This window comes from Musa acuminata, chromosome BXJ3-9 (assembly GCF_036884655.1).
Source record: "Musa acuminata AAA Group cultivar baxijiao chromosome BXJ3-9, Cavendish_Baxijiao_AAA, whole genome shotgun sequence".
NCBI lineage: Eukaryota > Viridiplantae > Streptophyta > Magnoliopsida > Zingiberales > Musaceae > Musa > Musa acuminata.
Window position 1 is genome coordinate 44,634,879 of NC_088357.1, and position 105,609 is coordinate 44,740,487.

Sequence of the window (105,609 nt, forward strand, 5' to 3'; positions counted from 1 at the left end):
AGATATGTGTTGATTGCATTGGGTACTTTGGATTGCTTCTTCGATTGGATACTGAATCTTCATCCAATTATCCAAACCTTTTAGATTAATCGATCTCTATCCAATAATCTTTTAGTGGCTCTTATTGGATCTCATTGATCTAATAATTTCGGTACTTATTGAATATCCAATAAAATAGGAGCTTCAACGATTGTATCATATCTGAACCCCTACTCATCGCAACAACTACCATATGTGTGTGACCCTTTAGGCATAATATCGAGCTAATTATAAGTCATACATATCAAAACTCCTTCTAACTCAGTGAATTATTATCTCCATAATAATTTACTTGACTTATCCACTTTGGACGTACTAGACCATTACGCCACAATCCGCAAACAATACAGGAAAATCTAATCTATTGGACCTGTTTGTCCTCAGTTATCATGTATTTATAGTCTCTCATCCATCTAATATCCTAGAGACTGTGCCAAGCATGGTACTGCTAGGTCCATATGGAATTTGCTCGAGTCTTGCTCTAATTGTATTCTCCCGGAGAACTCTTTCTCTCTCAATCCGAATGACCCTAGCTAGGGATTTCTCTCATGACACCAAGCGTGGATAATCCTCTATTGATACTCAATAGCTCTCGTAAAGTTAGCTGCCACTCCCGATGACCAGCTATGCTAGATCTGAAATTTTTAGACATATAATTCTAGTATCAAAAAGTGAAGTACTTATACAAGACATCCTTGGTGTCTCAAGTCTAAAGATTATATACATAATTGGGACTACGGAATCATTGTTTGACAATAAGGTATCGACTATTCAGCATTCCGTGAGTGGATCGATCAGTGAACTCATTCTCCAATGAGCATATGCACTGTATCTCTAGTATTCCCACATGAGCAACTATGAGACCAATCGCCTTCATCATATGGATAGTTATATAATACACCAGTCTGTCTAGTTATCTAGATATCTCTCTCGAGTAACCTATAACCAGGATTATTTAAGATCTGTGTTTAAAGATGAATCGATCTCATTATCATAATCTCATCATCATATTATACAAATATATAGACATCACAATATATACAACATGCAACATAAAGTGAGAATAAATGATAAATAAATAATAAGCAAAAAGAGTGTGTATCGTGTTACACGTGCCATCACTTACATGATTAATTTATAGAACACTTATGAGGACTTAAAAATAGAAGTTTCTTTATTTGATGATAGGTTGTTTGAGTAAAATCATAAGCAAATTGATAATCCAAATTTTGGTTTACTAAGTTGAAAGCTAATTTGAAGCCAATTGGGATTCCTTTCATATCCGTAGTTTGATTTTAGTTTTGTCCAACGTAGAAGATGTTGAATCTACAAAACTAAGTCGAAGACATTCTCGACCATTGCCCATTTGATACTTAGGTTAGCTCAGGATTTGGACGATTTACATTAGTTCTTCAAGAGAATTTTAGTATGTAGGGAACATACCTAGGAAGCCCCTTTTATAGTTGGCTCTGAGGACCAGTACTTTTGAAATCACTAATGGTTATGTGTTCCACTCAAAATTAATTTAGATTATGGCACACTGAATATGGGATGTGATTGTGGTTGAGTTGACTTGGCTACAGTTGGGTAATTGTGGGATGTATGATGTCAAGATGTTGGCTACGTGTTAAGTGTGTAAAAGCCATGTGTTGGCTGCATGTCGACTATACATCATCTTCATGACTCTAAGGTGTTAGACATGTATCGGTCACTCGTCGAACATGTGATAGCTATGTTGTCACGGACTTAATTGGTTTTGCCTAAGTTGTGCGGCACCCTTGCGTGTCCGTCCGCAAAGGTCAGCCTCCCCGAAGTCTCCCATGGTCCCTTAGGTCCCACAAAAGAGAGAACATGACAGAGAAAAGGCCTCACTCGGGATTCACAAGCAAACATCTCCGAAAAACACTTTATAGACAATGCAAATTACAAACAGACTTTACAAGCTCTGAACAATTGCACAACAAAGGATAAAATGGTCCATTACAGATCAAAAATCTCTCACACGTGTCCACATGACACAACATTTATTTACAAGCCTAAAGCGGCCACCGACCCTGCTAGTCATAAGTGCCCAGCAAGCCAATCACGTGAGTGATGGCACGTGTGACTTGATACAGAATCTTTTTGCTTATTATATTTTTGGCGTATATCACTTTATAACTATTGCATAAATGCATATGTATTGTGATGTCCTTGGATTTGTGCAATGAGAATCGGATCGTGATGAGATCACGATAATGAGATCGATTCACCTTTAAACACATATCCTAAATAATCCCGGTCATAGGTTACTCGAGAGGGACATCGTGATAACCGGATAGACTGGTGTGCTGTATACCCGTCCATATGATGGATGCAGCTGGTCTCATAGCTGCTCGTGTAGGGACACTAGGGATACAGTACAGGTGCTCATTGGAGAATGAGTTCACTGATTGATCCGCTTACGGAATGCTGGATGGTTGATGATGCCTTATTATCAGACAACGATTCCGTAGTCCTAGTGGTGTATCTGGTTCTTAGACTTGAGACACCAAGGATGTCCTGTATGAGTGCTCCACTCTTTGATACCAGACTTATAGGTTTGGCTGTTCCCAGATCTAGTACAGCTGGTCATTGGGAGTGGTAGTCGACCTTACGAGGGCTATTGAGTGTCGATAAAGGATCATCCACTCTCGGTATCATGAGAGGAATATCCCATGTGTTCTTGCTCAGACAAATCCCTGGCCAGGGTCATTCGGGTTGAGAGAGAAAGAGTTCTCCGGGAGAATCCGATTAGAGCGAGACTCAAGTAGAAACCGTATGGGTCTGACAGCACCATGCTCGATATACGGTCTCTGGGATATTAGATGGATGAGGGACTATAGGTACATGGTAACTGAGGACAGACAGGTCCAATGGATTGGATTCCCCTGTATCGTCTGGGGACTACGGCGTAGTGGCCTAGTACTTCCGTAGTCGATGAGTCGAGTGAATTATTACAGAGATAATAATTCACTTAGTTAGAAGGAGTTCTGACAGGTATGACTCACGGCCAGCTCGATATTGGGCCTAGAGGGTCACACACATATGGTAGGCATTGCGATGAGTAGAGGTTCGGATATGAGATATCCGACGGAGCCCTTGTCTTATTGGATGCAGATCCAATACCCACTAGGGAAAGGACCCATTAGGGTTTTGACACGGGATCTCTATAAATAGGAGGGATTCACAGCCTCATAGGCTAGAGTCTTTGCTTGCCCTTCCTATTCTCCTCTCCCTCTCCACCTCAGAGTAGGCCTGGAGTTTTGAGGAGCGTCGTCGCAACCCTGCTGTGTGGATCACCGCTAGAGAGGAGGACGCTTGACCTCCTTCACCCTCTCCTGAGGATCTACAAGGAAACAGGGATATACGATCTCCCTAGGTAACACAATCTCTATACGCAGTTTTGTGTTTTGCGGATTTTGCGCACCAATCTTCGCACGACGACGAACATCTTTTTGGGAATCGGGGATTTTTGTTTTCTTGTTCTTCCGCTGCGCATATGATGTCGCCCCCCATGATTTCCTAACAGTGGTATCAGAGCCAGGTTGTTCGTGCGAATGATTGGTTTTGAACTGCGTGTGTTGTGTTTAGGAAGAATTTTGACGTCAAAATCGTTGACGCAACAAGGGCAGCAACAGTTGCTGCCCTCGATCTGCATGCCTGCAGCTAGCCGCAGCCGCAGCCAGGCAGCACAGCGCCGGCGCATGCGCAAGCGCTGTGCCTGCAGTAGCCGGCCGGCGGTCTGCTTGCAGCAGGCTTGCGGCCGGCGGGGCTGGCAGCCCGCGGGTAGAGGCGCCTGCGGCCGCTGAGCCCGCGGGCAGAGGCGCCGCGGGGCAGCAGCGCGGGCTGAGGCACCGCAGGGCAGCGGCGCCTGTGGCCGCTGCTCCCACGGGCAAAAACCCCGCAGGGGCGGCCGCCAGCGAGGCAGCACCGCCTGCGGGCGCTGCCTCGCCGGCAGAACTGTCCGCGGAGGCGGCGACGCCCGCGGGGGCGCCCACCTGCAGCGGCAGCGCCGCCAGCGGGCGTGCCGCCCGCAGGCGAGGGCAGCGCCCCGCCCCTCGCCGCACAGGCCGCCGCCAGCAGGGTGGCGGCGGCGGCGGCAGCAGCAAAGGGCAGTAGGAAATTAGGGTTTTCTGCGCAAAAGACAGTTTTGCCCCTTGGAATTTGAGAAATTCCAGTTTCTGTCTTTTGTCCAAATTACGAAAATACCCTTAGGAATTGAGAAATTCCCAATATATCCCTGATTTCAGAAAATATTAATTAATTAAAAGGTTTAGTTGATTATTATTTTTATTATCTAGTAGTCCTACATAATGACGATTATTTATACATGTGATGTATGATGAGTGGACGGATGATCATGGACGGATGATCATGTGATGTATGATGAGTGGACGGATTATTTATACTTTGTCTGCTGCTTCATTTTCCACGTAGTTTTTTTTCTTTTTTCATCAATTAGTTTCTGATATGTGCGCAAATACGAAACTTTTATTATAGCATGTCTTCGTTGCTATTATTTGTAATTATCATGTCAACATCTCTTCGTGTAGTGCTGTTGCTGTTGCTGTTGTTGCTGCAACTTCAAAACATTTTTTATAGTTGTGAACTCTGCTTGGTAGAGCTTATTATGGCTGACTGCTGCATTCTTGTGAGGAGAACAAAGAAGGCTTCCTCAAGGAGGGATTGCTTGCACGTGATCAAGTGATTGATTGCTGCATTCCATCACGACAATACAGCGAGCTCACTCCCTTTCGAGCATTTGAACAAACAGTTTGCGCGCTTGGGTAATGCTGATCTCAACCTCATTCTGTTTCAAAAGGAGAGGGCCACCAGGATGGCCTGGCGGCACCGGGCGCGGGCCTGCTCGATCCGCTCCGCGAGCGTCTCCTCCTTGACGGCGGCCCGCACCATGGCCAGGTCCATCTCCATGAGGCGCAGCACGCGGTGCAGCTCCGTGACCATCCGCTCCTCCACCTCGCCGCCGGCCTGCAGCACCTCCGCCTCCTCCCGCGCCCGCTCCGCCACGATCTCCCCGGTCTTCGCCAGCAGCTCCGCGGTCCCGAACCGCCCACGCGCCATCAGCCCCTCCAGCTTCTCCAGGAAGTCCGCGATCACCCACCCCTTGGGCTTCTCGATCTTGATCTCCTTGGTCCGCTTCCACCCGATCTCGAAGTTGGGCGGCTCCCGTCTCTGCAGACCGGACCGCCACCCGGGTTCGCGGAGGATCGCCGACTTCCACCGCTTCTCGATCTCGAAGGAGGTAGTGATGGCCGCCGGCGGGAGGTCCGGCAATTCCTCCGATTGGTTAGCTTCAAGGGTAGGATTCGAGTCCGAGGCAGGGTCAGGGTTTCCAATGGAAGGGGACGAGGAGGTGCAGCGGGGGCCGCGGAATGGGGTAGCGGGAAGCTTTTGGCGGGAAGGGTGGGGATGAGGAAGGCGGGAGTTTGGTGGCGGGAAGAGGTGGAAGGCGGAGGAGGCCATTTGGCGGAAAAAAGGGTGAGAGAAACGCCTTGCAATAGGAAATGGAGATGAGGAGAGGGTTATTTGTGAGTGAAGATGGAAGGCGGAGGAGGCGCCATTTGGTAGAAGCGCTTTGCGATACAGGTGGAGATAAGGAAAGGGTTATTGTAGCATAGACATACCTTCTTTGTGTGGACCAATTCGATGCCATTGGAATGGCCCTTCCATCCTCAACAAACCAAGCATGAAAAACTAGGAAGATGAAATCCTTCCTTTTTACCAACTCTTTTGATGTTGCAATAAGTTGGACTGTTATTTATTTTGAAATTGAAATTGTTCCTTTTAAGTATATCAGATGATTGCAGGATCCATTACTTGTTTTCTGTGTGGTTAATGGGCTGCAAGGAGCAGCCATTGCGCATTTTTGAGCTGGGTATGTCAATATTCTAATGGTATTTCATTTTAATTGGCAGGTGAAGGAGCTGGTTTTGGATGATTAACTTTGGCACGAAGTATTCGGGTGAACGATACACGAAGTATTTGGGTGTCGTACATTGAATGTGGTAAGTTTATCTTAAGCATTCTCATGAAGTCTATACCATCTGCCCAAATGCTTAAACTTATGTTAAGCACATCTAATTCTTATAAATTCAGTTCTTTTTTACTTTTCAATAAGGAACTAAATCAATACATTATATGTTTTCTATAATACCAAAATATGCCCATGGTAAAATTCTCTCATTTTTTTTCTTATTTTACTCTTTCACACATTACATAACAAACTTAGAGTAGGATACAAACTTTGGATCTTTTGAGTGCGCAAAATGTCTTTGTGAAATTACTGTATTTGTGATTTCCTCCTGATGTTTAAACTTCTTGCAGTTCTTGCAAGAGAATCCGCATTCAGATTTTGCCACAATTTCTACTGTGTAATTCTCGGGCCAAGATATCCATATTCCTTGAACCAATCACCAACAACTGAAAGTTGCTGTCTTAGAAGAAGGTGCTTTAAAAAGAAACTGTTGTCTGAAATTTCTGAAACCAGATATTGCATTTTTCTTGTGCACCTATGGTCCTTAGTTAACTCTTACTGTAGTGGTTACAAAGAAATTATCGAACATGATAATGCAGCTGAGGACTGAGGACTGAAGGTGCATAAGAATAATGTAATTTAGAGACTTCAAGTTACAAAGAAACTATCAAACATGATCAGTGCAGCCTGTAGCGGTAAGGTGATAGAGTAGGAGCAATGAAAATTCAGAGTTAAAAGCATACATATTAGGTGTCAAACACCACTTATTAGTTCATCCCAATAGCAGCTTGCAAAGAAAATTATACCACCAGGCAAGGTATAGTTTGATATCTTTCAAATAAGAAAGTATAATAGATAAAACAATAGGATAAACTCTATTTTTCTTTAAAGGTTAAATGAGAATTCAAACATGAAATCTATATGAACTGATTCACAATATGCTTAAATATTAGAAAGGTCTACCTTAGCCTATGCCATTATTGATGTCCTCAAGGAGTGTCTCCAGTTTCAGGTTCTCTGTATTGTTTGGTGAGGTCAGAATCATCCTCCGTGTTAGGTTCTCTTCTACATGATCTCCTCCACTTGGTCATCTATTTGCGACAAGGATTTGAGATAACGATTTGCCATCATAAAAGATGATGGACCGGCTATAATCTGATGAACGCGACCACTTAGGAGAGACCACATCTAAAATCCATCATGACATTGGTTTCCATTCAGGAAAAGTGACTCAGATTTGACACTATAATATCTACTGCTAACATTTCTTTCAAATGCTTTTAAGGTATGTTTGTTATTTCGATGTTGCAGGTTGATAAATGCAGATGTTTTTCTGCCAATGCAGGTGAAAGGCATTGGGCTTTATGCTGGTTTTAGAATGGAACAAAGAATAATATGAAGATGGGAAGAGACCAAAATCCAAACACACTGTCGGAAAGCTTAGACGTGGGGTAAGGATGTTTGGGCTGAGGCCTCAGTTGAAACTAGCTTTTACACTAGCCAATTCACAATTATGGGAAACAACACAAACAAACGGATTGACTTAAAATGGATCAAACCCCATTTGACTTTATTAAATTAAATACTGATGGCTCCTCTTTCATGCAGGTTGGCAGGTTGGGATTTGTTATAGAGATAGTGATGAAACTTGTAGATTTGCGGGCTACAAAGGGCTCTTGGAGCTTTCTGCTCTCCAATGTAAAGCATTGGCAATCAAAAAAGGCCCCTTCCATGCTTGATAAAGGGCTTCGCATCAATCATATGGTAGATCGACTCCTTGATATTGAAAGAATACATCATGACAAGACTCCCCATGGAAGATCCAATATTTGACATGACAGACATCTTAAGTTTCTTTTTTTGATTGCATTCATTGCTTTAGAGAATGCAACAGAACATTGGGTTTCTTTGGAAGGAAGACTTTCCTTCAGATTTCATTCTCCATTTTGGTTGATGACCTTCATAGGTCATTTTTATAGACTTTATCCTCTGTAATTAAACCTTTCTACTTTTTTGGGGGAAAAAAAAAACCTCTTAGACGTGAACATTGAGTGTATAGCTTTTGTGCATCCTCTCTCCTTTAAATTGAAAATACTTGGGTGTGAGATGAAGATTGAGATAGGATTAAGAATAGGCTTGTATTATTAAGAATTAAAAGAGTTGATGAGTAAATATTAGGTTTCTTTAATTAAAATTTTCAACAATATGAGCATAATACATATAATCCTCTTAGAAGGCAAATTTATAATACAATAAATGTTTCCATGCTTTTTTCTCTATTATACGTGAAATTTCAGCATGCAGATTATTCCAAATCCGCTTCATTTCTCTTTATCGTATCCATTTAAATCTATCGTTTCTCCTCATCCAGCATTTGCATTCTTTTTATTCTATTCACAACATAACGTTCTATCACAACGAAAGGGAGGTTTGTTTTCCAAGCATAACCAGTGAAGCAGCAAAGGCAAGACTAATCGTAAGCAACAATTCAGTATCTAATGGATCCTTTTGTTCCCAAAGAACCCTTACACTATATTATACGGCACTAATCCAAGCAACCAATGACTCATTACAAGCATCTTAGACTTTACATGCGATAGGACGACGCAAGCTTACGTGACGATGATGATGATGATGATGGTGGTGTAGAGCAAGGAGTAAGAATGGGAGGAGCCATCGGTTGGAGTTACAACCATCACGCTCGATCGGTCCTCCACTTGGGAGTGAACCATCCAAGCAAATCACCTGCCACTTCCAACCCTGCAACTTGGAATGTACGCCCAGTCTGCATGCAATACCTCCTCAGGTTATCTTTAACACGCCTTCGATAGTAAACACAGTCTGACTTTATTAACTCTGACTCTAACGATGATTCCATGTTGGACACCGACACCCCCTCCGAGAAGCCACCGATGAAGAAGGTGCGACCGCCCAAGCTATTCACCTCCACCACCTGACGCCATAGTCTGCCCTCCCAAACCTTGAAAACCTTTAACCGTTGCGGCTCTGATCTCGGGTCGGTGTTGTAGTACACGATGAAGATGTCACCATCGGACCCCACCAACCTACCTTGGAATGGGCCGGGATGATGATCTCCCTTTCTAAACAGGGAGGGAACGGAGATGACCGACGCCTTACGACAGGGTTCGAACATGTAGACAATGAGTTCTGCCGAGTCGGTTAGAACATATAATCTTCCACGATGAAACATGATGTCCATGGGGTCATCTATTTCCAATCTCTCAAACGTATGATTCCCTGGTTTATGCACAGTCACACTTCTGTATGAGTCGAAGAATTCGCTACCCAACGTTATGAACAGACAACCTGCTGCAAGCGGAGATGTCGATATGATGCACTTAACGAGACGGTGGACGCATGGAGAAATATCGACTGTATCTCCCGTGATTGGGTTTAGGAGACGCGCCTTAGAACCAAAGAGAACCTCTGGAGGATTGTATGAGAACGTCAGCCAGCCTTTGGATGACCCGCAACACCACTGGCTTCGAAACTCCTCGGGGATCTCCAGGCACAAGCTTCGTCGTCCATTGGAGATGGTGCAAAGGCTCCATCTCCGGGGAGCCGGATGGCCGGGGGAGACCACCAACCATGGAGCACGAGAATCAAAGAGGAAGTTGATGGTTGAAGTGGTTGACAACCAAGATTTGCAGACAGTGCCGATACGAATATGATCGACTATAGTTAGGTGCTTGAGGATCAACTTCATCACATCCGTATGAAGCTGAGACCATCTTTCTTCTTCACCTTTGTGTGGAGGAGCCATTCGTACTTAGCATCTAAGAAAATTCAATTTGTTTCAACAAATGAGACGTGTAAATAAAAATATTTAAGCGTCATAATTAGGAAAGAAACCAATCATCTACATTTGGATTTATTCTAAAAATCATCAAATTTACATTAGAACAAAATTATCAAATATAAAAAAAAGAGACTTATTCTAAACAATAAATTGATGGTCGATTTTAATTCCTATTTGGATTTGGTTTTGAGACATGGTTAAATTTGGTCATTCATTTAACAATAAATTGCTTACGAATATTATTTCGTGTAGAAGAGGAAAGGTCATTAAGAATTTGGAACTTAAATGAGGGAGAAATCTTACCAAGAGCGAAAAATACCTATATCACTTCCGTTTGAGAGCAAATGTCAGTATATCTTTGGGTTTGGGAATATTTTAGTATTAATACTAATTTTGATTCTTTTTTGCATGCCTGACTTGGGCTGATCAGGTATGAGGAAGTAGGGTGTTGCTAGACTTAGTGAGGCTCAGGATGAAATAAAATTGAGGTAGTGGTAGATGATAAGCCTATGATATATTTGTGTTTGATGCTTTAATATATATATATGGAGGTATAGTATGGTTGCAAAAAGATTCATTCATAAAAGGAGAGGTCTTGGGTTTAGGAAAGTTGTCCTAAACTCAATATAATTAACACCCCATCCAGATGACTTAGATTCATGAGATGGCATAAGCTAAAGTTTAAGAAAGTTATCCATTCTTATGTCACTTGTTAGTATTATCATTCTTTTTAACTAATAGAGGAGCTTTGGTTGAGCTTCTTGGCTATCATCGACCAGAGGAATCATAACAAGCTTAGGCCACTGATGAATGCATGGATCAACACAAAAGAATAAAAATTAACTAACTATTTGTCTAGGTTTATTATCAAACTTCATGACGTAGTTGAGATATTCATGTGCTTAATAAATAATTAGGTTTTGTGTTACTGTTAGATGCATTAATTGTGAGAGAAAAGGGATGATGATTTGCGTCATCCCAATTAGGACTTAGACTTGTTGTACGAGACCAAACAATACTTCAACATGAAGAATGACTTGGACCCTCGATTGGAAAGGAAACCCATGGTCACTCAAGACATCATTGGTAGTATGGTCTAGGATCAATCCATCCAGATGCCCTTGTTGAGTGAAGATAGAGACTTTGGGTCCAAGATCAACTATTGTAATGGAAATCAGAGAGGATTTGTAGTTTTTCTATAGCATTATCTCAATAGTTCCTAAGTTTGGTTATCAATTTGATTTATTAAAATTCATATAATATGATCTCTTATTTTATTACTCTTGTGTTTAAAAGAGGAAAGGCTATTGAGCACTCAAAACATAAATGAGAAAATTTTTCTTTCAAACATAAAAGAAATATATCTATCATATCCCTTGTATTACTTTAATTTGAGAGCAAAAATACTCCTATCTTATATCGTGCTTCCTATAAGAAAGCGTAAAGAGTGAGTATGGGCTTAATTAGTTACCTTAAGTATTTCGATCTTTGTACTTTCAAAAGTTATACTAGAAATATTTAATTCTATTATTCCTTGAGCAGTTGACTTTGCTAACAAAAATATCGCATGTGCCTCATTTTAGTTTACCACTAAGTATGTATAATATTTTGATGGTTGATGGCGTGAGAAGAAATAAGGTTAAATATTTTACTTTCATAAAAATAGGGATCCCAATATAACTTTTGAAAGTATAGGGATTGGAATGTTAAAAAGATAACTATATGAGGTAATTTGTAATTAGCCCAAAAAGTTTTAATGAAAAATTATTCATATATATTCATTCGTTTTGGATATTAAATATTTATTCAATAAGTTTTAAATAAAAATATTTGAGAAGTCCATTATATATAATATTATTCTTGTAACCACCGATTTAATTAAGTAATATTATCCATTATATATAATATTGTCTTAATGCACTCATTGCTTCAGAGCATGCAAAAGAACAATCCATTGGGCTGCCTCAAAGGGCGACAAGAAGATACTTTGAGTTTTCTGGAAGGAAGACTTTCCTTCAGATTTCACTCTCCATTTTTTTTTTATGACCTTCATAGATCATTTTTATAGACCTTTGTAATTAATCCTTTCTATTTTTTTGAAAAAAAAAATAAAACTTAGACATGCGAACATTGAGTGTACAGCTTTTTTTGTGCTCCAAACATGCATCCCCTCTCCTTTAAATTGAAAATACTTGGGTGTTTGATGAAGATTGAGATTGGATTAAGAATAGGCTTATATTATTAAGAGTTAAAAGAGTTGATTAGTATATCTTAGGTTTCCTTAATAAAAATTTTCAACAATATGAGCATAATACAATAATTCAGTATCTAATGGATCCTTTTGTTCCCAAAGAACCCTTATACTATATTATACTGCACTAATCCTAGCAACTAATGACTCATTACAAGCATCTTAGACTTTACATGCGATAGGAGGACGCAAGCTAACATGACGATGATGATGCAAGGAGTAAGAATGGGAGGAGGCATTGGTTGGAGTTACAACCACAAGCTCAATCGGTCCTCGACATGGGAGCAAACCATCCAAGCAAATCATCTGCCACTTCCAACCCCGCGACTTGGAATGTACGCCCAGTCTGCATGCAATACCTCCTCAAGTTATCTTTAACACTCCTTCGATAATATATACAGTCTGACTTTATTAACTCTGACTCTAACGATGATTTCATGTTGGATACCGACACCCCCTCCGAGAAGTCGCCGATGAAGAAGGTACGACCGCCCAAGCTATTCACCTTCACTGCGCGAAGCCATAGTCCCCACTTCCTGACCTTGAAAACCTTTAACTGTTGCAGCTCTGATCTCGGGTCGGTGTTGTAGTACACGACGAAGACGTCACCATCGGACCCCACCAGCCTACCCTGGAATGAGCTAGAACGGCGATCTCCCTCTCCTCTATTCAGGAAGGGAATGGGGATGACCAACGCCTTGTGTCGGGGTTTGAACATGTAGACCTTGACTTTTGCCGAGTCAGTCAGAACATACAATCTTCCATGATGAAACATTATGTCCACGGGCTCGTCATCTATTTCCAATGTCTTGAACGTATGATGTCGGAGTTTATGTACAGTCACACTTTTGTATGGTTCTAAGAATCTATTACCCAACGTTATGAAGAGACAATCTGTCGCAAGCGGAGATGTCGATACGATGCTCTTATCGATATGGTGGCTGCATGGAGAAATATCGAGTGTATCTCCCGTGATTGGATTTAGGAGACGAGCCTTAGAACCAAGGAAAACTTCTGGAGGATTGTGTGAGAACGTCAACCAGCTTTTGGACGACCCGCAACACCACTGGCTTTGAAACTCCTCTGGCATCTCCATGCCTAAGCTTCGTCGTCCATTGGAGACGGGGCAAAGGCTCCATCTTCGAAGAGCCGGACTGCTGGGGGAGACCACCAACCATGGAGCACGAGAATCAGGGAGGAAGTCGATGGTTGAAGTAGTTGACCACCAAGATTTACAGACAACGCCAACACGGATATGATCCGCTATAGTTAGGTGCTTTAGGATCATCTCCATCACATTCATCTGAAGTTGAGACCATCTTTCTTCTTCATCTTTGTGTGGAGGAGCCATTCGTCCTCGAGTACCTAAGAAAATTCAATTTGTTTCAGGGAATTAGTAGGCGTGCAAAATAAATAAAAAGATTAAGTGTCATTATTAGGAAGGAAACCAATCATCTCATAATACTCAAATTTACATTAGAAAAAAATTACCAAATATTAAAAAGAGACTTATTCTTAAAAAAATTTAAATCGATGGTCTATTTTAATTCATATTTGGATTTGCTTTTGTGATAGATTTAAAATTGGTTATCTATTTAACTTAGTTACTTAAGAGTGTCGAACTTGAATGAGACCACGTAAGATATCAACAAGAAGAACAGCTTCAGTTGGACTCTTGACTATAGAAAATCCATGATCACTATAGTATGAATCTAGGACCAATATGAATAACTATTATAATAAAAGTCGAAGAATATTACTTCATCAAGATATTCTTCTATGATATCGTCATGAGAGCTCACCTTGTAGCAATAATATGATATAATTAAATTTTATTTTTTTAAATATGAAAATGCATGTATCATTTTTGTTGGATGGTAGAAAACACCCTTATTTCATATTTCATTTCGTATAAGACAGTGCATTAGAGGTTTGCACGACGAAATCTTGTAAATATAAAAAAATATAAATATTTATTCAATAAGTTCTAAGTAAATAAAAATATTTGAGAAGACCACTATATATAACATTGTTATTGTAAATATCTATTTAATTAACTAATATAATCTTTAGATATTTGTAATATATCTGTTAAAAACAAACTGGATTTTGTGTTATATTTTAATTAATTAAAAATAATAATAATATCTCCGTCCATACGACTCATTGTGCATCCACGAACTTAGGGTTGCCTTTGAGTTCAGATCGGACTCCGACTTCATCGATCATCATATGCCCTCATATTTTGCTCAAACTCACTCGTCTCCAAGTGCGCCGCAAGCCGTTCGGCGGTGTCTACTTCAAGATAGAAGATAGCCCACCACCGTCCGTCGTCTTCCTCTCGGCAATCGACTTTGGTTTAAACCTGAGCGGAGACTGCTTGTCGATGACAGCGTAGCCCAAAACAATGTTACCAACTCGGAGTAGAATCCTTCTCTCCAGCTTTAGGGCTTCTCTTCCCCGGCTTTCTTCTCCGCTCCAAACCCTCGCCGCCTGCCCGCGGGACGTTCCTCCGCCCGACCCCCTCGCCGACCTCGTACGCTACCACCTCTCATCCGGCGACACCGACGCCGCCGTCGCCGCCATCCGCAACTCCGCCGACCTCGGGCCCCCTCCTTCCTCCCCTGCTGCCCTCAACCCGGTCTTCTCCGCCCTCTCACGGACCGGCCAGTTCGCCTCCGCCATCTCCCTCTTCGACTCCCTCTCCTGGGCGCGCGACGCCGCCGACCTTGTCACCTTCAACATCCTCATCCATTGTGGCTGCCAGTCCCGCCAGTTTAATGTCGCCCACCAGTTGCTCGGTGAATTGCGCTCCCGTGGGTACACCCCCGACGTCGTGTCCTTCAACACTTTGATCAAGGGATTGTGCGACGAGCACAGGGTTTCAGATGCTTTTGCAGTCCTCGATGAGATGAAGCAGGAAGGCATCCTGCCGAACAGCTACACGTACTCGATGCTGATAGGGCTCGTTACACGGGGTCGCTCGGATTCAGAGAAAGGCTTGAACTTGATTCGAGAAATGCTGCAACTTGGATTGGAACCTAGCATAGTGAATCTTAATTGCGTTCTTTTGGCATCCTGTAAGGAGGTCAAGATTGATGTGGCAAAAGCTCTTTATGGTAGGATGAGTAAATCTGGAATTTTGGGAGATGTCGTCTCCTACACCTGTTTTGTCAATGCATTGTGTAAAAAGAAGATGCTGGCTGAAGCAAAAACTCTTTTTTCTGAGATGCAGCAGAAGGGAGTATTTCCAAATGTTTTCACATATAATGCTATAATTCATGGGCTTTGTGCTAATTGGTTTTTGAAAGATGCAGTGGCAATGATCGACCAGATGTTGGTTAATTGTTTGAGGCCAACTATATCCACGTATACAACCCTCATGGATGGGCTCATTAGAGCTGGGCAAGTCGAAGAGGCTTTAAAATATTTGGATGTGATGAAAGGACATGGTTCAGGCCCGGACAAGTACATCTATGGTACTTTGCTCAATGGCTTATGTCATAAAGGGAGAGTGGAGGAGGCAATGAAACTCTTCCGTCTAATGGAATCTGATGGACTGGCTGATGTTGCTGCTTACAACATGTTGATTGGTGGATTTTGCCGTGTTGGAATGGTGGAAGAAGCCGTGAAACTTTTCCGAGAGGTTACTGAAAATGGGTTGGAGTGTGATGTTATCATGTGCACCACCTTGATCCATGGCTTCTGCAAGAATGGAAAAGTTGAAGCTGCACAAGAGATGGTTAGCCATATGGAGAGGAATGATCTCAAGCCTGATGCCATCACATATATGGCATTGATTGAGGGGCTATGCAAAACAGAAAATTATGATGCTGTGGAGCAGCTATTAGACTCTGTGGAAAAGAGTGGCATTGAGCCAAATTCAGTTGCCTATAAAGGTTTAGTACGTCGGTTGTGTATATCAGGGCACTCTGATCGGGCTGTCTATTTGCTAGAAATGATGAAACAAAGAGGACAGCAACTTAGTCCTGAAACTTGTAAGGCACTTTTAGATGAAATCAATGGGGCGAAGAAACTTCAAAATACTGAGAATCTGCAATGCCAAATGGAAGAAATTGGTTAGAACCTGCTGGTGTGACCTTTCATGTATACACAGTAATTATTTTGAAGACATGCAATCCTAGGAAGCCAAGGATGATTTAAGGACCCTACATGATATCTTAGATCAAGGAGCTATTTTTTTTGCACTGTTTAATCTTTACAAATAACTTATCTGCTCTACAAGTTGCTCTCCATACATGTTATCCAAGTAGGGCGAAAAATCAAGATTCTAGGTTACAAATGCATTTGTTGTACTGTTTCCGAGAGAGGAATTGACACTGACACTACAATACAAGGGTGAAGTGAGAGGAATTGACCCTTTCTTGTGGGGGTAAGCAAACGCGCAGGATCAAGCAAGTAGGAAGATTTGGCAAGCACAGAGGAGACTTGACTGATCTGGTCACCGTGAATTGATTTGCAGCTGAAGCGCGAACTCTTAATCCTGCTTATCAGAAACATGATATTTTGCTTTTTGTACGGAGAGCGCATCCCATATTTTTGATAATAGGCGAATCAATGTACTCCAGGGACCGTGATTTACTATATTGGATCATGGGATGTCAAAAGGAGGAGAGTGGGAAAAAGGATTTTGATCACTTTGATAAATCCTGAATAGGATGTCAGTAGCATCTAGATGTGTCCTCAATAGGATGTCACTCAAATTAAGTTGACTACAAAGGTTTACTACATTGGTTGTGTATGTCAGGGCTCTCGGATTGGGCTGTCTATTTGCTGAAGATGATGAGACAGAGGTCAGCAACTCAGTCCTGAAACTTGTAAAACACTTTTAGATTAAATCAATGGGGTGAAGAAACTTCAAGATACTGAGAATCTGCAATGCCAAATCGGAGAACTTGGGTAGAACCTTTGGTGTTACCTTTTATGCAGTCTCAGTAATTATATTGTAGACATGCAATCTTAGGAAGCCAAGGATGATTTAAGAAGGATGCTACATGATATCTTAAAGCAGTGATCAAGGATTTTTGTGTTCTGTTTAACCTTTGCAAGACTTGCTTGAGATCTGCTCTACAAGTTTCTCTCAATTCATGTTATCTAAGTAGATTTGATTATTTTGAGAAGTCCTGAACAGAATGTCACCTGCATCTAGAGGAAAGGATTGAAACTATGATTCACTCTCTACATCAGGACTCTCATGGCTGAAAAGAAGGTAGTAAATAATTGCAAGGGTCTACTGTGTTTAGGCAGGAGCATCCTATGTTGTAAGTTCATTTCCTCCTGTATTAATATTAGTTCCTACCAAATCTTAAGAATAAATATGCGTATTTTACTTCATTTACTGGAGTATCTATCATTGTTGTTAAGAAAATTTAGAACTTTACATAGCCTATCTACTGCATGAGCTAAGCTTCTGTGACCTATACCTGTTGAGCAGGGATGAATTTTACTGCAGACATCGTTTACATGTATTGTTTGCATGGCCAAAATGTTTTCACATCTTGGGAAGTGCTTCATAAAATTTTCCTTGGCAGTCATGGAATGAGATAACATGACATTAGTCATAGCAAGTTGATGCATATCCTTGGCAGAGTCTGTCCTTCACAAAGCAGAAGAAACTAGTATGCCAAACAAATGGCATCTTGTTGAATTACTCACAAAGTTATACTGGCTAAAACTTTGATCATTCGAATATGATATCAAAACTGTGTTCTATATGCCTAACAGAAAGAAGTGCTACAAAATTCTCTGGGGATTGGTTCATTGAGTTTGAGTAAACTTTTAGCTCATCACCTGAGTAGCAAGTAATGTGCTCATTGAAGCATTGTCATGACAAGAATCTGCAGTTAGGTTGTGGAGGGATTTATGCAAGAAAAAACAAGGGCATATAAGCAATGTTAGTATTAGTGCTTAAGTATGAACATCAATGTTGTTGGCATTATATGACATGGTGAAGTCCTAACAGATGTTAGAAAGCTTAGAGATTTTTTTTTTTTTTACAGTTTGTGTTGCGGTATTACAGTGTAAAGACAATTATATCTCGCAACTTATGTTCTTAACATGATTACAAATTATCTCATGTCATTAACATTCATTTTAGAAATTTATCTACCCAAACACACCTATGTGCTCAAGTTAATAATATCATATAAACATCTTCTGTTATTTACTAATTGCTATATATAACTTGTGTTATCAGTTAATCGTAAAAATCATTTTCCATTAATATTTAATTATAAAAAAATCTTCTACAATAAATTAACTGCAAAACAACTTTCTTCTGTTATTAATAATTGCAGAAAAAACACCTTCTTGCATTCATTTATAGTTGAACATAATTGGAAATATGCTCCTTATCATGGAGGTAGTGCCTGTACTTCTCATTTAGATGAGGATAAAGAGGGTGGGCAGAGGATTTTTACTGATATATACTCTATTTTTCATATGGTCAAATGGTGGCTCTCAAAGCCTTTGGGCTATGATTGCATCATCAGCTCAATAGAAGAAGCCTATCTCAGCATGCCCACGACACAAATGAGCTTAATGTTGTGACCTTACATGCAAGACATGAATATTCTCATGGCGGGAAGCAAAGTATAACTTCGAGAGAGTACCTTGCATAAAGTAGATGTTCAACAACATAAAAAAGCAGGCTTGTATTGAACATAAAGTCCCATATGCTTTGCCCCTGAGGCCAGACTTCTAAAGGCACAAGGGCCTTGTTGAGACCTACAAATACCACACAGCATACCTCTTCCACAACACCCGCAAAATAATTTTAGCCTCCATACTTCCTATTTCTGCAACTTTCTACAAAGTTTCACCATGTCAAACTACGTGTGCTTAATTCTGCTGTCCTTCTTCATGCTGATATCAATAGCTGCTGGAACAAAGTTTAAGGTAGGAGGCTCAAATGGTTGGAGTGTTCCTGACAGCAATGCCATGTCGTACAACCAATGGGCTGAGAAGAATCGATTTAAAATCGGTGACTCCCTATGTAAGCTCTTCAATCAATATATTCTTGCTTGCTTCCATGAATTCACAATTCACTATGCTAATGCGATCCATTTGAAAATTTTGTGGTTCAGTGTTTGTCTATCTTCCTGATGAAGACTCGGTGCTGTTGGTCGATGCCGATGCTTACAATAGCTGCAATACGTCATCTTTCGTCGATTTCTTCAATGATGGCAACACTGTGTTCACCTTCACTCGCTCCGGCCACTTCTACTTCATCAGTGGAAAGAAAGATAACTGTGACAAGAACGAGAAGCTAGTGGTGGTCGTCATGGCTGATAGGAGCAACAGTTCAAGTTTAGCACCTGCTCCCCTTCCTGCTTCTGCTTCACCTCCACCTTACGGATGGGTGGTGGAGGAACCAACTGCTCAGCCCCCGCCGCCAAATGGGGCATCTTCGAGGGTGGTTGGCATGGTCAGCACAATTGGTGCTGTGCTTGGAGCTTTGTCTTATGCTTTCTGAGGTTGTCTTTGTGTGCGAAGTGAGGATCTATCGTGTGATACCAATCTATGAGCTTGAGTTGCATGTATTGGAAGTTTGTGGAACTAAATCACATAAAGTGAGAGTTTGCTTGTTGCTGCATGCCAGTTTGATGCGCCATTCCTATGTATATTGTTTGAGTTGCTTGTGTCAAAAGTTATGGAACTAAATCTTATGAAAAATCAATTGATGCTGCAGATTCTTCCTTGATGAATCATGCCTTTTTATCTTTTAATCCTTTTGCAAGCTTTCGCCTTATATCCTTTCTTTTGAAAAGACTGAATGAAATCGAATTGGCTGGCGGAGTATTTGTTCCAAAAATGGTGGAATGATGGAATCCAAATTTTCTTCAAATGCTTTCTACATAAAGATATTACATATATAGTATGCACATGAAAAGGTAGGACTATAAACACATGATTCCGAAGCAGGATGTGAATGAAGCCATTCCTTGTCTCTCTCAATCTTCCATCTTATCTGTTTCCTTCTTCAGATTTGTCATACTTCTCCTTTACTCTCTTTTTCCCATCTTCTTATCTCCTTCGTCACCCTATCTTCTTTGCATTAGATTATCTTGAGCAGAATCTTGAATGTTGTGCTTGCGGCCAACTTCTGTAGATTTTGCATGTCAAAAAACAATCCTCAAGACATGACACTGTTCGTACATGCACGATCGAGAGAGTTGAGTGCGTGCTATCTAAGTCAAGATGAGATTAGTGCGGTCGACAGCATTCAACGTGGGCAATCCATGAGAGCTCAGAAGCTGTGGTGGCGTCGAAAATGTACCAGGATCCGTGTGCACCACGCGAGGTTTCGTGAACGAAACAGCAGCAGATGGGTGGAAGAGAAACCACACCAAAAGTTACCAGAGGTTTTAGCTTCAAACGAGACACATTCTGCAGTGTACTCACAGAAGTCTATGTCTTCAACAAACTGTTTGATGAAATGCCATGCTACTATATTCTCTTACATGTTGCAGTGAGCCGTCATCTACTATTGCCACAGTGGTGCCTGTGGTTGATGTGTGTATGCCAATACCTAACAATGGATAACTTTCCGTCAATTAGGGTAGAGGCTTTGTGAACAAGGTGGATGCATGTCTCCATTTAATTAGCCTTCATGTTTTCCTTGCAGATCAACTTCCATTATCTCTCTCTCTCTCTCTCTCTCTCTCTCTCTCTCTCTCTCTCTCTCTCTTATGGTTATAATTCACTGCCTTACTTCTGTCTTTCATTTTACTGTACAGTAGCAGATACTTATTCTTCAAACTCCAGTCAAAAAAGATAGTGGGAAGACAAACTTTAGGAGGTCTTTGTCTGCATCTTCATCACAGTAAAAGAGTGTAGACTTTTGAGTAGTTGACCATAAGACTAGCACATGGAATGCTTTTCTTCTTCCTTCTGCCCATATTGTGATGTTCCTTCTATTGTTGCAGGGGCAGCAAGTTGCCAACATTTATTTATGGTGCATATATCTTTTAAATATTGGTCCATGTCTATCATATTCTGACAGGATGGCTTGTGTCTTATTCCAGATTGCTTGTTGATGGATGTTTGTCTAGATTCGATTCTAGACATAATTGAATCATACTGTATACACCTTTACTTTATGGAAAATATGTACTCCTTTAATGTATGGGTAATCAATTTAAGGACTTGCAGAAACAATTATGAACAGAGCAGGAAAGTACATAAATCTAAGAAATTGCAGGCAGTCATTGACTGACTATTTATTAACATAAGTCTTGAGGAATGTCAGGTACAGTGCAGGGCATGAACTATAAACTGTTTGTTCTTGTAATCTTGATTTAATGATAACTGGGACTTGGCAACTTTCCCCACTTTTGTATAGTTAAAATCAACTCATTTTTTTCTCAGATTGTGTTTTGATATGGGAAAATATAGATGATTCATTTCTTAGCTTTAAGAAGGATCAGGCTAGCAAAAAATACTTGAGATCATTTTTTATGACTGAATAAAATGCAATAGCACTTGAAGCTGTTTCCTGGTGTTGAACTATGGTCTACTTGATTGCTTGCAGAGTGTACAAATACATTTTGAACATGCTGATGATTCATTATTCATATTCTTCCCTTAAGCATTTGGTTCAACTGCTACATTTTGAGAGCTTCAGTTGATCATTTGTTGCATGCCTATTCTGACTTCTACTTTGGTACCCAAATGAATAATCAAGTTGAAGATGTGTGATTTCTTTTTCCTTTGCTTTTGACTGAAACAGGAAGTCAAAGCACACAAACCTTACTCCAATTGGATTGAGATGAAGAGTACAAGGTAATGAGGGCATAGTCATGGGCTTGTACATGGTGATTAGTAAGTAATACCAATCAACAAAAACCTGCACAAGATTTTTTGATCTATTCATTTGCACATATGTAGAACAGATTCATTAAACCAAAAGTCTCTTCTAGAAGATAGTCTACTGACATGGATAAAGGAACTAAACAAGGCTCTCTTTTCTTCAGCTCTGTACATCATTTTGTTCTCTCTATGAACTCAGATCCTTTCACAGTTTCTTCCAGTTCATGACAATTCCCATCTCTCACAACATTCTCCTGCAAATTCCAGAGGCAGAAGACCCTGGTTGAGCTGCATCAAACACATTTAAATCAAATCAAATAGAAGAAAGATACAGATTGGTTACATTACCTAAGCTGTGTCCCTGTGGTCATCCTTCTTGCCTGTGTTCTTAGTCAAGTAATTGAAATCAGTAACCTGTTGCAAGGAATCCACAAAAAAGAAATAACTCAATACAACATACAAAAGAGAAGATGGAAAACATATATATATTCTAACCTTGGGACTACTAACAGGTGAACTGGCTGTATCTTCCAAGGAATCATCATCCACCAGCCTCTTCCCCTTCGTCTTCTTCAGGCTCAGCTCTCTGTAATCCTCCGTCACTTCAAAGCTGGCCGACAGCTTCCACGCAACAGATGAAGCAGCGTCGGAGACCACAGAAGGCTCACTGACAGCACCGGAGGAGAAGACACCACCTGCCTTTTCTGCTGCTGTAGCCATGAAGTCCTCAAAGTACATGGTCCAACCACTCTCCTCAGAGGAAGCTGAGCCAACCTTGGACAAGAAGGCGCTATCCATTGAGGAATTGATTGATTCCTCCATCTTCGGCAGTGGGAGATATGGTGGGTAGTGCATCAGGAGAGAAGAGCTCTGTGAGGTCTATATAGAAAACAAAGAGAGGAGAAAGCAAATGAAGACTGAGAGAGAGAGAGAGAGAGAGAGAGAGAGAGAGAGAGAGAGGGCTGCTTTGACATTAGAACTCTGCTACCTAACACTCACCAATTCTCTTTCTTTACCATTTGTGTATCTGCTACCATTGACCATGGAAATTTGCTTTGGAGTAGGTCAGCCCTGTGAGCGTTACGAACCGTTTTTACAGTTGGGATTCAAGGGGGATTAAATGATTCCATGACACCCTAAAGTTACAGAGACACCTCTTTAGGAAGCTTATAAGATGAGGATACTGATATCAAAAGAATAATTCAGAAAATTAATAATACAATATAAATTCCATAAAATAGGCAAACGTAAGATTTAGATAGTTCGATACTATTTATCAATGTTTATGGAAAAAAACTTAAATAATTTCCTATATGAATAAAATCCAAAAACAAAACTCAATTTTTAGTTAACCTAAACTTAGTTTAAAGGCCCTTATTCATTCTCTTGTATCTTTAAATTTCCTAGAAAAAATAATATACAAACTTTTTTTTTTCCGTGCATTCTCTATTAAATTTTATTAAAAATTTATAAAATATCTAGCAATAAAACTTAAAATAAATAATACTATTAAATTTTAAGTATATATCAATTATCAAGATAATGAGGTGGTGAGAAGGTTGGGAAATGAAAATTATGAAATGAGGTTGAACCAGTAAATCTCAATTAGGGTTTTGAACTTTTGATGGAATATATATTTTTTTACTTTTATTATTATTTTATTTATAATTTTTTTAAATATATTAAAAATTTAAATACAAGATTGATTCAGTGGTTAATGTTGGAATATTAGAGTTATAAGTATTGGGTCTATTTTTAAAAAATATATATTTTTTTAATTTATATTATTAAAAAAGATTATATATAATATAATAATATAAATACAGAGGGGATGAGATGAGGAGTGATCTATCTGTCTTCGACCCATAATCGCATAAATAATTAAAAATACCTTCTCTCCTTAGGTGACGAGTCTCATCATATATATAAATAACTGATCTATCAATTTCATTAAGTCTAAATCACCCTCGTGATTATGTGCTTGTATAAGTTGATTGGACTTGAATAAATGATTGTGTATAAGTAACTAAAGTATATAATGTAAAATCAGAAACTTTTTCACTTCATTGTGGAAATAACTATGTAACCATGGATAAAAGACTGATGTTTTCAGTTCAAAGTTGTCTCAAGGCTTTTCTGGATTCATGAACAGACTTCCAATTCGAGCCTTTCCAGTAACTTGGACGAAGATTGAAGCTTGGCTGCCTGATCACCATGTCGATGTTAAATGGCCAACACTTACATGACTGATATGAACTGATTCTGAAAGATGAGCTTTCCCCTGTTCTGTTGTTCTGTTGTAAGCTTCTGCTAGCCATGAATGATCATTAGCTCTTCGTCGTATGGAGAGAGAGAAGATGATGCCTCTGCTCACATGGGGGCTGCTATCAGCTCCCTCTCATGTTCAACAAATCCTTGTGAACCTCTGATGACACAGTTCAGTGCACTGCATGCCTCTGCAACCACGGGTGCTGTTGATGCAGCTGCTGCCTCTCCATTGCCCTTCTCCACCCAATTTATTATGAAAAGGACCTCTCCTGTTGCTTCTCTCAATCTCTCACCTAAACAAACTATCATTTTGTGAGATTTGTGGCGTCATCAAGATAAGTTTTGGTATACGAATTAGCCATATTCTATCTAGTGTTGTGATGTAATGTGATCGATCGGGATTATTTATTTAGATTGAGATCCATATCCACGCAAGATCTGCGTATGTTAATCCATATAGAAACTAACGATGGTTACGCGAGTCGATTGATTTCTGTTTTAGATTTTGTGTTCGTATATGTTTCTGGAGATCGGACTCTTCCTACGTGAATCCAATAAAATCTAACTAAATTGTTGAGGAGGAGTTCTCAAACAATTTCTAGCTTATCCAATCTCATTCGGTATCACAAAGCTTCTCTTACATCTATATAATCCAAGCTAACAGTTCCTTTCTCATCTCTCCATCTCAATCATGGCTGCCTCTTCTTCTTCTTCCCTCTTCCTCCTCTTACTCCTCTTTGTCTTCGTTGTTTCTGCCACCTCAAGACACCTCGGTCACTCTGCTCTGCACTCCTACTTTAGAACTCACCGCACCGGCTTTCCCCCTCGTTCGACGTATGGGCCAATCAAGACCAATGGCCGCAACTACTCGTACGTCTGCGACTCGCGCAGGTTCGCCGACTTAGGTCTCAGAGTGACCGACTTCGCTTACTGCAACAAGAACCTCTCGTACGAGCAGAGGGTGAAGTCGCTGGTGGGCAGCTTGTCGCTGGAGGAGAAGGTAGGGCAGATCAGCGACCAGGCTCGGGGAGTGCAGCGGATCGGACTGCCGCCTTACAGCTGGTGGTCCGAGGCGCTCCATGGCGTCTCCTACGTGGGTCATGCCACGTACTTTGGCGACATCGTCCCCGCCGCCACTAGCTTTCCCACCGTCATCGTCTCCGCCGCCTCCTTCAACGAGTCCCTGTGGAAGTCCATTGGCCAGGCCAGTGATCTAAGTACTCTTTCTCTAAGAACTCGGATGCTGATGACGTGACATCAACAATCTCACAAATCTCTCCTCATGATCTTTGACAGGTGGTTTCTACGGAAGCGAGAGCAATGCATAATCTAGGGCATGCTGGCTTGACCTTCTGGAGTCCCAACATCAATGTTGTTAGGGATCCTCGATGGGGAAGAATTCTCGAGACACCCGGAGAAGATCCTTTTCTTGTCGGTAAATATGCCGCCAACTTCGTCAGAGGCTTGCAAGATGTCGAGGGCCATGAAGTCGCTGCAAATCCAGATTCCAGGCCATTGAAGGTGTCTTCTTGCTGCAAACACTATGCAGCGTATGATGTAGACAACTGGTTTGGCATCGATCGCTACCATTTTGATGCCAGGGTAATCTTCAATCAAACACTTGTTGTCACTTTAATCGAGTGATCTCTGTAACGAGTTCTTCTTTCAAGTTCATATGTAGGTTGCAGCGCAAGATATGGTGGAGACGTTCCTTCTTCCTTTTGAGATGTGTGTGAAGGAAGGTGATGTTAGCAGTGTCATGTGCTCTTACAATCGTGTCAATGGCATCCCTGCTTGTGCAGATCCAAAGCTTTTATCCCAAACCCTAAGGGACGATTGGAAGCTTCATGGGTAAGAATCTACAAACCAATTATATTTCTTCATTACCTGTAAGTATGAGTCTCACTTTCTGATCTTCAAATTCTTCAGATATATAGTCTCTGACTGTGACTCGCTCGAGGTCATGCATCACGGCCACAAATGGCTCGGTGATACCCCTGAGGCCGCCGTCTCTCAAACACTTCGTGCTGGTGATTCACATTTCATGCTCGGATTAAGCTTTTACTAATTGATTTAGTGATTTATTTGTTGATCCTTCTATCTATCTATGTTTGCTTAGGTTTGGATTTAGATTGTGGTGACTACTACTCCAATTTCACGGAGTCTGCTGTGGCACAAGGCATCGTGAGGGAGTCATATATCGATACCGCGTTGAAGAATCTCTACACTGTCCTCATGAGGCTCGGATTCTTCGACGGAATGCCGAAATATGAGTCGCTTGCAGAAGACGATATCTGCACAAAAGACAACATTGAATTGGCTGCAGATGCAGCGAGACAGGGAATTGTTCTGCTTAAGAACGACCACAACATCTTGCCACTGTGCAAAGACAAGTACAAGAAGCTTGCTTTGGTCGGTCCTCATACTAATGCAACCGAAGCCATGATCGGAAACTACGAAGGTTTCATGTCTCTGTCATCTCAAAGCCTTCTTAATTTGGTTTACCGTAGGTTGCAGACTACACTGCTCTGCTCTTCTCCACAGGTACGCCTTGCCGTTATGTTTCCCCTCTCGATGCCTTCTCTGCTGAAGGAAAGGTAGAATACGATCTGGGATGCACAGTCTGGTGTTGGGAGAAGGAAGCCCACCAACGTGCGAAGGAGATCGCTGCGCGCGCTGATGCCACCATCATCTTTGCCGGCATAAGCCTTGAAGTGGAGGCCGAGAGCCTCGACAGGGACGATCTCTTCATCCCCTACAGCCAATCTAACTTCATCACCGAAGTCACCGAAGCTTCCAAGGGCCCTGTAATCTTGGTTATCTTCTCTGCAGGGGGGTTGGACATCTCATCCATCGCCAGAGATAACACCAAGGTCAGTGCCATTCTCTGGGCAGGTTATCCCGGTGCCGAAGGAGGCCGTGCCATCGCCGATGTAGTTTACGGACGATACAATCCAGGTAATTGGATCTTTGATGGTGGGACGATGTATCATAACAGGATTGACATCCTTTTTTCGGTGTAGGTGGAAGACTGCCCATTACATGGTTCGAGTCAGAGTACACAAAACTGCTCCCAATGACATCGATGCCATTACGCCCGATCGATGAGCTCGGTTACCCTGGAAGGACCTACAAGTTCTTCGACGGCCAGACGGTGTATCCTTTCGGTTATGGCCTCAGCTACACGCAGTTCAACTACACCCTCAAATCTGTGCCGAGCAGCGTGGTCGTCAAGCTTGATCCCCTGCAACTGTGTCTGCCGCTGACATACAAGCCGAATGCCTCACTGGAAGAAGAACACGCGGGAGCTGCATGTCAATCTGTCAACGTAGCTGACACTGCGTGCAACCATGAAATCAACTTCGAGGTTGAGGTGGCGAACACGGGCAAGTTCGACGGGAACCACGTGGTGATTGTCTACTCGAAACCTCCGGCCGGTGTTGCAGGAGCCCCCATCAAGCAGGTTGCCGCGTTCCGGCGGGTGTTCGTGCCGGCCGGCGCCTCGAGCTCGGTGAAGTTTTCGATCGACGCTTGCAAGAGCTTGAGCGTTGTGGAGAAGACGGCCTACAAAGTCTTGCCTCGTGGTCAACACACCATCGTGGTCGGGGACGATGAACCCACTGTTTCCTTCCCTGTTAAGGTGGATTTCAATTAGAACAAGTGAGAATGCTCAGTGACATTCAACATTTAGTTGAAGGCTGCAAAAATGAAGCGTTTGCGTTCGTATTTGTATTTTTTGTTTCCCAAATAATGCCAAAAATTGGTTGAATCAAATCCAATTCTGATATATCTCATAATTTAAACTTGAATATTTTTGTATTTGTATTATCATAAAATTGGTTGAAGCATTTCCGTTCGTATTTGTATTATCATAATTTAAATTTAAATCCTTGAGAATTCATCATCTTGCCGGTCTTCAGAAATAATAATGTATGTATTTGTAATTATGTATATATTTATAATTTATAAAGATATATAATTTATATGATTATTCATCGATTATAAAAATAATATATATGTTTTCGACCACTAAAACTATATGATTGACATTTATTAAATGAAATGCTTACTAGTTTATTAGAGTGATTGAAATGACAGCCAAAGAATTTATTTTGACTGATTTCTAATGTACAAGATGCGTTTTATAAAAAAAGATGTGAAGTGATAGAATTTTATTTCTTCAAAAGAAACAAAAATAAATGTGTAAATATAACATCTTATTCAAGAAACTATTTATAATTTCTAAAGCCCTCATAGTCCAAGAACTCTTTTTGTTATTCACACACACAAATATATATAGTTTTGAGATTAAGAATATTAAAAGCAAACTTCCACCACACTCAAATGTCACCCTAAGATAATAAATAAATAAATTAATAAAAAGCAGAAAGCATATGACTTGGATAGATTGTTATGAAATTCAGATATATGTTGATATTATCTTATCAACAATTATAATGAAGTCATTGTAAATTGATGAATAAGATCATTGATGAAATAAAAATTATTAGTGCATATCGATATATTATCTTATCTACCTTAGCTCCCTCCAACTGACATTAACTATATTTTCACCACCACTCCTTTGGATAGCTCGAAATGCATTAGGTTACCTCGACAAAATTACCTTCATGAATTACATTAAAATTATGACTCTCTCGCATTAATATCATCATATTGACACCACCACTTATGCGTAATTGATATCACAATAAAATTAAGATATAACTTTACAATTTGAAAATAGCACACCACTTTAATCTAACCTCCAGTACTAAAATATGCTAATCGATCTTGTCTTACCATAAGATCATCTTATCACTATAGGAGATCCTTTCTATCACGATGCTTACACCCGTGATAGTCACCCCTATAGCACCTTTTGTCAATGTAAGATCACGAGAGAAAAAAAAGGATCTCTTCTAAAATGTCATCTAGAGGAGAAAGTGGCCTCGACTAGATTATCATATGGAAAAGAAACTTCCTTGTTGAGAAGGGATAACTCCAAATAGAATATATAAAAGAAAGACCTTTATCTTTACATAAATATATATATTTTTTATTATAAACTTAATAAACTAAAATAAATATAAAATATTCTTTGATAATTATAAATCAACCTCCATATCCTTTGTCTTACGAGGGATTTCACGAGATTAAACAAGGAAACTCGTTCAATATTTCTCAAAGTTAACTTAGTTACGATTGGACTGGTGAACAGTTATTAGAACAACGATAATTTTTAAGAATCCTGTATTTATTTTTTATTAATTTCTAATATGACTATTCAGTTAAGCAATCTATATATTTTCGAAAATAAAGAATAGATGTACAAATATAACTCGTTATTCAAGAAACAATTTAGATTTCCTCGAAGAACTCTCCGAGTAAGTTTCACACACACAAACCGAACTTCCACCCAAACTCAATTGTCAACCGAAGAAAAGGAAAGAAAAAAAAGGCAATCAAAGGAAACATGGAATTCCCAGCGCGCACACAACGAAAGATATTATGCGTAAGTCCGCACATACGAGCACGCACAGCAACTGATCAATCGGTCTCCGGTGGCGGCCAGTTAATGGCTTTCGGCTCATCCTCAGCACTCTTTTTGGCATCCTCCTTGCACCAAAACCCTTCTTTATTGCAAGGCCAAGAACTTAATTCCTTGTGCGATGAACTTTTTTTCCCACAGTTTAATTTCTCGACGAATCGGAGCCCTGGGAACGAAGTTGTCAGGTTCTCCCAGCTGGGATGATCCAGATAATTGAGGAGCCTCAGGCGCAGCACCTCCACCTTCCACCCCCGGCCGTCTCCTAGACTTCGGAGCCTCCCTCCCCTCAGGTACAGTTTCTTCACGTTTTCTAATTTGCTGGGATCAATCCACTGCGGGAACTCCTCCTCGGTAAAGCACCGGAGTTCCAGCTTCTCTATCATACTAGGAAGGGTAACCTTAGCGGGATCAAGGAAACGATCCGCTGCAATCTTCTTGGTTTCTCTCTTCCTCAGTAACTTCACTCCCGAAGCTTGTCCGTCGGTGGTCGGGCGAGCCTCATGGTCGGATATTGGTTGAACTTTCTTCGTAGTGGCATCAGTACCAAAAGTAACGTCTTTGCTCCTTGGATCGGCGTTCTTGTACGGGACATCGGATGTTGATGGTTTCTGCTCCGGTGGATGTGGCAGCTGACGCTTTTCGATGACATCATCTTCACCATCATCATGAGCATCGGCATCAGCGGCAGCAGTAGCAGCATCGGATGATTGTTTGGACTTCGATGGGAGATCTTCGATTGAGTCCTTACCAGTCCCTTGTTGTTTCTTCTCCTGTGAGGACGCCTCATCACCTCTGGTGGAATGAGAGTCTTCCTTCTTCTCTGTAACCACTGCCCATGATATGATGAGGGTGGTGATCTTCTTCAACTCGCCCACATTCTCCAGCTCTTTTTCTGCGATCCGACTGGCTATGTTGATGCTGAGCTTCCTCAACTTGGTCAGCTTGGCCAACTGATGGAGATGACAAACATGTTTGTCATCAGGCCCACTGATCAGTAAAAACCCCTTGAGCACTTCCAGATCGGAGAGGTTGGCGATGCTCTTGGGCATCTTGTTGAGCCGGAAGCACTCCGACACGTCCAGGTACTGCAGCTTCTTGGCGGACCCGATCGCCTCAGGCAACTTCTCCAGATTGTGGCACGCCCGGAGGTCCAACACCACCAGCTTGGTGAGCTTGCCGATGGAGTCGGGAAGCGTTTCCACCCTCGATACGCCTCTGAGGCTCATGTACCGCAAGCTCTTGCAGTTATGGAGCCCCTTCAAGAACTCCTCGTTCTTGACCACGATATCGTTCTTCTGGTCCGAGTCCTGCCACCGCCCCAGCTGCATTGTGGTCATCTCGCCCTTGTTGACCAGCCATGTGGGTTCGAAGTCGACGTAGCGCTTGTCGACGTTGTAGATGGTGAGCAGTCGACGTCCCGCATCGTCGCCGATGGGGTTTTGTTCGAGGCGCAAGCACGCACGGCGACTCCAGGAGTAGTCGTTGCTGGGGCGGCCGTCCCGGTCGAAATCGAGGAAGCCGTTGCTCTTGGCGACGGTGATCAACAGCCTGCGAATCCACGACTGTATCCTGAAGTAGTGCACCTTGTCACAGTGCTTCTTCTTGATGGTTATGATCAGGCCCTTGGAGACGAGTTGGTCGAAGCATTTCTTCCCTTCCCTATAACTCGTCACTATTGTCTCGCCCATCCACCAGTGGATCAGCAGCCTCTTCTTGAGGATAGCTTTCGCCGGGAAGACGGTGAGGCAGAAGAGGCAATGCTTCAGCTGAGTCTCGAAGCTGTCGACCACAAGCAAAAGGTGCTCCCAAGCGGAGCTCTCTTGGATCTGCCACTCCAGTGGGAGCACTTTTTCTTCCTCGCCCTCCTTCCCCTCAGCCTTGGATTCCTGTTCACCCGACGAATCCTTTGACTTCTCCTCTGAACTCTCGAGTATTGCAATGATTTTGTCGAGCTTTTCGAGTGGGCTCTCTGTTTTCGAGGAATTCGACGTCTTGAAGGTGATTTCCGGTCCCAACAATTCGTCGACTTGCCTGGCGACGAGTGCAAATTTATTTATGGCGGCGTCTTCTTTGCCCTTGGATTCCCGCAACTCTTTTCTCAGCTCCTCCATTTTTTTCTTGATATCGTCGATCTTCGTAACAACAACCTGGGAAGAAGCACCCTTCGGATCGCGGACGAGGAGGCCTTTGGTTTCTTCCAAACGCTTCAGCAACCGAGACACTACTTCGACGCTGGATCCGCCGCAGGGGAACATGGTCGGAAGCAAGAAATGAGGCACAGGAGAAGGTTGGGGTTATGGTGGCTTCGTGTTACGTCTGCAACTCATATAGCTGCATCGGCATAATCTACGTAAGGCACACGGAAGAGAAAAGGAATATAAAAAAAATAGAGAGAATAAAGAGAAAAGAGAAAGAGAAAAGAGAAAGAGGGGAGAATAAAAAAAGAGAAAGAGATTTTAATAATAACAATAGCTTAGATTTAACATATATATATATATATATATATATATATATATATATATATATATATATGAATATTAAAAATTGAAAAGGAAAAGAAATAAAAGGAACAAACACACAAAAAGCAAAAGAGAAATAAAAAAAACATGGACAAAGAAAAAAAAAGAAAAAGAAAAAGAAAAAGAAAAAAAGAGAAAGTTTAGGTTGCACATTACTCCACCTACCGGAGGCAGCGCATCTTCTTCAATACTCTCATTGCAAAGCAACACACCATATCTCAATCAAAATTCTGATGTACGGTTCATTTCATTGAGTAAAAAAGAACTGGGCATGGGCATTAGCAAGATTGCATCAGGAATATATATATATATATATATATATGTATATGTATATGTATATGTATATACATATATATACATATATATATATATATATGTATATGTATATACATATATATACATATATATACATATATGTATATATATATATATGTGTATATATATATACATATATATATACACATATATATACATATATACATACATATATACATATATATATACATATGTATATATGGCCTTTGTGCAAGGTGATACTTTAAGGAGCACAATATTTCAATCTCGGAAGCTATCTCAAATTTACATTGAAGTCACATCGGATCTATCTTGAATCTATCTTAGAGCTGCCTCATATTCTTTTTGAAGTATAACATTCCTTTGTCATGAATATCTCGAACATTTTTGCGCACATGAGTTTTGACTAAGTTGGGGTGATTAAGAGGTCAATAACTTTTTCCCATAATAGTTTGGTATTAGAAGGAGACCCGATATTATAGAAATATCTATCTATCCATCCTCTTAATGAATGCTCCAATGAGGAGGCATCGTCTCTAATCTACAACACTTTTATTTAGAAAGAACAACCATCATTCCTCTCATGGGTAGATGTGTCCACCTTGATAAAAATGCCAACAGGACACTCAAGTCACTTATTTGTTCTGTTCCTAAGCTTTGCCAATTAGATATAGATGCTTAAGGGCGTATTGCTGTTAGGATCGAGAGCACTAAGAGGGGGGGGGGGGTGAATTAGTGCAGCGGAAATCTTTCAGCGATTAAAAACGAAAAGCTGCGTTCGTTCAATAAAAAAAAAACTATTATGATGCAAAAGCTAATTCTCAGTTTGTATCTAAGTGCAGTTTGCGTCTAAGCGCAGATTGCGTCTAAGCGCAGTTTGCGTCTAAACACAGTTTGCGTCTAAGCGCAGTTTGCGTCTAAACACAGTTTGCGTCTAAGCGCAGTTTTACGTCTAAGCGCAGTTTACGTCTAAACTCAGATTTACGTCTAAACGCAGTTTTACGTCTAAACTCATATTTACGTCTAAACGCTGTTTTACGTCTAGACGCAAATTTACGTCTAAACTTTGAAACTCGTTTGTATACTCGCAGAAAGCAGTATGCAGTTGAAATCAAGACGTAAACGTGAACTGAGAACTGATGATTGTGAGAGGAAAGCCGATTTACGTCTAAATGCAGTTTTACGTCTAAATGTTGAAACTCGTTCGTAAAATTGTAGAGGACAGTTTGCAGTTATCAATAGGATCAAAATGTAAGTGTAAACTGCAAAGAAACTCTTTCGTAAAAGCACCGAAGACAGTTCTGCAGAATCAAACGTAAACGTAAACTGTAATGTACGAAAATACGAATTTACGTCTGAATGCAGATTCGGAAGAACAGCACTTAGAACTTGTTCGTGAAAGCGCAGAGAGCAGTAGTAATGGAGGAGGTTTGCAGTAATGATAAAGTGCTCAAAAATAAACGCAAACCAGAGATTTAGAGTGGTTCGGTCAGCCTTGACCTACTCCACTTTTGGCTTCCTCCACCGACAAGGTTGCCGACGTCAACTAGGGGCCTTCCTTCAATGGGCGAAGGCCAAACTGCCCTTTTACAGTTTCTCTCCTTTTAACAGGCTCAGGAGACAACCTTTACAGACCTTTCTCTCCTCACTTTACAACTGAAAACTTGAAGAACAGAAGGAGGAGACTTAAAGGCTTTACAACACTTTTGAGCTCTTAGAATCACAGAAAAGATCAAGATTTCGGTGTGGGTCTTTTTCTTTTCAGTGCTGAATGGGTGGGGTATTTATAGGCCCCAACCCAATTCAAATTTCGAGCTCAAAACGATCAAATCCCGAAATTCCGGGATCAGGCGGTTGCACCTCTTGACTGGAGAGGTGGCACCGCCTGGCAGAGCTCGAAGTCTGAGCTCAGGCGGTTGCACCTCTCGACTAGAGAGGTGGCACCGCCTGGCAGAGCTCGAAGACTGAGCTCAGACGGTTGCACCTTCTCTGTCAGGGGTGGTTGCACCTTCCTGCCAGAGCTCGAAGACCGAGCTCAGGCGGTGCATCTCCTGACCAGAGAAGTTTCTCTTCTCTGCCAGAGGTGATCGCCCCTTTCTGCCAGAGGTGGTTGCACCTCTCTGCCAGAGGTGGTTGCACCTCTCTGCCAGAGCTCGAAGACTGAGCTTAGGCTGTGCATCTCCTGGCCAGAGAGGTCGTACTTCTCTTCCAGAGCTCGAAGACTGAGCTCGGTGATTGCATCACCAGGCAGAGCTCGAAACTTGAGCTCAGGCGGTGCTACCGCTTGACAGAGGAGGTTGCACCGCCCAGTCTCGCTTGGAGACTGAGCCCTGGGCGGTTGCACCGCCTGGCTGGAGCGGTTGCACCTCCCAGTCTCGCTGGGAGACTTAGCCTGGGCGGTGGCACCTCCCTGCCTGGGCGGTTGCACCTCCCACAGCTTCTTGGGTTCGAATGGGTTGAACCATTCGACCCAACTTGAGTTCTTCAGGGGCCCAATTGCCCCAGGATTAAGCTAATGGGATCACCTCCCATTTCTAACTTAATCACCGTGCTAACTACGATTAAATCTAAGACAATTTCTGAAGCTTTGCTTCGGTACGTCAATTGCTTTTTCCGGCGAGTTTCCGGCGAACTTCCGTCGATCATCCGATGAACCCTCGGTGATGCTTCTGCGGACTTCCGGCAAACTCCTGGACTTTGCGACGATCCACTTGGCGAGTTCCGACGAGCTTCGCTTGGCAAGCTTCTGGACTTCTCGGATCTATTCCCGCAGAACCTCTGACGACCGTCCGTACTTCCGTCGAACTCTCGAACTCCCAACGTGATCATGAACTTGACTCCGGCGCAACTCCTGCTGCTTGTCTATCTTTCATCGTAGTTAATCCTGCACATGTAAAACAAAAACTTCGATCGAGACAATTAATCCTAAGCAATTAACCAAGTTGTCCGGCATGTCATTGGTCCCTCGACGCTTCGTCCGATTCTTCGGCGCATCGTCCTTTCCTGCGGCCTATTGCCCAATCGGCCAGTTGGCTCCGCAACTCCGATATCCTTGGCACAATACCCGCTCTTCTTGGCTCGATGCCCGAGTCCACGGCCCGAAGCCTTCTGTCGATACGTCGACCGATCCACCGGCCCGACGTCCAATCTTCTGACATGTTCCTCTGGCACAACATGATGTTACTGCTTTAATTGTCTCATCCTGATCGAAGCATCCTGCGTTACTCAAAACGCAGATTAAATCATAAACATATATCAAGTAGTTTCATTATCAAAATACGAGATTCAACAATCTCCCCCTTTTTGATGATGACAACCACTTGATGACGGAGTTAAACTTAACTCCCGGAGTTTAAACAAACTCCCCCTATCAATATGCCATATTGATAGAAACTCTTAGATTCAAAAATCTAAGCAACATGTCATCATAAACGGAGTTAACCTTAACTCCTAGAGTTTAAACAAACTCCCCCTATCAATATGCCATATTGATAGAAACTCTTGGATTCAAAAATCCAAGCAACATGTCATCATAAACTTATGCATAACATGTCATGTCATCAACATACTTCTCCCCCTTTGTCATCAACAAAAAGGAGAAGTATCACAATCAAGTGTTTGTGATATAAGTTTAACTCATTGCATGAAAAACATAATATCTATTGTTATCATCATGCAAGTTTGCTATCATCAAATGATAAGATATCAACATGTAAAATTGCGATTCAATTTCTTGATATCTTTTAACATGATATGACATTCATAGCACCTATTCATATGAATGCTGCTTTTGATATCTCATCATAATATGGCATTCATAACATCTATTCATATTCTTCAAATATGGCACTCATCGTATCAATTTATATATTTCTCCCCCTTTGTCATCAACAACAAGGAGAACGATATAGGCAAATTTTAAATATAAGTGCGATGCCATAAGTTGGTTCATGTCATTTTCCGACAGTGAGTGATAGGATACCAATTATGCAAACATCTCGAGGAAAACATGACATGGAGATAGCTTTTAATGCTTCTTCCTTTTTATTTGTTATCTTTTTACATGAAGGAGGAAAGCCATATGTGAAGTTCAAATCGATAAGATATTAAAGCACACTTCATTTTTGCAAGGGTTAAGATATGTAAGTGAGTCAAATCCTTGTATGTAAAAATATCTTCCTTTTATAAGAGGGAATCATCAAATATATTTCTCGAAAAATATTTTTCATATGATAAGTGCATTTGCTAGATGATTCCATATGTCAAAAATCAATGATGTGAATTAAACTTGATATGACATATGCTTGTTAAGTTCGGAAGAGGATAATGTATCAAGAAAATCCAATTGTTAGGATCAAGAAAATCCGAAAATGAAATTTGACAGGGTTTTACTAGAGATATTCAATTACAATCATGAAGGTAAAACATGCTTATTATCATGAAAATTTTTATATTCAAGCACATAATTTCCAACATGTAATCATGGCAAGTAATTGTGTAAAATCATTATGGCAATCAAGTGATTTGATCATTCAATCAAAAAAGTCCGAAAAATAATTTTAACTCGTTTAATCATTCGGACATATTTTGGCCATAGTTTTCAAATATAAACATGAAGATAAGGCATGCTCATCATCATGGTAGTATGATAGCAAATTTACCATATACAAGCTAGCAAAAAATTTCTACATTTTAAGGCCCGCAAGCTAGCAGTTTTGAGATGTTCAAGAAAGCAACTCTTGCTTCTTGAAATATAAGTTTTGCTAGATGTGCAAGTTAACTTTTTGCTTCTTGAGATAGGCAAGATAGCATTCCTTGGTGATGTTCAATATAGCTAAGTTCTATATCATGTAAGCTAGTGAATTTTATAACATTTTAGAACATGCATAATCACCAAAGCATCATAAATTTTAATGATGTGCAAAATTACAAATTTTGCATGATTGCATTTGTGTGTCTTGAGATTTACAAGATACCACTTCTTGGTGATGTTCAAGATAGCAATTTCTTCTCTTTTGAGAAGTGCAATTTTTGCTTTCTTCTTGAATTGTGCAAGCTAGCTCTCTCCCCTTTTGTCATTGTCAAAAAGAAGGGAAAAACCTTTTACATCAATTTTTTTAAATCATGACAAAGGTTAGTATCAATCTCATTTGTGCATCATTATATTTTCAAATTAAAACATGCACATTTTCAAAACATATAAACTCATTATTATATGCATGATTCCAAATCATCATTTATATTATTTCAATCATTGTTTCACTCATCACTATAGCTTATCATGCATAATATGTAAAACCATCTAACATGATATAAACATTTATTTTTTTTAATTTTTTTTAAGCATTCATGATACATCATACATTATTATAATAAAAAGCATATGCATCATTCCAAATCATAAATATTTCAAATCATCATGGTATTAATTTGTCACATTGCATCCTACCATGCATGATCGAAACTTCTCATTTGCATACATCAAAATAAATTCATGAATATCTCATGCATTCATATCATCACTTGAGGAATATTGAAAAGAAATAATTGGGTGATGAGATAAATATTTCATAAATACAAAGAATTGCATAAAAATCATATCATGAATACAAGGAATACAAGTCACAATCATTCAAGACAAAAATCATCATTCATTTTCAATTCATTCAATTTGATAAATCAATATCATGATTTTGATAAAACTCATTTCAAATTTAAATCATCAAAATCATTTTTATGGCTCACAAAATTTATAACATAAATAGATTCATGATTTCATTGATAATATATTTTATCCCTTTTTTAAGTGTTTCATTTTAAGTGATCGATTTCATGTTAGCATGCCTTTTCATTTATGAAAACATGCATCAATTTTTTAAAGCCACTGTTATTATCATGAAAATCGATAATCAAGAATCATCATACATAAAAAATATATACTCATTAATCATAACTTCAAATTAAGCATGATTTCATATACTCAAAATCGAGAAATAACAATGGAAATCAACATGATACACATTATTACTTCTCAACCACATATAGCATGATTTCATAAGGTATTTTTAATCACAATCATTTTGTTTATCATAAACATGCAATTTTCATGATTATTTTCAAAATTACTAGAATGATAAGCATGATTCCTAATTGTTTGTATTTTTATTATAAAATTATTAAACATGTAATTTTCAAGAAAATTAAATAAAAAAAATGCTTTAAGCATCATGTAATTTCAAAGTAAATTAAAGGCATTTTGATTACCTCAGCGTCGAAAGGCGTAAAGGCGTAGTTTGCCACCTCGCCCTTGTTGATTTTCTCCTCGTCTTCGGAGGAGCTCGATTCATCCCAATTTTTGTTCTTCTTCTTACGTTCAAAGCAAGTAGTTCCGTTCTTTTTACTTTTTAATTTTTGTTTCATTTGTTGTTTAAGTTCACCATCACTTGAGCTTATGCTCGAGTGGTCTTCAAATGTTCTATGTCCCAAATCCTTCTTATTCTTTGGAAGGTGGTTCTCAAGTTCTTCACTTGCATTGCACGTCATTTCATATGTGATCAATGAACCAATTAGTTCTTCAAGTGAAAATTGGTTCAAGTTTTTCGATTCTTGAATAGCAGTTACTTTTGAATCCCAAGTTTTAGAAAGTGAGCGCAAAACTTTGTTAACGAGTTCAAAATCCGAAAAGCTTTTACCAAGTGAATTTAAACCATTGACGACATCCGTAAAACGGGTGTACATGTCAACAACGGTTTCGCTTGGTTTCATATGAAAAAGCTCGAAATCATGCAGTAAAATATTAACTTTCGAGTCTTTGACTCTACTAGTTTCCTCGTGCGTGATTTCAAGAGTGCGCCAAATATCGAAAGCCGTTTCGCACAAAGAAACCCGATTGAACTCATTTTTGTCCAAAGCATAAAATAAGGCATTCATAGCCTTTGCGTTTAAAGAAAAATACTTCTTCTCTAAATCCGACCATTCGTTCATCGGTTTAGAGGGAAGTTGAAAACCGTTTTCAACGATATTCCATAAATCCAGATTTAGAGAAATCAAGAAAACTCTCATTCGAGTTTTCCAATAAGTGTAGTCCAATCCGTTAAAGAATGGTGGACGAAAGACCGAAAAGCCCTCTTGAAGAGCCATTTCTCTCGGGTGTAAATCCGAAATGAGAAATACCCCGCTCTGATACCAATTGTTAGGATCGAGAGCACTAAGAGGGGGGGGGGGGGGTGAATTAGTGCAGCGGAAATCTTTCAGCGATTAAAAACGAAAAGCTGCGTTCGTTCAATAAAAAAAAAACTATTATGATGCAAAAGCTAATTCTCAGTTTGTATCTAAGTGCAGTTTGCGTCTAAGCGCAGATTGCGTCTAAGCGCAGTTTGCGTCTAAACACAGTTTGCGTCTAAGCGCAGTTTGCGTCTAAACACAGTTTGCGTCTAAGCGTAGTTTTACGTCTAAGCGCAGTTTACATCTAAACTCAGATTTACGTCTAAACGCAGTTTTACGTCTAAACTCAGATTTACGTCTAAACGCTGTTTTACGTCTAGACGCAGATTTACGTCTAAACTTTGAAACTCGTTTGTATACTCGCAGAAAGCAGTATGCAGTTGATATCAAGACGTAAACGTGAACTGAGAACTGATGATTGTGAGAGGAAAGCCGATTTACGTCTAAATGCAGTTTTACGTCTAAATGTTGAAACTCGTTCGTAAAATTGTAGAGGACAGTTTGCAGTTATCAATAGGATCAAAATGTAAGTGTAAACTGCAAAGAAACTCTTTCGTAAAAGCACCGAAGACAGTTCTACAGAATCAAACGTAAACGTAAACTGTAATGTACGAAAATACGAATTTACGTCTGAATGCAGATTCGGAAGAACAGCACTTAGAACTTGTTCGTGAAAGCGCAGAGAGCAGTAGTAATGGAGGAGGTTTGCAGTAATGATAAAGTGCTCAAAAATAAACGCAAACCAGAGATTTAGAGTGGTTCGGTCAGCCTTGACCTACTCCACTTTTGGCTTCCTCTACCGACGAGGTTGCCGACGTCAACTAGGGGCCTTCCTTCAATGGGCGAAGGCCAAACTGCCCTTTTACAGTTTCTCTCCTTTTAACAGGCTCAGGAGACAACCTTTACAGACCTTTCTCTCCTCACTTTACAACTGAAAACTTGAAGAACAGAAGGAGGAGACTTAAAGGCTTTACAACACTTTTGAGCTCTTAGAATCACAGAAAAGATCAAGATTTCGGTGTGGGTCTTTTTCTTTTCAGTGCTGAATGGGTGGGGTATTTATAGGCCCCAACCCAATTCAAATTTCGAGCTCAAAACGATCAAATCCCGAAATTCCGGGATCAGGCGGTTGCACCTCTTGACTGGAGAGGTGGCACCGCCTGGCAGAGCTCGAAGTCTGAGCTCAGGCGGTTGCACCTCTCGACTAGAGAGGTGGCACCGCCTGGCAGAGCTCGAAGACTGAGCTCAGACGGTTGCACCTTCTCTGTCAGGGGTGGTTGCACCTTCCTGCCAGAGCTCGAAGACCGAGCTCAGGCGGTGCATCTCCTGACCAGAGAAGTTTCTCTTCGAGAAGTTTCTCTTCTCTGCCAGAGGTGATCGCCCCTTTCTGCCAGAGGTGGTTGCACCTCTCTGCCAGAGGTGGTTGCACCTCTCTGCCAGAGCTCGAAGACTGAGCTTAGGCTGTGCATCTCCTGGCCAGAGAGGTCGTACTTCTCTTCCAGAGCTCGAAGACTGAGCTCGGTGATTGCATCACCAGGCAGAGCTCGAAACTTGAGCTCAGGCGGTGCTACCGCTTGACAGAGGAGGTTGCACCGCCCAGTCTCGCTTGGAGACTGAGCCCTGGGCGGTTGCACCGCCTGGCTGGAGCGGTTGCACCTCCCAGTCTCGCTGGGAGACTTAGCCTGGGCGGTGGCACCTCCCTGCCTGGGCGGTTGCACCTCCCACAGCTTCTTGGGTTCGAATGGGTTGAACCATTCGACCCAACTTGAGTTCTTCAGGGGCCCAATTGCCCCAGGATTAAGCTAATGGGATCACCTCCCATTTCTAACTTAATCACCGTGCTAACTACGATTAAATCTAAGACAATTTCTGAAGCTTTGCTTCGGTACGTCAATTGCTTTTTCCGGCGAGTTTCCGGCGAACTTCCGTCGATCATCCGATGAACCCTCGGTGATGCTTCTGCGGACTTCCAGCAAACTCCTGGACTTTGCGACGATCCACTTGGCGAGTTCCGACGAGCTTCGCTTGGCAAGCTTCTGGACTTCTCGGATCTGTTCCCGCAGAACCTCTGACGACCGTCCGTACTTACGTCGAACTCTCGAACTCCCAACGTGATCATGAACTTGACTCCGGCGCAACTCCTGCTGCTTGTCTATCTTTCATCGTAGTTAATCCTGCACATGTAAAACAAAAACTTCGATCGAGACAATTAATCCTAAGCAATTAACCAAGTTGTCCGGCATGTCATTGGTCCCTCGACGCTTCGTCCGATTCTTCGGCGCATCGTCCTTTCCTGCGGCCTATTGCCCAATCGGCCAGTTGGCTCCGCAACTCCGATATCCTTGGCATAATACCCGCTCTTCTTGGCTCGATGCCCGAGTCCACGGCCCGAAGCCTTCTGTCGATACGTCGACCGATCCACCGGCCCGACGTCCAATCTTCTGACATGTTCCTCTGGCACAACATGATGTTACTGCTTTAATTGTCTCATCCTGATCGAAGCATCCTGCGTTACTCAAAACGCAGATTAAATCATAAACATATATCAAGTAGTTTCATCATCAAAATACGAGATTCAACAATTGCAAGTTCTTACTTTGCTCCTACCTCAATTAGTCCAACATATGATATTGCCATCTCAACTACATAATATTTAATTAATTTTTAAAATATAATTTTATCAAACAATATTTATGTTAATACATATTTAAAATATAGTTTTCATCTATTATTTTTCAAACACTCAAAGTATTTTATAATTATACATTATTCAAACCCTTTTCTCCAAATATACTTGAAAAATATATTTTCCCAAACAAATACACTCTATATCCATTAGGATATCTATGACACCCTTGATCTACTTATACATTATATGATAATCCTTTTATTACAAGTTGGCTAGATTATTATGGAATTCATATATATGTTGATATTATCTTATCAATAATTATAATGAAGTCAATGCAAATTCATTGTCATTGATGAATAAGGTTATTGACAAGACAAAATTTATTCGTATATATCGACATGTATCCACCTTAGCTCCTTCGCATTGACATTAACTATATTTACACCACCACTCCTTTGGATATCTCGAAATGCATCAAGTTACCTCAACAAAATTGAGGTGCACCTTCATAAACAATATTAAAATTATAACTCTATCACAATAATATCATCATATTAACACCACACTTATATCACAACAAAATTGAGATATAACTTCACAATCCAAATGAAAGTAGTACACCACTCTAACCAAACCTTTAGTACTAGAATATGCTAACCGATCTTGTCTCACCGTAAGATCATTTTATCACCGTCGGAGGTCCTTTCTAATACAATGCTTAACCCATGATAGCCACCCCTATAGCACTTTGTCAATGTGAGATCACGGGAAAAAAAAAATGCCTCTTCTAGATTGTCATCTAGAGGAGAAAATGGCATCGACTAGATTGTCATATGGAGAAGAAATTTCCTTGTCAAGAAAGGATAACTCCAAATGAGAACATGCAAAATAAAGACCTTTATCTTTACATAAATATTTTTTTTTCTCTTTTATTATAAGCTTAATAGACTAAAGTAAATATAAAACATTCTTTGACATGAGCGTCAAAGAGATTATAAATCAACCTTTATTTCCTTTGTCTTACGAAGGATTTCACGAGGTTAATGATGAATAGTTATTAGAGCAACGATAATTTTTAAGAATCATGAATTTAATTTTTATTAATTTATAATGTGAATATTTTGTTAAGTAATATATATATTTTCGAAAATAAAGAATAGATGTACAAATATAACTCGTTATTCAAGAAAAAAATTAGAATTTCTCGAAGAACTTAACATGATTAATTGTTCTTTGTGGTTGAAAATGAGAACGATCTCCGAGTAAGTTTCACACACACACACAAACAAAGCGAACTTCCACCCAAACTCAATTGTCAACCGTAGAAAAGAAAAAAAAAAACAAAAAAAAAATGGCGATCAAAGCAGAAAGCAAAGCAGTTGATACATTATTAATAGCTCAAAGGAAACATGGAATTCCCAAAGCACACACATACGACAAAAGATATTATGCGTAAGTCCGCACATACGCGCACGCACAGCAACTGATCAATCGGTCTCCGGTGGCGGCAAGTTCATGGCTTTCGGCTCATCCTCAGCACTCTTTTTGGCATCCTCCTTGCACCAAAGCCCTTCTTTATTGCAAGGCCAAGAACTTAATTCCTTGTGCGATGAACTTTTTTTCCCACAGTTTAATTTCTCGACGAATCGGAGCCCTGGGAACGAAGTTGTCAGGTTCTCCCAGCTGGGATGATCCAGATAATTGAGGAACCTCAGGCGCAGCGCCTCCACCTTCCACCCCCGGCCGTCTCCAAGACTTCGGAGCATCCCTCCCCTCAGGTACAGTTTCTTCAGCTTTTGTAATTTAAGGGGATCAATCCACTGCGGGAACTCCTCCTCGGTGAAGCACCGGAGGTCCAGCTTCTCTATCGTACTAGGAAGGGTAACCTTAGCGGGATCAAGGGAACGATCCGCTGCAATCTTCTTGGTTTCTTTCTTCGTCAGTGGCCTCGCTCCCGAAGCTTGTCTGTCAGCAGCAGCAGCAGTAGCAGTAGCAGCATCAGATGATTGTTTGGACTTCGGTGGGAGATCTTCGATTGAGTCCTTACCAGTCCCTTGTTGTTTCTTCTCCTGTGAGGGCGCCTCAGCACCTCTGGTGGAATGAGAGTCTTCCTTCTTCGTTGTAACCACTGCCCATGTTATGATAAGGGTGGTGAGCGTCTTCAACTCGCCCAACATCTCCAGCTCCGTTTCTGCGATCCGACTGCCTATGTTGATGCTGAGCTTCCTCAACTTGGCCAGCTTGGCCAACTCATGGAGATGACAAACATGTTTGTCATCAGGCCCACTGATCAGTAAAAACCCCTTGAGCACTTCCAGATCGGAGAGGTTGGCGATGCTCTTGGGCATCTTGTCGAGCAGGAAGCAGTCCGACACGTCCAGGTACTGCAGCTTCTTGGCGGACCCGAGCGCCTCCGGCAGCTTCTCCAGATTGTGGCACGCCCGGAGGTCCAACACTATCAGCTTGGTGAGCTTGCCGATGGACTCGGGAAGCGTTTCCACCCTCGATACGCCTCTGAGGCTTATGTACCGCAAGCTCTTGCAGTTGTCAATCCCCTTCAAGAACTCGTCGTTCTTGACCTCGATATGGTGCTTCTGGTCCGACTCCTTCCACCGCCCCAGCTGCATTGTGGTCATCTCGCCCTTGTTGACTAGCCATGTGGGTTCGAATTCGACGTAGCGCTTGTAGACGTTGTAGACGGTGAGCAGTCGATTTTCCGCATCGTCGCCGATGGGGGGTAGTTTGAGGCGCAAGCACGCACGGCGACTCCTGGAATAGTCGTCGCTGGGGCGGCCGTCCTGGTCGAATTCGAGGAAGGCATTGCTCTTGGCGACGGTGATCAACAGCCTGCGAATCCACGACTGTATACTGAAGTAGTGCACCTCGTCACAGTGCTTCTTCTTAATGGTTATGATTAGGCCCTTGGAGACGAGTTGGTCGAAGCATTTCTTCCCTTCCTCAGAAGTCTGCACTATTTCCTCGCCCATCCACCAGTGGATCAGCAGCCTCTTCTTGAGGACAGCGTTCGGCGGGAAGACGGTGAGGCAGAAGAGGCAAAGCTTCAGCTGAGTCTCGAAGCTGTCGACCACAAGCAATAGGTGCGCCCACGCGGAGCTCTCTAGGATCTGCCGCTCCAGTGGGAAATCCTCCTCCCCCTCCTCCTCCTCAGCATTGGATTCCTGTTCACCCGACGAATCCATTGGCTTCACCCCTAATTCCTCGAATTTGAAATTGATGTTTTCCATGATTTTGTCGAGCTTTTTGAGTGGGCTCTCGTCGGTGATTCCCGACCGCAACAGCTCGTCGACTTGCCTGGCGACGAGTGCAAATTTATTTATGGCGGCGTCTTCTTTTTCCTTGGATTGCCGCAACATTTTTCTCAGCTCCTCCATTTTTTCCTTGATCTTGTTGAACCGCTCAAGAACATCACGAACATCCTCGGAAGAAGCATCCTTCGGATCGGGGACGAAGCGGCCTTTGGCTTCTTCCAAACGCTTCATCAACCGAGACACTACTTCGACGCTGGATCCGCCGCAGGGGAACATGGTCGGAAGCAAGAAACGAGGCACAGGAGAAGGTCGGGATTATGGTGGCTTCGTGTTACGCCCGCAACCCATATAGCTGCATCGGAATAATCTACGTAACGCACAAGGAAGAGAAATGGAAAAATAAAGACAGAGAATAAAGATAAAAGAGAAAGAGAAAAGAGAAAGAGATATTAATAATAACAATAGCTTAGATTTAACATATATAAATATATGAATATTAAATTATTAAAAAGAAAAGAAATAAAAGGAACAAACACACAAAAAGCAAAAGAGAAAAAAAAAGACACGGACAAAGAAAAAGAAAAAAAGAGAAAGTTTAGGTTGCACATTAGTCCACCTACCGGAGGCAGCACATCTTCATCAATACGCACTTGCAAAGCAACACACCATATGGAGGAGTCTCAATATCTACCATGGCATCCGTAAGACCGTCAACCGACCTTTACACTTTGTTTGATAAAAATATAGTATCTATATATATAAATAAAATTATTCGAAAGTAAACCAGATCAATATATATATATATATATATATATATATATATATATATATATATATATATATATATATATATATATATATATATTCGAAGTATCTTCCAAATAAAAATATCATTCTTCCAAAATGCTGCTTACGTTAGTAATTTGAAATATTGATCAAAATATATATATATATATATATATATATATATATATATATAAATAAAAGATCGAAGAGGTTTCTTGACTTATTCACTCTATACTTAAGTTAGTAATTTGAAATATATAAGTATGAATAAGAGTAGTCGAGAGAAGTCATCTCTTTTTCTCTACGTTAAAGGTGAGACTTTATATTTGATCGTAGAGAGCATTACGAAAATGTGTGATTATCCTTCTCTTCATAAATGGTAAAAAGAAAGTCTATGGTTATCTTTCTCATCATTAACGACGAGAAGAAAGTTTGTGATTGTCTTTCTCATCATAAACGATAAGAAGAAAGCTTCATCTTATCCTCCCTTATTATGCACGATAGTGATGTGTCGAATAATTACTTTACCAGTATATCTCTGAACGTTGTCCTGCCCCGAAGGCGTGCTTTGAGGCTGCTTTGAGAAGGACTCGAAGTGTAATGTTGAATTTATTCGACACATGAGCGTCCAAGATTTCCTCTTGCAGGTCGAGTTTTCCCGACACATGCATCACAAGCACACTTTACCTTGTGCCTCTGCTATGACAGAGTTTTTTTCATATAGGTTAGGTTTTTCCGACTCATATGTTTTGGGTACATTTGGTTTTGCACCTCTTATATAACGGATTTCCCTTTACATGGGTCGAGATTTCTCAACTCACATCTCGAGTGCATTAGGTTTTATGCCTATGTCGTAGGAGATTTTTCTTCACGTGTGTCAGGTTTTCTCGACTCACATGTTGGGTGCATTTGGCCCGACAACTCTGCTATGGGAATTTTAACTTGACGTTGGTTGGGTTTCCCAACTCACAAGCCTTGGGAACATTTGGTTATGCACCTCCGTTGTGGCAAATATACCTTAGCATGGGTCGAGTTTCCTGACTCACATACCTCAAGCACATTTAACCATATGCCTCCACCATGGTAGATATACCATGGTATGGGTTGGGTTTCCTGACTCATACGCCTCAAGTATATTTAGCCCTACACCTCTATTGTGATGGGTTTACCTTAGTACAGATCAGGTTTTCTGACTCATACACCTTGAATATATTTGGCCTAATGCTTCCATTGTGATAGATTTACCGTAGCGTGGGTCGGGTTTCACAACTCACACACCTCGAGCACATCTGGTTCTACGCCTCTGTCGTGGTGGATTTACCTTGGTGTAGGTGGGTTCTCCGACTCATACGCCTTGAGCACATTTGGCCCTATGCCTCCGCCTTAATAGATTTACCTTGGCATAGGTCAAGTTTCTCGACTCATATGCCTAGTGTACATTTGAGCCTTTACCTCCGTTGTGGAAGATATATCCTGACTCATAAGCCTCGAGCATATTTAACCTTATGCATACATTATGACGAATTTACCTTGGTAGGCCAGATGTACCCAAGGAGTGTGAGTTGAAAAATCTGACCCGCACCAAGGTAAATCTACCACAATAGAGGCACAGGGCCAAATGTGCTTGAGATGTGCGAGTCAAGAAACCCGACCCGTACCAAGGTAAATTTGTCATGGTGGAGGTGGAGGGCCAAATGTGCTTGAGGCATGTGGGTCGAAAAACTCAACCCATGCCAACGTATATCCGCCATAATGGGGGCATAGGGCCAAATGTGACCAAGGCGTGTGAGTTGGGAAACTTGACTCGTGCTAATATATATCCATCACGATGAAGGTATAGGGCCAAATGTGCTCAAAGCATGTGAGTCAGGAAACCCAACCCACACCAAGATAAATCCGCCATGCCGAAGATGAAGGGTCAAATGCACCCGAGAGGTGAGTAAAGAAAACCCAACTTACATGAAAGAAAATTTGCTATGATAGAGACGCAAGGCCAAATACACCCGATATGCGTTAATAAAGAAAACTCAACCCTCGTAAAGAGAAATCTGCTACGGCAAAAGCGCAAAGCCAAATGTGTCCGAGACGCACGAGTCGAGAAAACTTGAACATGTGAAGAAAAATCTGCTACAACGAAGACACAAGGTAAAATGTGCTCAAGACGCATGCATTGGGAAAACCCAACCCGTGGGAGAAAATCCTAACACTCATGTGTCGGATGAATTAAACATCGCACTTCAAATCCGTCTCAAAAGAGCCCTAAAGCACACCTTGGGGGTGGGGGGACAATAATATGATATATACTATATACTAACGGCTAATCATTGGACACATCACTTCCACATGGCACCCAATAAGAGAGGATAAGATCAAACTTATTTCTTGTCATTTATGATAAGAAAGACAATCACAATATTCATTCTCGTGAAAGATAACCTTAAGCTTCCTTCTCATCATTTATGAAGAGAGACAATCATATATTCTCACCATTTATGAAGAGAAAGATAATTATAAATTTCATTAGTGCTCTTTACGATCATGTATAAAAGCTCACCTTTAACACCGAAAAAAAAGACTTCTCTTGACTACTCACATTCATACTCATATATCTTAGATTACTAAGATAAGTGTCGAAGGGACGAGTCAAAAAGAATCTCTCAATCTCGATCTTCATACATGTAACACATGGATCTTCATACATGTAACACATGGAGAGTACAACGTTTTCACCTCAAAGTTATTTTGAATAATCATATGCAAACAGGTCAGGACCATATCGAGTTGACTAATACATCAACAAAATCCCTAAATAGTAAGAAGAAAGCTTGTGATTACCTTTCTTCTCATAAATAAAAGGATATACAACCCCTATCATCTGGAAGTGATGTGTCGGATGATTAATCATTAATATATCCTGTCATTTTTAAGTATGGATGCTATTAATCGAGAAAAAATACAATCGTAAATTTTCTTACCACAAGCTTCATTCTCGCCATCTATAAGAAAGACAATCACAAATTTCCTTATGATTAGGTATAAAACTCGTCTTTAACAAAAAGAAAAAAAGACAATAATAAATTTCCTTATTCTCCTTACGACTAGATATAAAACTCGTCTTTAACAGAAAAAAGAAAGAGAAATTCTCACTACTCACGTTAATGCTGATATACATTTAATTATGCTGATATACATTTAATTATTAACTTGAGCATTAAAAGAATCGAATCAAGAAACCTTCGGACCTCGATCTTCAATGTAAGTGATACCTTAGGAAAAGTATGTTTCTGCCTCCAAAACACTTCTAACAATCTTACACAAACGAATTCAAACTACGTAAAGGTGACAAGACGTCAACGACCTTTTTGCCCTAACAACACTACGTGACACTTGTACATATTGCTATGGAGGTCAAATATATGCTAATATCTTATCGATAATTAACATGAAACCATGTAGATTCATTATCGCTGATGATTTTTCATGATACATGCATATCATAATGTACAAGTCTCCAAGCACGAGGACAAGAAAACCTAGCACGATCAGCCAGCGTACCTTGAGGCCGATTGAGTTGCGACTGGATTGATGAAGCCACAAAGCTTGAAGACAGGCCAAGTCGACTCGCACAGTCAAGAGGACAAACGTCTGTATAGTTGACAGACTATTCCTCGATGTAGCTTGGTGATTGCATAAATCATACAAAACAAGAAAATGCAGGGTAACGTGAAAAAAATCCTGTAATGCAATTAATCAGATGAGGCATATCAATGCCATCATGTATAGCTAATGGCCTGGCAGCAAATCCTACAGGGAAACCATCAAATTTGTGAAGGTAAATAATTTCTTGAGTTCATTCCTCCATGCTAATATATGTTCATTCCTCCATGTTTGGATTTGGAATCGGTGTCCGACCAAGCCCGATTTGATCTGGCTACCTACAACCTAGGAGTGATCTACTAGCTTTGTCAATATGGTTAGTCTTATAAAAGTAGCACTTATAATAACAATCTGATGTTATGACTTTAAGAAAAGGCTATCAAATTGGATTAATTCAAACAAATATTTGACCTCATACAAAACAAGAAAGAATTCACTCTACACAAATAAACTTGATGAATATTGCATATCCATTTTAAACCACATGCAAAATTAACCAACATTGATATTCCAGTAGTTTAAACTAAAATCAGCATAGAACAAGCTACCATTTCACATAAACACATAAAAATGTAATGCTGAAATGTCAACAAAGACAAATTAGAAGAGAGAGGTCCCCTTCCCCTTCTTGTCTCCACCAATCTCAAAGTGCTTGCATCTCTGTGAAGGTAATGAAAATGATAGTTGTTACAAATAAAAATTCATAAAAGGAAAGAAGCAGCGGAAGATCACAGTTGGTACCTTTATCGGATGCTGCGAATAATGCTTGCAACTTTGGCATTGAAGCTTCAACACGATTTTCTTGGTAGTTTTTGCCTGGCAGCGAAATACAATGACTTTTAATACACCTACACAAACTTTCAGATGGCAGTAATATAGATAGCTAAAGTGTCATTAAAAGACATTGCAAGTACTTTGAAATAGAGTGTCTCAGAAATCTAGTAATCATGTGCAGTTTAATTTGGATAAGTCAAAACACAAAAACTAACTTTTTATTGCAAATTAAGCAACAAGGAGATCTGCAATGGTAGCTAATATCAATTCACGCATCAGTAGAATTATATTTCAATTAATCACCATAGAACAGACAGTAGTACCTTCTTGTGGAAAACAGGCTTCGTCTGTCCACCATAACCAGACTGCTTCCTGTCATAGCGGCGCTTCCCTTGAACAGAAAGGCTATCCTTACCCTTCTTGTACTGTGTTACCTTGTGAAGCGTGTGCTTCCTGCAAGCCTTGTTCTTACAGAATGTTTTCTTGGTCTTTGGCACGTTCACCTGTATGATAACATTAATGGTAAAAGTCCAACATCCAACATCACGGAATTAAAACAAATGAAAAAAATCAAATAAAGCTAGGAAATGAAAAGTTTTGCTACAAGAAATGTTGATCTCATCCCATCCATTAATAGCGTCAGCTAACGATAACACCCAAAAATCTACTTGAAGTTCAATGACCACCTATATTTGAGATAAACCATAAGTTAGCAGAACTCCAACCACAATCATCTTATAATAACTAAAATACAGTGCCCATACCATGAAACTCTTCGTCACATATGAAAACCACTAGCCATTCAATACGGACATATTATTAAGTCAAACTTCAGATCCAAAAGACCCCAAATCTATAGCACAAACCAAAAATATACACAATGCTACACCTAAAAAGAAGTTCAAACACCTACAATGTTACCTGGATGAAAAACAATGCATTTCTAATTCAGAGGCTCTCACGACGATTATGGTTATGCAGCATGCAGGCTGTTACACCAGGAAGGTAAAGCTCTGGAACACAAGTTACAATAACAAAGAACCATGGAAATTTCCAACCTCAACACTAGTTCTAAACTCTTTTCTCACTCTACCCTGACACGCATCTCAAGATAGAGGCATGAGATAAAAGAAGAATCACGGTCGATCTTGGGTTCCCAAAGGGAAAGGAAACAATCATATAGAACCCATTATGAGTGAGCCGAAAATGACTTAATAGGCTCAATTTTGACTCTACTTAAATTGGTATTCTCCAAGATCAATTGGGGTACACGAAAAAGCAAAAGAACAAGAGAGGGATTTCGCACTCAGAATACCTTTGAGCGACGACTTCATCCACAGTAGTGAGATCTCAGAAAATTAGAAAAAAGACTTCAATCGATTAGAAGATATATCAAAATAGGTAATTTTGAATTTGAACCAAATTAGATATGCATTCCAAAACTGCGACAACATAGAGTGCTAAACACATGAAACAATTAGCCCTGCAAAGTTCAACAAAGGATCTTAAAGAATGCCCTTTATTTCATCCAGAATGCCTAAGCAGCGGAAAGCAAACATAGGCATCCACATCTCTCTAACCTCATACTTGCACAGCAAAAAATGTAGCTGACGCGGACACTGAACCATTAAAAGCCCAATCTTTAATCCGACAGATCCAAGAAATCAAATATTTCGAAACAAGGACAAGAATCGAGCAGAAAGAGTTCGACCGCATTACCATGGCTGCAGGTTAGCGTTAGGGTGGCCGCCTCCGAAGCGTAGGAAGAAACGCTTACGCACCCATTCGAGGCCCTTTTATATGCCAGGACGGTAAGTTAGGGTTAGGGTTCGATAGATATTACTATTTATAATTTTTTATTTATAATTATGAATAATAAGAAGAGGCTCCGAATAGTAAACTTCAGGTTTGAAGTAAATACCGAACTTGCTCCTCTGCCTTAATGGTCGGGGTGGAGTTGAAGATGATTCAGAGCTCGATTGGATGGAATAGAACATCAAGTTGCAAGCTTTAGATCGGCGAACACCTCAGTGGCTTCTCTTGGATTCTGAAAACAAATGAACACAACAAATGAAGCTGTTGACTGCAGATGGGAGTGAGTTGCGTTGAGTGCCAACATGAAGGAAGCCATGGAAGCAGAAACGATAAGAGTAAATGGTTGGGAAAGATTATGCAGCGACAAGGAGATGACGAGTTGAAGGCAGCGATGAACGATTGCATAGAATAGAAGAAATGCTATGATAATTCACCATTGTCTTGTGGAGATTTTGCACTCAATTGAATAATTCATTGAATGTTGATCTTCTTCTCCAACTGCATCACTTTTCAGCACTCTGATTGCAAGTTTTCTTGGTTTCAACCATGATTGGAGTGAACATTTGGTTATACAAAGAGTTCATCGATCATTGCTTAAAACGGTGCCGGAAACTTCTCTTTTCTTCTTCTTTCTGCTGCATTCCTGATGCAAGAAAAGAAGCTACATCCTCATGAAATGAGTCCCGAGTGTCCTGTTCAACCACAACATCTTCATTATATCATTATGTTCTATTTCTTAGCTTTAATACTTTTGAAATCTTTGCATCAAGACATTTTTCGTCTATAGATAATCTATCAATCTCTGTTGTTTGACCTGCTATTCTTGACATTGGAGATTCCAAGCGCGATCCCAACTGGTAGTCTCAGATGTCAAGGATCATCATCCATTCTTTTTCAGCTTGCTACTATGTGCAATCTTGCACTCGCAGTGAAAAGAAAGCTAAAAACCAGTAAAAAAGAACTTTGAAATCGATGATTGGTTCTCCTATGGTCAGATTTCTCTCTGCTTCCCATGGCAAGTTGAAGAGCTTAGCCGCGACAAATTTGAAGATCTTGTTCACATTAATGCTGTGTGTGGCACTCGAGAAGAACAGCGTTGCGTTCATCTCTCTTGCGTACGCTCTGGCCTGGATGAGAGAACACAAATTACCAGCTCGTTCCTGCTGCAAGATGGTCATTAGAATTCATCAAGAACAGTGATCAAGGTTCCAAGTAGATGAAGACAATCAATGTTTTTGTTTCGATATCATTATTGAACTTGTAATCATCCAGTGAGTTTCAATGATAACTTCTAGTCATGAGATGGTTGACTAATTATATGAGAGATTATAATGGTCAACGCCAAATGACCGAAGAACTCATTGAGCAATTGTGATCCTTCAAGTCATTGCTGATATGATGTATGTTGACATTGGCACTGATGTTTTTGGGTGCAAAATAAATGATCATTTTTTTTACAGAGAAGTCTGCAGCAAATCATTTTATTGGAAAAAGAAATAGAGTGCTGGTCTCACACAACTGAGTAATTTAGTAGGATTTTGCCACCAAATGAATAGAGTAATTTAGGAGGATTGTGTGATATCTGACAAAGCTTGGGATAAAACTGGGGATTGGATATATCCAGCATCATCAAATAAAAAATAAGATGCAACTTGTTTGACTTCAATACAAGTCAACGACTACAAAACTTCATGGGATTAAGCCTTCCTGCAGATTTCTTTTTCTTCACACTTCATGAATGGAAAAAGTGAGAAACTAGTCAAATATTATGATCACGAGTCATATGTTTGTGTAGTTATTATGAACATGTTTCTTCATGGTAGACACTAGATCAGTATCCTCCTATTTCATTCAATAAAAAATGTAGGGGAGTATTTGAGAATGTCCACAAGGAGATGAAAGCATCAATTCAAATAAGAACTTAATTGACTTGTAACCTTCTTGGATTTCAGCCTATTAACCATGCTATCTTTGTGGCAATCATAGCATTAATGACCAAGTTAAGTGCTTTGCTTAGGACATCATGATCTGAAGCAAGAACAGTTTAGCAGACTCATCTAGGGTTGATCAGAATTTAAGGTAGTTGAAAACCTAAAAGATAGGCTTGAGATATGTTTGTCTCTTGTTCTCAATTGATGATGCAGGAAATCTGCAATATATTCCTCACTATTCTGGACAAAAACTGATGAACTTAACAACATGAGTCACTGGTCTATTTCCAAACTTCAATTTTCCTTCTATTGGTCATATGTAATTTTTGCTGAAGACAAAAAAGACAAATAAAAAGAAAAGAGAAGTTGCCAATAGATCCAATCATGGTCTTAGTTGTACATCCAAGAACAGTTGAATTTGTATCAGACCTAACCCAAACACTAAAGTTGGACACAAAACTGTATGAGATCATGAATTTGTATCAGATGTTGCAATACATCTAAACAGAACTATCAGAATTTAGACAGTACTCCTCATCTCTGTAGTTGATCATGCTCAGTATGTCCAGGTCAACCAGGTCTATGTTCAAGTCCTCCACAAAGTGCATTCAACAGTAAACAGATGAATGGATTGAGAAAGCAAGATGATGATAGCAAATCTTTGGAGGAATCCAATCACCACCAAAGGTGGGCCAACTTGTCACATTCTCACTGTTTGTACCAAGATTTTGTTAAGCTTTACATCAAGCACTAAGTTCTTATGCATCACCAACAGCATCTCAATCAATTTCCATGAAGATTTATAATAGAGTCACATAGTTGATTCTGACACAGCAGCAGATAACAGATACAAAAGTGCCACATCCTCTTCTACATGTAGACAAATCTATCTCATGCAAACAGTCAGAATGAAGGGATCCAAAGGCAGTGAAACAAATCAATGCCATGCTGTTTCAGCATGTAACATACTCCCTAAATGTCGAGTAAAAGAACTGACAGCAAGCTTAGATAAGCGATTCTCTACATTGCAGTTGAGGATACCAGCAGAAGATGACACAATCAAGTGCCAGTCTCACCTGTTCTTTTCCTAACAAGTAGTCATGTGACAGGAAAGCACAAGAAAGCAAATCCATGGTAGCTACTCTGCCATCATCCTCCACATAATTCCATAAAACCAAGCGCCAAGACCACCCAATCTTTCCTCGAAGCAATGGCTGCGGCGCCATCACCGGTGGAGGTTGGTGCTCAAGGGACAATAGCATCATTGATCTTGCAGGAGATAGAGTATCTCAGGAGGCTAGATCTAGACCACCGTGAAGTCTCCAACCAGAAAGAGCACAAAGTGAACACGGATGTGGCTTCCACCAGTGGAAGCTGTAAGCAAAAGCCATGCCCAAGTAGAGCAGCTCACAAGAAGAAAAAGAAGGCAGCAGCAGCAGCAGCAGCAGCAACCAGTGGAGGATTCCTTCCCAGTATCTGTTCTGCAACGGATGCCACTGACACAAGCCTTATTGAGAGGATTGCTAGAATTGGCTACAGGAACTTGAGGACTGATGGAAAGAAGCTGTCTGAGGACTAGGAGGTGGAAACAGAAAGCTTGGAGAAGCCAAGCTTCTTGAGCTGGCTGCTCATGGGATTGCTGCATTTTAGATCTACTATTTCCACGGTGTAAGCTTTCTTTCCAATCCTATCGGTGTCCATATTTCGGTTTACAGGATTATCCTCGGATCTTAGCATTGGAGCTCGGTGTCCATTTCGTCGTGCATGATTTGAACAATGTGCTTGTTCAGAATTGCTACCACCGCTACTTCTTCTGATACTGCCATGTTCATTTGTTTGGTTTCTCCTTTGTAATGCTCTCCTAGGATTAGCACCACAGGGTATGGAGACAGGAACTGTTTGCTGTTTTCTTCGAGTGGAAGAAGTTTGTTCTGAATGCTTTGGGGATTCTAATTCTCGAGTCATCAGGGTGCCAATTGTGCCAGTGGCACCGATCTTGACAGAGCCTCCATCATCATGGATAGCATCAGCTGCCCGAGGCATGTTATGTTGTGAAAAAGGGATCTTTTATCCCTGGAAAGCTTGGTTTTGATAGAAAATTGCACTAAATTTATATCTGATGCTTGTTCCAGTAGGTTGCTGGCAACAAATTCTGATAAAGTTTCATGGAAAGCAAAATAAACAGGATTAATTCATTACACTAAAAACAGGGAGCATCAAGAGATTTTGGTTTCTCTAGTAATGCAGACCATAATGTGCAGCATTACAAATAAAAACTAGCCATGGTAAACACAAAGGAAGGATTAATTCATATTTTGATGCAGATTTCATGAATGAAATGAATTCAGATCTTGTAAACTCTAACATCAAAGAAAAATGAACGAGTCATGGTCACAGTTACTCGAAATATCTCATGATCACATTGCCCTTTTCTGTACTTATCAATCCCTAGATACTGGACAACAGAACAATGATCAAAGGCAAAGCATAATAACGTGAATTCGACCAATTATTTTCCACATGGATACGGCCTTGACAATTTTTCATTATAGAATTTAACATATTCATTATTTCATTCCTCGTTTGCCAATATGATAATTAAAATATTCTGCTTTGAGCTCTTGCTCGACTTTTCATGACATAAAAAAAAATTTAGCAAGATATAAAATCTGAAGCATCAGGAATATACATTGTGGATTTCAGCTCAAGACACAAATCCATATATATTGCCCAGAAAGTTCTAATATTTGACTGAGATGAAGCAAACATTAAAAAATATAGACAAAAAAGGGAAAAAAGAAAAGCTTTGACAACAGCCTCTTGCACAAGAACTTTATAAAGAATTTCAGACATTTGGAAAACATACAATCTAATAGAATCGAGAAAAAAAAAAGCACCATCAGTGTTTGTTTCACATCAACCATGGAGTGGACAATGAGCATCATCCATATTTTGGGTCATCATAATTTGGATCAAAGATTCAACCATCAATATTGAAAAAAAATGTACTACTAGCTAAGTGTTCATTATTTGGCCAGTGACTACCATAAATCTTAAAGTCCATGGCAGAACCTATGGAGCACACCAAATCATGGAAAGAATCAAGTCAAAGAAAACAATTTACACGGCTTAAGCAGAATATAATTTTTGGCCCCAAGGATGAACTGACTTTAAACTTCAACTTTTGCAAAGCATTTCTGTGACTCCCCCTAAAACTTATATGACTAGTTTAGCTTCCTGCTCTTCATGATACAATGCTAATACTTCTTTATATGCTTAATAAACTTATTCCACATGCTAATAAAGATAAAAGGATAGCAGTTCAAAAAATTTTGAACCCGGATTTGTGAACAAGAAAGGCCTGCAAGCTAAGACCAAGAGGATTCTAGTGCAGGTGATACTAGTCTTAACTCAAGATCACAATTCACAGTTACTCCCAGGAGAAGACAAACTAGGAGGGTCACAATGCATACTGCTAAAAATTAAGAGGGTCCATGAATCTTCACAAGAAAACATACTGAAATGACCAAAAAACAAACTAAATACAATGATATCGTAGTAATACTCTGTCCACTGCTACAGAAACCAAGCAGCAGAACTACTTATGATCTTATTATCTTAATCATCTATTATTATTATACATAAGAACTTTTTCTTTTCCTTTGGACAAGTACAAGGAAAATGATTTTATTCTTTAATACAAACTTCATCAATTGAAATCAATCATCCTATACAGCATTCAGATAAAGAAAAAAGGTCAAAAAATAGAACATCAAAGAGACTTGAGGGGATCGAACCAAAATGTAGCTTACAGTGAATAACACTGACAATAAGAGTCATCAAAGCCCTAACAGCACTATCTCATTCATCAAACCCTTACTAGACTTCGAATCCATCATCAAACAACATGCAATCCAACAAGAACAAGTCCAAAGTTATGAACATCAGCAAGGAAAAGAACGACAAGACAAGGAAGATGGTGAGCAGCAGAAGAGGCGTACCAGTGAGGATCGATTGCTGGGGCTCTCCTCCTATCTCACCACACCAATATCGAGCTATATTATAAGGAGCAGAAGTGATCAACCAGAAGATAAGCATTACTGCAAAGAAAACAAAAGACAAAAGGAAAAAAGCAGTGCAATAAATTGTTTTCAATGAGATGGTCGGAAAACGCAATCTATCGGAGGGTGACAGTCGCAATCACCGGATCTTATGAGAATTTATTGTTCCACCATGTCTCCCTCCCTGTCGACTAAGGATATATATAATTAATATTTGCATGAGATGAAGATTAAAAATAAAAATAATAGTTTCATATTACTAAGAATTAAAAGAAACATATATCAATTTTAAATTGGATCAATGTTCAATCTCATGTATGTTAGAATTAATGTTATGATCATCATTCATGATGACCGACCATCTCTCAATAATTGATTTCACAAGGGAATGATGGTATTTAGTTCTTAGATGCATGCTTTCTCATGAATACATTTCCATGGCATTGTCACCTAACCATTCATTTCTAGAGTTTCAAAGCTGTTCTCCACATGAAGACTAGTTTGACTACTACAATGCACAAAAGCAATGATTACAATTTTTTTGGTCAAGAAAAAAAAAGAAAGAAAAGAAACAGTCATCAAAAAGTGGAAATGGAGACTAGTTTGATTGCTGATTGTTTTAATCTATGCCTACTGCAATCAACAAATATATGAGTAAATTTTTTGGCATAAAAATAAGCCATCTAAAAGGTAAAAGCAGGAGACAGCCTAGCCTGAGCAGCATCATCATGCTTTTGTTACCCACTGGACCACATAAATGTACTCTTGCTTTGGCTGCCAAATCAATATAACCATGCATTGAAGTTGGAGTGATGAAATTAAATTGTCATAGTTGATATTCCATTACAAAAACAAGAACAAAGAGAAAAATTGTCATGTAGGGACCCTTGACTGTTCTTGTCAAGACAACCCTGCATGTTTTCCTGCACTCCTGTAATGTCATCCATCATAGCCTGCCTTAATAAATGGCCATGCAAGCATTGCACATGCCCCTTCAATTAGTGAAGTAAAAGGAAGTGCAGCTGTTCCACCACTGTATTAATCTATCAAAAGTTTTCTTTTTTTCCAACATGTAGATATGCATTGGATTAAGTGCAATCAAAATGCATCATGGAAGTAAGACCAAACGAAGAGAAGCAGCAAGTGTGTGTTCAGATCGTCAAAGAACATTCTCTAAGTTGATACTGAAATATGCATTGGTTTATCTGAGTAAACCAGTTGATATTTTTTTGATGACAGAGTGGACAGAAGGCAACTCGAGCCAGCAACTACACAACCATACATGAGATTACAAGTTGAGGGAATACAAACAACAAGGTAGCTTCAACATACATGGTCTCCCGGATGAATCATAGCTTCTGGATAATTGACTTCCATGTCAAAATCTCAAGTGTTTCTAGCATAACTATAGAGTAGAAACTTCTATCAAAAGCAAAGCTACACCAGAGAAACTTGAATGCACATCTAATTGCAGTATAGTTTATACAAATGGAAACATCAAGAAGACAGAGTCCAGCACAAGAATGTGGCCATTTCAATTGCCAGAGGTCAGCTCTGCATCTGAAAATCTAGGCTAACACATGATCACCATGAGAAACCATGAAACTATCAGGCCAATCCAAAAAAGTCAGGAATCGGATTGCCTGATTTTATTTTGGTGAAGGCATTTATAGACACCTGCAAGCTCCATTCAGCCACATTGACAAACATCACATATTTCACGACAAATGGATGTGGCAGTTATTGTAATAGTCATAATTTCATAGAGGACCTAGTTGTAAATATAAAATTGAGAAGGATCAAATTGCAAAAGTACAATTTTATCCAACCCCTAAGCCGGCCACCACCTCAAGCAATAAAAAGAAAAGAAAAAAAAGAAAGAACTGAAACAAAGGAAACAAAGCAGAAGAGTAAAGGAAACAGAAGAAGAAAGGGAAGAGAGAGGAAGAAAGAGAAAGAGAGTGATATGAAAAGAACTGTCACAGAGAAGATGACAATGACATGGGATCGGCGTGATGACCCAACTCTAAAACTCCAGTCTACAATCAGACAAATTAATGAATAGTTTCCTTTCATGTTTCTGAAGGCAGCCCTTTCGGAGATAATTACTTCGATTTTCATCACAGTTGCTCCAACAGGCTTTACTCCGGATCCACATGTCCAGTGGCGAGTTCGAGAAAATTTAGAGGTTGGCGCAAGCAATTCATTAACTAATCTTTCGTGCAGTGAGCATCTGTGCCATGCAGGGTACAGTGGTGATAACCCATACTGCCAAGGAACTTCCTGATCTCATCTGCAGTAGTGTTGCTTGCCTGCAGCAACCGCCCATCTTCCTCATAGATGAGGTATGGCGCTTCACCTTTTCTTCTTGACAACAGCTTGGAGGCACCACGAAGAACATGATACTCCCAGCCTTGAACATCAATCTTAATTAGTAGCACTCGCTCTGTGTCAGGAATGACTTCGTCCAATGGGACTGTTGCCACCTCCACAGCAATCTCTTCATTAGACTTGAATGCTAGCTTTGCACCAGTTGCAGAGATTGCACTATTGTCAAGGCGGCCAACCAACTGAATCATCAAGATGAGCATAAAAAGCATTTCAATTAGTATGTGATCTTCAGGAATGACATTTTTAAAGTAATAGAAGGCTTTTACAAATTCAAACTCACCCAATTCTGATTTGCAAATCAGTAGAGCTGTTTTTTTTTTGTAACCGGTTGAATTAATTACAATCAGCTATAATTGCAAAAGTTAGTAAGAAACCGAAATAGCTAGCAACTTTAATTAAATGAGAGATTAATATGACTTGCTGGGAAGACTTATCGAAGACATAAGATCTTTCCAGATGGTAAAATTTCCAGTTCAAAAGTTTACCGGTAAGAGAGACCTACACAGATTTCATGTTTCAAACTTCTTTTTTCAGCATAAATGCATGGCCGGAAAATTTTGCATCGGCAACACCAGTATGGAGAAAATAATGTCATAATTAACAGCAAATTTCTACAACTTGTTTACACCAATGTTTATTTACAAAGAGTACAACACCAGTATGGAGCATGATGGAGTCAATTGTGCCAAAGCCCATCAAATTAAGGTTTATTTGGTCCTGGCTGTTCCAACCAACAGAATTACCATCTTCAAAGTTTGTGAGCTAAGAGGATGGAACAAATCTAAGGAGGATCATAGGGTGCAAAAACAGAAAAGAAAGATCTTAGAATATCATAGATGTCATGTAACCTACTACATGGGCCTTAAATTTATAAATAGAAAAGCAACTCTTATAGATAATTGGAAATTTGGATACTTTTCCACTCAACTTAAAATGTTAGAGTCAATTGTATCCAAAAACAGAAAATAACTTTGAGATAATTTTTATGTACCACAGACATAATCCAAAAACATATAAACAGAAAACAAATTTCAAGGGTTAAAAAATCTTCAGTGTAGTGGCAACTATATTCTTTGAAATATCCATCTACAATATGGATTCAAGATCTTCTTGCTTAGAATTCCAAAAGCACCTAGCCACATGATAAAAGAAGTCTACCTCAAGAATGAGTCGCTTTAACAAATTACCTATACGTGGATATTTCCAAGAATTAAATCTTTACAAATGCTGATTTCGTTATAGTTAGTGAAAATACACGAAGTAGCATTTATAGCAATGTGAATTCCCACATAAATATTGCCAGCATAATTTATCAGTCCTCTCTCTCCTATAAGACAACTTTCTGCTTCCCTGAAGTACTGAGGATAATTAATTAATGATATCCCCCAGAATTACCTGACTCTCCATGATTGACACATCATTGATGATAAAGTGATAGACACAAACTGCACACAGGTCATACAGGTGCTACTAGTGGTCATTTATATAATGAATACACTCCAAAAAAGGCCTCCTCAAAGTGAACATATTAAGTAGATTTTTTCTCGAAACTGACATTTATTTTAATTCATTCAGATATCAAAGATTTTACAACTATTTTAATACAGAATATGGTATGAGTTTCATTTATGTGGTGATCTAAGAATCTGCTAAACCAAACTAGTTTGCCTGATTGTAATATGCAACCATCAATAGTAGTTTATGCGAGCAGGTCTACTCATAGCAATTTAATTGGCATAGTGCAACTACAAAAAGCCTGTGTTCGTTTGAGATGTCAAACTGATACACAAACCAGAAATTATATCAAATATGGCCTCATTTGTCATGAAAAGCATCTGATGATGTTGATTTTATGGTGAGTTTGTCATAGAACAAGAATGTTTTACAAGCAGCTTCTAATTCTGTAAAAAAAATAAAATCACGTATAAAGTCACTATTCGGTCACTTTAAAGGGATTACATGCACATGAAAACACCTACAGAATTGAATGCCAGAAAATTGAAGAAGAAGAAGAATATATTACCTTGTGGAATGTAATGTTTCCGATCCGATCTGAGGCAGCCGCGGCATAAACCGTCACCCGATCCCCTGCCCGATTCAAGAACACGCCGTCGCAGATCCTTTGCAGATTCTCGAACACCGGCTCGAACGCGACCACCCTGAACCCCATCGCCGCCGCCGCGAAGGTCGCCATCCCCACATTCGCCCCCACGTCCACCACCACCCCACCGTCATTGTCCTTCCCCTCGAGGAACTCCTGTACCGTCACCGAGATGTCGGGGCGACGGAAGGGTTTCCCCTTGAGCATGCGGGCAATGTTCTTGTGGGGCTTTTCCGGGAGGGCACCGAAGTCGGCGAGGGAGAAGAGGAAGGGGTGCTTGACGCCCTCCACGAGGTTCGCGAACACCGGCGACGCCTGCGGGCAGGCGTGGCAGTCGAAGGGCCGGATCCCAGATGGGGATAGGAAAAGGGTCTCGCGGGCGCGATTGGGGCTGGATTTGGAGATCGGGTAGAAGAGGAAGAGGAAGAGGAAGAGGAGGAAGGAGATGGGGAGGAGGATCGAGACTAGGGTTCTTGGGGAGCGGAGAGGCGAGGGCTTCTCCCTCTTCCACGCGTTCGCCATTGTTTTGGGACGCAGAAGCAAGCGAGCGAGACTGATGCGAACGCCGGAAGAAGAATATCGCGTATAATTCTTATACAATAAGACACAGTGTATAGAACAGAAGGGAAGAGGAGATTCCTCCGTGTCGAGCGCAAGACGAGGCGGAGTTACCGTCTTATTCCCATATACAAAGATATCATGCATAAACGAGTGTATTGTGTGCGAGAGACTCTACGCCGAGACACAGTGTATAATAGAGACACCGAACGGGAGATCGCGTGTGCGTCTTGTACACAGATGAACAGCGTGTAGTCGTATGAGCAAGAAACCATGGGAGTTCAAAGGAGACTTAATGGAGTGGTCAGTTCATTTTTATTTTGGTGATTGGAATTATTTTTTGATCTTAAAAACAACTGCAGAACAATCGGTTGATGATATGTGAACAGTAAATATATTATTACTGCACCATTTCCAGATGAAGAACACTGCGAAGGCAATCCCTTTGTGGCAAACACTTCACCTTCGTCACCGGATATGCTGCAGCACACAAAGATGCACAACATGTACAGACAACAATAATGCAGTGCATAATCCTAGTTCTACCCTTCATGTCTCATGGAATTAATACAAGTAGGCCTTCGAAGCCTCCCAACCCAGCAAATAAGGTAAACAGTTCGCATCAAATTCCACACCATTCCATCTTGTTCTTGCGTTGCGGTGCTAAACCACGTCAAGTTCATTCAGTTCCTTCTCCCTGCTCGAGAAGGAATAGCTTTCCTGGTCACTGGTTGAATCCAATACCTCCTTGTTGCCCTCCCCTGCAGTCTCTTGCGCTACTTCGGAGCTGGAAATTGGTGCAGATTGTTCAGCTCGATCGATGTCGTCGTTCTTCGGATCGGCCAGGTGCTCGAGAGCAACCACCACGTCGCTGATGAGCGGCCGTATGCTGGCTTCTTCCTGGAGGCACATTGCAGCGACAGCGAGAGCTTGGTAAAGGCCCTTCATGGGGTACTTCCCCTCAAGCAATGGGTCAGCCATGGCCACAAACTTGCTCTTGTCCTTGAAGAGAGGCTCTGCCTGCACATTCCAGTGCAAAGATGTCAGCGTTCATAAGCTCTCCAAGAAGAAGACTGGTAGACGGACGTACCCAGTGAACTAGGTGTTGTTCGGGTGTCGGTTTCGTGGTGTCGATGGCTCTCCTTCCGGTGACCATCTCCAAGAAGACGACCCCGAAGCTGTACACGTCCGACATCTTTGTCAGCTGGCCTGTTAATGCATACTCTGGAGCGCAGTAGCCGTAGGTGCCCATCACCCTGGTGGATACGTGATTCTTGTCTCCGACCGGACCAATCTTGGCAAGGCCAAAATCCGATAACTTGGCGTTGTAGTCTTCGTCGATAAGTATGTTTGATGCCTTGAAGTCTCTGTAGATCACCGGAGGGTTTGCAGTTTCGTGCAGGTACTGAAGACCTTTGGCTGCACCAGCTGCAATTTTCATCCTTGTGTGCCACTCCAGTGGCTTCGCATCTGCTGATACATCTGCAAGTCTCATCGAACGGATGATGGTCAAGAATGGAAAGGAAGAACAAGTGAAAGAACGATGAGGAGTGAACCTAGAAGATGGTCCTCCAATGAGCCCAGTGGCATGTACTCGTAGACCAGGATCCTTTGATCGCCATCGGCGCAGTAGCCGAGCAGCTTGACAAGATTGGGATGATGCAGGAGACTCAGCATGAGGACCTCGACAAGGAATTCACGGTTGCCCTGGAATCCATTTCTGTCAAGCTGCTTGACTGCGACGATCTGTCGCAAGGGGAGCTCATTAGAATCGCTCGGAGATGTAAGGAGGATCGGAGGTGATGTGTTATACTTCATTGGTGTCCTTCAGTTCGCCTTTGTACACTCTCCCGAATCCACCTTCACCCAGTAGGTTCTCCGAATTGAAGTTTTGGGTTGCCGCTGCCAGTTCACGGAAGGTGTACACATGAGCTGCGATGTTGTCGCTGCCGATGCATAGGATCTCCTCAACTGCTTTCCTATGCTTGCCACTATCTGCCAGGAAGAGAGAGAGAGAGAGAGAGACAGAGAGAGAGAATTCATCCAACAAGTACTCTGTTTATGACTTCAAGACATGCAATCGGAGTTCTTCATTATAGCATCTCAAAGAAATTCCAAGAGAAAGTAAAAACACATTTCTAATCTTTTGTCTTCTAATCATCGACTAGACAATCAAGGAGAAGAAAACATGGTTTGATCAAGGAAATCGACAATGGAAACGAGGAGAAGACATACCAGATCGGAAGGACATGGTGCTGACAAGCGAGGCGAGATGATTCGCTTTCTTCTTCTGCTGCTGCTTCTTCCTCCACCACCTCTTCCACTTCCTCTTCCTCCACGTCTTCTTCTTGTTCTCGTCCGACGGAGGCTTCTGCTTCCTTCTGCTTTCCTCGGCCTTTGCTGCGTCCTCCTCGTTGGCGGATTTGGTGCAACACAAGCAATCGATCACTCCTTTGCTCTTCTTTGTGGTGTAACTTATCAACCCCATCAAGCACACAACTGTTCCTCGAACCGATGAGAAGTGATGAAGGGAATTATTGGTGTTCAATAAGATTCCCCCACCATCTTCATCATTTCTCTTCCCTTGTTCTCTTGCCTCTCTCTCTCTCCTCTCTCTCCCTCCCTCCCCCACGCCCCCCACACCCCGGAAGATGGAAACAGTAGTTGTTGAGAGGATTGTTGGAGAGAAGACCGGAGCTAAATTTGGGTCATCCCTCCTCTGTGTTTTGACCATCGAGCTGGGCTGCGACTTCGGCTGGGAATGCTGGTACGTGTACAGGTGGAGGGATGAGACCATCACATTACTAGGATTTGATTATTGATCATATCAAGGTTTAGGCTAATCATTTATCTCATTGGGTTTGGTTACAACATGAGGTCTTCATATTAGATTTGATTTCGGATCAATTATCTTATCACGCTGGATCGTAATACTAAGTCTATCGATCGATCGATCAACACTCCTTTCATGAATGGCTTTCTAAATCTCTGAAGATGTTTCTTAGATTGAAATATATGACATGTAAATATAGTTATTCATCATAAGATAATTGGTGTCCGCTAACATTTGACCAAAGGTTAACTCAAATATCATGTGAAGCACTTTCTGGAACGTGCTAGAATGTAACATAGCACGTAATGCAGCTATCTTCCATCCTGAACGCCAACAAAAGCAACTACTGCAGTTGACATACGATCATGCAATGCATGTTGCCACGAGAGAAGGGAAAATTAATTTACTGAATTAGAAGGAAGATAAACAATTTAATGAACATCTGCTGCTTCTCGATCTACTTTTATGGTCTTTTTTTAACTAGGTGTTTAAGTTTTCAGAAATGGGTCTTCTTGTGATATATGAAGTAGCCAATGAGAAGTTGAACGTTAACATGGTGAGAAAGTTCATCATGGGGATTTGGATTTTTATTTTGAGTCAAATTTATCCAAATTTAATGATTAAAATTTATCGAGTTAATTATATTGTCTAGAAAGAACTATTCTATTATCAAACAACTATTTTCAAGTGTTAAGGAAAAATATTGTTGATGGGTTCGTTAGCCCAAAATAGTCCAAATGTATGTGCATAGGATTGTTCAAAGTATCTCCGAGATGACTTCAAGGTAGATATGAGATGGCTCCGAAGTGGATCAGAGGTAGCTTTGAGGTAGCTCCGAGATGACTCTAAGGTGGAAGTATTGTGCTCCTGAGGTGCCACCTATACGAAGACCAAGGTTAGGTGAGATTTCTCGATTTAATACCTTCAACACTCTAGTTCGTAATTCGAGGTCTTCAAATGTGGGCTCAAATAGTTCAAGAAAGAAGAGAGTCTTTTTTTTCTTTTCCTCCTATTTAGGATATGTTTTTATATATTGAAGGAGGGGAAGAAAATTTATGATGTCTTTCTTTGTCGTACAGAAATAGATGAGAGTTTAGGATTACCTTCCTTACCATAAAAAAAAAGATAAGGGAGTTTAGGATTACCTTATCATCAAGTGAGAGAAGAAAGTTTGTGGTTATCTTTCTTACCACAATGAATTAGAAGTAAGCTTGTATTTCTCTACTTTGAATATTTGTATACGTAGGCGAATGGAGGATGACTTGAATGACACATGATGTCTACGTTTCAACTATTAGTAAATTCTCTATCATTTGTCCCCTTCCTAAGACATGCTTCAAGACTCTTGCAAGACGGATTTAAAGCAAGTCATTTGATTTTTTTTGTCATGAGAATATTCGGAGATCTCTTTTTATGGGTCAAGTTTTTTCGATTCAAGTGTCTTGAGATCATTAGGCTCGTACTTTTATCACATTAGGCTTTCCTTTGTGATGATCGAGTTTCTCAACTCGCACACCCCGAATACATTTAGCATGTGCCTATACCATAGTGGACTGGTCAAATTTCCCAGTTCACATGTCTCGGGTCCATTCGACCTTGCGCCTTTATCATAGCAAATTATTTTGCTATCGATTAGGTTCTATCAACTCATGTGTCTCAAGCATATTCAACCTTGTGCCTCTGTCATATTGGATTTATTTCGATGCTGATTAGGTTTTCTCGACTTATGTATCTCAAGTGCATTTGGCCTTGCTCCTTTGTCATAGTAGATTTATTTTGACACCGATCGAGTTTTCTCGACTCATGCATCTTGAGTGCATTTAGACCATAGCGTATTTATTTCAATGTCGATCAGGTTTTCTTGACTTACGTGTCTTGGGCACATTCGGTCTTGCACCTTCGTCGTAGCAGATTTATTTTGGTGTCGATCAAGTTTTCCTGACTTACGTGTCATGGGTACATTTAGCCTTGTATTTCTATCATAACAGATTTATTTCGAGATTTATCGAGTTTTCTTTACTTATATATCTCGGGTACATTTGGCCTTGTATCTCTGTTATAGTGGATTTGTTTCGATACAGGTTAGGTTTTCCTAACTTACACATCTCATATGCATTTAGTCTTATGCCTCCGTCATAGCGGATATTGAGTCTTACCCCATGGCAGGCTTCAAATCATATTTTCGCCATGGCGTATTTTATGTCCATTCTCCACTATAGTGGATCTTGGGTCTTCCTTGTGGTAGACTTTAAATATTCTTTCTATCATGGTGGATTTTTTGTCTCTTCACCATAGCGGATCTCGAGTCATTCCACCATGGCAGAGTTCAAATCTTCTTTTGGCCATGGCAGATTTCATATCCCTTCTTCGTTATGGTAGATCTCGAGTCTTCGTGCCATTTTTGGCTTCAAATCTTCTTTTCGTTTGTCATAGTAAATTTCATGTTCCTTCTCTATCATAGCGGATCTCGAGTCTTCCATGGCAAATTTCAAATCTTCTTTCTATCATAATGGATTTTATGTCTCTCATCCATCGTAGTGGATCTCAAGTGATTCTAAGATGTTGGCAATTGCATCAGTTGGAGAGATTCCAACAGATGTCTATGTCATTGGTAGTTGAGGCATTATTCATGATTAAGATGACAACATCATTTATTGGGCTAACTAAGACAAGAGTGGGGAAACAACTTACGATGCGTATAAGTGTTTATACCTAAATGACGAAGTTAAAAAACACTTATGTAAGAACAAGCAAATGGGTCGAGTTCATCCCTAGGGATGAGGGGCTTAGGTTGTTGAATAGACATTAGTGCCTCGTTAGCATCTATGTCGAGGTGGACATATCCACATTTGGGAAGAATGGTAGTTGTTCTCCTAAGTGAGTATTATGGGTTGGAAATAAGGCCATTGGAGCATTCGTTAAGAGGGTTGGTAGGTGGATGTTCACATGATGTCAGGCCCTCTTTCTAGCACCAAACTATTAGGAAAAAATATTATTGATATCTTGGTTAGCCAAATATGGTTCAGACTCGTATGTACAAGATTGTTTGAAGTGGCTCTGAGATGGCTTTGAGGTGAGAGTATCGTGCTCCTTATATGAAAGTATTATGCTCCCAAGGTGTCACCTATATAACGACCAAGGTCGAAAGAGATTTCTGACTCGATTCCTCCAACACTCAAGTTAATAATTCAAGGCCCCCAAATGTTGACTCGAGCAGTTCAAGAAAGGAGAGAGTTCTTTTTCCTTTTTTTAGAATGTGTTTTTATACTTTAAAGGAAACGAAGAAAGTTTATAATATCCTTCTTTGTCATAAAGGAAAAGAAAAGAATTTAGGAGTGTCTTCGTTATCGTAAAGAAAGATGAGTTTCGTATTATCTTCCTTGCATAAAGGGAGAAGAAAGTTTATGATTTTCTTCCTTATTGTAATAATGAGAAGGAAGCTTAACATAAGGGGGAAAGAGAATAATTTGGATTACACATGGTGATTGCATATCTAACTGTCGGTAAATTTCCTATCAAGGAGCTTTATCCTTATAATGAAGCTTTGGTTGCCATGAAAATTTATGATTAGGTTTTGGACTAATGCAGGTAATCTATTAGTTAGTTTTGCTCATTTGTGATGTATCCATCATAGACAAAAGGCAACTGAAGCGTACGATGCGTCTTTCACGAATCAGAGCATTTGAAGTGTCTGATGTTTATTATTACCTGATGTGGGTATATTAAGATATGCACTACATGGGTAGATCAGGAAATCTACAAGTCGACTGGCAAGGTACCTAATCTACCCGACATAAGCAAATCCAGAGATTTACAAGACGGTTAGTAAAGTAATTTTGTTACCCAATGTAGACAAATTGAGATTTGTCTGATATATCATAGCCCAATGATGACAAGTATCAACCATACTTCCAACTTATTTGATGTAAGAACTGCTGCTAAAGCTTTTCCACAACATGATCTATAGAAAAGTTGTCCACTCCTTGCGACTAAACCTTGATACCTTACTTGCATTAACCAGATATACCGAAAATAAATCCATTGATTTGAACTAATATGATTTTAGACTTATAAGAATTACATTGATGCAATGGCAGACACAGAGCAAGGCTAATATAACAGGTGGTGTGCCAATGTTAAATAGCATTTAAGAGATTCTGGAACATCAATCCTCTATACTCGAATGATTAAGCTATAACCTTTTACATGTAGAAGTTGACAGTAGTTTTCAGCAAGCATCATGTTTCACAGGATTAAGCATAGAGGCATGTAATGATACATATTTACATCAGCAATCCGAAGATAGATTCCTTTTGGTTGGAATTGCTTCAAATACAACCCTTAAGGTGCCATCAGAAATTTTCTGCACTCGGGCTTCTTCTCATCTGACACATCCAATACTAGCTAACGAGTTGATCCAGACCTCATCTGATTTTACTGACTCGTCATCATCATTCCTGTGCCAACTCCAAAATGCATGTGTCGAATTCACAATCTTCAGTTCTCCATGACCAAAGCTTGCTTCCCTGAAGACTGACCACTCTGGCTTTGGGTTATAAAATCTGCCAAATTGGACCCAAAAATAATGTAGATACGCATTTGAAGAAGACAGGTAATGTCTAAAACAAGCTCAAGTGACATGATTAAAAAAGATAAGCATACCTTTGAGCCAAACCTTCCCTGTTACCTCCGTCTCCAATGGTTATGTGCATAAGGCCACAAGGATCAAACCCACCATTGTGGACACGAGTCTAAGGTTTGCATAAAGAATCAAATGTACCATGCTAAGTTATAGGATATATAACATAAAGTATGTCAAGAGCTGCAAGCTTACTGTTCTTTCATAAGCATGCACGTGGCCAGCAATAAAAATATCGACACCAGCAGCATAAAGCAATGACTCCATTGCAGCCATCATGCTTTTTCCTTCACCTTGATGAGCCGAATTGCTGTTATACCATGGTACATGTGATAGAACTATCAGCCAAGGTGTCCTTTCCCGGTCTACCCCAGTGAGATCATCCTATAATTTCAAGCAAAAAGAAATACACCACATGGATCAGAAAATGAATCTTCTTGAGCTATTAATTGATGAAATATAGGAACTATTAAAACGTAAAAACATGAATGACTATTACTAATGGAAAAAAGCAACAGCCAATTTTGTACAGGCAAAAGAATTCATATTTGTGTACATCTGTGCACAAATATTAATATCCATCCAAAGATGAGCAAATGTCTCGTCTGTCAGAAAATAAACAATATAATTTAGTTGGAGATAGAAGAAACAGACCAACCTTTAACCAAGCATATTGATCTGAATTCTCATCAGAATCTGTATAAGAACCTAGCATGATAATGTGAACACCTGCAACTTCAAATGAGTAATACAGATTGGATGTAGAACCACTCTCTTCATATGGCATCTTCCACCTTGCATTGTATGCTTGAAATCCAGATTTGAAAAATAGTATACTCTCCTTCTCATGGTTCCCTTCTGTTACCATCCATGGTCTAGTGCTAGCAAGAGGCTGCACCAGTGCACCAAAAGAATCCCACAAGTGCTGCTGGTAATCAGCATAGGAAAGATCCCCAGGGAGAAGATGCACATCATATTTGCACTGGTTAATGTGTTCTAGAGTTGATTTCGTCCAACCTGTTTGACCAAGATCACCAACTACAGCAAATGCTATTGGAAATTGTGAAGGTGGGGTCTTAAGCTGGAACTCTGGACCTTGTCCCCCACATCGGTAGAAGTAGACTGTATTACTTCGAAGGGGTCCAATAACAACATGATTTATCATCCCTGAAGAATAGAGTAAATATTTGTAGGATGCACGCTCTCCGCGAGATGATGAAGTGTACATTCCTGGTAAAGTTCCATACTCAACTATTGAGGGAGAAGATGCATCACCCGTAATCCATGTTATTCGCATGTGTTCTGCCCCTGCCAAAGAAATGTGAACCTGCAAAAGACAAATTGGATACTAGTGAAGTCCTTTAACACAGAAAAGCCATGAAGTTCATCTTTTGTATTAAATGAGACAATTGATTCAAAGGAAGATGTTGCTAATATAGAATAACCTCCTGATATACGACACAGTTATGTACCTCCAAAAGTCACTCACTACTATACTTCATTCAATACTCTACAAATTGAGTTATTCTGGTTCTTTAAAAAGTATCAAGCTAGTGATAGAATATTAATTAAAAATTCAAGGAGCAAGTATGTCCCACAAGAGATCTTCCTTTGATTCTTTTTCTTCACAAGCAACCGTCATGTACCAGGCGGTCAATTACTCAACTTTGAGTCTTTATTATGTCCCTTTTTAATGCACTTAAACTAATTCAGTTAATAGTACAATATGTTAAGTCAATTGCACTAAATTGCTTTAGTGACCGGTAACACGAATTTTCCAAAACCCCACCTGTTAATATATGGACAAGTAGCATCTTCAACCTCAAATATCAGAAGATAATTAGGATTTCGACATTTCCCTTTTTAATGCACTTAAACTAATTCAGTTAATAGTACAATATGTTAAGTCAATTGCACTAAATTGCTTTAGTGACTGGTAACACGAATTTTCCAAAACCCCACCTGTTAATATATGGACAAGTAGCATCTTCAACCTCAAACATCAGACGATAATTAGGATTTCGACATTACTGGAATTAAGTCATGGTAAGTTGAAGCTTTACGACCTTGTATTCAGATGGGCATCACACTTCAGTGCTTTCTATCTTTGGTATAGCATTGTGTTCAATCATGCACTTTGGCTACAAACTAACCACATAAACCCTAGATCTAGAAGCTTGCTATGATAGTTAATTTACATGACCAAAACATAGTGGAGATGTAATTTTCTGGTTATACTAAGTTCAACTTATGAATTACTTATTAAAGAACAAGAGTTCGTTAAAAGAACACACTCAAGCTCTAGTTAACAATGCAAAGCTGAAGCTTTCAGTATTTGAGGATACGAGTTGAAGGTGAACCAAACCATGAATTGTCTTACAAGACCATTTAAAGATAAAGTATTAAAAGGTAGCCAATCCTTAGCCTCTTTTGCAATTACATGGCAGAAACAAAGAGTATTGCTCTCCACTATCTTGGTGTTCAAGGTAAAAACTTGCTACTGAGGAAGGATAATGAACTACCAACATTTTAAGATTTGATTGTTACTCTTATGCACAAACTCAGCTCTCTTTTAGCTGAAACTTACTGCATTGATGTCAAAATTTTAGTGTTCAAATGTTGGTGATTTCTGTGGAAAGAGATTTTACTGTGTGTCGTTCATAAATTTAGCAACCGAGGAGTACCTTTAGCACTTGTGTACAAATTATACATAAGTGATAGATTACTGTGTTCACAGAAGAGATTTCTTTATTAATTTCTATGGTCTAATATCAAATTTAGACATTGCAATTTATAAGCAATTTGGATACAGCATGACCATATAATCTACTTATGTCATCTCAACTTGTTTATTTCTGTTCAACAAATGTTGCTTGGATAGTTCCACACAGTGATTTAAAAAGACGCTCGGGCGCTCGCCTAGGCGCTCGGGCGAGGCGAGGCGAGGCGAGGCGAGGCGAGGCGAGGCCCGAGCACGTCGCTTGGAGACATTGCAATTTATAAGCAATTTGGATACAGCATGACCATATAATCTACTTATGTCATCTCAACTTGTTTATTTTTGTTCAACAAATGTTGCTTGGATAGTTCCACACGGTGATTTAAAAAGACGCTCGGGCGCTCGCCTAGGCGCTCGGGCGAGGCGAGGCGAGGCGAGGCCCGAGCGCCTCGCTTCACTTCCAAGCGACGCGCTTCAAAGAGGCGCCGCCTGGGCGCTCGCCCGAGCCCAGGCGTTGGGCGCTTCAGGCAAGCGCCTAGGTTAAACCAGGCGACTGAACCAGGATTTTAGGACTGGTTCGGTCTTGGTGCTTTAGTTGGTTCAATCGAACCAACTAAAACCGATATCAGCTGTCGTTGCCCAACCCTAACCTTGCTCGTTGTCGCTCCCGCTCCCGCTGCTCGCTACCGCTGCCACTGTCGTCGCTCCCGCTCCCGTTGCCCCCCGCTGCCGCTGTCGTCGCTCCCGCTCCCGCTGCCACTGCCTCCTTACACTCCCGCTCCCGCTACTGCTTACTCTTTTCTCAGTCAGCACCCCCTTACACTCTTCTTCCTTCTTCTCTTTCTGTATACTATTAACAGTATACTAATAATAGTATTTGTATTTATTAGATTAACAATATATTATTTTGATTTTGTATCTTAGATTTTCTTATTTTAATAGCATATTTTTATTTAAAATTTTAAATAATTATATTTATTAATTATATTATATATTTTTATATTTTAGCGCCTCGCTTCACTCGGGCGAGTGCCTCGGGCGTTTTTGAACCTTGGCGCCTTTTGACGCCTAACGCTTTTTAAATCACTGGTTCCACAAAGCTATTTTAAGGTATCATCAAATTGAACTGGTATCAAACCTATCTTGGAATAAGATTCAAGTCTAGTAAACATACAGGATCAACAGTTAAACCCAAAAGCCAATAATAGAGACCTACAAGTGTACTCGAATCCATATCCAAGGGATACTGGATGTCAGATTCAAAAGTTGTAATGGCTTTCCTTAATATGCATCAAATGTCATATGGACATTGGATTGGTTATTAGATTCTTAAGTTGTTATCTGGGTTGCCCTCAGTTATACATCAAGTGTTACTTGATTTACTTTTTCCATACTAAAATAATACTGTTGAGCAGGAGACAGTCAACTAAATTCGGGTTGTTTTTACCATACCCATCATGAAATTCCATCAAATTTTGATGGGATCAGTGTCCATTGAAAACACTGGATCTTATACTTACAAATTTTCTAACTTTTTTATGTTCTTTGTGTTTACATCCTAAAACTGGCAAACATCATTGATGATACCTTTTTTATTCAAACAACACAGTTATTCTCAGGATAATGTATATTGTATGCAATAGTTTTAATTATTTTGATTGTTAAAGCATTTTTTCTAACACTTTTGCCAACCACAAACTCACATTGGAAATAGTTGAAAAAGCTGAAACTAGGATTTCTAGAAGTTGAGACTAACAAATATAAGACACTATGTAGATTAAAGTTCTTGCAAGAATAATATTTGCCAGATTATGTCAATATCTAATCAACTTTAGATCACTATGCATCCACAGTCCATCTATCTTAATTAAATAGAAGGCCACACATCATTTTTATAAATTGGTATGTCATGCAAATAAGATGGGGATCGTCTACCATTTCTCATCCTATTATATGACCAGGTTGGAGAAACCTGATAGACTAGTATTTTGTATTGCTTAACATTTAATACACGTTGAAGATGAAAACATACACAAGAATAGAACTGGCATCCAAGACAAAATTGAATGCTCTCATACAGTCACCCAACTTACATTACAAATTTATATGAGCAAGGCAAGACCTGCCAAGACATGTTTAATTAGACGTTAGAAAAAATTCAAAAATTCTTCCATTTAGTAGAATTCAATGCAGCTTTACTGAACTTCGGGAGTCAACTGAATAACAAAAAGAGACAACGTTATTAGCTATATATTTGCTAGTTTCTATTTAAACAATCAAGGCTAGCCAAACCCCATCACCGAGAATTCCCTCCACCCTGAAGTTACCAAAAAAAAGAAAGAACAAAAAAGGTGTGGGGGGTGGGTTGTCTTTCCTAGCAATCACGCACGCACAAATAAGCAGACCGTGTCCTTGCAAATTCAATTTGCACCGTTCACCAATCTTTGACTTCTTACGTAGCTCTTGGATATGTTTCCCTCCCACACTCCACCTACCCTTCGGGCATCCCAATCCTACGAATGAAGAGAAAAGACTCGATCTTTGACTCCCTGACCAGTTCTAACAATCAAATTCCTTCTGCTGTCGTATCGCTCAAAGCCTTAATAGTGCAAGAACCAAATTTTACTTTTACAACACTTGAACATCAAAAAGGAAATAAAAAAAGAACCTTCAGCAAGAAACCTGATCGGGGAAGACAGAAAAGGAGGCCGATAGCAGATCCAAACTGCTAAAGATCACACTCTCAAAGATCAACCAGTAAAAGGAGAGAGAGAGAGAGAGAGAGAGAGAGAGAGAGAGAGAGAGATAACAGTCTACTTTGGAACCAATGGCCGAAATGATCACCTGTTGGGGATCGGATGAACGCTTGGGCCTCCACGGAAGGCTTAGGGTCTGCCTAGGCAAAGGCCGGACGTAGCCCTCTCCGCTCCCGTCTCCAGTCACCGGAGAAGAGAGGCAGAGGAAGAAGAAAAGAATCGCCGCCTCCGCCACTCCCCGTCCCATCTGCCGTTCCTCTTTTTTCCCTACTTTTGTCTCTATCACCGGCTCACACTATGGGTGGCAATATAACGTGTAAATATCATATTTTTTTTGGAGCGACGGACTCGTCCTTTCTCCCTTACATTATTCGAATCGAGACACGTGATGTGCACGTGCATTTCAGACAAGTCCATTCTGGTCTTTCGAATGCTATACTCACGTATAGAGTACACGCCCACACACCACTGGTCACGTAAATCCAACAACTCAAGCGTGACACTCGGAAGCACTCACTCGGAGGTGTCCACTACACATGCTCGATGTTTCTAAACTAAAAATATATATTTTTTTAATTATTTTTACTTTAAATTTAAGAAGCATTAAGGATTGATTTATTTATGTTTTAATATTTTTTGCCTTTTGTAGGAAACATTGTATTCAAGAAGCTCGTAAGTCCATGGTTTATTATTCCCGTAATCATATATCCTAGAGGAGCAAATTTGAACCTTCAGAAAAATATAAGAAGACAAAACATGCCTGTGGGAGAGAAATCCTCATTGTGACATCAAGACAGCATAAGTTACTTAGAGTTCAATATCCACAAGCTCATCAAACAATGTAACCAAACATCAAGCAGAACAAAGATAGATGACTCCCCGATGTCATACCAGAGAGTCAACATGATGTTAGAAACTGGAATGACCAAGAAGCAATCCAGACTTAGACAAAGTAACATGACTCCAACAACTAACTTCAACTCTTCCAAGTTCACTCAGCACCAAAGAGAGGAATTACACTAGAGAAAGCTACAATGCATGATCAAGCCCGATATCTCCGTGATGACAACCTTTTCCAGCGGATGCACAGATTGAGCTTCATGTTCAGAAGCAACCATTTGCATTTGGCCATGCACCTTCTCAAGTCTGCAAAATCACTGCACACAGGGACATTGACATATTATTTTTTCTACTTAACATAATGAAGAAAGATACGAAATAAAAAGATCAAGAGTAAATTTAGAAACGGTGTGATCATATACTCAAGAGCATATGTCAAGCCCACATTCCATCTAAATATAGTTTTCTTTTTTTCGGTTGGCCTTCATCCAATGACACCGGTGCTGTCACAGCCCATAAGCCATGTCTGTGGACTTTGTCCTTTGGCATATGGCATTTTACTTCAGAAAGTTTCAGCTCCAAAATTAGAAGGACGTGTAAAAGTGATCACAAAGTGCCAATATAACATTCCAAACTTGATTTAGCTATATCACTTCGATGTTTCAACATGAACCTTTTTGCCAGCTTGCCAATCGCTAAAACATTGCCCACTACTAACAATAGAGTAACAAACTAATCACTTATAAAGGAAGGACCAGTATTTAGAAAATCTCCTATTTACCACTTACAACGTAATAGAGTAGTAACAAATTTGGCAAACTTTTGATTGTTTTACTATAAACAACATCAAACGGCTCAAAAAGTTCTTTTTTCCTCAGCCAAAAATGAAAGGGAACACAGGAAAGTGAATTAAATCAAGACTAAAAAGGCAGTCCAACAAGTCTCAATCCATCTATCTACAGAGATTTTCAGCATGAAAATGGAGAGAAGGTGATGCAACACAACTGATGAAGATCTCAGGTCAGTAACCATAGGCAAATAAAGGTTAGCACTGTTGGACAAACACTAGTGAGAAAGAGACATTGCATAAATGACTAGGTGTATATCGTATCTTTGAAACTAATTGAATCCATGCAGAGAGAGAGAGAGAAATGAATCTGCCAATGTGGCAAATGAAAAAAAACAATCAGTTAAAGCAACTTTAAGATGATAATTTGATCTATTTGATCTAATGAGATCCAATGGTTGAACAGAATTTAGTTTAAACTGGTTTAGTCAAACTGCAATAAGAACTGTACCAGAAGTTTGTCTCGGTTTTCTATTTTCTTAAATTCTTTGGATAGTTTTAGTCCTCAGTTTATGATTTAATGTTAAGAAACAGCACATTTCCACAATAAATTATCCAAATTGGCTTACAGATTCACACAGAAATTTGAATCTAAGGAATCAACCACAGAGAGAGCTGACACTAAACTTCATTTCAATGCAAGAACCACAATTACATAGTCCCATATATCAAATACCATGCACCTGAAAATTGACAAGCAAAATGGAAACAGGTAATTGTTACAAACTTCTGAATGAGCTAACAAATAAATTCAAAGTTGACTTGCCAGACTGAAGTTCAAGCTACTGTCTAAATTGTGCAATAAAACATTTCCAAAATAATTCAACAAGATGTACTAAAAGGCATTCCTGATGTCAAATTGTATCATAAAGAAAAAAAAAATCAAATTTAATTAACATCACCAACAGCCCTTACCTGGGGTGGCTGCTGTGGCTGCTGCTGCTGATAGTTACCATATCCTGGATATGCTGCATAAGCATACATATTAGGATCTTGAGGAGGGGCATATCCATAGGCATCATAGCTTTGGGTGTAACCATAGTAGCCCCCATTCCACTGGTTGGGATCCTGCTGTGGCTGATAAAAAAGATTTTTTTTTTTCTTTAGCAATAAAACAGGAGAAATAATTTCTTTTAAGAAGGTGAGCATATTCAACCTGTTTATTTGTAGGGCTGCGACCCCATGAGAGCCGGATGTTTTGTCCACCCAATGAGGTCCCATTTAATGTCCTTAAAGCCTCCTCGGCATTGGCCCTGAGAAAAATCATTTGAAAAGAATATATAAATGTAAAAGAATTCATCAATCTAACAGTGCCACTTTGATGAGGTATTTTCCAATTATGAGCTAACCTGTTAGCAAATTGCACAAACCCACAACGCTTGCCTACAGGTATCTTTACATAAACTATTTCTCCATATGGGCCAAAAACTTGCCGCAAATTATCATCTGTAACATTTGGATCCAGCCCACCAACAAATATCTGCAACCAGAGAGCATATTTCAGAATCGTACTGGCATCACTGCCCCTATACAAAAATCTTAACAAAGTACCCACAGTGGTATTATTTGGATCATTCTCAGACTCAGCACCCTGTGTAGTCTGGTAGGAAGCTGCAAATGACAACGTAGATAAATTCTTGGAGTGACGAGTCTTAAAAAGCACTATATTAAGAATGAACACAAAAAATTAATGCAAAGCTAACCTATCATAGACATCTTACAATATGCCACAAGCAATTTTATCCCTTTTTTGAAATTTATATGTGATCTCATATGAAAGTCTTGTTTGTCACATTATAAAACTTGTTTATTGATCTTCTTATGATCCTCTTGAGGATCGGCACTCAGCATCTACTAATCTGGATCAGCTAATCTGAACCAAGAAAATCACAAAAAGAAACCCTGAAAGACAGGATCAGTCAAGCCAGCATCAGATGGGACATCAGGAATCACAAAATTGGTCAATGCCAGCCTGACAACAACTGATACAATCAAGTAATCTAATCCAATCTAAATCATCCCAAATTCTGGCTCAATCCCTGTTCACCTAAACCTCAGTGTCGTTTTCTAAAGGCAATTTGCATTATTGGCCGAAATCCATTTTATAAATTAAAAATCCAATAAGCAATAACATAAGACAAGTACTTTTCAACAAATTATCTTGCATGGTCTATTTTGGAGAAACTTCTATACAAATATTAGCACAACCTCCAAATTGCAAACAGTGCTGGAATTGATTTGAAAGCTCAGGCATTGCTAATACAGAGTAAAAGAAAATGATTCAAAAGAAACTGAATAGCACTCTTTAATGTCAGACAAGACTTTCTTAACTGGCATGTGCAATCATTTGAACAGTCATTAGCATGTCCTATCACAACTTCATTATCCACTGCATATGAGCAAAATGCTATTCCACATATGAGAAGCCTAGTGCATAATCAGAGTTAATCATGGCTCCAGAGCAAATCATTTCCATGATTTAAACATCAAGGACCATGTTGAATAGAGCAATCCTATCATAGAAACCAAGCCACTCCCTATTTCCTCCAAATACCTAGCTTGACCAATCCCAATGTGTCCACTAAATCTCAATGGGATATCAGTAATCATATAATCATGCACAGACATGTCTGAATCTATTTTCAGATATCATGACTACACATCAATAGAACATAGGCATATGTGCAACTTTCTGTTGTTGGCTTACACCAAAATTTGTCACTGGTTTTATCAGTGGGGAGACCAAATGTTTCATAAAGCAACTAGTTTAAGAAATTCAAATCAATGACCACCGAAAAACAAAATTTAAGTTATCCAAACCAGCTAACAAGCTTGTCCAGGAATTGGACTAACAAAACCCAAAAATAAAGTATAATGCAACATATTAATCTTATTTGAACCATGTACATATAAGAATCAACTAAAATATATCAAATGCTGTAAACAAAAGAAACACTTGGGCATGAAAAGGCTAATGCACAAATAAAGATACATCAAGTAGTAGATTCCAAATAGTTAGGACATTATCGTTTTGATGTTGCTGTTGAAATACATGCATTCGTCCAAGGCCAAAACACATTTATACATGCACTATAAGTTGCATATCTGCAAAAGCAACAAAGTGAAAATTACAACAAATAAGTTAAGACTAAGACTAAAAAACCAAAAATTTGCACCTAATTGAAAGAAGTACAAAGGTTAATTCGAAAGAATGAATATGTTAAAATTGTAGTTTTATTACACCCACAGATGAAATATTGAATTTTATGTTAGCAGTTCTGTGTGTTTTTGACAATCACATCAAAGTTTGAGCTTATTCTACTAACATTAAAACCTACATAGAAATACATTAGTATTTGTCCCATTGGAATGGAAGAGAAGAGAAAGAAAGAAGCATTTGGTCTCAATGCCACATGCAAATCAATAGCAAGCAATACACTAGTTCTCTCTTCTATAAAATACGAGGAAAGAACTAAGCAAACAGGATTCACCCTTTTACATTATGTATGGAAGAATATCATAAATATATAACCCATTACCTTTGCAAGAAAAGGAATTTGGATAGTCTCCACACAAATTAATATCATGCAGTATCCTAATTCTCTCTTCTACAACATCTTGAGAGAGAGCCACATACATAGGATCCTTAACCATTATTTTGATAAAGATCTGGCAATCCTGGAAATGATTTCCATGTGTAAATTGATGTCATTATATTCATATACCCCAGAAGCAGCATGACATCAGTGAAGATCTAGGTTAAATAAGACGTTAAAGAAAACAAATCTATTTAGTCTTCATGATCTAATTTCAGCAAGATAAGCTTCAGATGAGAAAACCAAGAAGATCTCATTTGTCAAAAGGAATCAAAGAGATATGCTTGAGATATATTATTAATAATCATTAGTAAAGTACACAAAGCAAATGGTTTGAGATATAAAAGATATTAAACGTAAAGAACCAGAGGAGGATTTTCTTGATGAGATATAAAAGGAAAAGGTAAGACAACATATAACATAATTGGATATTAGTTACTTCAGTGGAAAAAAAACAGAAGACAGACAATGGAAAATATGAACAATGAAGTTTAGTGAGGAATAGAACAGTATGAGCTCATTGTCAAACTACTATTCTGGGAATCCACCAACATTAAGAAATAGTTCTCACCAAAAACAGTAAACATTTTGTCAATGCAAACCACCGCTACAAAGTGAAAGGCAGCTGCTTAAGAACTCAAACTCCAATAGTAAGATAAGAATCCAAGATAGCTTCAACGAACACCAGCAATGCCCACTCAAGATATTAACTCCATAAAACATTCATCAAAATAAATATTATTCACCAAGCTAACCTTGAGTTGAAAACATCAACATATTGTAACGGACAAACTTCTAAACAAGATGTTGGATGTAATGCTTATGTCTGTCCGTTGTCTTTTGGCATGTTCATGCCTTGTACAGCAGGTAGAGGGACGGCCGAAGGCTTATAAGTCCCATTTTAGTTGGGTTGGTGGCCTCTTTAGGCTTGTAAATAAAGGTTGTGTCATGTGGACACGTTCGAGAGCTTTTCGGTCTGTAATGGACCATTTTACCCTTTGTTGTGCCACTGTTCAGAGCTTATAAAGTCTGTTTGTAATTTGCATAGTCTATGAAGTGTTTTTCGGACATGTTTGCTTGTGGATCCCGATTGAGGCGTTTTCTTTAACCCGTTCTCTCTTTTGTTGGTCCTAAGGGACAATGGGAGGCTTCGGGGAGGCTGACCTTTGCGGACGGACGCGCGAGGGTGCCGCACGCCTTAGGCAAAACCAGCTAAGGTCGTGACATTGTGGTATCAGAGTGGGACAAGCACTCATAGAAACACTTGACATGCAAACGTGGGGGACCTAGCGGGGCTGCGTTGAGGGCAGTCAGCACACGCGCGACCGTTTGAGGGAAAACGGGCATGGAGATGTAGGGAAAAGAGTCGCTCAGAGGAGCGGGCATCTGAGATTGGCATTCAGAGGAATGGCCAACCCTTCGCGCAAGAGGCACCACGAGAACAGGCAAGCTTGGAAGAATTTGGAGCGCACAAAGGTTGGGATGGCTGAGTTTGAGCTACGGCTCAACGTTGACAACTTTACTTGATGGTGCTCAAGGCAAGCGAGGCGCTTGGCAAAGGACGAGACCATGCAAAGTGGAATGAGTTGCTCAGCGACCGAAAGAGTTGTGCAAAGCTCACAGAGGTGAGGGGAATTGCTAACCCGAAGAATTCGGTACTCATGCATGGGCTTGTATGCGGACGATGGATTGTTCGTGGCCATCCCAAGGCGGTCGAGACTCGGCGCCATGGAGCATTGAAACTTTCTCTTCGACATGCGAAGGATACGTCCGGAGGAGGCTGAAGTGTGCAACGAGTTCAGCATGTTGCTAGGCCTTGAGGGGTGCAGCGGTGGCTGTATTGACGTGGAGGCGCAATCTAGCAAGTGCGTTTGCAAGAGGCAGAACAATGCACAGTTTGTTCAGCAGATCGGAGTAGTCCAAGGGGATGGTGGTCTCCGAAACGAAGAGAGATGTTGCTCCAACGGGACAGTTATCCAGGAGGGATAAGTCTCAGCTCTCCAGAAGGAGAATCATGTGAGACGGACTTCACATGTTGAGGAGGAGGAGTACCTCACAAACAACAACTCCACGAAGCTCAATGGACCGAGCAAGCAGCGAGGAGTTGCCGCATGATCTCGCTCGAGAGAATGCATTGGTGGATGCATTGCGAGATCAAGTGGGGGAGCGACCTGAAGCAACTTAAATGAAGGCACACTTAGAGTCGATATGGAGATCGGACTCAAGGGAGGGCTGACCCGTGGAATGGTGGGCGCGAGGGCCACCATCGACTCAATGCAAAAACGAGGAGCGGAGCAACTTGGGTGTAACTTGGCGAAGTACCCAAGCCGCATGAAGGGAGCCAGCATAGAAGTTGGAACATGGAGCAGAGGCACAGCGCTTTCCCTAGACAAAGGTCAAGGACATGAACTCTTGCAGAGGCAGGAGTAGAATCATGCTGTTCCCTGGGTCCTTCATTCTGACAGAGTGGACTCATCTTGCATGGTGCCAAAGAAGAAGGGAGCTTCGGGGCACATGCACCTTATCTCGGAGGAGCATTCGATGGAGGAACTAAGGCGACTCAATTTGCGGAGGCGAAGTTGGGTACAGAAGGCCTTAGCACGGGGCAAGAGGACGCAGAGGCGGGTACTCTTGAAGAATATGCCACAGTGTTGCCATTCGAGTTGCTATGAAGGAAGCGGTGCGCAGTGGAGATTGTGTTGGTAGGGGCAGAGGCCCAGGATCCAGACAATGGTGCACAAATTACAGTGAAGTCGGTGGACTTCGGGAGCTACTAGGCGACGGACTGTCCTAGAGCGGTGCTTCATCTAGGTGTGACCCAAGAGTGGGTGGATGAAGGTCGATTGCCAAAGGAGCGAACAAAATCGAAGGTGGAGGAGACCCTGCGATGTATTGGCAGAGGCCACACATGGAGGGTTCACAATTCGAGTTTATTCCACAAGGATCAAAATGCAATGGAGATGTCACCAGGAGGCGACATGGTGCAGCGGATCGTGGTGGAACAGTTCGTGGCAATGCGACACACACGACATAGTCCTGGGAGGGACTAGATCATATGGAGGTATGATCGGGAGCTACTGGGAGCTCCGCTTTGGTGAACAACACGACGGCAAGAAGGGCTATGGATTCAAGGAGTGAAGGCCATGGTACCGCAGAGGCGGGTCTTCCGGGCGTGCACCGAATTTTGCATCGGATGAAAACCTTGGTCATCAGCATATGGGGGCTGGGTTCCACCAAGGGAAAAGTTCGAATGCAAGGACCAGTGAGTCCCATGAGAGGGACTTGATCATGCAGAGGTATGATCGAAGCAGCTGGAGAGTTGGACTGCTCCAGAGCTCATATTCGCTTAAGGGAGCCCGACAAGTCAGAGGACAAGGTCGAGTAAGCGAACGTTGCTACCAAGGAAGCTAAGGAGAATAGAATCGGTGCTAACTCTACAACGTAATGGCAGAGGCCATGCTTGGGAGTTGCAGTCTGTCTTTCCATCGACCAAACGGACTGCTTGGAGAACACAGTGGTGTTGAAGCAGGGGGTCGAAAGGGGCGAGGAAGCGACGACGAGTCCAGAGGGACTTAGCTACCCAAAATCAAGCATCAGTCAGAATGGAGGTGGACTCAGAGGAGTGCCACAGAGACATTTCTACTGATCATGCAGAAAAGGGATACAGAGGCGAGGCGACGGATAGTAGGGCCATGGGCATGGCAGCGCCATGGTACCGCAGAGGCGGGACTTCCGTGCAAGTCATTGATCCCTTGCTCTCACGGAGGGAGAGCGCTTGGTCGTGAAAGGGGCCGAGGAGGTGGAGCATGCAGAGGCAATCTCCAAGTACCGAGACAAGGCTGAAGGGCAGAGGCCAAGAAACTTCGTAAGACCGGTGTCAACAAGTTTCTCATCAAGATAGCCGTAAGTGAAGGACTTCGGGTCATGCAAGAGTGCACGACCAAGGAACGAAGCAGGCAGTACGCGGTGCTGTACCTTTGCTACTCAGTGGAGTAGGCGGCAGGGTTGATGGAGAAGACGGTACAATCCCAGAGGCGACCTCATCTATCAGAGAATTACTCCAAGTTGGGGTGAAAACTTCCTGCATTCCAGAAGTTCAATGGCATTGAGAAGGTGAATCACAGTAACTAACTCAACGCAAGGAGTGCAAACACTTCAAGTGCTTCAGAAGTGTGAGCAAAGAGCAGGCGAAGGCCAGTAACCAGCTCGATGCATGAAGTACAACCTCGAGGAGGCGGGCGAAGTCAAGTAACTTTTGCCTTCTCAACTCTTAAGAGAATGGGCGAAACCGAGTACCCCAATTCTCTTATCTATCCAGCAGAGGAGCGCTGCACAAGTTCAAAGACCCTTCGAAGATAATGAAAGACAATAGTTGTCAAATCCTCACCAACGGTGATCAGTGCTACTGAGAGTGGATTGTCCGCCTCATTTCCCAACGAAATGCCAATCGAAAGCGGAAGTGATGCGAACCTACTTGGATGTGACAACTAACTGAAAGAAGAGTCAATGAGCAGATTTTGTGGAGGAAGGACCCGAAACTTCAGAAGTTTGCGAGATGATGCTCGTTAAAGCTCCAACAAGCATCCACCCAGTTCAAACAGCATGAGGAATTTCTGAGAGACTGGCGCAGTAAGGATGGTCTTTTCCTTCATTTGGTGGATCCGCAGGAATCAACGAGGATCAACACAACTCAGCCAACCCCACATCAGAGTCAGAGTCATTGGTGAGTTGAAGCAGCATGGCGGATCAAAGTTCGACTACTCAAAAACAGCAGCGGAGAGCAGTTGGGAGCCAGGAGGCGCATTGCAGCTGGAGCGGAAGATTGAAGACTCAGCAAAGGCGAAGAGTTGCAGTGTTCACAAAGGCTTCGACGAGGACGTCGAAGGGATAAGTGGGGGAGAATGTAACGGACAAACTTCTAAACAAGATGTTGGATGTAATGCTTATGTCTGTCCGTTGTCTTTTGGCATGTTCATGCCTTGTACAGCAGGTAGAGGGACGGCCGAAGGCTTATAAGTCCCATTTTAGTTGGGTTGGTAGCCTCTTTAGGCTTGTAAATAAAGGTTGTGTCATGTGGACACGTTCGAGAGCTTTTCGGTCTGTAATGGACCATTTTACCCTTTGTTGTGCCACTGTTCAGAGCTTGTAAAGTCTGTTTGTAATTTGCATTGTCTATGAAGTGTTTTTCGGACATGTTTGCTTGTGGATCCCGATTGAGGCGTTCTCTTTAACCCGTTCTCTCTTTTGTTGGTCCTAAGGGACAATGGGAGGCTTCGGGGAGGCTGACCTTTGCGGACGGACGCGCGAGGGTGCCGCACGCCTTAGGCAAAACCAGCTAAGGTCGTGACAATATGGCGTTTTGAAAGAGGAATTGATCTCAACAAATAACAACCAGTAGCATGATAAAGAAACTAGAGTCACCTAACCCAGATAGAACTAAGGAGACCATCAGGGCAGTAGAATGATGACCAGAATCATAAATTTTGGCACCTTGAAGAGGGAAAAATTAAAGAGGACTGCTGTTCTGCTTACAACAAAAATAGAAGGGAATATGAATATCTATAATAAAACATGAAGATAGTATCAGAATAGATTCGTATACGGTTCAACGGAAAGAATATAAACTGAAACAAAAAGCTTGATTTACAAGATGCTTGTAGTAACTGAATAAAGGCTCCAGCCAAATTACAAAGAGAATAAAAAATTGATGGTAATATGACTTGAATGAAAGGTGACAGATGCAAGAAACTGAAGGAACTATAATAAAGAGGCAATTAGGAGATTGAAAAGTGAGATTAAAGATAGCTTGTGTAAATTAAATGGAAGAAAAATGTAGCAAACAATGCCACAGAAAAAGGACTAACCAAATTATTACATAATCAAAACACTGACCTAAATTGGGCCACCACTATAGGTGATATGCATCTCTGCTGAATTCAATTCCAAGCCCTAAATGAAGATAGCATGGAATCCTGCTTTGAGACAACATGAGTTTTTATAAGTGTTCTTCACTGAAAACTATGTTTAAATGAGGCCAATTTCACAAAGGAAAGTACTGGAAGGAAATGACTTTGTACATCAAGGAAAGCAATGCCCTTGTCTCCAGGACTACAACTGGGAAATTAGAAAAACTGAGGATAAAATTTATCTGATTCCACTAAAATACTAAGCAATCAGCTGATATAACTAAAAATACAATATGAATCATCAGACAATTTAGTTAATATGATACCTGCAGAACTTCGTACAAACAGTTGATAAAATGAGCAAACATAATATTAAAATTACAGGAATATTATCTAGACACATACCATTCGCAGGATACTGCTGTTGGGCACCCAAAGTCTTCTTATTGGCTGCTGCTCCAATACGCATGGGTCTCGTTGAACAGTAAAGTCCGTTCATTTCAGTCATGGCTCTTGTTTGTTCATTTAGATCCCCAAATTTAACAAAGCCATAGCCTTTGGAACGCCCAGTCAATCTATCAGTAACAACTTTGGCACCCTTAACTGATGGGTAGTGGTTTTTGAATGTCTCTTGCAACAAATAGTCAGTGACATCTGCAGCCAAATCCCCAACAAAAATTGTATAATCGGCACCATCACCACGTTTCTCACCGGCTCCACAACTTGCCCAATTCAGTCTGAAAGCTTGTTCAGTGTTAGGCATCACTTGACCATTAAAAGTTTGAAGAACTCGATCTGCGGCGGCACGAGAGACAAATTCAATAAAACCATAACCTTCCGATTGCCCATTCAGCTTATTGCGGATAATTTTAACCGAAAGAACCTGCATCATTAGTTATATAAATGAGAAAAGACCAACACACTAAGTAGGTACCAACAGTGTCAAATCAATACAGAAAAGATGAGATCTAGAGGCATGTAAGAGTAACTAACTCAGAAAGTAAACAAAAATACTACAAACTTGAAGGAGAGAAACATTACACCAACTATATAGTTGAGCTCTAATGTTTCCAGAAGTATCAGAGGAAAAATATATGAGCTGCCTGAGAATGGAAAGGGTCGCTGATTTAATCACATTATTTTATATTAAAATTTAACAAGGAAACAGTCTGATAATTAAAGTGGATTGTGGTACCACTTCGAATATATTACATCAAACCTTACTCTAAAGAAACTATGCACAGGGTTAAATGTGCTCATAGCTACTGCACATGAGCATGTGTCACATATGAAGCCTAAGCTTCTAGAATGTAGGCTTGAGGCTAATGCAAACTCACGATATGTTATACAGATCCCTAAGTTCATAAACAATAATTTGGATTTCCATGTTCTTTCTACTTTTGATACTTTAAATTTGAACTAGCTACTGATGCATCTTTGGGGCACTGGTGTCAGTGTTTTGTAAATATATAAAGCTATTCAAGTACTTGCATCCACTTAGTGCTCTAGTTAGCAACTGGTCGAAAGCAACTATAATTTACAAGATCAACAATTTACTCATTGCAAAAGGAATAAACAAGCGATTACATTTGGAACATTTTGCTCTCAAGAATGGACAACTCAAGAAACATAAGTGGCTTTGAAATAAACAATAAGTTCTGATCATGAAAACCAATAGCCGAATTAACAAACTACTCATGCTAAAGAAAAAAAAACCTTTATTTCTTAAACCTGACTGAATATGTAAACCATCAAAAGTCTTGCAAACCCCAAGCAACATGATGATCTAGTCACTGGACTCAGGTATCCCATTTTCAGCCAGAATAAGGAACTCTGATTCATAGCCCAGGCTTTGTAAGTTGCCGCACTTAACCTTTGTAAACCTGATCTTAGTTTTCTACAATTTAGAATTTTATTACTTCGAAACAAACATAAATTGAATAATGGATGCTATATCAGCATCAGGAAGGAACTTGTTCACCCTTCCTTTTGTACAGGCAATGAATCAAACATGCCATCGAACTGGTGACTAACACCAAAAACCAAATTAGGAGCTACCAACTGAAACTATAGAAACACAGAATCAAGAAAAAAACATAATCTTATTTAATAGGAAAAGAGAGAGACCTCTCCAGTGTGAACAAAGCAGCTGTAGAGATAGTTCTCGTCCATCCAGTACTGCAAGTCACCGACCCAGAGCGTGCGGATCTCATCAGCCGACGCCGGCTGTGGCACCATAGCCTGGGCCGGGGCAGGCGCAGGTGCCGCCTGGTACTGCATCTGGGGAGGTGGCACCTGCGCCGGAGCCTGGTACTGCGGCTGAGGCTGCGGCACGGCCTGGGGGACCGGCGGGGGCACCTGGGAGGGCTGCTGGTTCCACATCGGCGGCGCCGGGGCGGCCTGGTAGTACTGCTGCTGCGGGGGAGGAGGCGGTGGCATCATCATCCACTGCTGCGGCTGCTGCTGCTGGTCCATCTGGGGGGGCGGCACCATCGGAGGGGGTTGCACCATCCCGCCGGCAGGCTGCATCATCTTGGAAGCAAAAAGAGCGTCAAAAATAATCAAACTCCGACGCTGAGATCGAGAGATACAAGGATAAGTGGCGATCCAAGACGATCGAACCAACTTGGATAAGCCCTAACCCTACGAAAAGGGGAGAGATTGGGGGCTAAAAAGGAGAGGGATGGGTTGAGAGAAGTAGAGAGAGGACCAAAAGAGAGCCCGTGAGAAGCGGCGAGGTGAGATGTATACACACAAAACAAGATAGGAATACTTGTCTCCGATTTTTACCAGTCTCACAATTGGGTTAAAATTTGGAGCCCACTTCTAACCGTGACGACACGCGAAAGAGGGTAGAAACAGCGGGTACGAAGAGCGTTTCCGAGACCAAGAGAAGACGTACACCCGTGCGCGTGTCCGCATAAATGGTCCGTGCGCTTCACTCCATGTCATCATGGGCTGGGCCTCTTTGCACGAAGATTGATGCATGGAGTGTCATCTGACCCACTTCAATTTGATTCAGCGATCCTTTAATCGAGCTTGTGACCAATTCATCTCAAATCTTAATCCAATCCATCTCCAAATAAGTCAACTTCCAGTCAAGAATCAATTATTACAAGTTTGCAAGTGATCACAGTAGTTCTTAAAAAGCATGCTGTGGTGGGTTTCTGCTGCTGATAAGGTCTCAATTAAGTTTGCATTATGTTTCAGATTTTAATTTTCATCAAGATGACTCAGTGATAGTCCTGTGAATCTTCTTCTAACCCACAACTTGCTTCTTGTTTCTTCTCCTGCATGATTTGTTTGGAGCTCCTGCTTGCACACTGACATGGAGGGTTGAGAGTAAACTGTCATCATAGAACACAAAATACAAGCAGAACAGAAGCATTACATGCAGTCTTAATTACAAACCTCGAGAAACAGTCTTCTCTCAGTTTAATTCAGAGAATAGTATGCTGTTTTATGTCCATTGCAGTATGCATCTGTTTCTTGCAAGATATGTAATATCGTACAGTATCAGTGTTTCGAGATTGACTCGGTATGATATGATACCGGTATACTGAGCGGTCCATCAGGTCATACCGAGCGATACACCAGGATGTACCGAGTACTATAGCATTATAGCACTCCTATAGTATAACACTGTAGCACTGTAATATTATTATAGTGTAATACTGTAGTACTATAGCGGTACCGGACGATCTGTGTATCGGTATACCGTCAGACCAGTATGTACTGTCCGTATCGGGCGGTACCATTCGATATTGCATACCATGATTTCTTGTACTGCTTTGTTGGGTTATCAGTGCATCTCTTTTTGGTTTCACTGGAAGAGAAAACATCCCAAGGTGATGGAGGGTTTGGCAGATTTCAAGAGCACAGAAAAACAAGAGGCAGCATGCTTGATGATGTGGTAAGTTCATTTGATGATTTCAGTTTTTATGACAGAATCGATTCAAGCAGCTTATGATCTGATTCTAAAGTTACTCTCGAACATCATTTCCAAAGAAGAGGATGAATGCACTTTGAAGCTGCAAACCTGAGATTCTTGTAGCATTTCATTGCATCAAAGAACATTTCCTTATTACAGCAACGTAGTAGTTGTCAAGTGAGTGTCTAATTGGTCACACGAAGAGCCTAAATTGCCTCATGACCTGCCTGTGTACACACAGCCTAGCTCTGGAGATGAAGACTCTCAACCTCTTCAGCCTGAGTCCAATCCTTCGCTTCAATCTGCACACCTTGAGCTTAGAAGATGATCTCCTCCTCTGTTCACTCTCGGCTTCTTCCAATACCTTGCATATCAGGAACCTTGCTTTCAGGTGTCGCCTTTCTTCGGGGTCTTCGTTATCGATCCTCGAATAAGACTGGAGTGTCCTCAGGAATCCCATTTGACGAGAGAACTGCAGAGGGAAGATTATGAGGACTATAACTGTGAACAAGCTTCTGCACTTATGGAGTTATATATAGACAACCACAAAGCTCATCATCTTCAGCTCAAGTAGCTGAGACATGATGAACCAACCAAGACCAGAAAGAGATGGGAAAAATGTAAATGGTGTGATGCAATTTTCCAAAAGAAAAATGATGTGAAGGACAAGGCATGCAAGTATGCGTCAGTTAATCTACATGAAGTCAACCAAGTTTTGAATAGGATATAGATTTTTGGGTTGGGGCAGCACTCCCTGAGACATGCCTACACTGCATGCATGTTTGCGAGGGGAGGATGACATTGTTTTTGACAACCTCACAGTGTCAAAGAGTCAGCTCAGTATAATACTAGTTATTCACAGACTGGCATGCCAACTTAGGGAAGGTCATAACATACATTAACATATACTCAATAATGCATAGTTCATTATTTCCACTAGTGTTCTTGTAGTAACTCAGTGGAGCAGGCTGATGCAGCACAGTTGGCAACTTATTTCCTGGTAGTTGTAGGGGTTGAGGCTGTGACTGGGGATAAGTTGTTGTTTATTTGATGATTGGCTTTTTCTCATGCATGAATCTGCAACAGGAAACTAAGAATAATAATTCATGCAGCACTTATCTGAGGAGGTTTTATGTGGTGTGTGTGACTGAAGTAGCAGTTTTCATAATAGAAGAGTTCATGTGGTTGATAAGGATTCATGAATTAGTAGTCCATGTTGATGGTGAAGAAGACTATGAACTAAGCTTTCTCTGAGAAGTCACAAGCTACATTATAGAAGGGAAAACATATATTGTAAGAAATAGAAGTAATAAGCAAAGTTAGAGGATCCAAAATGGAACAAATCTGTCAAAAAATAATAGAAGCAAAAGACATGAAGAATACCATTAATTTCCAGGTACACAATATTTCCTTTTAACCATATCTCCTTTTTTTTTCTGTTTTATTTTTTTGTGTATGTGCTTTCATCCACTTCTTTTCTTGGGTCCACAAATTTGAGCAATGAAGTTATAATTTTCAGAATTTTTTTCCATTATATCGAACTGTATACGAGTCATTTTTATATGGACTTCAACCAAAAACCGATAAATTATGCAGCAGAAAGAGAAACAAAGATCAATAATCATGAGAAAGGAGAAAGAAAATAGTACTAAGATGTTCTTTGGTAACATATTTCATGATCATAACTACACAAGGGAGGGAATATGAAGAAGATTAACTGCTAAGAAGACTGATAAGCATTTTCTGAAAGATCATGTGAAGTTAAGGAGCATAATCACAGTGCTTAATTTGGAGATTTGGGTTTAAATCATCGTTTTCAAGGATCAATGACAATATATTAAGAGTCTTGGAAGCCTGAAACCAAGCATTGTTCAGCAACAAAGCAAATGACACTCATCACACAGGAGACCAAAATCTCAAAAACAGCTGCAGCTTTTAGAGACATGCAAGTATGTAAATGGAAGTATCAAAGGATGTGAGAGAGAGAGAGAGAGAGAGAGAGGCTGAAGGCATAGTTCTTCTAGCAAATGGAAACATCAAGCATTTGCTTCCAAATTTTGGCCACCAAAGGTCGGCAGAAGACTAAGGTAGAATACAGTATAATAAGCAGCACCAATCTGTCATAATCTTTATTACATGTATGAATGATGAAGGTTGTAAGATTGCATGCTGATTACGCCACTTACACCACAAGTCAGCATCTGAGTAATTTTGAATCCACTCTGACACCATCATCACACCAAACACCCTCTTGTTTTCTTGACATTGTTGAGGTGTCTCTCCTAAACCATTCTAGCTAAACCTACATCTCTTTAAAGTTTACACCATGGCCCTAAAAAATGGCCACACAGAGAATGATAATGGTTGAAACACAGCATGTTGGAGGCAACAGAAAACTAATGAATTAAATTAACATGACATGTTGAAGGATAAGCTTTTAGAGCACATTTTAGGGTGCTCACAGAAGAACACGACAATTTCCTTGGTGCAATTGAGGTGTCCCTTAAGGGCATTCTTCCATGCCAAACACATCATGATTGACTACTCTGGCAATCAGGCTTAACATCTTCCATGCTGAAACGATCACCAGTGTGTCTTTCTTAATGATGGTCAGTTCAACAGCTTAAAGTAAACAAAACATCAACAGGCTGATTTAACCAACTAAATGATCACTTCCACAAATATTGTATGCTTCTCGAAAGATACACCAATTTAATATGTAAGCATCCAGAAAAGGATGATACTGAAATTGAGATAGGTTTTTGGGTTGGCTTGAAAGTAAAAGTTTGACTTTATCAAAGAACAGTCCCAACAATCCTCACTAATTAGAAGCAGCAAACTGTTCAGAAACATCATAACAAGGACTTAAACTGGGCGTGATTCCCTAGACCATATTAGAGTTGGATCAGTAAAACATAATTTCCAGGCAGCATTAGAGGGCAGCAATACACTCGATCTCAATCCTAGCATTCATCGGCAATGCTGCTACTTGGTAAGTGGAACGTGACGGTGCAGGAGATGGAAAATCTGCAAGAGAATGGAATATAAGATTGAACAAGTTTCTCTGTCCAAAAGAAAGAATATGAATAAGAGCAAAATATGCAATACATCGTTGCCTCATGACATTATACAAGCAAGAAAAGGAAAAGATAGAGAAGAATATCTACTGTGTTTTTATCATAACCAGGGAAATACATTTTTAAACCTTATTTGCCTTTTTCAGCAGATGTTCAATAATTTACTGGTGATGGCATCATAATAGCTTGAAACAACTTAGTGTAGGATTTGTTCAAGAACATGGAAGATGTACAATAACTTACTGGTGATGGCATCATAATCTTCCAATATACATATGTATTGATGAAACATGCTAAACCGGCAAAGTAATATATGATTGTCAAAAAAAAAAAGGAAAGTGATAACGGTTAGCATGATACTAGCAGAAATGCTATTGCAACCACTTCAAGACTTCACTAGCATAAACAGGAATAACTATTGTGAAAGGAATCAGATGGTTTAGCAAAAAAGGAGATTCTTTACTTAATCCAATGCCAACCGAAAATTGTGATTTTATCATGATAATTTGTGGATAACAGATCATGCAGAACAACTTGAAATGGAGTACAAAATAATAAATCTGGAACAAAGTCCCATGAATTTAATGAAAAATAATCCATGCAAAAGACAGCTATAGGCCATCAGAAACTCACATTTTGCATATATCTCATTTACTTTCTTGAAATCCTGTAGGTCTGCTAACCTGCAAGTACAAAGATTACAGGATCAAAAGATGATATCACAAACTTTCATCAATCAAGTTGATAAAAAGAATCCATTTCAGACATGATAGTTGTCTTGACAACAGAAGCATAGGTGGCACCGCTTGCTTTCAGTATCTCCCCCATGTTCTTTAGAACCTGCAATTTGATAGACATTTAAAAGCACAGAAGATAGGAGATGAAACTGTTTTAAGTGGAACCACAAAAGCATACCATAATCTGCAGAAAATGACTTGTCTTATTTTTTTTTTCAGAATCCAGATAAAGTAGGTTTAGTAGAATGCAGTACATTTATATACAGCAATCAACCAAAATGCCAGTCAAGTTCCAAAGATATTTTTCCAAAATAAGAAAAGATGGAACAGTTTGCTTACAAAGAAGATCCACAATTGAGATACCAGGTATAGAATGCGAAAGTCACATCATGATATATGAATGGTATAAATGATTATGTAACCAGCCATAGGCCTTCAGAGTATCAGAAAGTATTTTCACCATCCATTAAGCAGAGACATCAACATCTAAAGGAAATAATTTTCAGGTGAAAATTCAATTAAGCAGCAATCTCAACTAAAATTTTCTTCTCCCTAACCATCAAGCAGAGACATCAACATCTAAAGGAAATAATTTTCAGGTGAAAATTCAATTAAGCTGCAATCTCAATTAAAATTTTCTTCTCATTATCTAACCATCTTTATCTGCTCATTATTAAGAATGAAATTGGAAAATGATAATTGACAATCTATATATTTCTATTCATGTCTAACTCTAAAACATGATAGAAGTCTGAGAAAAACAATCTGTCAAATGACAAGTGTGAAAGGCTTTTTCTCCTCTTGAAAATTAACATAAAAATACCTGCACTTAACACCCCATTTTAGAATTATATAATATGACCAAGATGATATATGATCAACGAACACAAAGATAAGCTGCATAGCTCAGCAGTCTACCATATTCATAAAGTGATAAGCAGGATTGAATGTCAGTAAATCATATTCGAATTAAGAAAACTCCAACGTAAAACTTATCCACTTGATTAAGCTAATAGAAATATTTTTTTAGGATATAAAGATCTCCAAAAAAAATTGAGAAAAAAAGAAAAATGAATTGAAGGAGGCCAAACTAAGGGCATGTGAGGATCAAACAAACAAATCTGTTTTACAATAATGACAAGAAAGATTCAATCGGACAAAAGTCTGCTAAGTAAATTACTGAACTACTATAAGATGTCAACAAGTGGAATAAATGCCATTATGGAAAGAAAAATTCAGATGAAATAGATTGATACTTGAGTGTTTCATCATAAAGCAATGAAGCACAGACACTTTAAAATGCTTGTGTCTGTATCAGATTCTCACATTTGTAGGATACTTTCCGACACATTTTAGGTATGTCAAAATACATAAGGACTCTTCTACCGTTGACACATCTTAATATACCATATGTAGGATGCTTATATCATCTATCCTCAGATAGAAATTCCAAATACATATCAAATTCATAACCAAAGAATCAAAAAAAAAAATTTAATTAGAAATATGCCCCCAACCAGATATGAAAAAACTAAGTGTAGTTTATACAAAACCACAATTTACTGTCGTATGATAATAGGAGAATGTTTCCAACATAGCACAAAAGATATCAACAGCTTTCTCTATTTTAACAAAAAGTTGCTGCTAGTAAACTCCAAATTGTTACTTCATCATAAATTAAATTACCTGTTCTGTTTGCTCCTCAATGTGCTCAGAAACAAACTTTCCTGTCTGCAAAAAGAGGGGCAAATGATTATGACAGGAATAAGTACTGAGGAAGAAATGTTGCATGTGAGCCAATATGAACAAGAACTGAGGGTTAACAAATAGTAATTATAGCAAACCTCAGGAACAAGACCAAGAACACCAGAAACAAAAACAAGGTTGTTGGCTTTGATAGCTTGAGAATATGGTCCCAATGCTGCAGGTGCATTTTCTGTCTGAACAGCTTCCTTTTTAACTAATATAAAGAATTAAATCATCTTTAGTACTTCCCAAAATTAATCACACCAAGTTCACATGAATAATTACAGAGTGCTGAAAAGAAAATAAAGATGTTGCTAATATAATAGAAAATTTCATGTCAACAACATGCAAGAAAAATATCTGGCATGATTAATGGAACAACGAACTAATCACGCAGAATATATGAATTATTTCTCTTGGTTTTAGAACATAAGTACTTGTGATGTGACGAGGTTCAAAATGACAAACAAAACACAACATTTGATTCTTGTTTTCTCACTTATAGCATTATTTTCAGATTCATTTGACATTACTGGAAGGTTGCACTGAAATATGTTTCCTTGGATATTTCTTGTCAAAAATTTGGTTGAAAACAAAAAAAATGAACATCTTGATTCCAAAAACAATTTTTGCGACATGAGATTTCAGAATCATTACATCCATGATGATATTTACTTTTATATTCAGTTAGCGAAAAAAATTATGGATTAGACCTTTTCTTAGCTGAATGTACAGATACCACCAAATTTCTAATGTCATGAGACTACTCCAGAAGATAAAATAGCACATAAAGGAAATAGAAGGGAAAGAACAAAAAGAAAAAAAAACTAAGTTCACTATGATTAGTAATGAAGGCAAGAACTCAAATTTACTAGATAAAGTAGCCAGCAAGAACCTATTTTTACCAGGTGAAGTAGCTAGATTAACTAAATTTAACATTTGGAGCCCACAGTGGTTTTAGAAAATATATTGTTGTGCATGAAGATGGTCTAAGGTCGGATGTCAACTCAAAGTAACATATAAAGCACCTCTGGTCCATATTTCCACTTTAACATATTTGAGTTGGTCTTAGTACGTTTCCCCATTTAGAGATGTCAGTGAACGATCACAAATCGAAACATACAATCATCCCATATGAACTATTACTATCAAGATACCATTTTTTATGTCAAAATGGGCGACTGAGATCCAAGTATGCTAAAAAACATCAATGCATGTGCAAAAATAGCAAGAAAAGACTACGAGAGAAATGAAATGGGGGTAAGAAGAGACGGAGAGGACACTAACCGGCGGCAGCGGCGGGCGAGGTGGAGGCAGAAGCGGAGATGGAGGCGAAGAAGGGCTTGGACGGGGGACAGGACCAGAGGCGGGAGACGGCGACAGAGGCGCAGCATAGCCCTGCGGCGATCGGCGTACTCGCACGGGCACGCAGCCCCCGGAAGTCGATCACCGGCGATCCAGCGGACCTTACAACGCTAAACGCCATCTCCGTCCTCTCCAATCCCGCACCATTCCAACACAACTAGGGTTAGACCGGCCTCGGGGTCCGGCTCACCTGTCTCAGCCGAGATACCATACTCAAGATGAGAGTTTGTCATTGGTTGCATTTCCGGGGCCCACAATTAATACATTCGAACGCTATCACTCATCACATATAAATAAAAATAAAAATAAAATTATAAAACTTAAAATTAAAAAATAAAATAAAATGTGAGAAAAAATTATGGTACAAATGAAAAGTTACTACGAAATAAAAAGATGATGTAACAAATTTAATGTGTCAGGAAATAAAATGTAGAATCGCTTCAAATTTAATTCATATGCACATATAAATAGAAAACTCGATTATAAATACAATAAATAACAATAAATATTTTAAATCCACTTAAAATAATTATAGATGTCATAAGTTTCTCACAAAATAAATTATACACTTGAATTTCTTAGTATACCGTGGTCTTTGTCGAAGATTAGATTTTAGTTATTGCACTTTTGTACTCTCATGGACTCCGGTGAAAAATTAAGAACTTACAATGAAATTATAGATATGAGAAGATCTATACATTTCGGACATATTTGGCCTTGCGCCTTTGTTGTAGTAGATTTTTCTTTACATGGGTCAGATTTTCTCGACTTACATATCTAAGGTGTATATGACCTTGTGCCTCTATCATAGTAGATTTTTCTCGACTCACGCACCTTAAGTGCAATTTGACCCGAGCCTCTACCATAACGGATTTCTCTTCACATAAGTTGGGTCTTCCTGACTCATGTATCTTGAGCGTATTTGGCCTTACACCTTCGTCATAACGGATTTCATTTGCATAGGTTTGATTTTTCTCAACTCGCGTGCCTCGGGTGCTATTTGGCCCAAGTCTCCATCATAATGGATCTTCTAGTGTGGGTCAGGTCTTCTCAACTCATACATCTCTTCGGAGCAATTTCGAGGAGACGCTTGACTTAATCACAAAGGTGGCTCCATCGTAGGAGGGGAGAGTCTGCTTTCCTCAATTGGTATTTGTAATAGGAGGAGAGAGAGCGTATCTTCTTCACATCTTTCTTGATTTGTGCCACAGCAGCGAAGAAGAGAAAGATCATTTATTCCTCATATCTTCCTCGACTAACACCTCAATAGTGAGGGAGAGAGTGAGATTTGTGCCAATCGTGGAGGAGAGAAGTCATCCCTTGTCTATAGACCTCTCTTAGCTTGTATAGTGAGGCTCATTCCATTGCTTGAGCCTTAACATTTTGAAAGTTTCCTCCTTGACTCTAACTTTGAAAGATGAGTCAATCATTAGGTCATCCACCATATGGATATTGCACCTTAGGTTAGGATATCTCTACCTTCTTGTACAAGTTCTTCTCATTCCATTGGTCACCAGTTGATCGAGGTCTATACCCTATCCTCTGATAGTTTAGGGGCGAAAGGGGTCCTGGCCCCTCCTCGTTATGGGGGTAACTTTAATAAACCCTAGTGTTCTTTGGGATTTAGAGTTGATGAAGTGTTTGTATGATTGTGACTAAGTGGTAAGTCCTCTACTCTTGGAGCGCTTGTGAGTAAAATGTTATATCTCAATCGAGTTCGAGCTACAGATTCCTCATCCTGGCTAGCATCTATACAATCTAGTGCTTGGGTCTTTGTGTTTGTTCTACAACACCCTTGAGGTGAGACTTCGTCTTCCTTTTTACTTAGTGACAGTCATCTCAAATGGCACCTAACTCATGACGCTATCCATTAGTGTTCATCAGAGAATGCAAGCATGTCATTATCACACCGACCGATAAACTTTTTGTAACTTGCTTTCAACAGTGCAAAGGAAAAATAACTACTACTTGGCCACTCAAGGGGGTTTCAAAGTTAGTGGTGCTCCCTCAAATAATAAGGGGTAGAAGAAGTATTTCTTATTTGTAAGTCTAAGTCGAGATAGGGGGTTCAACCTTCCTTGGTCGACACATTTTATTGATAATATTCCTTCCCTACATCAAATGAGGAGGGGGATCAAGTGCTTCGATTGATGGATATACTTTCTTTATCCAAGGCTATCCGAAAGATGGATGTTAACTAACTAGTTGATATGGGTCTTAGTTGTTGGGAAATCTTGGGGGCGACATCATATGCGCAGCGGAAGAACAAGAAAATAAAATCCCCGATTCCCAAAGAGATGTTCGTCGTCGTGCGAAGATTGGTGCGCAAAATCCGCAAAACTTAAAACTGCGTATAGAGTATATTGTGTTACTTAGGGAGATCGTATATCCCTGTTTCCTTGCAGATCCTTAGGAGAGGGTGAAGGAGGTTAAGCGTCCTCCTCTCTAGCGGTGATCCACACAGCAGGGTTGCGACGACGCTCCTCAAAACTCCAGGCCTGCTCTGAGGTGGAGAGGGAGAGGAGAATAGGAAAGACAAGCAAAGGCTCTAGCCTATGAGGCTCTGAATTCCTCCTATTTATAGAGGCCCCCTGTCAAACCCTAATGGGTCCTCCCCTAGTGGGTATTGGATCTGCATCCAATAAGACAAGGGCTCCGTCGGATATCTCATATCCGAACCTCTACTCATCGCAATACCTACCATATGTGTGTAATCCTCTAGGCCCAATATCGAGCTGGTCGTAAGTCATACCTGTCAGAACTCCTTCTAACTCAGTGAATTATTATCTCTGTAATAATTCACTTGACTCATCGACTACGGACGTACTAGGCCACTATGCCATAGTCCCTAGACGATACAGGGGAATCCAATCCATTGGACCTGTCTGTCCTCAGTTACCGTGTACCTATAGTCCCTCATCCATCTAATATCCCAGAGACCGTATATCGAGCATGGTATTGTCAGACCCATACGGTTTCTACTCGAGTCTCGCTCTAATCGGATTCTCCCGGAGAACTCTTTCTCTCTCAACCCGAATGACCCTAGCCAGGGATTTGTCTGAGCGAGAACACATGGGATAGTCCTCTCATGACATCGAGAGTGGATGATCATCTATCGACACTCAATAGCCCTCGTAAGGTTGATTACCACTCCCAATGACCAACTGTACTAGATCTGGGACAACCAAACCTATAAGTTTGGTATCAGAGTGGAGCACTCATACAAGACATCCTTGGTGTCTCAAGTCTAAGGACCAAATACACCACTAGGACTACGGAATCGCTATCTGACAATAAGGTATCATCAACCATCCAGCATTTCGTAAGTGGATCAATCAGTGAACTCATTCTCCAATGAGCACCTGTACTGTATCCCTAGTGTCCCTACACGAGCAGCTATGAGACCAGCTGCATCCATCATATGGACGAGTATATAGCACACCAGTCTGTCCGGTTATCACGATGTCCCTCTCGAGTAACCTATGACCGGGATTATTTAGGATATGTGTTTAAAGGTGAATCGATCTCATTATCGTGATCTCATCACGATCTGATTCCCATTGCACAAATCCAAGGACATCACAATATATATATATATATATATATATATATATATATATATATATATATATATATATATATATATATATTTATGCAATAGTTATAAAGTGATATACGCCAAAATATAATAAGCAAAAAAAGATTTTGTATCAAGTCACACGTGTCATCACTCACGTGATTGGCTTGCTCGGCACCTATGACTAGCATTAGTCCGACTTCTACATTTTCATGATATTAGCCTTTTTTTTAAATATGACATGCATTCTTTGAAAAAAGAGGGTGTGACTCATGTTCAGGGGTGACGATTGCCTCGATAGTCTTGACCTCCATCTATGCGGTGCTACTCGAGGAGTTAGGTTTCACTCAGCTTAGCCATCATGCTAGCACCGTGACCAAAGAAGAAGTACAAAGTCGTTGTGAAGAGGGCATCCTGTCCCTCTAGAGGGACGGGGTTGAAGGAGCCAACTACAGGTGGCAATCCTATTTTTAATAGTGCCGGAGCCTTTAGAGGGTCCTAAGAGCTTAAGGTCCCCCTCGGGACAAGGAGGGGAAAAGTCAAGATCGATGGTTGACCTACGCAATAGGAAGTCCCAGCCTTTTGTAGCTTTATTAATAGATGATCTGCCTGACCCAACCCCAGATGCATTATTGCAACCGAGATGGAAGGGCTTATAGGAGGGGCAGAAGGTGTGGGGGGACGGTGAAACCTCAAAGCGGTATTGCCATGGATCCCTATGTTCGAGAGTGGTAAAATAGATTTATCTCTTGCCCTCGGAGGTGTTGCTCGACTAGGGCTATCATAACGAAATGTTGGTAAGCTGGGCCATAGTTGGCTTTCTCGATTTTTTTTCACTACTTAACCACTCATCCTTGCTTTTACAACACCATCATTACATGATGTCCCTTCTCAATCGAGTATGACATGCAGATGTCATTATCAACTAGTAGGCTTGAGAAAATGATGACATTCAAGTAGAGGTCAAGAAGTTAAGGAGGGTTAGAGTTGACCCTTCTGCCACTATCATTGCTGAGGTGGAGGCTCGGGGGTCAAGCTAGCATAGAAGGTAGAGGAAGACAAGCAAGGGCTTGCCACCCTTGTTAAATAGCTAGAGGAGGTCCGGGACAGTAATTGGGTCATGGAAGATGAGCTGTTGGGTCTTATCCGAGAATCGAACTCGACGAAGGCATACATCTTAGAACTCGAGAGAAAGGCTACTACGGTAAAGGAGCAAGCTCGAGAGTTGGGAGAGACATTAGAGGCTGAGCGAGGTAAAGTGTCGAAGCATCTGGAAGAGGCAATCGCTGATTACAAGGTGTCGTCTATAAGGTTTGGAAAGGGGCTAGAGAGGTCAAAGATTACCTCGTACAAGTTTGGATACCTGATCGTCTTAGCCCACTTCAAAGCGAGGTATCCCCAATTTGAACTTTAAGAGAATTCATTCACCGACTATCCATAGGACCAAAACGTTTATATGAAAAGCAAGGTGCTTTTTGGTGATAACCTTGACTCGCCTCCTCCTTCAGACGCTTGATCCACTGCCCAACTTCTTTTGAAGTTGTAATGTTGATTCCTGGTTCTCTTTCTTTTTTGATAGATTGGTATCTTACTTTGGTTTTAGAGATCTGATTTGTTTAATGCAATGCCTCTTAGAGTAACGAAGTAGCGCCTTCCCTTTGTTTAGCGCTCAGTATTAGTATGTCAGGGATATATTTTATAAGTTTGAAGTATACCTCGATCAGACCTTGAAAGGGGCCTTAAGGATAAAACTTCTTCAAGTTTAAAATGTGTCATGTTCTTGGTAATGCCATACTTTTTGTTGTCCCAAGGTGATATGTCCCATCTCAGATGACTTCGATGACTTAGTTGATCTTTCCTAGTTTTGTGTTAGCTTTTCTTGGGATCGGGTCAAGTTACTTATCTTAACCTTGCAGAGCACTAGGTCTCTTAGTTGAATTTCTCAAGGGCGGATATCTTAATCGTATAGCATGGCCACCACCTTCTTATGCCTCATCATTCATAGGTGTGCAGTTGCTCGGGTCTCACTGACTAGGTTGAGTCCAGCTCGAAGTCCTACCTTGGAGGCTTCCTCATCGAAGTTCTCAATACGAGTTGTCGGGAAGACTATCTCAAGTGGTAGGATAATCTCAATACCGAAGGCTAAGCCGAATGATGATTCTTCAAACCTAGTCTTATGTGTTGTCTAGGTAGCCCATAGGATGCTCGACAACTCATCTACCAAGATACCCTTTGATAAAACAACTTACTTTTTGAAACCCTCAAAGATGGTTCAGTTTGTGACCTTAACAAGACTATTGGTTTAAGAATGAGCCACCGAGCTGAATCTTAGTTATATCATGTAGGACTAGTAAAACTCCCTGAACTTTGGGTTGTTGAATTGAGTCTCGTTATCGATGATGAAGGCCTTTAGGATCCTGAAGTAGGTGATGACCATACAAATCCCTTGACTTGTTTCTTAGTTATCAATGCTAGTGGCTTGGCTTCTATCCACTTTGTGAAAAAATCTACCTCTATTATAAGGAACATTTGTTAGCTCAAAGCTAACAGGAAGGGTCCGAGAAGGTCCATACCCCATTGGGCGAATGATCACCCGCAATCGATCAAACTCATAGGGATTGTCAATTGACGTGGTATCCGAGTAAATTCTTGGCACTTGTGGCACTTTTGGGCATAACCAATCGCATCTTTGCATAGTATTGGCCAACAGAACATTTGTCAAATTATCTTGAAGGTGATACCTTCATGCACTTTGGCAAGCACCTTCTTGGCTTCTTGGGGAGTCAAGCATTTGAGGAGCAGTTAACTGAAGGACTTATGATACAGGCAAATTGGGCTAGCATATCCCCTTGGATATTTTCTTCATGGGGAACTTGAAACACATAGAGTCAAGAGAAGTTGTGAGCTAATCTTTGCACCTCAGCGATGTATTTTGCCGTGGTCACATCTTGGGTTAATCGAAGATCTGAGAGAGTGCCTCATATTTGACTTCATTATTAGAAATTTTAAACTCAAATTAGAGGGCTTGCTTATACACCTACTAGTTCGAGCCCTTTAAGATGAGATCGTCATTGTCCCTCTCCAAGGTGGCTGAGCCTTTGATAAATAATGTCCATGCTTGGGGGTATGGTTGTCATTTTCAAGCAGGGGAGTTAGCTTCGAGATAAAATCTGCTAAGGCCTAGGCTTTTATGGTGATCTTTGGCATATATCATATGTCGAACTCGCTTAGCTCTATGAATAAATTCAACAG

At 40.3% G+C, this 105,609-nt stretch overlaps 15 protein-coding genes and 1 pseudogene across 19 annotated transcripts; 3 read left to right on the forward strand and 13 right to left on the reverse strand.

Moving 5' to 3' along the window:
* Window positions 1-4,757: 4,757 nt before the first annotated feature.
* Window positions 4,758-5,678, reverse strand: LOC135648803 (protein CHLORORESPIRATORY REDUCTION 41, chloroplastic-like). Its single transcript, XM_065166762.1, has one exon. The coding sequence runs from the start codon at window positions 5,542-5,544 to the stop codon at window positions 4,876-4,878; it is 669 nt and encodes a 222-aa protein (XP_065022834.1). The 5' UTR covers window positions 5,545-5,678; the 3' UTR covers window positions 4,758-4,875.
* Window positions 5,679-8,750: 3,072 nt separating this feature from the next.
* Window positions 8,751-9,839, reverse strand: LOC135649095 (uncharacterized). Its single transcript, XM_065167204.1, has one exon. The coding sequence runs from the start codon at window positions 9,837-9,839 to the stop codon at window positions 8,751-8,753; it is 1,089 nt and encodes a 362-aa protein (XP_065023276.1).
* A 2,549-nt stretch (window positions 9,840-12,388) lies between these two features.
* Window positions 12,389-13,477, reverse strand: LOC135649096 (uncharacterized). Its single transcript, XM_065167205.1, has one exon. The coding sequence runs from the start codon at window positions 13,475-13,477 to the stop codon at window positions 12,389-12,391; it is 1,089 nt and encodes a 362-aa protein (XP_065023277.1).
* Window positions 13,478-14,343: 866 nt separating this feature from the next.
* LOC103998890 (pentatricopeptide repeat-containing protein At1g62910-like) lies at window positions 14,344-17,481 on the forward strand. The gene has a single exon (XM_009420498.3). The coding sequence runs from the start codon at window positions 14,534-14,536 to the stop codon at window positions 16,208-16,210; it is 1,677 nt and encodes a 558-aa protein (XP_009418773.2). The 5' UTR covers window positions 14,344-14,533; the 3' UTR covers window positions 16,211-17,481.
* Window positions 16,250-19,746, forward strand: LOC135649903 (early nodulin-like protein 9). 2 transcript variants are annotated; one of them, XM_065168858.1, is made up of 3 exons: window positions 16,250-17,408; window positions 19,025-19,141; window positions 19,233-19,746. In XM_065168858.1, the coding sequence occupies exons 1-3, from the start codon at window positions 17,342-17,344 to the stop codon at window positions 19,619-19,621; spliced, it is 573 nt and encodes a 190-aa protein (XP_065024930.1). In that variant the 5' UTR covers window positions 16,250-17,341; the 3' UTR covers window positions 19,622-19,746. The 2 variants fall into 2 exon arrangements, with proteins under 2 accessions (XP_065024930.1, XP_065024931.1); XM_065168859.1 differs by lacking the exon at window positions 16,250-17,408 and having other exon boundaries at window positions 17,630-19,141.
* A 2,045-nt stretch (window positions 19,747-21,791) lies between these two features.
* On the reverse strand, window positions 21,792-22,888 carry LOC135649904 (vascular-related unknown protein 4-like). 3 transcript variants are annotated; one of them, XR_010501424.1, is made up of 4 exons: window positions 22,453-22,884; window positions 22,306-22,371; window positions 22,084-22,211; window positions 21,792-21,994 (listed from the first exon to the last, which is right to left on the reverse strand). XR_010501424.1 is itself a non-coding variant. In XM_065168861.1 (3 exons), the coding sequence occupies exons 1-2, from the start codon at window positions 22,810-22,812 to the stop codon at window positions 22,306-22,308; spliced, it is 411 nt and encodes a 136-aa protein (XP_065024933.1). In that variant the 5' UTR covers window positions 22,813-22,888; the 3' UTR covers window positions 22,021-22,211. The 3 variants fall into 3 exon arrangements, 2 of the variants coding, with proteins under 2 accessions (XP_065024933.1, XP_065024932.1); XM_065168861.1 differs by lacking the exon at window positions 21,792-21,994 and having other exon boundaries at window positions 22,021-22,211; window positions 22,468-22,888; XM_065168860.1 differs by lacking the exon at window positions 21,792-21,994 and having other exon boundaries at window positions 22,021-22,211.
* A 1,851-nt stretch (window positions 22,889-24,739) lies between these two features.
* LOC103999006 (beta-xylosidase/alpha-L-arabinofuranosidase 2-like) lies at window positions 24,740-27,993 on the forward strand. The gene is made up of 7 exons (XM_018831429.2): window positions 24,740-25,429; window positions 25,522-25,827; window positions 25,907-26,076; window positions 26,155-26,255; window positions 26,345-26,686; window positions 26,770-27,183; window positions 27,249-27,993. The coding sequence occupies exons 1-7, from the start codon at window positions 24,917-24,919 to the stop codon at window positions 27,878-27,880; spliced, it is 2,478 nt and encodes an 825-aa protein (XP_018686974.2). The 5' UTR covers window positions 24,740-24,916; the 3' UTR covers window positions 27,881-27,993.
* Window positions 27,994-29,511: 1,518 nt separating this feature from the next.
* LOC103998892 (uncharacterized) lies at window positions 29,512-32,080 on the reverse strand. Its single transcript, XM_009420500.3, has one exon. The coding sequence runs from the start codon at window positions 32,029-32,031 to the stop codon at window positions 29,776-29,778; it is 2,256 nt and encodes a 751-aa protein (XP_009418775.2). The 5' UTR covers window positions 32,032-32,080; the 3' UTR covers window positions 29,512-29,775.
* An 11,852-nt stretch (window positions 32,081-43,932) lies between these two features.
* On the reverse strand, window positions 43,933-45,990 carry LOC135649097 (uncharacterized). The gene has a single exon (XM_065167206.1). The coding sequence runs from the start codon at window positions 45,988-45,990 to the stop codon at window positions 43,933-43,935; it is 2,058 nt and encodes a 685-aa protein (XP_065023278.1).
* Window positions 45,991-50,596: 4,606 nt separating this feature from the next.
* LOC103998895 (large ribosomal subunit protein eL42) lies at window positions 50,597-52,738 on the reverse strand. 2 transcript variants are annotated; one of them, XM_065167595.1, is made up of 5 exons: window positions 52,651-52,714; window positions 51,536-51,617; window positions 51,255-51,434; window positions 50,899-50,973; window positions 50,597-50,817 (listed from the first exon to the last, which is right to left on the reverse strand). In XM_065167595.1, the coding sequence occupies exons 2-5, from the start codon at window positions 51,560-51,562 to the stop codon at window positions 50,758-50,760; spliced, it is 342 nt and encodes a 113-aa protein (XP_065023667.1). In that variant the 5' UTR covers window positions 51,563-51,617; window positions 52,651-52,714; the 3' UTR covers window positions 50,597-50,757. The 2 variants fall into 2 exon arrangements, with proteins under 2 accessions (XP_065023667.1, XP_009418777.2); XM_009420502.3 differs by lacking the exon at window positions 51,536-51,617 and having other exon boundaries at window positions 52,651-52,738.
* A 2,375-nt stretch (window positions 52,739-55,113) lies between these two features.
* Window positions 55,114-58,785, reverse strand: LOC135649358 (uncharacterized). The gene is made up of 2 exons (XM_065167627.1): window positions 58,679-58,785; window positions 55,114-56,829 (listed from the first exon to the last, which is right to left on the reverse strand). Exon 2 carries the CDS (start codon window positions 56,718-56,720, stop codon window positions 56,253-56,255), a length of 468 nt encoding a protein of 155 aa, XP_065023699.1. The 5' UTR covers window positions 56,721-56,829; window positions 58,679-58,785; the 3' UTR covers window positions 55,114-56,252.
* A 1,693-nt stretch (window positions 58,786-60,478) lies between these two features.
* Window positions 60,479-63,818, reverse strand: LOC103998897 (uncharacterized). The gene is made up of 2 exons (XM_009420505.3): window positions 63,153-63,818; window positions 60,479-61,308 (listed from the first exon to the last, which is right to left on the reverse strand). Exons 1-2 carry the CDS (start codon window positions 63,750-63,752, stop codon window positions 60,949-60,951), a joined length of 960 nt encoding a protein of 319 aa, XP_009418780.2. The 5' UTR covers window positions 63,753-63,818; the 3' UTR covers window positions 60,479-60,948.
* A 388-nt stretch (window positions 63,819-64,206) lies between these two features.
* Window positions 64,207-66,400, reverse strand: LOC135649357 (probable serine/threonine-protein kinase PBL23). Its single transcript, XM_065167626.1, has 5 exons — window positions 66,024-66,400; window positions 65,602-65,783; window positions 65,345-65,534; window positions 64,879-65,270; window positions 64,207-64,808 (listed from the first exon to the last, which is right to left on the reverse strand). The coding sequence occupies exons 1-5, from the start codon at window positions 66,274-66,276 to the stop codon at window positions 64,452-64,454; spliced, it is 1,374 nt and encodes a 457-aa protein (XP_065023698.1). The 5' UTR covers window positions 66,277-66,400; the 3' UTR covers window positions 64,207-64,451.
* Window positions 66,401-70,747: 4,347 nt separating this feature from the next.
* LOC135648499 (purple acid phosphatase 18-like) lies at window positions 70,748-77,030 on the reverse strand (annotated as a pseudogene).
* A 512-nt stretch (window positions 77,031-77,542) lies between these two features.
* On the reverse strand, window positions 77,543-90,629 carry LOC135648815 (RNA-binding protein L-like). Its single transcript, XM_065166783.1, has 7 exons — window positions 90,052-90,629; window positions 88,330-88,807; window positions 79,978-80,033; window positions 79,772-79,902; window positions 79,579-79,675; window positions 79,338-79,499; window positions 77,543-77,892 (listed from the first exon to the last, which is right to left on the reverse strand). The coding sequence occupies exons 1-7, from the start codon at window positions 90,454-90,456 to the stop codon at window positions 77,890-77,892; spliced, it is 1,332 nt and encodes a 443-aa protein (XP_065022855.1). The 5' UTR covers window positions 90,457-90,629; the 3' UTR covers window positions 77,543-77,889.
* Window positions 90,630-94,484: 3,855 nt separating this feature from the next.
* LOC103998901 (reactive Intermediate Deaminase A, chloroplastic) lies at window positions 94,485-98,971 on the reverse strand. The gene is made up of 6 exons (XM_009420508.3): window positions 98,703-98,971; window positions 97,514-97,629; window positions 97,356-97,400; window positions 95,699-95,772; window positions 95,566-95,615; window positions 94,485-94,882 (listed from the first exon to the last, which is right to left on the reverse strand). Exons 1-6 carry the CDS (start codon window positions 98,899-98,901, stop codon window positions 94,788-94,790), a joined length of 579 nt encoding a protein of 192 aa, XP_009418783.2. The 5' UTR covers window positions 98,902-98,971; the 3' UTR covers window positions 94,485-94,787.
* Between the last annotated feature and the right edge of the window lie 6,638 nt (window positions 98,972-105,609).

What these genes read in the sequence shown, in the direction of transcription:
- LOC135648803 (XM_065166762.1), bottom strand. Translation starts at nt 5,544, where the DNA reads ATGGCCTCCTCCGCCTTCCACCTCTTCCCGCCACCAAACTCCCGCCTT.
- LOC135649095 (XM_065167204.1), bottom strand. Translation starts at nt 9,839, where the DNA reads ATGGCTCCTCCACACAAAGGTGAAGAAGAAAGATGGTCTCAGCTTCAT.
- LOC135649096 (XM_065167205.1), bottom strand. Translation starts at nt 13,477, where the DNA reads ATGGCTCCTCCACACAAAGATGAAGAAGAAAGATGGTCTCAACTTCAG.
- LOC103998890 (XM_009420498.3), top strand. Translation starts at nt 14,534, where the DNA reads ATGTTACCAACTCGGAGTAGAATCCTTCTCTCCAGCTTTAGGGCTTCT.
- LOC135649903 (XM_065168858.1), top strand. Translation starts at nt 17,342, where the DNA reads ATGGCTGAAAAGAAGGTAGTAAATAATTGCAAGGGTCTACTGTGTTTA. An exon ending in AGGCAGGAGCATCCTATGTT is followed by an intron (nt 17,409 to 19,024) that starts GTAAGTTCATTT and finishes TGATATCAATAG; the next exon opens with CTGCTGGAACAAAGTTTAAG. An exon ending in TAAAATCGGTGACTCCCTAT is followed by an intron (nt 19,142 to 19,232) that starts GTAAGCTCTTCA and finishes TTTGTGGTTCAG; the next exon opens with TGTTTGTCTATCTTCCTGAT.
- LOC135649904 (XM_065168860.1), bottom strand. Translation starts at nt 22,812, where the DNA reads ATGCACTACCCACCATATCTCCCACTGCCGAAGATGGAGGAATCAATC. An exon ending in CACCTGTTAGTAGTCCCAAG is followed by an intron (nt 22,372 to 22,452) that starts GTTAGAATATAT and finishes TCCTTGCAACAG; the next exon opens with GTTACTGATTTCAATTACTT.
- LOC103999006 (XM_018831429.2), top strand. Translation starts at nt 24,917, where the DNA reads ATGGCTGCCTCTTCTTCTTCTTCCCTCTTCCTCCTCTTACTCCTCTTT. An exon ending in TGTGGAAGTCCATTGGCCAG is followed by an intron (nt 25,430 to 25,521) that starts GCCAGTGATCTA and finishes GATCTTTGACAG; the next exon opens with GTGGTTTCTACGGAAGCGAG. An exon ending in GCTACCATTTTGATGCCAGG is followed by an intron (nt 25,828 to 25,906) that starts GTAATCTTCAAT and finishes GTTCATATGTAG; the next exon opens with GTTGCAGCGCAAGATATGGT.
- LOC103998892 (XM_009420500.3), bottom strand. Translation starts at nt 32,031, where the DNA reads ATGTTCCCCTGCGGCGGATCCAGCGTCGAAGTAGTGTCTCGGTTGCTG.
- LOC135649097 (XM_065167206.1), bottom strand. Translation starts at nt 45,990, where the DNA reads ATGTTCCCCTGCGGCGGATCCAGCGTCGAAGTAGTGTCTCGGTTGATG.
- LOC103998895 (XM_065167595.1), bottom strand. Translation starts at nt 51,562, where the DNA reads ATGGATGGGATGAGATCAACATTTCTT. An exon ending in GGATGAGATCAACATTTCTT is followed by an intron (nt 51,435 to 51,535) that starts GTAGCAAAACTT and finishes GTTATCATACAG; the next exon opens with GTGAACGTGCCAAAGACCAA. An exon ending in AGCCTGTTTTCCACAAGAAG is followed by an intron (nt 50,974 to 51,254) that starts GTACTACTGTCT and finishes TTTCGCTGCCAG; the next exon opens with GCAAAAACTACCAAGAAAAT.
- LOC135649358 (XM_065167627.1), bottom strand. Translation starts at nt 56,720, where the DNA reads ATGCCTCGGGCAGCTGATGCTATCCATGATGATGGAGGCTCTGTCAAG.
- LOC103998897 (XM_009420505.3), bottom strand. Translation starts at nt 63,752, where the DNA reads ATGGCGAACGCGTGGAAGAGGGAGAAGCCCTCGCCTCTCCGCTCCCCA. An exon ending in GAAACATTACATTCCACAAG is followed by an intron (nt 61,309 to 63,152) that starts GTAATATATTCT and finishes TTGATGATTCAG; the next exon opens with TTGGTTGGCCGCCTTGACAA.
- LOC135649357 (XM_065167626.1), bottom strand. Translation starts at nt 66,276, where the DNA reads ATGGGGTTGATAAGTTACACCACAAAGAAGAGCAAAGGAGTGATCGAT. An exon ending in CACCATGTCCTTCCGATCTG is followed by an intron (nt 65,784 to 66,023) that starts GTATGTCTTCTC and finishes TCTTCCTGGCAG; the next exon opens with ATAGTGGCAAGCATAGGAAA. An exon ending in ATTGGAGGACCATCTTCTAG is followed by an intron (nt 65,271 to 65,344) that starts GTTCACTCCTCA and finishes TGAGACTTGCAG; the next exon opens with ATGTATCAGCAGATGCGAAG.
- LOC135648815 (XM_065166783.1), bottom strand. Translation starts at nt 90,456, where the DNA reads ATGATGCAGCCTGCCGGCGGGATGGTGCAACCCCCTCCGATGGTGCCG. An exon ending in ATGATCCAAATAATACCACT is followed by an intron (nt 79,903 to 79,977) that starts GTGGGTACTTTG and finishes CTCTGGTTGCAG; the next exon opens with ATATTTGTTGGTGGGCTGGA. An exon ending in GCAGCCCTACAAATAAACAG is followed by an intron (nt 79,500 to 79,578) that starts GTTGAATATGCT and finishes CTTTTTTATCAG; the next exon opens with CCACAGCAGGATCCCAACCA.
- LOC103998901 (XM_009420508.3), bottom strand. Translation starts at nt 98,901, where the DNA reads ATGGCGTTTAGCGTTGTAAGGTCCGCTGGATCGCCGGTGATCGACTTC. An exon ending in TTCTTGGTCTTGTTCCTGAG is followed by an intron (nt 97,401 to 97,513) that starts GTTTGCTATAAT and finishes CTCTTTTTGCAG; the next exon opens with ACAGGAAAGTTTGTTTCTGA. An exon ending in AAATGAGATATATGCAAAAT is followed by an intron (nt 94,883 to 95,565) that starts GTGAGTTTCTGA and finishes ATTCTCTTGCAG; the next exon opens with ATTTTCCATCTCCTGCACCG.